This window comes from Emys orbicularis, chromosome 25 (genome assembly GCF_028017835.1).
Source record: "Emys orbicularis isolate rEmyOrb1 chromosome 25, rEmyOrb1.hap1, whole genome shotgun sequence".
In the NCBI taxonomy this organism is placed as follows: Eukaryota; Metazoa; Chordata; order Testudines; family Emydidae; genus Emys; species Emys orbicularis.
Window position 1 is genome coordinate 15,505,430 of NC_088707.1, and position 125,255 is coordinate 15,630,684.

At 46.4% G+C, this 125,255-nt stretch overlaps 1 protein-coding gene across 1 annotated transcript; it reads left to right on the forward strand.

Moving 5' to 3' along the window:
* Positions 1-30,627: 30,627 nt before the first annotated feature.
* GPATCH8 (G-patch domain containing 8) lies at positions 30,628-113,043 on the forward strand. The gene is made up of 8 exons (XM_065422596.1): positions 30,628-30,722; positions 52,714-52,788; positions 64,523-64,595; positions 80,585-80,652; positions 81,126-81,212; positions 97,602-97,745; positions 108,537-108,667; positions 109,167-113,043. The coding sequence occupies exons 1-8, from the start codon at positions 30,678-30,680 to the stop codon at positions 113,041-113,043; spliced, it is 4,500 nt and encodes a 1,499-aa protein (XP_065278668.1). The 5' UTR covers positions 30,628-30,677.
* The last annotated feature ends 12,212 nt before the right edge of the window (positions 113,044-125,255 follow it).

A 125,255-nucleotide genomic window follows, 5' to 3' on the forward strand; every position in this document is an offset into this window, starting at 1 on the left:
CAGTTTTGGGCTCCACATTACAAGAAGGATGTGGAAAAATTGGAAAGAGTCCAGCAGAGGGCAACAAAAATGATTAGGGGGCTGGAGCACATGACTTATGAGGAGAGGCTGAGGGAACTGGGATTGTTTAGTCTGCAGAAGAGAAGAATGAGGGGCGATTTGATAGCTGCTTTCAACTACCTGAAAGGGGGTTCTAAAGCGGATGGATCTAGACAGTTCTCAGTGGTAGCAGATGACAGAACAAGGAGTAATGGTCTCAAGTTGCAGTGGGGGAGGTTTAGGTTGGATATTAGAAAAAACTTTTTCACTAGGAGGGTGGTGAAGCACTGGAATGGGTTACCTAGGGAGGTGGTGGGATGATTTAGTTGGGGTTGGTCCTGCTTTGAGCAGGGGGTTGGACTAGATACCTCCCGAGGTCCCTTCCAACCCTGATATTCTATGATTCAGTGATTCTGTGCAGGGGGTGGTGCTAGGACTCGGGGGGGGGGGGGGCAGTGCTGACCTGGGGAGGCTGCGCCATGCTATGCCACCGGGGGTAAGCGCCATTGTCTGGACCAAATTCCCGCTTGGCCTCCCCCAGTCCCTGCTGGCCAGGGCCCGAGCCCCTCTCTGCACAGGGGGTGCTGGGCAGAGGCTGCAGGCAGAGCCCAGCGCTGGGCATGGGGTGGGAGCCCCTGTGGAGAGCAGAGCAAATCACCCCTCTGCAGCTGTTCATTCGCCTCGAGCAGGGTAATTCGCAAACCTGAACCTCCTGGGGGAGGGGAGGGAATCTCCTGGGCCTGGGGGGGCCAGTGAGTTGCAGGAGCTCTCTGCCATCGCGGGTAGCACCAGGCACCTGCCCTGGGGGAGACGAAGGGGTGTTACCAGCAAGGAGCCCTGGCTCCTGGGCAGGGCAGCTCCGCCCATGGGACGACCCTTTGCTGCTCAGGGCTGAGCCCCTCACCCCCTCTCCAGCTGGGGAGACTGAGGCCCTGGGAGGAGGAGGCACTTGCCCCGAGGCAGCCGCCCGGGTTCCCTTCTCAGCGCTGCAGTGAGTCGCTGTGTGACCCTGATCAAATCACGTCCCTTCAATGAGCCACCGAGTCTCGCGCCAGGGCAGCTGTCCAGGGCTTGGAGATCCCTGCAGGGAAGGCGCTGGACCGGCCTTGTGTACGTCACCAAAGGGATCAGAGTGTGCAGCGTCTGCACGTCTCCCCGGACGGCCTTGAACTGCTCAGCCAGAGTCTGCTTAGGAAACTGCATCCCCTGGCGAGAGAGACTCTCCTTTGCTCCCAGCCTCCTGCTCCGATGCGGCCGTTCCCCCTTAGTCACTGCTTGGCTGAGCGGGCCTGATTTCCCTCTTGGAGTCTTTGCTCTGTGTGAACCCAGCCAGCCCTTTGATCCAGGCTGCCCTGGCCTGGCTCAAACCTCATGTGTGCTGCTCTAAGTGCCCTGATGCCAAAGCTGCCCCAACCCACTCGGGGCGCCAGCCCCGGGGCAACCTGCTCATGAGCTGGGCCCAGAAAACCATCAAATCGGCTGGAAAATCTGCGAATGGATCATCCAAATAACACACCTGGGGGGGGGGGCGCATTTGTTTCCCTCCTGGCCTTTGAGCCTTGCCGATCCTGTTTCCAGCTCCTCGCAGAACCACACGGTTTGAAGTTAAATGAATCCTAGGAGTGGAAGGGACCCCGAGAGGTCTCTAGGCCAGGCCCCGGCACTCGTGGCAGGACTAAGCTTTATCTAGACCACCCCTGACAGGTGTTTGTCCAACCTGCTCTTAAACATCCCCAATGACGGAGAGTCCACCACCTCCCTGGGCAATTCGTGCCAGTGCTTAACCAGCCTGACAGGTAGGAAGCTTTTCCTAACATCCAACCTAAACCTCCCCTGCTGCAGTTTAAGCCCATTGCTCCTTGTCCTGTCCTCGGAGGTTAAGAAGAATGATTCTTCTCCCTCCTCCTTGTAACCAAAGGCGCCAACTTCCCCTCTTTCCCGTGGGTGCGCTGCCCCCAGCCCCGCCCCTGCCCTGCCTCTTCCCACCCCTGCCCCACCCCCATTCCAACCCCTTCCCCGAATCCCCACCCAGCCCCGCCTCTTCCCCACCTCCTCCCCTGAGCGCACCATGTTCCCACTCCTCCCCCTCCCTCCCAGAGTGTGCCAACGCTGCCAAACAGCAGTTTGGCGGAGGCCGGGTGGGAAGTGCTGGGAGGTAGGCGGAGGAGCAGGGACGCGGTGCACTCAAGGGAGGGAGGAGGTGAGGCGGGGGGGAGGGGAGCTTGGCTGCCAGTGGGTGCTGAGCACCCACTAATTTTTCCCTGTGGGTGCTCCAGCCCCAGAGCACCCACAGAGTCGGTGCCTATGCTTGTAACAACCTTTTATGTACTTGAAAACTGCTATCATGTCCCCTCTCAGTCTTCTCTTCTCCAGACTAAACAAACCCAATTTTTTCAATCTTCCCTCATAGCTCACGTTTTCTAGACCTTTAATCATTCTTGTTGCTCTTCTCTGGACTTTCTCCAATTTGTCCACATCCTTCCTGAAATGTGGCGCCCAGAACTGGACACAATGCTCCAGTTGAGGCCTAATCAGTGCGGAGTAGAGCAGAAGAATTACTTCTCAAGACTTGCTTACAACATTCCTGCTAATACAGCCCAGAATGATGTTTGCTTTTTCTGCAACAGCGTTACACTGTTGACTCATATTTAGCTTGTGGTCCACTATGACCCCCAGATCCCTTTCCACAGTACTCCTTCCTAGGCAGTCATTTCCCATTTTGTGTGTGTGCAACTGATTGTTCCTTCCTAAGTGGAATACTTTGCATTTGTCCTTATTGAATTTCATCCTATTGACTTCAGACCATTTCTCCAGTTTGTCCAGATCATTTTGAATTTTAATCCTATCCTCCAAAGCACTTGCAACCCCTCCCAGCTTGGTATCGTCCGCAAACTTTGTACTCTGTATGCCATTATCTAAATCATTGATGAAGATATTGAACAGAACCAGATCCAGAACTGATCCCTGCAGGACCCCACTCGTTATGCCCTTCCAGCATGACTGTGAACCACTGATAACTATTCTCTGGCAACCGTTTTCCAACCAGTTATGCACCCACCTTATAGTAGCTCCATCTAGGTTGCATTTCCCTAGTTTGTTTATGAGAAGGTCACATGAGACTGTATCAAAAGCCTTACTTAAGTCAACCTATACCACGTCTACCGCTTCCCCCCTATATACAAGGCTTGTTACCCTGTCAAGGAAAGCTTTCAGGTTGATTTGACACGATTTGTTCTTGACAGATCCAGGCTGAATGTTATTTATCACCTTATTATCTTCTAAGTGTTTGCAAATCGATTGCTTAATTATTTGCTCCATTATCTTTCCCACACAATCCCCTGACTCCAGGAGCTGGGCCTTTCACACCAGCTCAGGTGAGACTCGGGATAAAATTGGGAGCATTGGTGATGCTGTGGCATGTGCAATAGCAGCTGGGCGGAGCAGCGACCAGCTCCAGCCCCTGCCTGGCTCATGGCCAAGACAGGGGAGAGCTCCCCTGGCTGGATCACCAGGCCCAACATCTGGCTGGCTTAGATCCTTCATGGCCACTGTTCTTGTCTCATAAGCACAGCTGTAGTGATTCAGACCAATGGTCCATCTGCCGACAGTGGCTAGGCCCAGAGGTTTCAGGGAGAGTGAACAGAACAGGGCCATTATTGAGTGCTCCAGTCCCTGTCGTCCAGTCCCAGCTTCTGGCAGACAGAGGTTTAGGGTCCCCCACAGCATGGGGTGTGTCCAGAGCCACTTATCACATGGGGATCTGCTAAGCAGGGCTTGTGCAACCCTACCAACAACACCGCCCGTGCCTCCCAATCCCGACCCGCAGCCCCATTGCTGTCCCCATCCGGACCTCCCACTCTGCCAACGCTCCTCAGTCCCGACCCGCAGACCCATTGTTCTCCCCGTCCGGGCCTCCCGCTCTGCCAGCGCTCCTCAGTCCCGACCCGCAGCCCCATTGTTCTCCCCGTCCGGGCCTCCCGCTCTGCCAGCGCTCCTCAGTCCCGACCCGCAGCCCCATTGTTCTCCCCGTCCGGGCCTCCCGCTCTGCCAGCGCTCCTCAGTCCCGACCCGCAGCCCCATTGTTCTCCCCGTCCAGGCCGCCCGCTCTGCCAGCGCTCCTCAGTCCCGACCCGCAGCCCCATTGTTCTCCCCGTCCGGCCCTCCCGCTCTGCCAGCGCTCCTCAATCCCGACCCGCAGCCCCATTGTTCTCCCCGTCCGGGCCTCCCGCTCTGCCAGCGCTGCTCAATCCCGACCCGCAGCCCCATTGTTCTCCCCGTCCGGGCCGCCCGCTCTGCCAGCGCTCCTCAATCCCGACCCGCTGCCCCATTGTTCTCCCCATCCGGGCCTCCCGCTCTGCCAGCGCTGCTCAATCCCGACCCGCAGCCCCATTGTTCTCCCCATCCGGGCCTCCCGCTCTGCCAGCGCTCCTCAGTCCCGACCCGCAGCCCCATTGTTCTCCCCATCCGGGCCGCCCACTCTGCCAGCGCTCCTCAATCCCGAACCGCAGCCCCATTGTTCTCCCCATCCGGGCCTCCCGCTCTGCCAGCGCTCCTCAGTCCCGACCCGCAGCCCCATTGTTCTCCCCGTCCGGGCCTCCCGCTCTGCCAGCGCTCCTCAGTCCCGACCCGCAGCCCCATTGTTCTCCCCGTCCGGGCCTCCCGCTCTGCCAGCGCTCCTCAGTCCCGACCCGCAGCCCCATTGTTCTCCCCGTCCGGGCCTCCCGCTCTGCCAGCGCTCCTCAGTCCCGACCCGCAGCCCCATTGTTCTCCCCGTCCGGGCCTCCCGCTCTGCCAGCGCTCCTCAGTCCCGACCCGCAGCCCCATTGTTCTCCCCGTCCGGGCCTCCCGCTCTGCCAGCGCTCCTCAGTCCCGACCCGCAGCCCCATTGTTCTCCCCGTCCGGGCCTCCCGCTCTGCCAGCGCTCCTCAGTCCCGACCCGCAGCCCCATTGTTCTCCCCGTCCGGGCCGCCCGCTCTGCCAGCGCTCCTCAGTCCCGACCCGCAGCCCCATTGTTCTCCCCATCCGGGCCGCCCACTCTGCCAGCGCTCCTCAATCCCGAACCGCAGCCCCATTGTTCTCCCCATCCGGGCCTCCCGCTCTGCCAGCGCTCCTCAGTCCCGACCCGCAGCCCCATTGTTCTCCCCGTCCGGGCCTCCCGCTCTGCCAGCGCTCCTCAGTCCCGACCCGCAGCCCCATTGTTCTCCCCGTCCGGGCCTCCCGCTCTGCCAGCGCTCCTCAGTCCCGACCCGCAGCCCCATTGTTCTCCCCGTCCGGGCCTCCCGCTCTGCCAGCGCTCCTCAGTCCCGACCCGCAGCCCCATTGTTCTCCCCGTCCGGGCCTCCCGCTCTGCCAGCGCTCCTCAGTCCCGACCCGCAGCCCCATTGTTCTCCCCGTCCGGGCCTCCCGCTCTGCCAGCGCTCCTCAGTCCCGACCCGCAGCCCCATTGTTCTCCCCGTCCGGGCCTCCCGCTCTGCCAGCGCTCCTCAATCCCGACCCGCAGCCCCATTGTTCTCCCCTTCCGGGCCTCCCGCTCTGCCAGCGCACCTCAATCCCGACCCGCAGCCCCATTGTTCTCCCCGTCCGGGCCTCCCGCTCTGCCAGCGCACCTCAATCCCGACCCGCTGCCCCATTGTTCTCCCCGTCCGGGCCTCCCGCTCTGCCAGCGCTCCTCAGTCCCGAACCGCAGCCCCATTGTTCTCCCCATCCGGGCCTCCCGCTCTGCCAGCGCTCCTCAATCCCGACCCGCAGCCCCATTGTTCTCCCCGTCCGGGCCGCCCACTCTGCCAGCGCTCCTCAGTCCCGACCCGCAGCCCCATTGTTCTCCCCGTCCGGGCCTCCCGCTCTGCCAGCGCTCCTCAGTCCCGACCCGCAGCCCCATTGTTCTCCCCATCCGGGCCGCCCACTCTGCCAGCGCTCCTCAGTCCCGACCCGCAGACCCATTGCTGTCCCCGTCCAGGCCGCCCGCTCTGCCAGCGCTCCTCAGTCCCGACCCGCAGCCCCATTGTTCTCCCCGTCCGGGCCTCCCGCTCTGCCAGCGCACCTCAATCCCGACCCGCAGCCCCATTGTTCTCCCCGTCCGGGCCTCCCGCTCTGCCAGCGCTCCTCAATCCCGACCCGCAGCCCCATTGTTCTCCCCATCCGGGCCGCCCACTCTGCCAGCGCTCCTCAATCCCGACCCGCAGCCCCATTGTTCTCCCCATCCGGGCCGCCCACTCTGCCAGCGCTCCTCAATCCCGACCCGCAGCCCCATTGTTCTCCCCATCCGGGCCTCCCGCTCTGCCAGCGCACCTCAATCCCGACCCGCAGCCCCATTGTTCTCCCCATCCGGGCCGCCCGCTCTGCCAGCGCTCCTCAGTCCCGACCCGCAGCCCCATTGTTCTCCCCGTCCGGGCCTCCCGCTCTGCCAGCGCTCCTCAGTCCCGACCCGCAGCCCCATTGTTCTCCCCATCCGGGCCTCCCGCTCTGCCAGCGCTCCTCAGTCCCGACCCGCAGCCCCATTGTTCTCCCCGTCCGGGCCTCCCGCTCTGCCAGCGCTCCTCAGTCCCGACCCGCAGCCCCATTGTTCTCCCCGTCCGGGCCTCCCGCTCTGCCAGCGCTCCTCAGTCCCGACCCGCAGCCCCATTGTTCTCCCCGTCCGGGCCTCCCGCTCTGCCAGCGCTCCTCAGTCCCGACCCGCAGCCCCATTGTTCTCCCCGTCCGGGCCTCCCGCTCTGCCAGCGCTCCTCAGTCCCGACCCGCAGCCCCATTGTTCTCCCCGTCCGGGCCTCCCGCTCTGCCAGCGCACCTCAATCCCGACCCGCTGCCCCATTGTTCTCCCCGTCCGGGCCTCCCGCTCTGCCAGCGCTCCTCAGTCCCGAACCGCAGCCCCATTGTTCTCCCCATCCGGGCCTCCCGCTCTGCCAGCGCTCCTCAGTCCCGACCCGCAGCCCCATTGTTCTCCCCGTCCGGGCCGCCCCCTCTGCCAGCGCTCCTCAGTCCCGACCCGCAGCCCCATTGTTCTCCCCGTCCGGGCCTCCCGCTCTGCCAGCGCTCCTCAGTCCCGACCCGCAGCCCCATTGTTCTCCCCATCCGGGCCGCCCACTCTGCCAGCGCTCCTCAGTCCCGACCCGCAGACCCATTGCTGTCCCCGTCCAGGCCGCCCGCTCTGCCAGCGCTCCTCAGTCCCGACCCGCAGCCCCATTGTTCTCCCCGTCCGGGCCTCCCGCTCTGCCAGCGCACCTCAATCCCGACCCGCAGCCCCATTGTTCTCCCCGTCCGGGCCTCCCGCTCTGCCAGCGCTCCTCAATCCCGACCCGCAGCCCCATTGTTCTCCCCATCCGGGCCGCCCACTCTGCCAGCGCTCCTCAATCCCGACCCGCAGCCCCATTGTTCTCCCCATCCGGGCCGCCCACTCTGCCAGCGCTCCTCAATCCCGAACCGCAGCCCCATTGTTCTCCCCATCCGGGCCTCCCGCTCTGCCAGCGCTCCTCAGTCCCGACCCGCAGCCCCATTGTTCTCCCCGTCCGGGCCTCCTGCTCTGCCAGCGCTCCTCAGTCCCGACCCGCAGCCCCATTGCTGTCCCCGTCCGGGCCTCCCGCTCTGCCAGCGCTCCTCAGTCCCGACCCGCAGCCCCATTGTTCTCCCCATCCGGGCCTCCCGCTCTGCCAGCGCACCTCAATCCCGACCCGCAGCCCCATTGTTCTCCCCATCCGGGCCGCCCACTCTGCCAGCGCACCTCAATCCCGACCCGCAGCCCCATTGTTCTCCCCGTCCGGGCCTCCCGCTCTGCCAGCGCTCCTCAATCCCGACCCGCAGCCCCATTGCTGTCCCCATCCAGGCTGCTCGCTTTGCCAGCGCTCCTCAGTCCTGACCTGCAGCCCCCAGTTGGGGCCTCTTCCAAGGAGGGGTTTGGAAACTCGTCACCATGTTGGCCAGTCTGAAGCTGTGGGGCCAGATTAATTCTCAGCTCCCCCTTGGCTGCAGCGCGGACCCAGTGTATAACCACGAGCTGACCAGGGCCTCGACCACAAGGCCCTGTCTGCACGGAGCAGCCCGGCCGGGCAGCTGATCCCTGGCCAAAGCACCTTCTCGGTGGCAGAGTCCTGGAGCTCGGCGGGGGTGGGGGCAAAGCTGCATGCTGCTCCCTCCTGCTTCTGGGCGGCACCAGCTGGATCCCAGCAGCACCGCAGCCCCTCGTCACATGGGCACAAAGGGGCGTTGCCTGGGCAGTGCCCAGCCTGCCTGGCGCCCGTCCGGCGTGGCCCAGCACTGCGAGGGCGAGTGTCCTGGTCTGGGCCGATCCGCCGGTCTCTGAGGGTGGGGCTGCTCAGACAGCTGGCCCAGGCAAGCCCAGGATCACCCGCTGGCCACCCCCCCCCAGGTAGGCTGTGCAGTCGGCAGGTGGGAGGGCCATGATGCACCAAGAGCCCCCTCTGGTGGCGAAGACATCTCAGTGCTGGGAAAGCAGAGCTGCTTCGGGGGGCCGGCCCAGCTGGAGTTGGGTGCCAGTGTAACTCACAAAGCGCTGCCCGGCAGGATTCCTTGCGTTGCTGGTTCTGAGCATGCTCAGTAACATCTGCCCTCGCCCTGCCTAGGGGTTACAGTCGGCTCCCGCTGCTCCCGGGGCCGAGGGGCACGTGGGAGGGGAGGGATGGGCAGAGTCTGTGCAGGGAGGCGCCTGACTGCCCAGGCTGGAGGCAGGGGAAGGATAGGGGCTGAGGGGCAGGACGGGGAGTTCCGAATGGGAGGTTGCGCTGCCAGACGGTGGCAGACTGGAGACCGGACCAGGGAGGGGCAGAGGGGATAACGGTTACCACAGATCGGGGGAGCCACCAGCAGCAGCTGCAAAAAAACCGTGTGCGGGACAGGACAGGAGAGTGGAGCTGAGCACCCACTTCCCAGGGGCACGGCCCATCCCAGGGCCTGGGCCAGGCAGCGCCTCCCTGCCTGGTGGGATCTGAGCTGCTGAAGGAGACTCGAGGCAGTGAAATATTTGACATCCGCCCCCTCCAACAACTGTCCTGGCCAGTGGTTCGCAGAATCCCTCATCCGGTGAGATGTCTGGATAAACCTTACGGTGTCAGCTGACGGTCTGACGGCCTGAGCCGGGCGCCTGTTCTCTAAGGCTCTGGAAATGGAATTTCACTCCTTTCAATGGCTTACTTTTGAAAATGTGATTTGTATTACTCTGTGCCTGTCAGCCTTTCCCTGGGCTAGCAGTGTGCAGGGGGTTGGGCTAGGTGACCTCAGAGTCCCTGCCAATCCTGCAGATGGAGGCCATGTGCTAGCTAGCCCATTGCTTTCATAGCAAGAGTCCGTTACAATAGGAATCGTTGCTAGTAGCTTGAACCCTCCCCCTCAGTCTCCCAGGACAGCACTTCCTGGTTGTCCTGCGACGGTAGGTTTTCATTCTACATGTTTGTTCTTTTTTCATTTATTTTTATGCACAAGTTTATTCTTTGGGCTCATGTGACCCCAAAGACTGACTGATTTCCTGGATTGATGTCAAAAGGTCGTCAGCTTCCTTTAATCCACCAATGGGGATTGCCTTTGTCAACTATTATTTTGCCTTGTTCTTTTTCACATGTAACCATCTGTGAATAGAACTTGATTCCCAAATGATCACTACAGGACAGGTTTGTAAAGGCTGAAAGTATCTAGAGGCTAGTCGCCTAAATTCCTTTAAATGTCTGGCCCTAGGCTAAAGGCACTAGATTATCTTGTATGAAATCCCTCTCAAAGATACCTTTCTACTGTAATTGTTACTAAATATAGGTACACAACCCCAAGATAGATTGACGGCCACAAGTATTCAAAGCTCTTGAGTTATGCACCCGAGAGTCCTAGAATTGAAAGAAAGAAAGAAAGAAAGGAAGGAAGGAAGGAAGGTTGGGTTCTTTTAATTTGCCTGTTTGTTTCTGAGCCATTAGGGGGCGCTAGCATCATCCTTTTTCTGTTCCCTTGCCCAAGGAATCCGCATACCTAAACTAGTCGTAGGTTCCTATAACATTCCATACTGGTTTGGACTTCCAGTAACATGTGATTCCCTCCCCCCCCCCTTTGTAATTGAAAACGTATTAAAATCCTTATTTCTGTGAGCAACCCCCCATCCCGCAAGCACTGCTGCCCACACTTTACTCCTCTAGTACTTGATTTGTTGCGTATGTAAATGTTGATTTTTTTCTGTTTATACTTCTAATTGCACATTTTAATTTCATGGCCTTTTATGTAGCTCCATAGCTGGTTCTGAAACATTTCAGAGATATTCTTCATCCTGACAAGTTTACTGTTCTGTGCTGACAAAATCAAGGATGTTTTAAATGAATGCTCCTGTTCCTCCCCTACACTGGTTGGGCAGGGGGCAGAGGGCTGACCCCACAGTCTGCCCTTGCTGAAATGAACAGCGCCTCATCTCCCCTCTGGTTTTGCAGTGGGATAGCTAATACATGGGGGAGCCGCTCCGCTCAGGCTGGGCAGACCAAGCCAGGGAGCAGTCAGGTGCTGCAGCCAACTGCACAGAAGCCACTGGGGCTCCAAGTGGCTGGGACGGAGCCACACAGTCATGCTGCCCCAGGCCACTCAACCGCAGGGGCTGAGGACAGAGAGTGGCTGTCGATAAGGGAGTGAGCTGAGGAGATGCCAAGGGGGACCTCAAGATGGACCCATGGTGCAGATGGAGGAACAGAAGCTGGGGTAAGAAGTGGCCTAGGGAACAGGTGTAAGGGCGCCCACCCCAGGCTACGAACTGGAACCACTATTTTGAAGGGTCCTGGGTTGGAACCGAGTGGAGCAGGGTGGGCCCAGGTTCCCCTACCCCCAGTTGCTGGCTCTCGCCATTGGGTGACACTGCCACAGGCTCTAGACACTAGGAAAGGTGACCATGGACTCTCGCCATATGGCGACATAGTCCAGAGTATCACCACTAGGCAGTACTGCTGGCCTTGCAAAGGAATGCACATTGGAAAACATAATCCCAACTATACGTATACAATGGTGGGGTCTAAATTAGCTGTTACCACTCAAGAAAGACATCTTGGAGTCATTGTGGATAGTTCTCTGAAAACATCCGCTCAATGTGCAGTGGCAGTCAAAAAAGTGAACAGAATGTTGGGAATCATTAAGAAAGGGATAGATAATAAGACAGAAAATATCATTTTGCCTCTATATAAATCCATGGTATGCCCAAACCTTGAATACTGCGTGCAGATGTGCTCGCCCCATCTCAAAAAAGCTATACTGGAATTGGAAAAGGTTCAGAAAAGGGCAACAAAAATGATTAGGGGTATGGAACGGCTGCTGTATGAGGAGATATTAATAAGCCTGGGACTTTTCAGCTTAGAAAAGAGATGACAGAGGGGGGATATGATAGAGGTCTATAAAATCATGACTGTGTGGAGAAAGTAAATAAGGAAGTGTTATTTACTCCTCATAACACAAGAACTAGGGGTCACCAAATGAAATGACTAGGCAGCAGGTTTAAAACAAATAAAAGGAAGTATTTCTTCACACAATGCACAGTCAACCTGTGGAACTCCTTGCCAGAGGATGTTGTGAAGGCCAAAACTATAACAGGGGTCAAAAAAGAACTAGATAAATTCATGGAGGATAGGTCCATCAATGGCTATTAGCCAGGATGGGCAGGGATGGTGTCCCTAGCTTCTGTTTGCCAGAAGCTGGGAATGGGTGACGGGGGATGGATCACTTGCTGATTACCTGTTCTGTTCATTCCCTCTGGGGCACCTGGCATTGGCCACTGTCGGTAGACAGGACGCTGGGCTAGATGGACCTTTGGTCTGACCCAGTACTGTCGTTCTGATGTTCTTGGACACAAACCCTCCCCCTCACAGCACCTTCCCCTTTGAAGGGTTTTATTACATGGTGTGACCCTGACGTGTGAGTAAGTTACAGCACCTTGAATCCCCGTGTGGTGTGGATGCTTTCGTTCTAAGTAAGTGGCCTTTGTTTTGACAACAGCCCCCAGGGCAACCACAGTGCAGAGCCCTTCCCCCAAACACTGTGGCTGCGTCTGTAGGTTCCTGGGTGTCCCCTGCGGAGAGCAGCCTTTGTAGTATTTCACAGATGTCGATTTGGGCCTGACAAAATTTCAATACATGGGTTAAGGTTAAACTTGAAGGGGACCTTGCGTCTTCTCTCTGCCCTGTGCGGGTCAGGACACCCTTCCTGAGCAGGAGACTGGAGGCCTGAGAGTGGCATGGGAGATCCTGCGGAGCACGCAGCAGGTGATGGACGCGCTGCTCTCCTGCCCTGTACGAATTAACAATTGATCCATGTTTGGCCTTTAACGGTAAAGATTCCTCTTCGATTTCAGTCTCCGCCTGCTCGCTCACACAGGGGATAGAAGCCTTGTTTTTTCCTGTGGGCTCTCAGGCAAATGTAACGTACATTACCCCTTCCTTCCCTTAGGCTGGTAATACTGACAAGTCCATGATAGTAGAGCCGCAAAGGTGGGAGGACACAGTCTAGGGGGACCAGACAGCAAGTATGAAAAATCGGGACAGGGCGTGGGGGGTAATAGGAGCCTATATAAGAAAGAGACCCAAAAATCGGGACTGTCCCTATAAAATCGAGACATCTGGTCACCCTAACACAGTCAGAGGCTCAACCAAAATATTTGCAGCTCACTTAGCACATTGGGAAGTGGCGTCTCAGCAGAGTGCAGGCTGGTCAGCTGGCCAAGAAACAGTCAGAAAGAGAGAGGGGCAGGTACTAGACATGTTCGCTGCTTGTTTCTGAAGCTGTACAGGGTGTTTTCATTGTAGCTGAGCCAATCAGAGCTCGAGGGGGGAATGGGATAAATACATCTGCTGAAGACGGCCTGTGACTCAGTGGCTGATCAGTGCAGGAGCATGCGCATGTCTGCTGTGAGAGCTGGGTTTGCTGACAAGTGACAACACTGACAGGAGGGCGCTGACATTCTGACAGAGATCTGAAGAAGCCAGCCATGTACGCTACATAGTGTGGACACATTATAGACTCCCAGAAGTGTCGGGCTGGAAGGAACCTCAAGAGGTCACCAAGTCCAGCCCCCTGTGCTGAGCCAGGACCTCGACCCTCCCTGGCAAGTGTGCGTCCAACCTGTTCTTACCCACCATCAGTGACAGCGATGATCTAACTGCCAGTGTCCCTCTAACTTCTCCCACCCAGGTGCGGACTGAATTCCGTTCTGTGCACCAGTATGGAGGGGATGTGAGACACATCACAACATTCCTGTGGTGGGGGTGGGGCCGAGGGGTTCGGAGTGTGGGAGGGGGCTCAGGGCTGGGGCAGAGGATTGGAGTGCGGGGGTGAGGGCTCCAGCTGGGGGTGCAGGCTCTGGGGTGGGGTCGGGGAGGAGGGGTTTGGGGTGCAGGCTGAACACCCCCCAGCTCCCCTGGCCATCGCAGGCCGGGGGCCGGGCTAGGTTCAGGCCGAGGGAGGGCTGCGGCAGGTCGGCCAGGACTGGTTCCATGAGTGCCTGCGCACTGCGTGGCCGCACAGCTTACGGGGAACTTAGCTCAGGGGAGTTAATCTCTGGACTAGGCTCCCAAGGGCAGGTCCCTAAATTCCCCGTAAGCTTTATGGCCGCGCAGCAGCCTGTTTAGCACCACACAGGCGCTCAGGGGACCTGCCCGGGGACCTGCCATGGCTGGGGGTGGGGCGCCCCTCCCCAGCCCCCACCTAGCCCGGCCCCCAACCTGCTGCAGGCAGGGCACCCTTCCCCCATCCCCAGCTCTGCTACGGCCCGGACCTGCTGGGGCCGGGGGAGGGGTGCCTGTCCTGCAGCCCCAGCCCCAGAGCTGCCGCGGCCAGGGGACAGGCACCTCGCTGTAGCCCTGGAACACCCTCCTGCACCCCAAATCCTTCATCCCTGGCCCCACCCCAGAGCCTGCACCCCCAGCCGGAGCCCTCGCACCTCAACCCTCTGCCCCAGCCCTGATCCCCCTCCCACACTCCGAACCATTCGGCCCCATCCCCTCCACATGAATTTTGTTATTTGCACCAATATGGAGGTGATGTGTTGGTGCAATACACAGGGAAATTGAGGCACACACAGTATTCATGCAAAACAGTAAGACTCACATACAACATAACAAGGGAAAATCCCCACTACGTCACATCTCTCCCCCCTGGGAAACCCAGAGTTTGACAAGACCTTTATGGTATTCACCGATGCCCCACACACAGGGCTGGGCACGGTGCTGAGGCAGGGGGAGAAACACCCAATCATGTACCTGAGCAGGAAGCTGCTGCCCTGGGAGCAGGGCTATGTGGCCGGCCGTGGAGAAGGAGTGCCTGGCCATGGAGTGGGCTCTTAAAAGGCTGCAGCTGGATCTATTTGGGCGGTGCTTCACTGTGCACCCGGACCACTCGCCCTGCCGTGGCTGCACCAGATGAGAGGGGCCAATGCTGAGCCCCTGAGGTGGAGTCGTGAAAAAAGCTAATGCGATCTTGGGATGTATTAGGCGAGGTATTTCTAGTAGGGACAAGGAGGTGCTGCTTCCGTTATACAAGGCACTGGTGAGACCTCATTTGGAGTAGTGTGTGCAGTTCTGGTCTCCTATGTTTAAAAAGGATGAACTCAAACTGGAACGGGTACAGAGAAGGGCCACTAGGATGATCCGAGGAATGGAAAACCTTTCATATGAAAGGAGACTCGAGGAGCTCGGTTTGTTTAGCCTAACCAAAAGAAGGCTGAGGGGGGATATGATTGCTCTCTTTAAATATATCAGAGGGATAAATACCAGGGAGGGAGAGGAATTATTTCAGCTCAGTACTAATGTGGACACGAGAACAAATGGATATAAACTGGCCGTGGGGAAGTTTAGGCTTGAAATTAGACGAAGGTTTCTAACCATCAGAGGGGTGAAATTTTGGAACAGCCTTCCGAGGGAAACGGTGGGGGCAAAAGACCTCTCTGGCTTCAAGATTAGGCTAGATAAGTTTATGGAGGGAATGGTTTGATGGGATAACGTGATTTTAGTCAATTAGGCAATAACGTGCCATCGCTGGTAAAATGAGGGTCCGGCTGGAGAATCTTGCCTGTATGCTCGGGGTTCTACTGATCGCCATATTTGGGGTCGGGAAGGAATTTTCCTCCAGGGTAGATTGGCAGAGGCCCTGGAGGTTTTTCGCCTTCCTCCGCAGCATGGGGCAGGGGTCGCTTGCTGGAGGATTCTCTGCGACTTGAAGTCTTTAAATCACGATCTGGAGACTTCAACAGCTGAGTTAAGGGAAAGTGGGTGGGTCAGCTTTTGTGGCCTGCATCATGCGGGAGGTCAGACTAGATGATCATAATGGTCCCTTCTGACCTTAAAGTCTATGAGTCTATGAGTCTGTCCTCCCAGGATTATGAGATGGAGGTGGTCCATGTTAAGGGGAGTGCAAATGTTAGAGCTGATGCTTTGTCCCGGAGAGGGAGGCCTGAACTTTCCCGGGTCGCTGGCTAAAGTGACCCCGCTCAGTTTGGTCCGAAGGGGGGAGAGATGTGACGTAGTGGGGATTTTCTGTTGTGTGTGAGCCTATGTGAGTCTTACTGTTTTGCATAAATGCTGTGTGTGCCTCAGTTTTCCTGTGCATTGCACCAATGTCTAGGTGGTGGGAATAAGGGGGTGTGACTTTTGTGGGGGTTGCTCCAGCTACCGGCAGGGATGCTATGGCCGCCCTTCGTAACCTGAGACCCAGGAGGGGAATGCGACCAGGTGACTCTTGGCCAGGCAGAGCGAGGCAGCTCCCTGCAGCGGAGAGTTAGGCACCGAGGGGGCGGGGCTTCGCGCACACCCCTCCAGTCGGCACACTGGCTTTTGTGGATCTCACTCTGGGCCCCTCTCTCCTCGTTCACCCAGGCACCCCGCTCAGGATCTGGGAATCACTTGCTTGGTGCCTAGAAGAGGCGCAGCATGGTAACACTGAGCCTGGCCTGGCCTAAGGCCCTTGGGCCTTTTCCTCACTGCCAACAAAGGTGTCCCACAATGCCTGGTCTCGCCTCTCTGGTCATCGGTTTGAACTCTACTGCCCTGCCCTCAGGTGACCAACCGCGAGCCCCACCCCTTCAATTCCTTGGGAATTTTGAAAGTCCCCTTCCTGTTTGCTTGGTGATGCGTGCAGTGGTCTCAGCGCATCTTTCCAGGTGACCATGCCTGCTCCATGCACCAGGCGATCCCCTGCTTGGAGCAATGCCGAGCTGCTGGACCTCATCAGCATTTGGGGAGAGGAGGCTGTCCAGTCCCAGCTGTGCTCCAGCTGTAGGAATTATGATACCTACGGTCAGATTTCACGATGCATGACAGAAAGGGGCCATGACCGGGACACACTGCAGTGCAGGGTCAAAGTGAAGGCGCTGTGGAACACCTACCACAAGGCACAGGAGGCAAACCGCCACTCCGGTGCTGTGCTCACGAGCTGCCGGTTCTACAAAGAGCTGGACGCGATACTCAGTGACGACCCGATGTCCACTGCGAAGGGCCCTGTGGATATTTCGGTGGTTCGTGTGCCAGTTGAGAGTGGACCGAGCCAGGAGGTGGAAATCTTGGCCGAGGATGTGGAGGGGGACGAGGACCCAGAGGCAGAGGACGACTCAGAGATCAGAGGTGCATGCAGCCAGGAGCTGTTCTCTACCCTGGAGGAGACTAGCCAGTCACAGCTGTCGGAGCTTGGCGAAGCGCAAACAGGAGAGGAGGCCCCTGGTAAGTGGCTTTGATTTGGGGAATCGCTGAAGCGAGTGGTTGGGGGCAGGAGGGTTGCAGAAAGCAGGCTTGTGTCTGTATGATGCATGTACCACCATATGTCTAGACTGAGCGGAGGAACAGGGTGTTGATTGACTCCCTCACTTCATGGGAATCTGCCTCAGAGATCTCCACAAAACTCTCATGGAGATACTGGGCAATCCACTGCCACAGGTTATTTGGCAGAGCTGCTTTGTTTCTTGCCCCATTAAGAGTAATTTTCCCGCGCCACTCTGCTGTCACGGGGGGGGGGGGGGGGGACCATTGCTGCACACAGGCGAGCTGCATAGGGGCCAGGGCGGAAGCCGCAGTCTTGGAGACGACCCTCCCTTGATTCCCTCCTCACCCTCAGCAGCGAGATATCTTCCATAATGAACACAGCCTGTGGAAAATGTGGGGACAGGAATGATTATAACGCCCCCCCTACAGTGCTGGCTCTCCCCAGTAGGGTCCTGGAACACTGATTTCCCCTGCCCCTGCGGTTACTCACCATTTGGGGGTCCTGTGGCTCACGTGTGCTTGCCTGGGGTCAGCCAGTTAGTGACAGGTGTGTGAATAGTGGCTGTGTTTTAAATCACTGCATCAGTCTGTGTGTTGCAAACAATACAGCTTCCGTAAAATGCTGCATTTTGGCTTCACAGATATGACCTTGGGAGCCCAGCCTCCCTCTTTGTTATCACCGGCTGAACGGCTGCGCAGAATTAGAAAGCGGCCATGAAGAACTAAAGAGGACTTTCTGCGTGATGTCATGATGCACTCCACGGCTGAAAAACAGGAATTGAAGGAGTGGCAGGACAGCAAGAAGAGGGAGCAAAAGGAAAATGCAGCGCCAGAACGAAGCCACGGAGCAGCTCTTAAACGTTATGGGGCGCCAAGCGGACACGCTCCAGGCGCTACTAGCACTGCAAACTGAGCAGCTCCACACCCGCCCTCCCCTGCAGCCGCTGTCGCAAAACTTCCCATGCGCCCCCCCAGACACCGCCAACACACCCTTATCAACCTCCTGGCTCCAGTCTGTACCCGCTGCATTCCACTCCTGCCCTGTCTCAGTCCAGCCCTGTGCACTCCCAGTACCCCCTGCACTCAACACCCGTCCCTCTGCAGTTTAGCCCTGATGAAGTACAGTACCCACTGCACTGTACTCCAGGGGACAAGGTTGCATATGATACCTGGATGTACACAAACCTTTAACCGTCCCAGGACCCCACCTCCTCCTGGGACCCTTCCTTCCCCCATTCCACACGGTGTTGATGTGTTTTTTTGTTTGTCTCTCTCCTCCGGTTGTTGTTTTTTAATAAAAGAATTGTTTTGGCTTGAAAGCAATCTCTATTCCATTCATTGGAAGCAAACAGAGCCCTGCAAAGCAACAGGCAATTTTCTGCACCAATCACAGCCACCTCCTAGCATTACAAGCGCTGCACTCCCGAGCATAGCAACAAATATTAGTGGATTTCAGCTTCAAATTGCTGCCCGAAGGCATCCTTATGGCCCCGCGCTGGGCCCCTCTAATAGCCCTGGTCTCTAACTGTTCAAAATCAGCCTCCAGGTGCTGAGCCTCAGCGGTCCAGCCCTGAGTGAAGCTTTCACCCTTCCCTTCACAACTATTATGGCGCATACAGCACGCGGCTATAAGCATAGGAATATTGTCATCGGACAGGTCCAGCCTCCCATATAGGCAGTGGAAGCAGCAGCGGGCCTTTAAACGGCCAAAAGCACACTCAACAGTCATTCTGCACTTGCTCAGCCTGTTGTTGAACTGTTCCTGGCTGCTGTCATGGTGCCCCGTGTATGGCTTCATAAGCCACGGCATTAAGGGGTAGGAATGGTCTCCCAGGATCACAATTGGCATTTCAACTTCCCCTATGATGATCTTCTGGTCCGGGAAGAAAGTCCCGGCTTGCAGCTTCCTGAACAAGCCAGTGTTCTGAAAGATTCGTGCGTCATGCCTGCGTTAATGTCCGTGAAATGCCCACGGTGATCCACGAGCGCCTGGAGAACCTTAGAGAATGTGATGAACCTTGTGATGAATGTGGCTAGGTGGTCTGGTGCCAGAATTGGAAAATGCGCACCATCTATCACCCCTCCGCAGTTAGGGAAGCTCATTTGTGCAAAGCCATCCACAATCTCATGCACATTGCCCAGAGTCACGGTCTTTCGGCGCAGCAGGATACTATTAAAGGCTCTGAACACTTCCATCAACACGAGTCCAACGGGCGACTTTCCCACTCCGAACTCGTTAGCAACCGTTCGGTAGCAGTCTGGAGTAGCCAGCTTCCACAGTGCAATCGCCATGCGCTTCTCCAATGACAGGGCAGCTCTCATTCTCATGTCCTTGTGCCGCTGGGCTGGGGCAAGCTCATCACACAGTCCCATGAATGTGACTTTCCTCATCCGAAAGTTCTGCAGCCCCTGCTCGTCATCCCAGACGTGCATCACAATGTGATCCCATCACTCAGTGCTTGTTTCCTGAGCCCAAAAGCAGCGTTCCACTGTGGTCAGCACCTCCATGAATGCCACAAGCAATCTCGTGTCGTAAGTACCATGTGTGGCGAGATCAATGTCGCACTCCTCTTGCCTTTGTAGTTTAAGGAATAACTCCACTGCCCCTCATGACGTGTTGGTCAGAGTGAGCAGCATACTGGTCAGCAGTTCGGGATCCATTCCTGCAGCCCGAAGAGGCAGAGCGCGCAGTGCACAAACCGTTGAAAGATGGCGTCAAATGCAGACAGAAGCACAGGGATTGCTGGGATGTGAAGCAATGCATCATGGGGCATTGGGACAGGACCCAGGATGCCCCGCGACCCCCTCCGCCTTCCCACAACTCTTAGCGGCAGAAGAGGAAGAGATGCTCTGTGGGATAGCTGCCCAGAGTGCACCGCTCCGAATAGCGCTGCAAGTGCCGCAAGTGTGAACACGCTAATTGCACAGGCAGCTGACAGTGTGAACACACAACAGCAGTTTCCCTTCAGCGCTCTCTGAGCGGCGCTGTAGCTGCCGGCGCTGTAACTCTGCCAGTGTAGACATACTCTAAGAAAGGAGCTACCACCTTCGTGCAGTCCTGCGGTTTAATGCTTTTCCAAATGACAAACATCTCTGTCTGTCCTTGTGTCCACATTTAAAACGGAGATTTCCCAATGGTAGCAAATTGTGGCAGAGCCCCCCGAACCCTCAGCACTGGTGATCCTCTGGAACGTGGATCAGGAGATGGTGAATGGGGAAGGCTAGGGACAGGTAGGCCTGCATCTGTCACAGTTCGCTACCTCTGGCCGTGAGGATGAGAGGCTGCAAACTGTGGCAGAGCAGCAAACGAGAACACTTTGCTGTCAGGAACTGCTACCAGCATTGGGGGCAGGGGGACGCAGTGCAGGGGATGCACCCTTGTAGTACAAGAGGGAACCATTAACCCTTCCGTTGCTGCAGGAAACTTGCTAGTGTCCCATAGCACACCCTATGTAACTCATAAACCACCTGCTATGCAGAAGAAACCCATTTCCTGGGCCACCATGGCTGGATTTACAAGAGGGCTAGCTGCTCGCAGGGACTTCCAAAAGCTGGCTTCTTTGGAGAATCCCACCCTGGGCCAGGCCGCACTGTAGCTTTATCCACACCTGTGAATTACTGGCTCCCTCCATTGCTAAAATGCAGCTCCTGCTGGGGTGAAGCCTGGCAGCCATCTAACCGCGCACAGCGAAGCCACAACAGCTTAGGGTGGGAAGCTAAGCAAAAAACGATATTCCCCGCTGAAAATGCAGGAGGAATTCAAGGAAGCAGCGAGGGATGGAATCCATCAGCTCGTACGGGAAGCATCACTACAAGGGGGATACCTGCCACATGGGGCTGGGGGGTTGAGGCTAGTTCATATCCCAGGGAAAGGCTTTCATCTGCCACTGCCCTCATCAGCCGGCCACACTCAGCACTGGTGTCTGGCTGCAGGCGCTGTGCGTGACCCGCCTGCGCTCGCTGGAAGCGTGCAAGGCTAGGACCGAGCGAGAGGAAAGAGGCATCAGAACCAGCCTCCCAAGAGGACGTAGCAGAAGCTACCGGCTCAGCAATGGGCCCAGGCTCAAACCAGCCCACCCAGACCCAGCATGAAGCTTGCCCTGGGCACAGACAGGCCCGGATTAACCCATAGGCTAATAAGGCTATAGCCTTAGGCCCTACAGTAGGCCCTACATTCCATATTGAAGCAACAGCTGAGCAACAGTAGCGGGACCCCCAGAAATTTTGTCTCATTAGATATTGCTTTGTACAAATTAATCCATCCAGATTGTGAATTCAATGTCTGGGGGTTGTGATTGTGTCTTTGTGGGCTAAGTAAGTGTTTGTGGCCCAAGCAATACTGAACTTTGTACACAGTAGGCCTACACTGGACAATAGAACCCATGTTGAAGAAAGGAGGATGGCCGAAATTGAAGGAGGCCAAAGGAAGACGGCAAAGACAAGTTGCAGCGCTGGAAGGAACTTCTCTCCTAATGTTTTTTCCTCCTGCTAAGTCTGGTGGTGAGGAAGTCCAGGCAAATACCAGCCCAAGTGAACCTGCTGCGTCTGCACCTGATGAAAAGGAGCAGCCTCCTGTGACTTCTCTAGCTGCAGTCTTGCCCCACCCTTCTGAAGACTTTCCCAGTGATAGTAATACAAACATATCCTTCTCCAGCGACCCAGGCGAGTGGGACAGGACTTCTCAAGAGCTCATGGCATATTAGACTGAGAAGGGCCCACAGAAATGCCAGGATCTAGATGCTGACTTTTCATTGACAAAGCAAGAGTACACCAATCAGAATTGTTATCTGACCAAATCAATGTTTGAATATGTGAAGCCTAACAAACGGATTGGCAAGTGAGAATGGCTCATCTATTCGCCTTCTAAGAAGAAAGTGAACTGTTTTTATTGCCGCCTGTTTTCTGATACCAAAAAGCGGGGAATGTTCTGTGAAGGCTTCAATACTGCATACATTACCAATCATGCAGTGAGTGAGCGGCATACTGTGAGTGAGCAGGAAGGAGGGCTAGCTCAATGGTTTGAGCATTGGCCTGCTAAACCCAGGGTTGTGAGTTCAATCCTTGAGGGGGCCATTTAGGGATCTGGGGATTGGTCCTGCTTTGAGCAGGGGGTTGGACTAGATACCTCCTGAGGTCCCTTCCAACCCTGATATTCTATGATTGTCAGTTAGCAGCTACCATGCCCAAAAGAAAGTTAGTGGCAAAATTGATACCTAAAGAGAAAACCAGTTTTTGGAAGCTTGTGCTTATTGGAAGAACATTGTCAGACGGGTAGTTGAAACCATAGTTTTTCTTGCTGAATGCGGCCTGCCATTCCATGGCTCATATGAGACTGTTGGATCAAAACACAATGGCAATTACCTTGGCGTTCTAGAGTTAATCACTAAGTTTGATTGTTTCTTAGCTCAGCACATCAATGAACACACAAATCATGGAAAAGACCATACATCATATCTATCAAAGACTATTTGTGATGAATTCATTGCACTGCTGGCAAAGAAGACGCTATCAGCCATTGTAGATGAGATCAAAGATGTGGGATATTTTTGTCACTTGTGGCTCGGATGACTGTCACCTTGCATTATGTGCTATCCAGCGGACCAGTTGAGCATTTCATGACCTTCATAAACATCACCAGCCACACAGGGGAGAAACTTGCCTCGTAACTACTCGATTTCCTCACCGAAAGTGGGATTGACATCAGCCTTTGTCGTAGCCAAAGCTATGACAATGCAAGTAATATGAGTGGCAAATATTCAGGGATGCAGGCAAAGATAAAAGAGTGCAATGCTTTGGTTGATTACATACCATGAGCTGCACACACACTCAATGTTGTTGGTCAGTCTGCCATGGATTGTTGTGTTTCTTTTTTTGGATTTGTCCAAGAACTGTACATTTTTTATTCTGCATCAACCAGTTGTTGGATGATTCGTACAAATTCGCTACCAAAGGGATGCCCAGTGCCCAAATCACTCAGGACATGGTGGAGTGCCAATGCTGAAGCTCTGAATACAGTTGTTCTGGGATACCCCAACCATGACCCTGGGCAAGTCCCTTCCCCCTTCCGAGCCTTGGGGCTCCCACCTGTAAAAGGGGATAATGATATTTACTCCCCTTTGTCAAGTGCTTAGAGATCCCCCCAGGCGGAGGGACAGCTCCCCAAGCTGTGTGTCTACCCTCAGACGCAGGGCAACATGGGGATCCTGGGGGATGGGATCCTTTTCCCACGTGGCTGGGGAGGGAGATGAGAGCAGTGCCTAGTGAGACCCAAGGAGCTGGGGGTTGGTTTCTGAGCTGGGTCAGGGCTTGGCTCCTCTTCTCACTGTTAGCAGAGGCCTGTCCTTTCTCTAGCACCTTACAGTGTTGGATCTTGCAGCACTTTACACAGCCCAGCGTGGGCTGGGAGATCTCCCTCCCCAGACCGAGGGGCTGACAGGTCACAGGCTAGATTTTCACAAGTCGTCCAAGGTCTCATTCGGAGCCAGCAAGGGCTGGGCTTCCTGAGGCTCTGAGCACCCCGAGCGCCTGCCTGCGTCAAAGTGGGGCTCAGCACTTCTGAAAATCAAGCTGAGTGCCCCCAAATCAGGGCTACTTGTGGCCCAAGTGACTTGCACAGTGTGAGTCGGTGTCAGAGGTGGCATGAAACCCAGGAACCTTGACTCCCCGCTCCTGTTTTAACAATGCTCCCTCCCAGGGGACAGCAGCTGGCTTAGATTTCAGGTCAGGGAGTTTGATACACATTGGGGCACAATCCAGACTAGTGGGGACTGTGTCATCCTTGACCTGCACCTTGGGTGCCTTACCAGGCCCTGCTGAAGTAGCTCTCACCTGGGCCCCTCACAAACAGCCTCCAGCATGCAAGCCACAGCCTGAGTGTGTGTGTGTAACTGTAGCCTGCCAGCCACTCTCAGGTTACACTGTCACCAGCTTTGGTTATACTGCAGGGCAACCCCGACACACTCCCAGCCCCAGATCTTCCTCCAGAAAGATATGTCCTGTCCTGCGCAGCCCTCTCTTGGACAGTCCAAATATATGAAGTCTATTATTCCTTTATGCCAATAATATGCCAGCTTATTATTTTAGTTACGCAGACACTTCACTGAAACACAATGGCTTAGATAAACAGTAAAACAAGTTTATTAACTACAAAGAGAGAGATTTTAAGTGAGTACAAGTAATGAGGCATTAAAAGTCAGAAATGGTTACAAGAAAAATAAAGATAAAACACTTCCTAGTATCTACTTAAGAAACTATCTTAGTTGCAAAGCCCTCTTTCTCATTACATGCTCCCACAGATTACTGATCAAACATTCAGATCAGGACCCCTCCCCCAGAATCCAACGGCTGTTTCCTTTTATCCTCTCAAGTGCGGAGAATGTGATGGGCAGGAAAAGAGAGAGAGGTGTCTCAGGGTGTTTGCCCCTCCTTTTCATAGTTTTAGTCCCACTCTTGCAAAATATTTCCACCTGGGCACCAGGAGACAAAGAGTCTGTGTGGTAGGATGTTCCCTGCTGGTTTTTCTCATCTGTTTGAGCTTCCTTTGTTTTCCCTCCTGTTCGATAACTCTACTTAGTACTTAAATGCAAACTAAGGCACACACATATTCCTTTCTTTGTTTAGGACAGACCTGACTTCTGCCTGGGGAGGGCTGTGGGGTTTGGAACATGGGTTAATAACACCATACAGGGGAACCTTATAACTTCACATACAGTGTTGTCACACATTTTATCAGGACAATGCTGACCAGCAAATTATGAGTTTCAAATGATCCCTGACAAGGCACACCCTGTACGAAGATTGTTTGTCGGGTGCAAGGTGTGGACATGGGTGTATTCCGTCAGCGTTAAAGCTGCCTTCCAAGTGCTAGAGCTTCTCAGGTTTGCTGTCTACACTGATCAAAACCTGTCTGTCCACAGAGCACATAACCGCAGGCAGCCCCTTGCTGGGCAATCACAGCCGAAGTGGAGTCAGCAAATGCTATGCTGTGACTCGGTCACTTTCCCCGTGGTCTGCAGCCCCCACACTGGGCATGGCGAGGGCTCAGACACCTCGCTGGATGTTGCTTGGGGCTGGAGCGTCTCAGTTAACAAGAAGTTGGAGAATTATGAGTCACTTTGTGTTGGAGGGGGGAATGTGGCACCCCACATCACCTTCTCCTTGAGAGTGTGGCTGTTTCAATGCACCCCCAGCAGGGAGTGCACTGAAGCAGCAGCAGCAGGATCTGCCCCCCCCCCAATTCCCATCCTTCCCCCCTCCTCCTAGCCTGCTCCCCTCACTCCCAGGGCTCTCAGGCTGAATGGGACTCCACCTGAGGCGTCCCAAGAAATCGGGTGTGTGTGTGGGGGAGACGACGGACAGACGGACGCACATGACACCGTGTAATCTCATAAGGATGGGGCCACGTCTCTTCTCCCCAGCCCCACAATAAGGCACCTAGCTCTCTGAGCAGCTGGAGGTGCCTCAGGTGAGCCCCTTGCTCAGAGACCCAAAGCTTGGGCCTCTTGAATGGGAATCTCCCAAAAGTCAAAATAAAGTATCAGAGGAGTCTCAGAAGCAGAGGCCAATCTGAGCTCCTAGCTAGGGCTGCGAGAAGCAAACAGCTGGGCTCCACTTTGGCAGCAGGGGTAGGGCCATGCTGGCCAGAGATTCCCCCCTCACACACATCCACTAACATAGAATGAGTCTGTTACATGTGGGGCATCTGCTCCCTACCCGTCCCTCAGCTCCTTGGGCCACGCTGGTAGACTGTTGTTCTGCAGACCCACCAGGAAATACAGAGGCCTGTTAAGAGAAGGCTGGTAACCACAGGTCGGGATTTAGCTGGCTGCTGCTCATACAGCGGCTACCAGTGTAGTGGCTGCACCAGGCAGAGCTGTGGTCCTGAGTCTGATACAGTTCAGTCTTTCCTCCCAGCTGGCTGCTCTAGCAGCACCCAGAGACAGGGCTGAACTGTCCCCCTCTCCCCCACCACAGCCTGCCCAGTTTCAGTGGGGAGTCTGAAGAGCCCGTACTGGGGAGGGGAGGAGGAGAGGTGTACTTTCCCCACAGAGAATCACACTCACTGACTCAATGTCTGAGGGAGCTCCTTGTTAAAACTTCCGCAGCATGTCTGTCATCTAGGCTTTGGGGCACTGAAGAAACAAAGACTAGCTCAAAGAACATTCGTTAGGTTACCACCTGTGCACTGAAGGCAGAGGTCCTTTGGGAAACCACAGTGACCATATAGTGAAAGGCTGTTTTACAATGCAGGTGAGTTATGGGGGGGGGGGGGGGGGGGAAGAAGGTGCTGGACAACTGGGTTCTTTTCTTTCCCCCAACCGCCATAGGAAGATGACCTTTGACCTCCCTCAGGAACGCCGGCCAACTCAAGGGTTAAGAGGAGGCTGCGCAGGCGCACTCCCCACGCGCCGAAAGGCGGGGCCAACAGCCCACCCCAGGGTTGCTAATCCCAGCACCTATTGGGTTGGATTAGCAACCTGTGCTCCATCCTTAATCAGACTGAGATTAGGGTTCTGTATCAGCAAAGATCCTCTGAAATACAAAGGAATGCTAGAAATAGTATTGCACCTTTCACCCCCAGTAATCATTAATATATTCTCTAGGATTCACCCAGTTATTGGTACTGCAGCAAAATATTTAATTCAGTGCTGTCATATATATCATATATGCATGTGCTTTAAAACAGCAATGGAGCCCTATTGTCTAGAACATGACAGGGCCGGGTCCGTGCCGCAGCTTGAGTCGGTTCCTCAGGCCTGCGGGGCGACGCTGTGTTCCCGCTGCTGGACCCCCCAGCACGGCCGCCATACTAGGGGCGTTTCTTCTCTTCCTCCAGTTCTCACCCGGCCCCGTACCGCGCACGCGCACGAGACTGCCTCTTGGCCCGCACTGGGAAGGAGGTGTCGAATGCGCGATCTTCCTGTTGCGCGTGCGCAGTTGACATACGTTTGCTCTGCGGTGAGGCACCCGGTGCGCATGCGCAGGATCACGGACGTGCTGCACATGCGCGCGCTAGGCCATAACCCCTGCTGGGGGGTGAGGTCTGAATTCTTAGGGGGAAAGGAGCTTTGAACCCCAGAAAACAGCCCAAAGCGCCCCCCACAGGGAGCAGCTAGGTGGCCGGCTGGTTCAGCTGGTCTGTAGATGATGGGGCCGGAACTAGGTGTGCATCAGCTCCCCTGGCTTACAGTGGTTTCCATAATATACAGTTTGGGTCAGTGGCTCTCAGCACCCCCACTGGACACGTTGTTCCAGCACCACTGGCTTCAGCCTTCTTGGGGGTGCGGCCCAGGCTGTACAAGTGAGGCTCCCTAGGAGCACTGGCACCATTGTGGCCCCCGTGGATTGATGTTCCCTCCCACACGCTCTAGAACGTCTTTGTATTTGTCTTGGTAAATGACCAGAGGTTTATTTTGTTTTGGCGAGGAGGACAGGTAAACTAGTTTCCTTCTAGCACCTCTCCATAGCATAGTATGGTAAAAATTTTTAGTACAGTGGGTGAAATTCAGAGCTGGGTGCAGCACTTATGGGTTCAGTGGGGCTAAACTTTAATACAGGTCTAATTGTGGCTCTCTATGTATGAGACCCAGAGTTGCCCACTTTTGCTGAAAATCATGTATGCTTTACAAGTAAAGGCTAAGCTCATTGTTAGTTATTCCTAACAATTTTTGAAGGGTTATTTAACAATTATTCAGGGTTTAAACCAGTCTCTGTTAGAGATTAGGATGTGACCTAATGTGTGTGGGGCAGATTATCACACATCTACCTAGTGCAGGGTTCTTGGCCCTTCCTTTGAAGCATTTGGTGCTGGCAACTGTCAAGAGAGCGGACATTGGATTTAATGGATCACAAGTCTGATCCTGTCTGGCAATTCCTGTGCTCCATCCTTAATCAGACTGAGATTAGGGTTCTGTATCAGCAAAGATCCTCTGAAATACAAAGGAATGCTAGAAATAGTATTGCACCTTTCACCCCCAGTAATCATTAATATATTATCTAGGATTCACCCAGTTATTGGTACTGCAGCAAAATATTTAATTCAGTGCTGTCATATATATCATATATGCATGTGCTTTAGAAAATAAACCTAACAGCATAATCCCCAGGTCCAGTGTTTGTGTTAACTGGAATCACAGCAGTAAGATCATATGGTTACCTTGGCTGTGTGCGTATCTTATCCATTTAAGTGCTGAGTTATCACAGAGGAAGTGTCTTATGGAGAGACTTGAATGAAGACAGAGTAGTAGACTGATCACTTCTGGATAAACAGCAATTTAAGAACATAAGAATGGCTACACTGGGTAAGACCAGAGGTCCATCTAGCCCAGTGTCCTGTCTTCTGATAGCGGCCAATGCCAGGTGCCCCAGAGTGAATGAACAGAACAGGTAATCATCAAGTAATCCCCTGTTGCCCATTCCCAGCTTCTGGCAAACAGAGGCTAGGGACACCATCCCTGCCCATCCTGGCTAATAGCCATTGATGGACCTATCCTCCAGGAACTTATCTAGTTCTTTTTTGAATCCTGTTATAGTCTTGGCCTTCACAGCATCCTCTGGCAAGGAGTTCCACTGGTTGACTATGTGTTGTGTGAAAATATACTTCCTTTTGTTTTAAACCTGCTGCCTATTAATTTCATTTGGTGACCCCTAGTTCTTGTGTTATGAGAAGGAGTAAATAACACTTCCTTATTTACTTTCTCCTTATTTATTATCACAGTCCTTACAGCATATACTGTACCAAAAGGCAGGGCATTGTGCTGTACTGACAGAGTAGTATAACGAAATATTAATACTTGGCATGTGGCCCAAAGGTTCTGTGTTGTTCCTTCCTCAGCTGAACCTCAGGGATACTGGTATCTTTCCTCAGCTCCAGAGGACCTTGACAATCTTGGCAGATATAGCTTTATGCAAATGAGATAGGACTGTAATTCCTTCCTCTGCACAGCACTTGCGGGTGGCTCCAAAGCTCCTAGATCAGAAAGCTCTGCCTAGCAATAAGCCTCTTCCTTTCAGTCTATCACAGGGGTGGGCAAACATTTTGGCCCCAGGGCCACATCTGGGAATAGAAATTGTATGGTGGGCCATGAATGCTCACAACATTGGGGTTGGGCCAGAAATTAGTTCAGGGTGTGGGGGGGTGAGGGCTCTGTGGTGGGGCTGGGGATGAGGAGTTTCGGATGTAGGAGGGTGCTCTGGGCTGGGACTGAGGGGTTTGGAGGGCGGGAGGAGGATCAGGGCAGGCGGTTGGTGTGCGGGAAGGGGTGCAGGCTCCGGCTGGGTGTGTGGGCTCAGGGGTGGGGCTGGGGATGAGGGGTTTGGGGTGCAGGAGGGTGCTCCGGGCTGGGATTGAGGGGTTTGGAGGGTGGGAGAGGGATCAGGGCAGGGGGTTGGGGTGTGGGGAGAGGCTCAGGGGTGCAGGTTCCAGGCGGTGCTTACCTCAAGTGGCTCCCAGAAGCAGCGGCATGTCCCTCCTCTGGCTCCTACGCGGAGGTGTGGCCAGGCGGCTCTGCATGCTGCCCCGTCCACAGGCACTGCCCCGGCAGCTCCCACTGGAGCACCGGAGGGGGCCATTGGAGCGCGTAGGAGCCAGAGGGGGGCTGTGCTGCGGCTTCCAGGAGCCGCGTGGAGTGGCCCCTGACCCTGCTGGAGTGCCAGAGCGGGGCAAGCCCCAGACCCCGCTCCCCAGCGGGAGCTCAAGGACTGGCTTAAAACAGCTGGTGGGTCAGATCTGGCCCGTGGGCCGTAGTTTGCCCACCCCGGTCTATCAGCTGAAATGTGTGTTACTGTATTGAGGTGGCAGGTTCCATCCTCTTTTGTTAGAGCCCCTCCTCAGCCAGCTTTTGGATGGTTTGGAGCATGTTGCCCCCCTCCTTTTCTCTCTCCTCAAGACAGTTTCTATTCTTGAGTCAGCTTCACTGTCTGCTTTCACCATCAGCATTTTCTCTCCCATCTTACTTTTTTTACACAATTCCTGATTTTAAGGCACATAGATCCATTATGAGTTTATTTTTGCTCTGTAGTTTCCTTGCTCCTTAAACTTATTAACATGCAGGCTGTGTCTACATTCGGGATTTCCAAAAGTTTTCCCACTATTATGGGCTCACCTGTGCTAACGCCACTGTAGGCTGGCCACCATGACTGTCAGCATTAGACATGTTTCAGAGTAGCAGCCGTGTTAGTCTGTATCTGCAAAAATAACAGGAGTACTTGTGGCACCTTAGAGACTAACAAATTTATTAGAGCATAAGCTTTCGTGGGCTACAACCCACTTCTTCGGATGCATTAGACATGATAGTAAAAAATATCAGAGGGGCAGCTGAGACCAGCACTAGCTTGTCAGCTCTTTGGGGCAGTGACTGTCTTATTGTTCTGTTTGTACAGCACCTAGCGCAATGGAGTCTGGGTTTTCACAGCTTCACCTCCCCATTACTGGGGTGCTAAGCACTACAGCAATACAGATAATTTGTAGTAGCACCACTGACAACTACAATGGGAAGGTGAAGCTGTGAAAAGCCAGACAAGGCCAAACTGCCCCATCCACTTCCACCATCAATCTTCCTCTTGCGTCCACCTGTTATTTTCCTGCCCCAATCCCCTCCCTCCCCCTCTTCCCCACCCCTTCCCCCCCAGCCCCACATCGCCTGAGGCTCTGCTCACTCCCCGCTCCGTCCCTCACCCCCACCCCTCTCTGCCCCAGCCCTGCACTCATTACCCCGCCCCCTCCCACGGCAGGGGAGTAGAGGGCAAACCCCCAACCGCCAGCCCTGGGGCAGCCGCTCAGCTCAGCGCGCATGCGCGCGGAGGCCTAAGGGAGGAGCGGGGGCCGCGCAGGTGCGCTCCCGCGGTTGGTGAGGCGCGCTCCCGCAGGGGGGCGGGCGGCGCTGAGAGCGGGGCCGAGCCGGGCCGAGGCGGTGGCTGCGGAGGAGACGGCAGCAGAAAATGGCGGACCGGTTCTCCCGCTTCAACGAGGACAGGGACTTCCAGGTAACGCCCGGCCCAGACCCCTCCCCTGGTCCCCCTCCCGGCCGGGGGCGTGTTTGGGGCGGAAGATGGCGATCGGGGGGTTTGTTACAGCCTGTTCCTGGCATGGGGTCCCGGCCTCTGCGCCCCCCTCTCCGAGCCCAACGTGGGGGGGCGGCTTCTGCGCCCCCCTCTCCGAGCCCAACGTGGGGGGGCGGCCTCTGCGCCCTTCTGCGCCCCCCTCTCCGAGCCCAACGTGGGGGGGCGGCCTCTGCGCCCTTCTGCGCCCCCCTCTCCGAGCCCAACGTGGGGGGGCGGCTTCTGCGCCCCCCTCTCCGAGCCCAACGTGGGGGGGCGGCCTCTGCGCCCTTCTGCGCCCCCCTCTCCGAGCCCAACGTGGGGGGGCGGCCTCTGCGCCCTTCTGCGCCCCCCTCTCCGAGCCCAACGTGGGGGGGGCGGCCTCTGCGCCCTTCTGCGCCCCCCTCTCCGAGCCCAACGTGTGGGGGGGCGGCCTCTGCGCCCTTCTGCGCCCCCCTCTCCGAGCCCAACGTGTGGGGGGGCGGCCTCTGCGCCCTTCTGCGCCCCCCTCTCCGAGCCCAACGTGTGGGGGGGGGCGGCTTCTGCGCCCCCCTCTCCGAGCCCAACGTGGGGGGGCGGCTTCTGCGCCCCCCTCTCCGAGCCCAACGTGGGGGGGCGGCTTCTGCGCCCCCCTCTCCGAGCCCAACGTGGGGGGGCGGCTTCTGCGCCCTTCTGCGCCCCCCTCTCCGAGCCCAACGTGGGGGGGCGGCCTCTGCGCCCTTCTGCGCCCCCCTCTCCGAGCCCAACGTGTGGGGGGGGGGCGGCCTCTGCGCCCTTCTGCGCCCCCCTCTCCGAGCCCAACGTGTGGGGGGGGGGGCGGCTTCTGCGCCCCCCTCTCCGAGCCCAACGTGTGGGGGGGCGGCCTCTGCGCCCTTCTGCGCCCCCCTCTCCGAGCCCAACGTGGGGGGGGGGGGGCGGCTTCTGCGCCCCCCTCTCCGAGCCCAACGTGGGGGGGCGGCCTCTGCGCCCTTCTGCGCCCCCCTCTCCGAGCCCAACGTGTGGGGGGGGGGCGGCCTCTGCGCCCTTCTGCGCCCCCCTCTCCGAGCCCAACGTGTGGGGGGGGGCGGCCTCTGCGCCCTTCTGCGCCCCCCTCTCCGAGCCCAACGTGGGGGGGGGGCGGCCTCTGCGCCCTTCTGCGCCCCCCTCTCCGAGCCCAACGTGGGGGGGGGGCGGCCTCTGCGCCCTTCTGCGCCCCCCTCTCCGAGCCCAACGTGTGGGGGGGCGGCCTCTGCGCCCTTCTGCGCCCCCCTCTCCGAGCCCAACGTGGGGGGGGGCGGCCTCTGCGCCCTTCTGCGCCCCCCTCTCCGAGCCCAACGTGTGGGGGGGGGCGGCCTCTGCGCCCTTCTGCGCCCCCCTCTCCGAGCCCAACGTGGGGGGGGCGGCCTCTGCGCCCCCCTCTCCGAGCCCAACGTGGGGGGGGCGGCCTCTGCGCCCTTCTGCGCCCCCCTCTCCGAGCCCAACGTGGGGGGGCGGCCTCTGCGCCCTTCTGTTCCCCCTCCGTGCCCAACGTGTGTGGGGGGGGTGGCCTCTGCGTCTTGTCCCCTGAGCACCTCTGCGCTCTTCTGCCCCCCCGCCCCCACCTCTGGAGGCTCTTTGGTCACTGCAACTCCCCCTCCTCTGGAGCCCAGCGTGGGGGAGAATTCATCTCCCTTTTCTGCAGAGAATCTAATGGGGCAGGGGCATGCACTGTCCTCTTTCCCCTTCTCCTCCCCACAGAGAACCCAGTGTGAGGGATTTGCTGGCCTCTGCACTCTTCTTTCAAGCTGACCCCGGAGGGAGGTTGGGGGGTCCACACTTCTCCCTTGTGTCCTGAAACTCATCATGGAGTTCACTAGTCTGTACACTCTTTCCCCTGCTCATTCTGGACCCTTTAGTATGTATAGGTATCACCGGCCTCTGCTCGCCCGATCTCTTCCCTCTCAGGCCATGATATTGGAGGATTGGAATCATTGTCCACTGCAGTGGCTTGAGAGTTCCCGTGTCATCTTTCCAAATCCTGGTTTTCAGTCCTAAGAGACATTCCAGCTGTCCAGCCAGTGATTCCCCCAGGATAGGGGCACTAGCTGCTTGGAGAGGGTCAGTGTTGATGTGGGGTAGGGAGGGGGTTAGAAGTGGTGCTTCAGAAATGTTACCTAATCTGGTTTTTTAATTATTTACTTGATCCTTTGTCTGGCTTTTTAGTACTTGATTTTTTTATGTTGGTTTAAATGTTTGCTGCTTGAGTGCCATGGTAGTGAGATGCTTTATTAATAACATTCTCATGAATTCTATACATTACATCATCTGAGGACAGACATTTCCAGAGGGAAGCTATCACTGGGTATGCTTGTCTGTTGATTGAAGTTTCTGGAATGGGGGTAAATAATTTAGTTTTTTTTTCTTGGAAATGTTAAGCATTCATGTACAAAACACTGTATATTAGCTAGATATCTTTCTGAAATGAGCCTTAAAAATCTGTCAGCACTTGCTCTTTCAGAGATCTTACTGTTGAGCAATGTCACTGTGGAAAATATTGAATAATAAGACTAAATAGAGTTTGCCTGTTCCCTGCATAAAATGAAACCTCTGAATCTCAAAGAAACTACTGCATTACTGCTGCATATCCTGGCAACAGGAATTTGGGTCAGGGCATGAATACTGGCACTGCATTTTTTTCATCAGACTGCAGGTTCTTCTTTTAGAGGAGTATGAAAATAGCTGAGTTCAGGCAACCAGATTAAGAGGGATTTGGGATCTTTAGGTAACGGGCAGTAAATGGAAAATGCAGTTTAGCATAGATAACTGTTAAATAAGTCTGACAGTGCTAGAGCAAAAGAGAGTATACACAGGAACATTTATGCAGTATATTGAGCATGAAAACAATGGTTGAAAATCCTTGCAGTTATGAGCCTTCTGTAAAAATGATACTGGGATTTATTAACAGAGAATTCAGCTCAAAATAAAATTACTGTGCTTTGTGCCCTAATGTAAAATATGGTCTTTCACTTTTGAATTCTCTTTCATTGGGTGGGGTGGAGAGTTTTTGGTGAAGAACGTGTAACCTGGGATTATTATAATTTTTAACAGTATACTTAAAGGCTAAAGAGGGGTAAGCTGCTTCTCATCCTAGAGGATGGCAAGGTGACCTAACGAAAGAATTCAAATTATAAAGGGGTTTAATAAAGTGGAACAAGACTTCAGAAATTTAACTTTGCAGATGGAAGGAAGTTAAACTAGGAATGGGTACAATTTAAATATTAGGAAATTAAAATTATTGAGGAATTAAGATAGAATTCTTTAAACTAATATAGCAAACACATACTGAAACAGTTTAAGGGTTGGTAAACATCTTTGTGAAGAGAAGACCTAAACATTGACAGTGAAGTTATTCAGAAATTCACTCATCTTAGTTTCTCCTTCAAAAACAACAGATTAGAATGTGTTTAAACTGGCTTTCTTCTTTGATCATTTTGATTCTGTTATTCATGATGAATGCTACAACAGATCAGGATTTCTAAGGAGAGGCTGTTCAGTTTCCTGACTGGGTTACCTAACATTCTCATCTGCTTCTCAACTTGTTTCCTGCTTTCTTACAGAATGGTATTTACACTTCTATTTGGGGAAAGCAAAAAGAAACCTTCGCTGTTTCTCCAGCTGTCTTCAGCATGTGCTAAGGTCCCTAACCTATGGGGAAGAGCATTCTTTATTCTTGTATAAAATTAATTGATTCATTCATTCCGTAAAATTAACATTTGCTGCCATATGTCAAACTGAATTTTTAATACAGTTTGAAAGTAAATGAATATGTATTTTTAAAAAGAAATTGGCATTATTGTTTTGCAGGAAATGACAATTGGTATTCCCTAGCGGAAGCATAATGAAAGATTCTAGTTTATAATAAAACGTATAATAATTATTCAAGGTGAATGTCAATTAGAGAGCATATATTGATTAATTTTTATGTTTGAGGTCATCTTTATGTTGATTTAAGGTTCTTGAAATGGTGTTTTGCACTTATATAATACTGCCTTTCATCCAAGAAGCCTGAAGCCTCTATAAACAACAGATCAAAACCCACACAAATCTAGTTAATGCATTATTAAGATTACACATGTAAAAACAACCAGGAAATACAACAGTAATTCAGTCATGCTATGTATCCTGTGTATATAATTGTATGTTTTACTAGCTTAACATGTTTTATGTATGTGTTTAGAAACAAAAAGAATGGAAAATAAAATGTGCAAACCTAGTTGACTTGACTTTGCTGTTGGATCGTCAGCTCTTGCATTTTCTGACTTTTTGTAAATTTTAACCGTGTGCTTTAAATGCTTCATTAACATAGGTTTTTTTTCATAATTTTCTTGTTTTCTTAATTTAAAAATACTTAATACTTAAGCAATCCAATTAGACTTTCAAGTTCCTTTCTGGGGGTGATGGGTGGGGTGAATTTCAACCTTTGGTTGGAGGCAGATTTTTATTTATCTTTTGAAAGCCATGTAGATCATGGGAAAATATTGCAGAATTCAGCCGAAAAATTGTTCAGACCCTAAAATCATGGGTTCCACAATTTTTTCTGTGCTTTCAGTTTTCTTGCTTTCCTGTTAAGGAAGGATTTTTGACGTCAGTGAGACAGCTTCCTTCATGAAAATTGTCTCAGCAAGTTCTGTTACTGCTTCATTCCCCAGTTCTGGTCATGCTGGGAAAATGTGTAGTAATGTCAAAAAGGAGGCAGATCTCCATTAACCATCTGCTAAAATCAGCTGATCATGCTCAGAAATCATTATTCAGTCACAATTTTATTTTCCTATAAAACTAAGAAAAGACACTAGTCCTTAGTGAGGACTACATCCATGCCAAGTTTCTAGCTCCAGCCACATTTGCTGCAGCCCTGCTTAAAAAATAAAGGGAGGTTAGCGTTATTGTTAGTGTGGTAGAACTACTTTTCCTAGCCTCTCCCAAAAATTGCAAATTGATGGAGGAATTTTCTCTTATGCCTTTAAACTTACGCACCCATCCACCACCTCCAAGGGAATCAGTCGACTTTGGAAAGAGACCTAGCATGGAATAATTCGGCCTCTCAGTTGGAGGTTACAGAAAACTGAGATTATGAAAGTGGATGGCTATAAAAGAAAATTATATTCATGGGGGAAAATGAGGTGAAGTGTCTTGACCAAGGTCACACTGAATTGGTGGCAGAGTGGGGAATATTGCCCAGGAATCCTGATTCCTAGTAGTTTGTTCTAATCACATCCCTCCTTAAGAATGTGTTTCATATTAAGACATTTAGTCTTGTTTATCGTTTCTCAGTTGCACTCATCTTTAGCGTTCAAGATAAATGCATCTGATGAAAGCATGTTTCTACATTTTTTTTCTGAACTCTGATTAGGGTCATTCCAGGTATAAGATTGGGGTGGAGTAAACTCAGTTGAAGAGGAAGCAATTCAATATTTTCAACCTTTTAATTGCAAAATATACTGTGAAAAATTACCTTGTAGTTGAGTATATGTAAAAACACGCAGCGGTCTGCACTTTCTTAATTTTCGATAAGCAATTTTCAATAATGACCTTAGAATCAAAAAGAGAAGAACTTCCTTCCCTGATTGCTGTAGTGTGGTAGCTAACTTACTTTGTTCTAAACGCTCTCTTTAGAAGCCTATCTTCACTACTGGTTCCAATGGCCATTTAAAAAGTCTTTCACAGAGGTGTGCAGCAACAAGAACAGATTAGTTTCAGGATCTATGCATCTCTGTAGTGTACAAGTGGGTCTTAGTTAAAAATCTACAGTTTATTTTGTTGAGCACTGCATTGCCTGGCAATTTAGAAAGCAAATGCCTGGATTTTTGCTGGGTGCCTTTGTGCGTGGATTGTTCTCTAACCAATTTAATCTTAAACAAATATTTGAGATTTGGGGCCGAATTCTCTGCTAATGTTAGCAGGTGCAACACTATAGCCATCAATAGAGTTTATCAGCTAATACTAGCTGTCAGTTTGGCCACTTGTCGTTACTACTCCTGTGGTGCCATAGTTGAGCTTGATAAAGGCAAGACCTTGCGCCAAAGATCAAACAATCTAAAATAGGCATTGAACAGCATGGGATGATAAAAGTGAGAGGGGGTCATGGAGGAGGCCCTGAGACTTGGCTGTGAGCAGCTTATTTGGGATCTTGGTGATAGTCTTAAAGTGGAGCAGGCAGAAGCCACATTGCAAAAGATACTGAAAAGAGTTGAGAGAGGAAGTGGAGGCAGTGGAAGTATGTAAGAAGGGATAGGTCAAGGGAATACTTAATGGGTTGGAAGAGGACAAGAGGGATACTCTGGAGTTAGAGGAGGCCAAAGGAAGATGGGTGTGTGAAAAGGAGCAGTATAGGAAAATTCTCTGTAAATTGTATCTTTTTTTTTTTTTTTTTTTGGAAAGAAATTGGAGGGACTCTCCAGTTGGCATGGAAGTGGGGCATTAGATCGACAATAGAGCAGGGGTTCTCAAACTGGGGGTTGTGAGGTTATTACATGGGGGGTCGCAAGCTGTCAACCTCCACCCCAACCCCACTTTGCCTCCAGCATGTATAATGGTGTTAAATACATTAAAAAGTGTTTTTAATTTATAAGGGGGGGGGTTGCACTCGAAGGCTTGCTATGTGAAAGGGGTCACCAGTAAAAAAGTTTGAGAACCACTGCAATAGAGGGTTGGAGTCAGTGAAGGAAGGGTAGGTATAAGTCAAGAGAGCTGCTTAGCATTTTACAATTGACAAAGGAACAAATGTAGAGGAAATCTGCATGGTCTTTGGGCTTTCTTTGTAGATGCTCTGCAGAGGAAATGGATTAAAGAGGAGGGTTGGAATTGGGGATTGTTAGATGCACAGAGTGAAAGGAGCAAAATTGTTGACTGAGGGTGGAAAACATAGCTAAATGTTGGAGGGAGGTCAGTTCAAGAAGGACTGTGCTGAGAGCAGGAGAGTAATAGAAGATATTAATAGACTGGAAATTGTGGAAAGATAGCTTACTGGGGTGTGTGGAGGAGCAGGGTTGCTGAGAGAGATTGGTGCCAACTCAGAAATTGATAGATCAGAGGGACTATGATGGATGAAGATGCAGTTGAGTGACTGAAGTGATGGCTGCAGGAGTGGGCTGAGAGCTGACTAGCATGGAAGCAGAAGTTTCCTGGAGGGGAGGAAAAGAAGGGGGGCAGCTGGTGTCAGGAAGAAAGAGCCAAGCATCAGTTGGAGGAATGATTGTGGAATGAGAGAAGGGAGGGAGGCATTGAGAGCTGCAGGAAAATAGGGCCTGAAATGGCTCCTGCATCCTACAGGGCAGGGGAGTGAGAAGAGTAGCTGGGGAAGCTGTCAAGGGGACTGAAGGAATGGAAAATGTAGATTATAAATTTTAATGGCTTTATTGGAAATAGGGCAGAAATTCCAGAGAGAGCAGGAAATAGGTTGGGCTGGGGGACGGACAGCACAGGCATAGTCTGGGATTCGAACTAAGAATGGAGCCAGTGAGGTGAGTGTGTTTGCAGAGAGGAATCTGAGAGGTTTGTCTATGTAATGTAACATAAATAATTCCAAGATATGTATTGATTAAAAAAACGAGGAGTCCGGTGGCACCTTAAAGACTAACAGATTTATTTGGGCATGAGCTTTTGTGGGTAAAAACCCCCACTACTTCAGATGCATGGAGTGAAAATTACAGATACAGGCATAGATATACTGACACATGAAGAGAAGGGAGTTACCTTACAAGTGGAGAACCAGTGTTGACAAGGGGATTTCAGTCAGGATGGATGTGGTCCACTCCCAATAATTGATGAGGAGGTGTCAATACCAAGACAGGGAAAATTTCTTTTGTAGTGAGCCAGCCACTCCCAGTCCCTTTTCAAGCCCAAATTAATGGTGTTAAGTTTGCAAATGAATTGTAGCTCTGCAGTTTCTCTTTGAAGTCTGTTTTTGAAATTTTGTTGTTGAAGGATGGCTACTTTTAAATCTGTTGTTGAATGTCCAGGGAAATTGGATATTTTGGGCTGTATAAGTAGGAGCATTGCCAGCAGATCGAGGGACGTGATCATTCCCCCCTATTTGGCATTGGTGAGGCCTCATCTGGAGTACTGTGTCCAGTTTTGGGCCCCACACTACAAGAAGAATGTGGAAAAATTGGAAAGAGTCCAGCGGAGGGCAACAAAAATGATTAGGGGGCTGGAGCATGTGACTTATGAGGAGAGGCTGAGGGAACTGGGATTATTTAGTCTGCAGAAGAGAAGAATATGGGGGGGATTTGATAGCTGCTTTCAACTACCCGAAAGGGGGTTCCAAAGAGGATGGATCTAGACTGTTCTCAGTGGTAGCAGATGACAGAACAAGGAGCAATGGTCTCAAGTTGCAGTGGGGGAGATTTAGGTTGGATATTAGCAAAAACTTTTTCACTAGGAGGGTGAAGCACTGGAATGGGTTACCTAGGGAGGTGGTGGAATCTCCTTCCTTAGAGGTTTTTAAGGTCAGGCTTGACAAAGCCCTGGCTGGGATGATTTAGTTGGGGATTGGTCCTGCTTTGAGCAGGGGGTTGGACTAGATACCTCCTGAGGTCCCTTCCAACCCTGATATTCTATGAGTCTATGAAGTGTTCTCCTACTGGCTTTTGTATGTTCCCATTCCTGATGTCTGATTTGTGTCCATTTATTCTTTTACGTAGAGACTGTCCAGTTTGGCCAATGTACATGGCAGAGCGGCATTGCTGGCACCTGATGGCATATATCACATTAGTTGATGTGCAGGTGAATGAGCCCCTGATAGTGTGGCTGATTATTGGGTCCTCTGATGGTGTCGCTAGAGTAGATATGGGGACAGAGTAGGCAATGAGATTTGTTTCAGGGATTGGTTCCTGGGTTAGTGTTTCTGTGGTGTGGTGTGTAGTTGCTGGTGAGTATTTGCTTCAGGTTGGGGGACTGTAAGCGAGGACTGGCCTGCCTCCCAAGGTCTGTGAGAGTGAGGGATCGTTTTCCAGGATAGGTTGTATATGGTTGATGATGTGCTGGAGAGGATTTAGCTGGGGGCTGTACGTACTGGCCAGAGGTGTTCTGTTAGTTTCCTTGTTGGACCTGTCCTGTAATAGGTGACTTTGGGTACCTGTCTTGCTCTGTCAATACAGTGGAGTCGCATCATAGGCACATTTAACTTACGTGATTTTTAACTATACGCACTCAGCAAAACAAAACAAAACAAAAAAAGAGAGAAATAGCAATTTAAATACTGAACCTGTAGTGTGGGCGATTCTGCCCACTATTCCACTCAATGAGCGTTTGACTATATGCGATTTTCGCCTAACTCGCTGACTTCAGAACCTAACCCCCGCATAAGATGTGACTCCCCTCTGTTTCCTCACTTCCCCAGGTGGGTATTGTAGTTTTAAGAATGCTTGATAAAGATCTTGTAGGTGTTTGTCTCTGTCTGAAGAATTGGAGCAGATGCGGCTGTATCTTGGGGCTTGGCTGTAGACAATGGATGGTGTGAGGTGTCCTGGATGGAAGCTGAAGGCATGTAGGTAAGTATCGGGGGAGGGATAGCTCAGTGGTTTGAGCATTGGCCTGCTAAACCCAGGGTTGTGAGTTCAATCCTTGAGGGGGGGCCATTTAGGGATCTGGGGCAAAAATCTGTCTGGGAATTGGTCCTTCTTTGAGCAGGGGGTTGGACTAGATGACCTCCTGAGGTCCCTTCCAACCCTGATATTCTATGATTCTATGATAGTCGTCAGTAGGTTTCCGGTATATGTTTGTGACCATCACTTATTTTCACTGTAGTGTCCAGGAAGTGGATCCCTTGTGTGGACTGGTCCAGGCTGAGGTTGATGGTGGGGTGGAGATTGTTGAAATCCAGGTGGAATTCTTCAAGGGCCCCCTTCCTGTGGGTCCATATGATGATGTCGTCATCAATGTAGCGCAAGTAGAGGAGGGACACTAGGGTATGAGAGCTGAGGAAGCGTTGTTCTAAGTCAGCCATAACAATGTTGGCATATTGTGGGGCCATGCGGGTACTCATAGCAGTGCCGCTGACTTGAAGGTATAAGTTGTCCCCAAATCTGAAATGGTTGTGGGTGAGGACAAAGTCACAAAGCTCAGCCACCAGGTGTGCCATGGCCTTGTCAGGGATACTGTTCCTGACAGCTTGTAGTCCATCCTTGTGTGGAATATTGGTGTAAAGCGCTTCTACATCCATGGTGGCCAGGAGGGTGTTTTCAGGAAGATCACCAATGCATTGTAGTTTCCTCAGGAAGTCGGTGGTGTCTTGAAGATAGCTGGTAAGAGTGCTGGTCGCATAGGGTCTGAGGAGAGAGTCCAAATAGCCAGATAATTCTGCTGTAAGAGTGCCAATGCCTGAGATGATGGGGTGTCCAGGATTTCCAGGTTTATGGATCTTGGGTAGCAGATAGAATACCCCTGGTTCGGGCTCTAGGGGGTGTGTCTGTGTAGATTTGTTCCTGTGCTATATTGATTGATGCTTACATTTCTAAACAAAATATTTCATAGTACAGTATATCATTTCTGTGTTTTGTAGAGTAGCATGGAAATCTGTGCAAAAGGTGCAGATCCACTATGAGAAATACAACCATGCAATGTGCTGTGTGCCAATGCCCTGCTCACAAAAAACAGGAAATGAAACTGAGGGGATGGAGATTAAGGGTAATGGAGCCAAAATGTTCCTAATTTCAGAAACAGGGAGATGGAGCTCCAAGTTAAGTGACTTGGCCAAGGAGAGGCAGTCAATCTGTGGAAGAGCTGAGAATAAAATTTAGGAATCCCAGTTCCTTTACTTTTATCCCTTAGACCAAACTTCCTCCCGAAAGATGGCTACAAAGGGAATGGGATGGGAAGAGACTTTGGCTTCCAGCTCAGAGTGGAGATGGTGTGGGAGTGGAAAGAGAGGATACCCCCTAGATTTTCAGTGAATTCCATTTTCCTGTGTTATCCTCCTTTTCATTCCCCAATGAAGCACAGGAATTGCAGGTTGTGTAATCCTGTGTGCTCCTGTACAATAATTTCCTTTGCCTACAGGTATTGCCCTTACATCACTAGCCAGATAGACTGTACACAAGTTGTTCAACGTGTCTCCTTGCTCCTTCAAAGGAGGTAATCACATATGCCCTAGAACAAGGTTCTCAAACTTATTTGATCGCGCCCCTCCCCCCCAAGTACATATAACATCACCAAGCTCTGAAAGCAGAGCGGAAAGCAGCAGCTTCTAGCTGGGTGATAGATATTCATCAATATCTCTTTTCATGGCAGACTTAGCACCCCATTGCCACCCTTACTTATGCTCTGCTACTGCCACCCTGGGAGGGGAAGGAGGGGGGGGGGGGAGCCTGAGCCCAGGTGGCTTCCTGGTGAGGGAATTGGTGGGGGATATTGAACAGTCAGGAAACTTGGAACTGAAACTGTTTCTCATCCTGTTATGTGGGTGCAATGGAGGGGAAATTCCCATGTACAGGAATATGGCCTATAGTCCACTTTCTAAAAGGCCAAAGCAAGCAGCTTAAAAAACAGTTGGTGTAGTATATCTTTCAGTGGTACTCGAATTTCAATTTTGTAAGGTAGCACCAAATTAGAAATTCACTATGAAGATGGCTTGTAGAGCATTAAGTGTGAATCTGATCAAAAAGCTTGATTACTTTTTTAACCATTTTCTCTTCTCATTCTTCTTGGAAATTTTTTTTCCATGAAGTTGGACTAAAACAAATTTAAAATTAATAATAGTTCTTCTAGTGCTTTTCATCTTCAGAGGGCTTTACAAGCAACTAATCCTAACACTATCCATGTGAGAAATACTATCAGGGCTTGAAAATCTTATAAGACACCTGCTTGCCAGAAATCTAAGCCTGTTATTCAGAAACAGAGAGAGGGAGCCAGAGGAACATGAGAGGGTTTAGTGGGAGGTAGGGGAAGCAGTCTGCTGAGAAGCCCAGCATGCAGTGCCTCCACCTGTGCATGTTGGGAGGGTTGTGTTGCGGGCTTCCTAAAGATTGTTGCCCCAGGACCCTTTGGGTGGGGGAAGAAGCATCTTTTTGTATGTCTTGGCTAGTAAATAGCTAAATAACTCAGGATAACTCATCAACATCTTTTCTTCTTTCCTCTTCCCAGACTTTTCTTCCTTTTCCCCTTTAACCTCTCTCCTCCCCTTCACTTACCCTCACCTAGGCATTGTCTGTATGAGAAAATTGCAGTGGTTTAACTAAAGATGTAATTTTAAACCAGTGTATACACCTTTGCAGGCCGTCTGCGCCTTCTGTTTCAGTTTGAGTGATGGTTTTGTTTAAACTGATTCCTAATCAATTTAAGCTAAACTAAAATAAGTGTCCGGACAGTCTCTTGCATCAGTTTAAATAAATAGGTTTAAAATCGTATCCTTAGTTAAACCACTGCAACTTTTCTATGTAGATAAGCCCTAAGTCATGCAGACATCCCCCTTTCTCAGTCTCTTACTCAGCTATTCCTGTCCCTGTGAGCTGCCAGGCTTCGGAATCATCTACTGCACTGTCTCTACTCTTGTGAGTAGAGACTATGTATTAAAAAATCGATGAGGCAGTCTAGCATAGGAGTGTCTCCTCTATCCCCCTTTTTGACCAGACCAATGCTGCCCCTTCTCAGTAGCCGTTGCTGGCTGTGTTGAAGAGCTAAAGACCAGCTTGCACTTCAGGGTGGTTTGCTTTAATTCAACAAGCAGGAAACCTTGATTTAAATAATTGGTTTTAGTCTTAGAGAGACAAGGTGGGTGAAGTAATATCTTTTATTGGATCAACCTCTGTTGATGAGAGAGACAAGCTTTTGAGCCAAACAGAGCTGCTCTTCTGGTCTGGAAAAAGTACTCCCAGTGTCACAGCAAAATGCAAGGTGAAACAGTCTGTCTTTCTCACCAACAGAAGCTGGTCAAATGAAAGATATTACCTCACCCACCGTGTCTCTCTAATATCCTGGGACCAACATGGCTACAAAAACACTGCATACAATTTTAATCTTGTATCGCACTTATACCTTTTTAGTAATTTTCCTAAAGAAAAGTGAATTCTCATTGTTTGGAAACATTAAAACATGTTGATTTGCAAATACATGTAGACTTTACACTAAATTTGGTACATTTTGCAAACCGGGAAGATACACTAATTCTGTACGCACTTATATAAGCCATTATATAGCTTAATGTATGTACTTTTATTCAGATTATTAATTTATACAGTTTGTTAGAAAATGGTGAATGCATGTTTATTTAATTTTGTACATGTCGATTTTGGATGGAAATAATTCAATTAACATGCACAAACAGCATTTTAAAATTGTTTTTATTAGTTATATAAAACTACTGTATGTGCTGAATGCATACCAAAAAAAAGTTTTTATCAAAGCATGTTTTGCATTTAAAACTAACAGATTTATTAAACAAAGGAAGTACTATTAGTAGTGTAGTACGTTGAACTGATTGGTCAGAGTGGTGGGGATCCAGCTGCAGCTGGTTGGGGCTCAGTGGGGTGGCGATCTGGGTACGGGTGGCTTGTCGGGGTGGTGCAGGGGGAGTGGGGCTCATCGGGGGGGGTTCTGAGTGCAGGATTGTTGGTGAGGCTTGGCAAGAGGGTCTGGGTATGAGGGGGTCTGGATGCACCGGGGTTGGGTGGAATGGGGGAGCAGCTCCCTGTACAGGGATCCCTCCCCCTGTAGCTGAGGAGCAGTGGGCGCAGGAAGCGGCAGTAGGTGTGTGTGTGTGTGTGGAGGGGGGTTGTAGAGCTTCCTGCAGCCTGGGGAGAAATCTGGGGGTGGGTCTGACCTGGCTCCGGATGCCATGCAGGTGAAGAGGAAGTCCTGTCCTCCCCAGCCCTGTCCACACTAGCAGCTGAGCCTGGCGCAGGGTAGGAGCCACCAGCTGGGTCTACTCCAGTCCCGCTTCCTGCCCAACAGTGAATTACCTCTATGCCGGCTGCCCTGGGCACCCAAAACCTACTGTTGGGTTGGGTCGCATGGCCGCTCTTGTGGCTTCCCTTTGCTTCCCCATCAGAAAGTCATTTTTCTGCAGGGAATCAAAGAAATCTGCAAGGGACATAAATTCTGCACATGCGCAGTGGCACAGAATTCCCCCAGGAGTAAAATTCTCTCTTGCGATTGGTAAGTGAAGGGAGGATATTTGTCAAGACATGGCATTATCACCATTTTACACTAAGGTAGTTGAGGCATAGAGAGGCAAAGAAACCTGCTCAAGGTCCTGGCTTCTAGTCTTTTGCTTAGACCCCACTGTATTTCTCTTTTCATCTGGGCCATTTTGTACCCGAATATTTGTAGTAATACATTTTTCTAGCTTAAGGGTCTCAACTTGTTTCAAGATATGACTCTGTTTTGATGGTGTTGATTTCTCTTGGTGCTTAATGACTTAAATCTCAATTCTTCATTTCATGTCAGTTATTTTTTTACTTCAGGTTGTTTTGTAATTTCAACAGTGTCATCTTAAATAGGTAGTTACAAGGTGCTCGTAAAGAAAAATGGGCATTTTAAATTCATACTGAATCGTAAGTAATTAGATCGCTTTTGTTGTATTAAAATTCTCTCGCATTTTAAGCATTCTCAAAATGTAATTATGGTACATTCACTTATCTAAAACTCAAAGGCTTGCTGCAGCTTTCACAAAAAGACCTGACTGCATATATTTTTTAAATTATTTTTGTCTATAGGTATGCATTGTCAATACTTGTACTCTGCTTATTTACAACAGAAACAAAGAAATGGCTTTTAATAATAAATGCCCTGGGTGGCATAAGAAAACTAGCTGTTGCCTTCTGCATTTTTTTTTTTCTGTTACAAAAGCACAAGTTAAACCATCTGGTACATTCACATGATTTCAGGAGACTAATGGAAAGAGAGATGTCCAATATTGTTATGTGAGGCGTTAACAAAATATTTCCAGGTCCCAATGGAATCTTTGCAGAGCTGCCTTTGTATTATGTTTTTCTATATCACAATAGAAGTTATACCTCTACCCCGATATAACGCGACCCAATATAACACAGATTCAGATATAATGCGGTAAAGCAGTGCTCCGGGGGGGCGGGCTGCGCGCTCTGGCGGATCAAAGCAAGTTCGATATAACGCGGTTTCACGTATAATGCAGTAAGATTTTTTGGCTCCGAGGACAGCGTTATATCAGGGTAGAGGTGTACTTGACTTCTAAAAATACTGAGAGTAGTTCTAATGCAGCAATGGATGGGATACATTTGCCTTCATAGATTGAGTTTAATTTTTGCTTTTAAAGAGTAATATCTATTACTCTGACTAGATAATGAGTGTTCTAGAAAACCTACCATATATACTCGTTCATAAGCAGAATTTTTTTAGTAAAAAAGGGAAGCACCAGAGAAGGGAGTCGGCTTATGAACGGGTATAGAGAGGGAGAGGTGGAACACAGCCCCTCCCCCCAACAGAGGGAGCAAGGAGAGGCAGCAGAGCCAGAAGGGAAGAGGCGGGGCCAGAGTCTCTCCGCTTCTGGCCATGCTGCTCTCCCCCCAGCCTCCGAAGCAGCTGCAGCTCCGGGGCCGGCAGGCTGCAGGTGTGTCGCTCGGCCCCGCCCCCCAGAGCAGGCTGCGGCCGCGCCTCCTGGTCTGGCCCGCCAGAGTAGGCTGCGGCCATGCTGCCCAGCCTGCCGGAGCAGTTCCAGCCAGGCCAGAGACATCCTCCCCAGATAAGGTGGGAAGGGATGGGATGGGGAGAGTGTGGGGGTCCCAGGCTAGGGGTGGGGTCATGTGGGGGGTGGTCACAGGGGTTACTCCCCTGACCCCCGGCTTCTTCCCCCCCCCCCTCAAATTTCCCCACTAGTTGCTGTCCCGGCCCGTCAGGGTAAGCAGCTGGCACGCCGGGACACTTTGTTTACTTAGGTTTACCTCCGTGCCTGCGGACGCTTGAGGTAAACAAACCATCTCAGCCCACCAGCGGCTTATCCTCACGTCCCAGGAGCCAAAGTTTGCTGGCCCCTGAATTATAGGGTCGGCTTATGAACGGGTCATAAAAATTTTCCATTTTTACTTATCCATCTTGGGGGGGTCGGCTTATAAACGAATCGGCTTTGTTTTCCTTGTGAATTATTTCACACGTCTCTAGACGTGACATTTCTATAACACCGACACCACTTCTTACATCAGTTAGGTATTGGAGGTCTCCTGTCTGCCTATTGATTCATTATGATCATACTTGGCTTGTGGGAGCTGCATAAAGCTCTGTTAGTTTTGAATTTGCAGGCAGTCATTTTAAACAGCTAGCTTGCACTAAACAAGTAATATGGATGTTGTGATGAAATTGTAAAACCAGTAGTTTTTGGTTCTGGTGTGTCTGTGTCATAAAGAGCTGACTAATTATGATTCACTAGTTTTAGTCATCTTCCTTATGTATAAATCATTCCAAAAACTACTTTGAAGAGGGCTTCACATATAATAGAGCTCATATATTCACTGTGGGCATGTCTAACTTTTGTTTTCCATTATAAGCCCCTGTTTTCCATTGCTTATATCCTTACCAGTCTTTAAGCAGAAATTTTCCATACTTGCTCTCTGCCTTAGAGCTCTCTGACCTTTTTAAAAAAGGTTTCACCCCCTTGTAACTCTGCTCTTCTTGATGCAGATCCTATCTCTTCCCTAGGATCAGAAGAGTTACCTGTATATCATACATCAAAAGTTTATACAGAACTGAGGTCCAGAAGAAAGTGAGAGGTAGACCAGTTGAAAATTTCTGGGTAATGATAAAAGGGATAAAAGAGGGGGGTGACCCCATGGTCTGGGTCTTCTATAGACCACTAAATCAGGAAAAGGAGGGGGATGAGGCATTTCTAGAACAAATAGCAGAAATAACCAAAACAGAAGATGTGGTAGTAATGGGGGACTTTACCTACCTAGATATCAGTTAGAAAAGTCATAGGGCAAAAGACAAAATTTCCAGTAAGTCCTTGGTATGTATTGGGGATAACTTTTTGTTTCAGAAAGTGGAGGAGGTAACCAGGGGACCGCCATTTTATACTTGATTTGACCAAGAGGGAGGAATTGGTTGTGAATTCTGAAGGTGGAAGGTAACTTGGGTGAAAGAGATCATGCAATGATAATTTTATGATGTCTCAGGAAAGGAAGTAGTGAGAGCAGCAGAATAAAAACAATGGACTTCAAAGAAGTGGACTTCAGCAAAATCAGAGAACTGGTGGGTAAGGTCCCATGGGAAGAGTCAAAGGGGAAAAAGGAGTTCAGGGAGATGGCAGTTTCTCAAGTAAACAGTATTAAAGGCATAACTGCAAACTATCCTGATGCAAAGAAAATATAAGAATAGTGAGAGGCCATTATGGTTCCCTCAGGAGCTTTGTAATGACCCAAAATTAAAAAAGGAATCCTACAAAAAGTGGAAACATGGACACATAGCTGAGGAAGTCAAGAGTAGCACAAGCATATAGGGACAAATCAGAAAGGCTGAGGCATCAAATGAGTTACACCAGAAAGGGACATAAAAGACAGTAAGAAGAGGTTCTTTAAAAACATTAGGAACCCAAAGAAAGGACAAAAGAAAATGTAGGTCTTCTACTGTGCTGGGGGGAAGAGAGGGGAGCTAATTGATGACATCAAGAAGGCTGAGATGCTTAATGCCTATTTTGCTTCAGTCTTCACTGAAAAGGTTAAAGGTGACCACATACTCAACAATTAATATTAACAACATGGGGGAAAGAACAGGTTAAAGATTATTTAGGTAAATTATATGTATTCAAGACAGTGGGACCTGATGAAATTCATCCTAGGTTACTTAAGGAACTAGCTGAAGCAATCCTCGAACCGTAAGCAATTATTGTATATACTCGTTCATTAGCCCGTTCGTTTATAAGCCGACCCCCCCCCCCCCAGACGGATAAGTAAAAATAGCAAAAACTGTATGACCCTTTCATAAGCTGACCCTATATTTCAGGGGTTGGAAAACTTTGGCTCCCAGCCTGTCAGGGTAAGCTGCTGGCGGGTCGGGACGTTTTGTTTACCTGGAGCGTTTGCAGGCATGGAGCCCCTCAACTCCCTGTGGCTGCAGTTCGCTGTTCCCAGCCAGCACATCCCTCGGCCCACGCCGCTTCCCACAGCCTCCATTGGCCTGGAGCGGCGAACCGCAGGCAATGGGAGCCACGGTCGGCCAAACCCGCGGACGTGGCAGGTAAACAAACCGGCCCAGCCCGCCAGGGTGCTTACCCTGTGAGCCGCGTGCCAAAGGTTGCTGATCCCTGCCATAGAGTTTAAAATCGTCAAATTTTAGTAAAAAGCAACAGAGGGTCCTGTGGCACCTTTAAGACTAACAGAAGTATTGGAGCATAAGCTTTCATGGGTGAATGCCCACTTCATCAGATGAAGTGGGCATTCACCCACGAAAGCTTATGCTCCAATACTGTTAGTCTTAAAGGTGCCACAGGACCCTCTGTTGCTTTTTACAGATTCAGACTAACACGGCTACCCCTCTGATACTTGACAGATTTTAGTGTAGATCCATTTATAAGCTGACCCCCACTCTTTGATGTGTCACTTTTTTACCAAAAATATTCAGCTTATGAACGAGTATATACGGTAGTTGCAAATCAGCATGTTTTAATGGTTACCAACAATGAATTAGAATCAACATCTCTTTGAGAAAATAACTATAAACTACTAAAATAGATCGTTTAAAATCAAGGTTTCCTCCTTGCTGATTTAAATTGATTGAAATTGGTGATTTAAATCCATTTACCTTGGTGCCTAGTCCCACGAAAGTCAATAGGACTACTTGTGCTAAAACTGAGTATGTGCCTAAATGCCATGTTGAACCAGGACCTAAAGCAGTAATGGATGTGAAGGAGATTCCTACACCTGAGCCATTCTTTTTAGGTGACAGATCAGAGGAACAGTCCCAGATTGAGGTGTCAGTAGAGAAGGTTTTGGAACAAATTGATGAATTAAGCAATAATAAGTCACCAGGGCAGATGGTATTCACCCAAGAGTCCTGAAGGAATTCATATGAAATTGCAGAACTACTAACTGTGGTGTGTAACCTGTCGCTTAAATCAACCTTTATACCAGTTTAATGGAGGGTAGCTAACGTAATGCCTGTTTTTTTTAAAAGGCTACAGAGGCAATCCTGGCAATTGCAGGCCAGTAAGTCTAACATCAGTACCATGCAAATTGGTTGAAACGACAGTAAAGAACAGAAATATCAGACACTTGAATGATGTGAGGACACTTGAATGATGTGATAAACCCTTGAAGAGGAAGAGGACACGCTGAGGAAGAGTCAGCATGGCTTTCGTAAAGGGAAATCATGCCTCACCAATCTATTAGAATTCTTTGAGAGAGTCAAACGTGAATAAGAGGGATCCAGTGGATATTGGACCAGTGTACTTGGACTTTCAGAAAGCCTTTGACAAGATTGCACACCAAAGGCTCTTAAGCAAAGCATGCAGTCATGGGAGATCCTGTCATGCATCAGTAACTGCTTAAAATATAGGAGAAAAAGGGTAGGAATAAATGGTCAGTTTTCACAATGAAGAGAGGTCAATAGCATGGTCCCTCAAGGATCTGTACTGGGACCAATGCTGTTCAACATAGTTATAAACGATCTGAAAAAGGGGGTAAACATCGTGGTGGCAAAGTTTGCAGACAATGAAAAATTACTCAAGATAGTTAAGTCCAAAAATGTCAGATGAAATTCAGTGTTGATAAATGCAAAGTGATGTACATTGGAAAACACAATCCCAACTACACGAAACAAATATGGAGTCTAACTGATTGCCATATTTGGGGTTGGGAAAGAATTTTCCCCCCGGAAAGATTGGCAGAGACCCTGGGAGTTCTTCACTTTCTTCTGCAGCATGGGCACGGGTCACTCACAAGTTTAAACTAAAGTAAATGGTGGGTTCTCTGTAACTTGAAATCTTTAAATCATGACTTCAGTAACTCAGCCAGAGGTTAGGGGAATTATGCAGGAGATGGTGGGTGAGGTTCTATGCCCCCAATGTGCAGGAGGTCCCTTCTGGCTTTAAAGTCTGTGTCTATGAAAATGCCAGACAGGAGAAGGGATAAGAAAGAGTTGGATGGTAGGATATTTCATCAGATGGGTTCAGGAATATTTTACTTTAGGTGTGGAATCCTAGAGCCATTGTAGTTGAGAATTTAATGGGGCCACGATGTCACTCTAGATTGTCAGATTAATGATCTTTATAATAAGAGGAAGTTTGGGATTAGGACTTGGTTGCTATGAGTGGAATAACATTTTTATATCCAGCCTTTATTTTTGTGAAGCTTTAATCAGCGGTAATTAATTGGCACTATGAAATAGGAAGAGCATCCTTTGTGACACCGCTTGAGTCCACAAAAGATATGGGAAGAATTCAGATACAATGGGGTCAGTTGAATGTTTCCTTTTTACCAGGTTGCAATAAATGTCAATTATTCTGCACATGTGTGTAAATTATTGTTTTATGGTATAATTAAGTGTGTGTACTTCCATTAAAGATTTAAAGTTACAATATTTGATGTCTGTGACTGATTCTAGACACAATAAAAACAGAAGTATAAAATAGATCAGTTTAATGTGCCACATAGAAGAGTTTTGGACATAAAAAACAGATTGAAGTTGATTTCCCCTCCTCCCCCCTAAAGTCAATAGAAAGGGTATTCCACCAACTCCAAGGGCTGTGGAGGGAAAGAGATGAACAGTGTTGCTTCTACTCTTGCCAACTCCAAGCTCCAAAAGCACTGTAACATCTAAGGCAATGAGTATTTAGTTGTCTAGGAGTTCAAGAAGACCCTGTCCATTAAAAGCTTCAAATACTAATGGGTAACAGTCATCATAAAAAAAGTTATATCAAACTAAAGTGTAATTTTTAAAATTAGTAGGTAACAGCTGGGGTTATTGCAACTGGGATTAGACTAGTATTTTTCTTTATTTTTCATCTTATTTGATTAGTGCATTTGACAACACTCTCTGCATAGTTGGTGTTTCCCATGTTCTTATGAGCCTTTCACACAGCTGCAGGTGGAGGGACATTTTTAACTATAGGAAGATATAGTTGGAAGGCCTCAAAAATTGGCAGGGAAGTTCTTTTGAAATTGGCTAGATTTCAAGTTGACCATGTCCCTTTATAACCAAAATGTTAGACTTTATCCATGTCTTGGCAGGCAGTGCAGATGAGGAAATGGTAGGTAGGCAGAGAAGCCCTTCTGCCAACCCCTGGTAATTGCCTGGTTGTCTGCAGGCAACAAATCAGCCTCTTTGGTAGCCTTCAAGGTACATTGTAGCAATTCGACTCTGATGTCAAAAAGGACAGCTATGATGGTGGTTGGATACACAAGAGAAGAGAGGTGGCATTAATCTGGTGACTTGCTTTAGAGAACAAAATCTTGCAGCCTTTTGACTATGACCAATGTCAGGTTTCTGAAGTGACTCGCCATCAAATATTGGAGATGGCTTTCTGCTCACATTTTCTATTTGAAACAATGTGTGTAATTTTGTTTTTGCTGAGATTCAATTTCAAACAGTTTAGATTCATCCAGTCGCAGATTTCAGTGATGCATTCCATCTGTGGCCTATGTGGACTGTATTTGTTGTATGTAAGAGTAATTTTAATTTTACTGTGATTTTTATTCTACGTTATTTCCTCCAACCCAATGTTTATGATCAGCATTTTCACTTACTTTACTAAAAGTAGCATGTGGTGTCAGTTTAAATAATTCTCTGGCATTCTGAAACCTTCCTAGTTTATGAAGGTCATCAGTCCAGCATAGCTAGGATTACATCGGACTGACGTTTTTATGTCCTAATTATTGGAGTCTTAGTTAATTAGTTGATTTCTCTTGCTGTCTAGTATAATGAGTTTGGGGCTCAATTTATATTGAGAGTGGGAATTGCATAGTTTTGGGAAATGTCTTGATTACCATAGAGAAATAACAAAAATATTATTCTTTTGCAGGGTAATCATTTTGATCAATATGAAGAAGGACACTTGGAGATTGAACAGGCATCTCTAGACAAGCCAATAGAATCGGTAAGATACACATATCATCACCATTGGCCCACCAGCAAATTAGACAGTGATCGGATGGGACTTGATGTGAATGCAGTTAAATTTGACAGGACCAGGCACTAGTGTGTAAAGAGCAGTTCAGGGATATTCTTTTCTAATATGCTTGCATGTCCTGCATTAATGTTAAGTGGGCTTGGGCTTTAAGCTTTAAATAGTAATTTTTATAATCTAGGTTACTGTAAAAATAGTTCAGCTTGATATTTGAGAAACTGTTTGAAATACATTATTTATGGAAAGTTAGTTTGCTAAATATTAATACATTTTGTTGAGAAGTTAGTTTATTTTTGTGAACCTAATGAAACAGAGGAGTAAAATGTATTTTGATCCTTTTAGCTTACATTTCCTGAATAGTCAGATCAACTAGTGTGTATAACAACTTAATAAATGCTAGAACTACTATTAGCAGTGAAGAGAACTGAATTTTAATTGATATGCTTCGGTAATGATAAAACCTGCCCGTAAAATTATATTTCACATGAACTGCACAGGAATGTTTTAAAAGGTCATTTTATTTTGTTGAATTAGGTATGGCAATTAATAATATCAAACTGTAGAATGGGGAAAGGTAGATTTTTGGATAGGTTTTCTTTTAAGCTTCTGAATCTTTTAACTTTGCACAGTATCACTTGCTAGTCTCAGACATACAGTAACATTTCTTATTATGCTGCCTAAATTTCTCCTGGAGGTTCAGCATTTAACATTAGTGCTTAGATGCAAATATTCATTTATAGTCTTAGTGATGTGAAACCTGTGATGGAAAAATAAAGGGAAGCTTACTGGTGGTCTGATTTAGGCTAGATTTTTATTAAAGATTAGCACTTTTCAGATAGCTTTTTCCCTGAAGAAACTAAAATTGACTCTGAAGTTTCATCACGTTAGCGTGCACTTTTTAAACCGTAGTGTTAGCAAAGGATCAATATATATTTGCATCCTATGTAGGTTGGTGTTGTGTGTGTCTGTGTGCGTGTTTAGATGTTTACAGAAATTTACACAACTTGGGGTGTTCGACATTTTTCTTCCGCAGCAGTTGGCCCATATTAGCTAAGCAGCCATGATCTGGTTTGTATTGCACGGTCTGCCTTTTTAAATTTCTTTAGGGTTTCCTTTCCCTCTTCTTATTTCTGTTCTTCTGGTCCAGTGAACACTGCATATAGTACCTATTGTCTTAATGTGCTGGCATGATGCTAGATTTAGGCATGGCAGTAATAGATGACGCATGAGATAATGCTGCAGAGGGGGGAATTTGCATTCGATGTTCTGCTGAATAGTTCAATCTTGTGTTGTGACATGAGAATCTTAATTGACATGCCAAGCCTACTTCCCTATGTAAATGTCATGAGAAATAGCTAGAGTTGGCATCTATTCCATACCACATTGGGGATCATCATTAGACAGATTATTCAAATGTTATCTACAGGCTAGACCAAGATCTTATTTTTACAAGCGTTTGTTTTTTCCAGAATAGAGGAACAAAGCATGTGGGTGACAAATTAAAATTCTGCATGTATGTTCAAAATTTAAATCTCTTCTGGCCATTATTATGGAATAGTCAGATATATAAAATTATACAGAAAATGTAAGTACATCATATGCCCAATAGTACACAATGCCTAGGAAGATAGTCACTGAGTGACCAGTGTATATGATATTTGGCTGCAGTTTGAGGAGTTTCAACAGCAGCAGAAACTTTAGGTTATATTACAGCACAAGTATTTATTATTCTTACATACATTGTAGTGCAAATATAGAGACATTATCAAATCTAAATACTTTAACTTGGGCAGGTTTTTATTTTAATATATAAAATGTACACAATTCGAAGTCTCATGACCAATAGTAAAAAACACATTTAGTGGAGAAGACAAGAAGATGATCTGCCTTTTTGGGAGGGAAAACCAAAAAACTCCAAAATAATTCCTACCCTACCACCCAATTGGTTACATTTTTTCCCCCCCTTCTGTCTGTAGAAAGATAGGCTTTTAAATAAATAAAAAAGCATAAACATTGGGAATTCAGGAATTTGAATTATGTTGCATCAAAGAGAGAGTAATATATTCTTTAGAGGACAGACTACTAAAAAATTCTATTTTATGATCAGTTGGGTCAGGTGTGTGTTTATAATAAAATATTTATCTCCCCAAAAATATTTAGTGACCAGTTGTCTGCTGTATCTTCATAGGACAGAGGACTGGCTTGTAATTATTTTTGGGGAGATGGGCTTTTTAAAAAATACATTTTTCTATGAAGACAGGAATTTAAAAGAAAAAAGCGGGGGGGGAGGGGAGGGAGGGGAACCAACCTCATTTTAGATTGGGAACCAAATTTTACTTTTGAAAAAGATGGATCATCTTTCTGTTCTCTCCACTAAATATGTTGTTGGTGTTTAAGATAATCTACAGCTATTAAATTTAATATAATTTGTTACATAAACTGAAATTATTAAAAATTGCTTAAGCTCCCAAATTGTTTAACAGAGTATATTTGTAATCTTTACAATTGCAAAATTACAAATATTTTTTAAGTAAATGGGAGTGGGTTTTTTACCTGCTAAAACCAGAGATTAGGGTTCTGTGTTCCTCCTGCAAGAGTTGGATTTCATACCTAAAGCAGCATGGGGCATCAGATTTCTTTCTCTGCTTTGGGTGTGTGTTATATCATTGGCTCTTCCAGAAGAGAGAGTAACAACCATGAACTTAGATCATGAGAGGTAAGTAAAAGGAAATAATTTTAAATATTTAGTTTTAAAATGTGCTGTATTTGCAATTTTGAAGTTTACCAATTTGTTGTATTAATGATTTATGATCTTAAACAATTCTGTTAGTGTTTCAACTCACCTTTTGGAAAGAAATTTAGCTGGTAGCACTAACAACCCAATCCTGCACCATTGAAGTCAATGCAAGTTTTGCCATTTATTACAATGGAAGCCAGACCTGAACCCCTAAGTGTTTTCATTAATAAAGAAAACCTGTTTTATAGCAGTGAATTTGTTAAAGCATTTTTCAGTTAAATTTTAGGGTTAGTATAGAGAATTAACAGAATTAAAGTACATCCTATTAAAAATAAGTGGGATTCTTTAAAAGATTTTCAGATCTTCTAGGAATCTGAAAACTATTTGAAGCCTAGTAACTGTAGACCACTTTTGGAAATGCCTAGGGAAAATGGCTTTGCTTGGAGCATACATTTTGGAGTATCATTGCTGAATTTAGATCCATCTCTGCAGCATTATCTGTTGAGAGATGCTGACTGTACTGCTACAGCATGCAACTCTAAGGTGGCTGAAATCTCATAGGTTTGGGAGTCTACAGATCATTACACTGTTTAACTGTTTTGAATTACTATACTACATATTTTAAAAAAGCAGTCTGCAGTAGCTAGTGTCCATGGAAATCCTACATTGTACTGCAAAGATGTCTCTGGACTGAGGCATTATGAGAATATAACTCAGGTATATCTTCTTACGGAAAAGTAGGATTAGAACAAGCTAGTAGAAAGCAGAATTAGAGGAAGCTAGTGGCTTGGAAGTCAGAGATAGGACAATAAAGGTAAAGCCTTAAGAGGACTTAAATTTCCAAAATGTTACAAGTTAGTGAAATGATACCAAGATTTATTTTTCCTTCAAACCAAAACAAGAAAATATATTTATAATTAATTATTTGAAAGGTTTTTTATTAGAAGAAATTCTTTAAAGAAAAAACAGATTTTTGTTGGGCTAAATGAGAACCAATTAGTCTACATTTCAGAAAAGGGAGAAAATATTCAATATAGATTTATGCAAAAGTGCAAGTCATTGGTCATATTTACAAATCAGATGGCTATGGAATTGGAATCAGATTTTTTTTTTTTTAATTTTTAAAAAAAAAGCAACGGTGAACTTGTGTTTAAGGCAGTAGATCCTAGTTTTTACAAGTAAAGATTGTTGTCCTGTTTTAAAAGGTTCTGGGCACTCTCAGCTCCTCCTGCTGAAGTAAATGGGAATTGTTGGCACTCAGAACCATTTAAGTTTTGAAACAAGCAGTCTGATTTTCAGCTATGTAATGAGCTGCACATTGTAGGAAAGTGCACTATGTCTAGGTTGTGGAGTGGGCAGTTACCAAGTATGCTGATTTACTAGAATCCTTATTGTCCTTAATGTTTTACTAAGGAAATTTGTTTTAGACCGTTCCAGTTTTTTGTCATGGTAATACAACTTCAGGAGTTCAGTATTAGTCTTAGGTCTGGTTTACACTACATAGTTAGTTCGACATGAGCGGCTTATGTTGACCTAATTATGTCAGTGTACACACTACAGCCTTGTCCTGCTGATGTAAGTGCCCTACTACACCAACATAACTCCACCAGAGGTAGGGCTTGTGTTGATATAGTTAGGGTTTACTTACATCTGCTGTTGACGGTCTTGTCAATTTCAGGGCTCCATACTGGAGCTGTGAAATTGACAAGAAAGCCCAGTTGGGAGTGAGGGGAAGCTGGGCTCCCAGCAGGAACCTGCACAGAGCTGAGAGTGGCTGTAAGTCAACCTAACATAGTCAACTTAAGTCTGTAGTGTAGACATGCCCTTAGAGTGACTACATAAAATCCACTGTCCTCTCCCACTACACACAGTATGCAGAATGTTCGAGTTAAATCAAGTTGTCATTGTCACAGGTTGGAAGTGAGACTGCACATCATTCACTTACTCTTAAGCTTCTTGTTAGTTTGTCCTTGTCATAACTAACAAATATCCTTTTCCTATGTAGTTCTGCTCAGTTGCCTGAGTAGGCTCTTTAAAACCCTGCTGGTGGGGTTCAGATTCCAGGTGTTACTTGTTGAAGATCACAATTCAGTCCTCTCATCTAGAAGTCTACAATAGCTTCTCTGAAGTTGGCTTTTGTCACATAGCATATCTGTGTAGATCTGTGGACTCCACTAGTTCCAAAGTGTAACCTGATAAGGCTGCTGATTTGACATTTAGCAGTAGCCATAAGTGGTCAGCGCTATAAATAATGTGTGTCTTGAAGCTGAATGGTGTAGCATTACTGTTTGGCTTTTCTCTCTAGTTTTCATTGTGTCATCTGTAGTGAGCTATAGGTTTTGTAAAGATTCCCAACACAACCTCTTGTTTGCATGGGTTCACCCAGTGGCATCCAGTCCTTGCTTATAGGTAACTTGATACACAGTCAGCACAGTTTACAATCCACTCAAGAGATGTATGGTTTTTGTTTATGCTGAAATCCGATTAATAGTATGAAAGGAATGTCTCTGGGGTGGAGGGGACTTTGGGAAGAGAGGGGGTGTTAGACAAAATTAGCCTTTGGCATATTTGTAACAGTTCAACATCTATTTGTTGTAATCATTAGTTACGATATTCCTCACACAATGCCATCAAAACCTTGTATACGTATCAGTTTACATCTGCCAGGGCCATTGCTGGAGACTTACTGCAGGAACCATGATCAAGTATCATTGGTACATGTGAAAAGTAATTAAATAAGACAGTTTTGTCTAGTGGTTAGAGTACAAGACTGCATTGGGAAGCCTGGGTTCTGTTCTGTGGGCTCTCACGGACTAGTTGTGTCCTCTTGGACAAGTCACTGGAGATAAAATTTTCAAAAAGTGACTTAGCCAAGTGACAAGTCCCATTGACTTTCAGTGAGACTTAGGGCTGGTCCACACTAACCCCCCAGTTCGAACTAAGATACGCAACTTCAGCTACGTGAATAACGTAGCTGAAGTTGAAGCATCTTAGTTCGAACTACAAGGTACTTACCGCGGGTCCACACGTGGCAGGCAGGCTCCCCCGTCGACTCTGCGTACTCCTCTCGCAGAGCAGGAGTACCAGTGTCGACGGCGAGCACTTCCGGGATCAATTTATCGCGTCTAGACAAGATGCGATAAATCGATCCCAGAAGATGGATTGCTTACCGCCGAACCCGGAGGTAAGTATAGACGTACCCTTAGGCTTCTAAATCATTTAAGCCAATTTGAAAATATTACGCTTAATCTGTGTCCCAGAGTTCCCCATCTGAAAAATGTGAATGATCTCTCTTTTGTTAGCGCTTTCTGATATTGGGATGAAATGTACTGTATAAGTGTCAAAGTAATGTTAAAATACCTTAGTAAAACACATTAAAAGATACTGTTAACCATTCACTAATCTGTTACAGTAATGTGACACCACATCATTGGTTAAGAGGACAAATAGCATGGCTCTTGCATATGTATCTGGCTAGTCCTGATAAACTCTCTTGATTGCCTGTGGGTTTTACCGTATCATTTTAGTCAAAAGCATATTGAGTGATTTTGTTCACTTGGCTGACTTGACAGCTTTCAATGTGACTTTCACTTCAGAGCTCCTTGTAGCATAGCTAGTGAATTATAAAAGTAATATCTGCCTATACTCTGAGGAAGGAGTTGTTTCCTTAGACTGGCCAATGGCATGTTTGGGAACCGGCACACATGCTTAGAAAAGTACAGAAAGGAGAACTACTACAAAATGGGGTTGATTTATTCAAAGGGCGCATCAGTTCTTGACACAGAGAGGAAGACCTCTGTAAGTAAAAGGGATTTTCCTCTAGAGATGAACAAAATTAAAATATTATTCCAGAAAAAGATCACAGGCCAGCAGCCTAGCAGCAATGCTTTGTGCTGCTGAATGAGAGATTCTGATTTGATTAATATTGCGTCTCACGCTAGAGGCCAATAGGAGCTAATAGCACTGCAAAGCTACACTAGCTCAGTTCCCATTTGTCACCCAAGCAATTCAACCTCTAATTTTAAGGGCAGCATTTAAACTGTGAAGAGAGTTCGTGCCAGTCTTCCTTAGCCAGAGGTCTGTCACAATGATGTGGAATGAAGGGACAGATGGAAAATGGGAGGGGATCATCATTAATCTCTTCAGTGTGTAGGCCTCGCTGGAATTTAATACCTGACTCTTCGGAATGTTATCTTCACAATAGCAACAGAAAATATGCCATTTCAGCTGCCTGTTTTTAACTATCCAGCCTTTTCACTGCTTAGTCGATGCCAAAAATTGTGTGTAACTAATTTTACATCAGAAGCTATCTATACATTCAATGCTATTGGGAGAAAATGCCATCTTTTTCCTGGGAACTGAGATGCAGTAAGATGTAGGTTTGTTGCAAGTTGAAAAACGTGACCGTCCTCTTGAGTGGCTTTGTAAAAGTGGTGCTAATGTGTATAACTCTTCTGAATTTTTCTTTTTCCCCCCTTTAATATTTGTTTACCCCTTCACTGTGTCAGTCACAACACCACTCTTGAATCTCCCCGCTGGTCTTGACTCGTTAAATTTATTTTATGCTTTCATTCTTCTTTAATAAATACATTACTTGCAAGCAGTGAATTGAAAACACAGCAAAAGAAAAACTACCATTAGTGATTGGACAGTTTCTTACTTTGTGTTACATTTAACTGTTCTTTTGACAGCCCAGTTTTTAAAGCCAGGTTCGTATGGAAATGCTTTCACTCCACTTGCACTGCTTTTGGAAATAGCATACTGCTTCATCTGTCTGTTTATTTTAGTGCATTCATGACACAACACAGTCAGCACAATGTCTCATCTCCACTTAACAAAAGATTGTACGGTAGTTCTTGTCCTTTTTAAAAAATGCAGCCATTTTTGTCAGCATCAGCTTTTAAAATTTGATTCCCATAATCCTTTGTCAGATACAGTTAATATGTTAATGTAGAAGGAACAATTACAGTGTAATAGCCACAAAATAATTGGTGATCTGTGGCCCCATTTTACAAGAGGAACATGCAATTGTTGTCACTGTGGCATAAATGGTCTGCAGCGGTTACACTCACAGGTAAGTTCTTGTAAATCTTAAAGTCTAAGACACTCTTCCATGGTATTCATGGTTGGAAACTGTATTTGTTCATTTTCTTTCACTCATATTGATTTAAACATTTATATCTTGGCGTATCCTTGCTCCTCCTCATTGTTTTTCAATGTAGAACTAACTACTACTTCATAGAGAGATCCCATAATATGGGAAGCACATTGTTGTACACTTTTGTCTTGAAAAAGTTGGTGAGACTAAAATGTCTTGTTTTACCTGCAGAGCAGAAGAAAAAGGTTTCTAGTCACTAGAATGTTTTGGGTGGGGGGGGGAAATACATCCAGGCACACTGTAAATCTCAAACTCTTGTGCTCTTTAGGTCTGATGCACCAGTGGTGGTCACATTTTTCAGTCATTTACACCAATGAGGAATGAGTATGTAAAACACTGCTGTTCTGACTTGGGATTTTTTTTTTAATACTTCATTACTGAATTAAACTAAAATTGTAGCATTTTTATTAGCTGACTTTCGGATACAATGCATCATTCAGTGTCACAACCAGACAACTCATTACAATTCAGGATATTCTGTAATATTATGAGTTGTAATGGGTTGCATAATTAGAAGAATTTATGACCACGAACTGTATATTGAGTTTAAAGACACTTTTAAAAAAAGGCTCTTTAGGGAATCCTGGAAATTACAGGCCAGTAAGTGTAACTTCAGTACCAGGCAAATTGATCGAAATTATAGTGAACAGAATTATCAGATGAACATGGTACACTGAGGAAGAGTCAACATGGCTTTTGTAAAGGGAAATCGTGCCTCACCAATCTATTGGAATTCTTTGTGTGACAGCAATCATGTGGACAAGGGTGATCCAGTAGCTATAGTGTAGTTGGACGTTCAGAAAGCCTTTGACAGCGCTGCTCACTGAAGGCTCTTAAGCAAAGTAAGCAGTCATGGGATAAGAGGGAAGGTCCTCTCATGGATCAGTAACTGGTTAAAAGATAGGAAACAAAGGGTAGGAATGAGAGGTCACTAGGGTCCCCCAAAGATCTGTACTAGGACCAGTGCTGTTCAGTTTATTCATAGATAATCTGGAAAAAGGGGTAAACAGTTAGGTGGCAAAGTTTGTAGACAACACAAAATTACTTAAGAGGCAGTAAAAGCTGTGTTATCCAGCACTTCACCAACCAGAAAGCTCTATGAACCGGCATTTCTGATCTTCAGTAGGGTCCAGTTGGAACAGGGCCGGCAGGCTCCCTACCTAACTCCGCGTGGCTCTCTGGAAGCGGCGACATGTCCCTGCTGCTCCTAGGCAGAGGAACAGCCATGGGGGCTCAGTGCGCTGTCCCCACCCCAAGCGCTGGCTCAGCAGCTCCCATTGGCCAGGAACTTTGGCCAATGGAAACTTCAGGGGTGGCGTGGCGCCTGTGGGTGGGGGCAGTGTGCAGAGCCACCTGGATGCACCTCTGCCTAGGAGCAGCAGGGACATGTCGCTGCTTCCGGGGAGCCGCTCGAGGTGAGCACCACCCAGATCCAGCACCCCGAAACCTCTTCCACGCCCCTGCCCCGACCCCCCTCCCGCACCCAAACTTCCTCTCTTAGTTAACTGGAATTTTTGACTTACCAGCACCCCCCCCATTCCCCAACATGCCGGATAACAAAGCTTTTACTGTAGTTAAGTCCAAAGCTGACTGCAAAGAATTACAAAGAGATCTCACTAACTGGGTGACTGGGCAAGAAAATGGCAGGTGAAATTCAATGTTGATAAATCCAAAGTGATGCACATTGGAAAACATAATCCCAACTCTACATACAAAACGATGGGGTCTAAATTAGCTGTTACCACTCAAGAAAGAGATTTTGGAGTCATTGTGGATAGTGCTCTAAAAACATCTGCTCAATGTGCTGTGGCAATCAAAAAAGCTAACATGTTAGAAACCGCTAGGAAAGGAATAGATAGATGAAAAAAATATCATAATGCCACTATATAAAGCTTTGGTGCACCTACACCTTGAATACTGCGTGCAGTTCTGGTCGCCCCATCTCGAAAAAGTTATATTAAAATTGGAAAAAGTTCAGAGAGAGGCAATGGAATGATTAGGGGTATGGCACAGCTTCCATTTGAGGAGAGATTTAAAGACTGGGACTGCTCAGTTAGAAAAGAGATGACTAAGGGGGATACGCTAGAGCAGGGGTCAGCAACGTTCGGCACGCGGCTCGCCAGGGTAAGCACCCTTGCGGGCCGGGCCAGTTTTATTTACCTGCTGATGCGGCAGGTTTGGCCGATCGCGGCCCCCACTGGCCACGGTTCGCCGTCCCGGGCCAATGGGGGCGGCGAGAAGCGGCGCGGGCGAGCGATGTGCTGGCCGCGACTTATCGCCGCTCCCATTGGCCCGGGACGGCGAACCGCGGCCACTGGGGGCCGCGATCGGCCGAACCTGCCGCGTCAGCAGGTAAATAAAACTGGCCCGGCCCGGCAGGGTGCTTACCCTGGCGAGTCGCGTGCCGAACGTTGCCGACCCCTGAGCTAGAGGTTTATAACATCATGAATAGTGTGCAGAAAGTAATATTTACCCCTTCACATCACACATGAAGCAGGGGTCACCCAATGAAATAAATAGCAGATTTAAAACAAACATAAAGAAGTACTTCTTCACACAACCATAGTCAACCTGTGGAACTCTCTGCCAGGGGATGTTGTGAAGGCCAAAGGTATAACTGGGTTCAAAAAAGAATTAGATAAGTTAATGTAGGCTCTTAGCCAAGATAGTCACTGACTCAACCCTTTGCTCTTGGGTGTCTCTAAATCTCTGACTTCCAGAAGCTGCCCTTGATGATGGGGGATGGATCACTCAATAAATTGCCTGTTTTGTTCATTCCCTCTGAACTGTCTGGCACTGGCCATTGTCAGAGACAGATTGCTAGGCTAGACGGACCATTGGTTTGACCCAATATAGCTATTCTTATGTTCTTTCTTGTATTTTGTTTTCTGTGAAGGATTCTTTTGTAAAATGTAATGAACCCTTTTTCTTTAGTCCAAGTCAAAAGCTGACATTTATTGCTGCACCAATACCTTTCAACTTATTTGATCATGCAATAGCTCTTTTTCTTTAGGAAGATGAGACATTCTGCTTATTGTTTCCCTACATGCACTAATGGTTCCTTGCTGTTAACTTATTGCTAGGCCTGTTTCATTCTAACATCTTAGTATTTTTGTTAGTACATGTGAAATGCATCCCCAGTCTGTGCTTGAGCTCATTTTATTTAATTTAATTGATTTTTTTTGTTTTGTTTCACTAACCTCACTTTTTTTCAGTTTAATATTGGCTGCATGCTAGTTTATATATATACATATATATAAAAAAACCCAATCAAGTCTAGCCTGGATTTTGCTATGATTGTGTTTTGGTTTCTAGTGGTGGGGCAGTCTTGCACTTACAACTTACTCAGTATTATAAAAGCCTGACACATAAACAAAATGACTAAACACGATGTAGATTTTCTTTACAAAAACAATCTAAAAGTGGTGCTGTCTAGGTGATGGATATGATTGTATAAATAACTTGATGTTATGCTTTTTAAATGCTTTTTAGTGTCAATTTTTTTATTGGTACACTTTATTTTCTCCCATATTGCTTTTTTTATTTTAAATGTTATGCACAAAAGTTGCCCAGAACACCATCAGAAAGTGACCCACCCCAATACCCTGTCCCCCTTGAAAAATTCTAGCCAGCAATTTTTTGACATTTGTCTTCCCTTTTATTGGGCATATATTGCCTTTTCAGTAGCATTTTTTTTGCATGCACATATGTAGAAAATCTCTTGCTCGTTTCATGTTTAAATGTCAGTGGGAAGGGAAGAATATATTATTGGAATATTTTTGGTTTGTTTTCTCTGTTCTGTCTGTCAGGATAATATTGGACACCGCTTACTCCAGAAACATGGGTGGAAGCTGGGCCAGGGATTGGGAAAATCACTTCAGGGTAAGTTCAAAAGTTTGTATTTGAGAAACAGATTCAACGCCAGATTCATTTTTTTAATTGTTAATTATTTCTGCTGTTTTTCTAGTTTAGATTTCCCCAAATGCTAATGTATCCAAACAAATGCACTGTTTAATTTTCATGTTTAGCAAATTGCAAGTGGAAGCTGCTGCCTCCCTTAAATATACAGGGTGTGTGATATGTAGGTTTGTGAATCACCTTGTTTGTTGTTTTTGGAGGGAGAGGAATTAACTGCCTATCTAGTAACAGGTAGTTTGTGCAGCTTATAAAATTACGTTGATATTTGTCTGGCTGGAACATGCAGATGTTTGGTGTTAAGGGGAACTTGCAAATAAAAAATAGATGTAATGACTTCTGTGAACATTTGATGGTGTCAGAAGACATTAGAAGGCGAGTAAAAGGGCCCACTGAAGACTGAAGTGGTGGCAGAGGTTTTGTATGGATGGGACAGGCTTATTTCGTTCAAGAATTTTACTAATTTCCATAACACTAGCAATAAATAGTTACTATGGGTATAACATGTCTATTTCAGACATTTTTGGTGCTAGTTGGTACCAATAAGCATCTTACATTCTCTTGCTGTGCCTAGTCCAAATTCTTCCACCAATTATACTAGAGAAGCCTGACTCAAATCAGTGTGGTAGGTTGCACCAGTTTAATTGAGGGGGGAAATTAGCTCTGGCTCCTTTATCTGTTTTGCAGTGGTCCTTATTTATTTGGTAAAGATCTGGGAATTTGCAATTTGGGACCCGTATCCTTGCAATGACCCCACTAGAGATAAGTGTTATCTGCTGCAGAAGGCTATTGGAGAGGAATTAAGTCCTTTTGAACTGTGGAAATGTATACTAAAAGCCTGTAGAAATGAAAGGCGCTCTAACTTCTCCAGTGTGTGTACATAAACAAGGCTGCATCTAATGATCAAAACACTTTTTTCATTTCCTCTAACTGGTGTCAGTTTAAACTCAATTTTCTCTTGTTAATGCATGGTATTTATACAGTTCTCTTGTACTAGTGTTGTAGCCCCAGTTCAGGAACTTGTTGTAATTGACATACCTTGGGCTTCTGTATTGGAACGGAGTTTACCACACACAGGAAAGTTTTGATCAAATCTGTTCCTGTTATGCCCAAGACTTCATTGTGTGTCACAAATAAATATAGAGGTACCAGGGATCAGAGAGGAAGCTAGATACACCCCTCACTGCCATTGAGTTTAAAAGCAGATGCTGAGGAGTGAGGCACCACAGAGGCCGGGGGCCTCCATAGGTTCACACAAGCATCTTAACTTTTTAATTTTTATCCAAACTGAGATTTGCACATCGTAGTTTGTGAGCCTTTGAATCTTCTCCCTGCCTTCTGCTGATGGGTATTTGGATCTCAGGTGGTAATTGAAACTGACTTGGAGTTGCAGGGAAATTGTGGATCTCAGTCATGGGGATATTCTCACATCTCCCTCCTCTTTTGTAATTAAGGTGAAGGGGAAAAACCATCCAACCAAGTCTAAGTCAATTTTAATGCATTCTTTTCTGAGCATATCGAAATTTGTGGCTGAAAGGTGCTATTGAAGTGCAAAGAATTGTTCTCTATAGATAACATTAAACAGGAGCTCAGGGAGAGGAGAACTTTTTTGTCCCAGTATTGCTTGATCGATGTATGATGATGTATCAAGGTCCCTCCCTCATGGCGATAGCTAACAAGAGAACTTGTACAGAATATCCATGGCACTGACACTGTTCATTTTGAGTATATTTTTATCCCACTGGCAAGTTGTATTTTTTCTTTGTTTTTATTTAATTTTTGAATGATCTAAAATTCCAAGTAGCTACATCCAGGAAAAGTAGTAGCTGGGCCTTACCTTCACGCTTGCTTTGTAAGCTTGAGAAGTAAAACCACTTCGATAATGCACTGAAGATGGAAGAGAATCGCTAGGAAAACAGACAAAAATGAGCAAAGCAGATTTCCAAGCATGTTAGGAATAAGAAACACAGAGCATTGATTACCTTATCCATGCTGACTATTTGCTTAGTACAGAATTAAAACAGCTAAAACATTTAGTAAATGAAACTAAACATTATAAAGACATTCTATGGCCATCATCAGATTTAGCTAAAGTAGTCAAAGGAGATCCACTTTTTAACTGTCCCTTACCATCAGCAGTTATGGGTGGAGATTAACACCTGTCCTTGGCTGCAGAATGCTATTTTTACAAGGGTGCAACCCTTTAAAAGGTTTTTGAATATTTCTTTTGCTTATATTGCCAAGTCCTGCTCTCTAAAATGGTATGGTCATCTGCTCTGAAAGCCTGCCAACCTCCCTGCAAGAATCTGATTAGACTTTGACCCACTGAAAGCCAGATGAAAAATACTTACCGGAAGATCTAAAACACGATGGCTGGATTGTGTCAACAGACACCTGTGTCTCACAGGCATCCTACCCTGTAACACATTAGGTTTGGCTCAGGACAGCACATCGTGAAAGTGCGTAACACTTTTAGTGGTCTCTACATTGTCTAAGCAACACATGAGAACTAATCATGTGTTATCAGCTGGGATGACTTTGTGCATCTAGTCACATGATTAACTTCTGCAGGTTACAAAGTTGATACTTTTCAACATGCTTTTTCATTTTTATGTAGTTTTTAAGTCTGATTCTAGGCATCTGAGCAAGGGCTTCCCCTGACTTCCAGTTAACAGAGTAGGGAATAGGTGCACGTCACAATATCCTTGCCAATCATTAAATGGTATACCTCCTCAAATGGGGTCAGAACATTATTTTCACCCACCCCTTCCTCCTGAGTTCCTTTACGAACAGTTTTCTATGCCACCGCTGTCTTTCTGAGGTATATTGGCTTTGTCTGTGTTTGTAACATGGTTCAAAGGCAGCAAGTTGAGAGTGCATAATTCTGCATCTTCCCTGCCTGGATAGTAGCTGGGAGTTCCCAAATTCACACTTGGCAATGGCCGGTGGCAGAATTAACTATAGCTGTTGTAGTACTGATTCTTTCACATGGTAGCTCATTCTCCACAAAGTTCCTAAAACAGGACAACACTGCGCATAGTGGAGTTGTTATATGACTGTTACAAGATATCAGCGCCTTGGTAACTGTTTTTGTAACGCTGATAGGAAATCTGGAATTGCTTGCATAAGCAAACATCTGTCTGATGTCCCTATATAGTGATAATTCACATGCTTAGTGTTCGAAGACCACTGTCCTAAAAGGACTTTCATAGGGTTAAAATATAGCTTCTCTTAATGTATGGATTTAAAATTGAAGAACATACTTGGGTATATCAAATATCTGGTCTGATCAGGGCTGCCACCTGTGACTCTACTAACATTATGAAGCTAACTGTTTAACATTTGTTTGGTTCAAAGCATACGTACACAAATTCAGCCCTATATCTCTCTCATGTTGACACATTTTTGGTAAACAGGTTTCATTATTATACACAGTAACGGCATGTTAGCCAAACCAATAGCCAACAAACATGGGGGGAAAACAACAACACAGAATAGAGCTCATCAGTTGCCTAGCAACACCTTCAGCACTGACAGTAAAGAGTGGCTTGGGAAGGTATTTTGCTCCAGAGATTGTATAAGGGTGGTTTTGTCAGGAGCAACATTGTGGCAATTGCAAACCATTTCTCCTTTTTTCTGGGAGAGGAGAGTGGGGGGAGTGTGTGTGTGTGTGTGTGTGTGTGTGTGTGTAAGAGATGATTCAGGGGCTTGGGCTAGTTAGATCACCAATAGCATAGGCGCCAATTCCGTGGGTGCTCTGGGGCTCAAGCCCCACAGAAGAAAAAAAGGGAGTGCCCAGCACCCACCAGCCACAGCTGTTTGGCAGGGGCTGCTGATCAGCTGTTTAGCTGCTGGTGGGAGCCCTTGAGGGAGGGGGCAGAGTGGGGGTGGGAAGAGGCAGAATGAGGGTGGGGTCTCGAGGTGGAGTGGGGGTGGAGCACCCACCTGGAAAAATACAACTCAGCACCTGGGACCAATAGATACCTAGTCAGTAAACTCAGTATAGGAACAACTCTCTATAAAGATACAGAATAGGTATGTGAGAGGGGCTCCCACTAATTTTCATTTTGAGACACTGAAAACCTGCTAAGTGAGATTGAATAGGAGAGGACTAAGCACAGATTGAGGATTCTGAATGAACCAGAAAAGGAATGCAAGAGATCCAGAAGAGGACTGTGAGGAGGCTAAGCTGAATCTAGAGGGGAAGAACAGGTTTTCCCAGTGGTAATCAGTGCTGTGAAGCTGACTAACCATAAACAAAGACAAGGAGATTAGAACAGTGTGGTACCTCTCAGAAGTTGAGAATCTGTTCTGTTAGAGGCTATATAGGATCACAAAAGCAGCTGGAGAGAAAACACTCAATTCAGGTTTTGCAAAACATTTTTCTTTAGTAACATGGGATCGTGGAATGGAAGAGGTTGAGAACCAGTGGGTAAAATATTGGCTGAAATGTTGTGAGCAATGTGGAAAATGGAGGTAATAAGTCTGGATGGCTCAAGTGATCGGTTCTTGTCCTATAAATGATGATTCTACAGGAGTATTTACTGACTCTGCCTTGAGTACCTGCCTCAGGTTCACACTTGAATAACGTTGCCATTGTCCAGTTGCTTTTGTGAGCAAAGTGTCGTAATTATAACGATCCTTCAACATTTCTTTAGTAGATTCACTTATTTTAAGTATTATTAGCAGCATGTGCATTTTCTTAACTCCTTTCTATGCAGAACACAGAAATTAATGTCTTAAAGAAGTCATGTTAAACTTCCCTTTACTAGAAATTACTCAAACTGCAATAGTGTGTGTAAATGTAGGCAGTTAGCATACCTGAAGCTTGTAGTAGTATTGATTTAAACTGCTCCCACTGGATTGGAGATACCAGATCTAGTTGATGACTTTCATATATTTTGTCCAAGAGAATATTGATTTGGTGCCTCAGAGATGCGTGAATCAGAATTTAGTATCTTGCTACACTAACCAATAGCTAACTGATAACTTTGTCAGTGTAACGGTTGTTTTAGTGTAAGTTAATATTTCTCTGCTGAATCAAATCATTTTGGTTCTGCTTGTTTGGTCAAGAAGGGAGTTTTGTCGGTAAAAATCTGGGGCTCTGGAGTGTTTAATTATGTTGGCTTCTCAAATCGTCTGGTGAGGCTGAGGCAGCTCCTTTGTGCTCTTTTACTGTTGCCATAGAAATATTTAGCTACATATACTGTGCTCATCACCATAGTATCTGAGTGCCTTCCAGTAGTGCATAAAGTGACATAACATCTGTCATGTTTTGTGTTTTCTCTCCTCTCTTCTCCTGGAGGAGACATGTGTGCCGTAGAGTGTCTTGTTTTGGTAGGGTGTCTTTTCAAATGTTGCTGTGTATTTGTTAGAAAAAGCAACACTGAGGAAATGTCATGCACTGGCAGCAGAAGGAGGCGGTTTGTGATGGTCCTTAGTTCCTGTGAAGGGTGTTCATTTCACAGTCTTGGATCAGCCTCCAAGAAAGTGCCGTCTCCCCCCAAAGATGAGCTTTACCCGTCGTCTTGTAGAGAGTTCCATTGGGCCAGAGGAGCAAAATTATCAACAGAAGTCTTCATGTAGACTGGGGAGTGCCTTGAAAATAAGAACCAAGACCGTGAACTTGATTTGATATTCTGTGGGAAGTCACGGTAGAGAGCGGAAAATGGGTTTAATATGCAAGTGTTTTATTTAAAGGTGGTATAGCTACACCTAGTGATGTCTCTATTCTCATATCAGTTACAGAGGGGGCTGAAATATATGGTGGTTATAATAGATGGGGGATGCATTGAGGAAAGTGGCAGCCTTTGGGGTTCTTTGCTTAAGTCAGTTCATTATTCAATTACAGAAGGAACTAGTAGTATTTAGGTTTCCTAATACTTTGTTATAAAATGGAGACCTTGAGGGGAGGGGGGCAGGGAGTGCGAACACCTTTGCATGCAATAGGGAGAAGGTCCTTGGCCCAGAGAAATGCCTTTTCTGTTTCACGGCATTTAGTTGAGATGCTGTGGGAAGTCGTCATTCTTTTTGTTGCTTATGTTGTCAGCAACATTTTGACAACATGTCAAATCACTGAAAGGTCAGCCACACCTGCCTCCACAGCAGCAGCAACACACACTGCACTGGGGATCTAGGAGCAGACAGCCTCTCTGGGATTGCTGGGCTCTTTTGGATCGCCCACCCTTCCGAACCTAGCATATGTGCCTCGTGACCACATGGGCCATGAGCTCCTTCCCCAGGATAAACTGCCTTTACCTGCTGCACAACTCATATTCCTGTAACCCAAGCTGTGCTGAAGGTTCGTGGTTCAAACCTTACTGATGTTGCATGGGGTGGGGAGGTATTACAGCAACACTTAGTGTTTTTAGCTTTTTCCTTTTATAAAAACCTAGTGAATTACACACACACACAACTGTTTAAACTGTTAAAAGAATGTTATTTGGGTTGCAAAGTCAAACAGTTGAAAGTTAGAAAATGTCAGGATTTAGGTTGTGTATGCAACCTTACTTCTGGCTCTTGTGCATATGCATTACGATAGTTTTTATTTACATGATCTCTACTAAGTCAGTACAAAAACTGTGTATAGACAAGGCCTGTTTTTTGTACAGGACCCTTTTCTCATTCAAAGCACAAGGTATATGGTGCTAAAGCAGGGGTGGGCAAACTACGGCGTGCAGGCCACATTCGGCCCGCCAGCCAATTTAATCCGGCCCTTGAGCTTCCGCTGGGGAGCGGGGCCTGGGGCTTGCTGCGCTCCAGCTGGGGTTTGGGGTCAAGGGCCACTTCGCATGCATGTACCCCAGCTCCGCACGTCTCCCGGAAACAGCAGCATGTCCCCCCTCCAGCTCCTACGCGGAGGCGTGGCCAAGTGCCTCTGCATGCCGCCCCTGCAGCTCCCATTGGCTGCAGCTCCCGGCCAGTGGGAGCTGCGGGCGGCAGTGCCTGCAGATGGGGCAGTGCGCAGAGCCACCTGGCCTCGCCTCCGTATAGGAGCTGAAGGGGAGACATGCCGCTGCTTCCAGGAGCTGCTTGAGGTAAGCGCCGCCTGGAGGCTGCACCCCGGAGCCCCTCCCATGCCCTAGCCCCAGCTCTGATCCCCCTCCCACCCTCTGAACTCCTCAGTCCCAGCCTGGAGCACCCTCCGACATGCCAAATCCCTCAGCCCCAGCTCCACCCCAGAGCCCGCACCTCCAGCCGGAGACCTCACCCCGCACCCAAACCTGGAGCCCCCTCCTGCACCCTGAACTCCTCATTTCTGGCCCCACCCCAGAGCCTGTATCCCCAGCCCTCACCCTCTCCTGCACCCCAACCCCAATTTCGTGAGCATTCATGGCCCGCCATACAATTTCCATACCCAGATGTGGCCCTCGGGCCAAAAAGTTTTCCCACCCCTGTGCTAAAGGAAAGAATCGCAGTTGTGTATTGATTTAAGCTTTTTGAAAGATTCCTGCCTCATTAACATGAGAAGTTGACAAAGCCCTGGCTGGGATGATTTAGTTGGGAATTGGTCCTGCTTTGAGCAGGGGGTTGGACTAGATACCTCCTGAGGTCCCTTCCAACCCTGATAGTCTATGATTCTATGATAAGTTCAAAGGTGTGTAGGGAGCAAGGCAGGGGACTGCAAGAAGAAAGGATGGTCTTGTGGTTAAGATAGGTGAGTGCTTCACAGGAGAACCCAGTTCTCTCCCTCCTTCTAATGGCCATCTTCTGGTATTCTACTGAACAAGTCACTAGTACCAAATTTTGGCAGGTTTCCACTAATTGTGTATACCTCATTTTCTGGGTACCCACCGTTGAGATGCCTGGAGACGGATAGGCAGAAGTTCTGAGCACTCAAGCAGCTGAAGTCAATGGAAGCGGTGGATGCTCGGCACCTCTGGCAGTAAAGTAGCGTGGTCTGGGGGAAATGAGAGTCAGGAGGTCCTGAATTCTAGTCCTGGCTCTGTCACTGATTCACTGAATGCTGAGGAAAGTACTTGTCTCAGTTTGCCCAGCTATAAAATGGAGGTAAAAATGCTGTCATCTCACAATGGGGAAAAAAAGTTTGTGAGGCCCTCAAATACTACCGTGATGAGCTCCCTAGAAAAAGACCATGAGGCAATGAATTTAGCATTTGTTGCTGCTCTGATGTAGAATAAATAACGTATGCATTACGAATGAGGATAAAAATATTGAACTGCTGCCTTATTCCCAGAGCGCTCTCTCTCCTGGGCACTAAATGAGACAGACGTCCTATAGAAAAAAATAGTATTGTAATTAAGGACTGTATCAAAAAGCATATCACCAGCGACAGAATGAGGGTTGCATGGGCAGCCTAACTTCTGACATACTATGATTTCCAGGTGCGTGACATTGCAACCTAAATGCTTTTAATAGATTCCTGCTTAAAATTAGGAAGTAAAGAAACTGGAAAACACACCTTTAAACATTTCCATGACAATAGCTGTCTCCATTACTGTGTCAAAATACATGAGTTATGACAGGGCCCAAAGGGAGATTTGACTTTATGCATCAGGTCTGAGCCTCCTTCTGAGAGCAAAACTGTTGCCACTCTTGTTTATAATGTACAAGATCCTTCCCTTAATGATGGTTTTGTGGATCCTTTGAACACAATATAATAAATTGATCCATTATTCTTTCGGTGACATGAGTACATCATAATGGAGAGAAATGATCTTCTCTTGACCTAATATCAGACTTTGGTGTGTTTTGGGCCTGATATGCTGCCAGAACTATTCATAATACAATAAAATTGTGCAAATGGCCATTTCTGGTTTGGGCCACAGATGAACTGCCCCCCAGCCCCGCGAAGTAGTCTCAAACCCACACAACCACTGCTTGGCTCTGTCTACTTACCAAGCACCAACACCGTGCTCGCAGTTGTACAACATGCAAAGGAAGACCCTGCTCCTTCCCTGAAGAGCTTAAATTCTATATAAGCAAAGGAATGCTCAATACAATCCAAATAGACATGCATACCTACTATGATATGCTTCCCAGGTTATGCCCTTCATTGCAGGGCTTCATGATTTGGACAGGATATCCAGAGCTCCTGCTTGGGCTAGATCACATCTATACACCGTATTAAAAAAGGCTTGCCTTTCTTTTCATCTGCTTTGTGTTGCAAGAGTTAAAGTAGTAAATGGTGCTCTTCTGAGCTCAACAATACTGCTTGTGGTTGGGCAGTAGGAGGAGTTGTTGAACCTTTGAAGGGTTGCCCTCCAACAAGAATTGACTGTGCCACCCCCCTGTTAGTCCCTTACTGGTGTGCAAAATGAGAGAATTGGAATTTCCCACTTGGCAGCACATTTGTGGTCATATAGTTATTGTAGACACGAGTCCTAAGTGCTGGCAAAATTTTCATTTTAGAGTAAAAAAAAAATAAAAATAAAAATAAAGTCAGTCTTCAACTATGAAAATAAAATCCTTCTTTACACCTTCAAATCCTTTTTTAGAGGCAGTATGCTATAGTAATTAGAGGTCTAACCACCACAGGATAAGTACTACTAGTGTTCATGCGTGACTGAGACAGCCAGTTTGACTTTCAGAGCCCACGTTGAGTTTGTGGAATGAGTAGTTCAAAATAACTGTTTACTTGTGGGTTGTGCAAATTCAAATTAATTGACACAGTAAACATAGAACCTAATGATGCCATTATCAAGCATGCTTAACTTTTCAGAGCTACCTGTAGACAGTTTTGCGTCTTAGCTTTTACCATGTTTCCAAGTTTTAGTACTTTTTAAGCACATCCAATTTAGAACCCCCTGAAAAACTTATCTCCTGTTTCATTTGCATTAGTGTTATGAGGATAACAATAAAAGCAAAAAATCCTCTGAACTCAGTGTGGTCATCTTCTGTTTTATAGTATATCTACAAGTTGGCTATTTTTAAAGATTAGTTTATGTGAATTAGACCTAAGCACTAATGCACTTTGTGGCAAAAAATCCCAGACTTTTGGTATCAAGTGGTTAACAGACATCAAGTCTACTTAAGAGTGGCATATAGCGATCAGGAGCAGGCCAGTACCCTTTTGCTGGATGTGTGTTCATACCAGGCATTAAAGGGTTTATAGTAAGGAGAACATATTTGATTAAGTGGCATGAAAATCTGATCACAAATAGCTCTCATGATATTTTCATGTTTGTTAGCTGGAACATCCTGATTTTTATATTAAACCTATTTTTTTTTTTAATTGAAGGCATCAGATATTGCATATTACCAGAAAAAATATTTACAAACCTGGTGGGATCCAAGTTAGTTCCAATGGGAACTATCTCTTTTTCTGAACTTCTAGTAGGTTAATTCCAGTCAGAAAAGTATTGAGGGGGTATTGTTATCCATTAGCTGCAATGCCTCTCTTTTATGTTAGAAATAAATCTGCATTAATATTAGGAACATGGGAATTGCCAGGCTGGATCCATCTCGAAGTAAACTAGTTGAGTATCTTGTCTCCGATGGTGGCCAGCACCAGATGCTTCAGAGGAAGGTGCAAAACCCTCCAATATCAGATATGGGGGTAATCTCTCAACAATAGGTCTCATCTTGGTCTCTATTAGTTTAGAGAGAGGCTTAAACCCTGAAGCATGAGGTTTAATATCCCTTCCAAAATTTGTGTAGACCAAAAGTTGTGCTAGTAAATAGTATCAAATAGTTTTAGTGACTTTATCATACACTCCTTTAAGAAATGTTTGTGTGATAAAAATAACTGAATTCAGAGGAACTGACACCTATTGAGATTCCTCAAGGTGTCTTCCTTCAATCCATTTCCTCCGCTCCCCCCACGCTTGTTGGATTATCTTTCAGACATTTGCAGATCACTGAGCAGATGCAGTGCCTCAGCAAGGAATGTAACTTGCAGTACAGATTTAAAGGCTGAACAATTTTCAGAGATCCGGAGAAAAGTCCTGCTCTCTTTTTGGGGGGGGGGGGGGTGTAGATATTTGGTATACCTAACGAGTTCTGAAATGCTACTTGCATTCTTGAAACAAAGAAATAATTAAACATCTTGCATTTACTTTAATTTCAGGGCGTGGCTACACTTGCGAGTTAGAGCGCATTAAAGTAGCCCCGGGCGCCCTAGCTCACTACCCGTCCACTCTGGCAAGGCATGTAGAGCGCTCTGACTCCACGGCTAGAGCACTCCCGGTACTCCACCTCGGCGAGAAGATTAACACTTGGTGCGCATTGGCTGAAATGTCCAGGCGTCAGTGTGAACGAGGTGTTGCATTACTGCGTTCTGATCAGCCTCTGGAAAGGTCCCATAATCCCCTTAAGTAAAGTGGCCACTGCTGTCATTGTTTTGGAATCACTGAAGGCATGCCAATATGCCCTTTGAAAGCTCCATTTCTGACAGCCGGCATGCTTATCTGCTCCGAGACAAAGCAGCCATTACTGTGGAATGCTGTGGGGGGGGAGGAGAGGGGGGGTCTGTTGCTGTCTGAATTTACAAGACAGCATGCTGACATGCTCTCAGCCCCCCAAAAAACCCCTCCCCCCCCACATACACACAACACACTCCCTGTCACACTCCACCCCATCCCCCTCATTTGAAAAGCACATTGCAGCCACTTGCATGCTGGGATAGCTACCACAATGCACTACTCTCTGTGGCCATTGCAAGAGCTGCTAATGTGGCCATGCCAGTGCGCTGGCAGCTGGCAGTGTGGACAGATTGCAGCGCTTTCCCTACTGCGCTCTCCGAAGGCTGGTTTAACTCAAAGCGTTCTACATCTGCAAGTGTAGCCATGCCCTCAGAGATTGACTTTCCTAGAGTATAACTCTTAAACACGCTGTTTGCTTTTCCCTTCCCCCACTGGGGAGTCTGTAGTAAACCTATGCCAGGGCATTCCTACTAGGTCAAAACATTTCCCATCCCCCTTGTGACTTTGGTCACATCATCCTTGCTATGCATACTGTCTGAAAAGAAAAGGGATTGTGACTTTGCTCTAGAGATAGTACAACTTCTCTGATTTGTTTGGAGAAAAAAATAAGATTCACTTTCTGAAGTGGACTAGTTGTTGGTGCCAATCTTATATAGCCATATAACAATTTGAGTTCCTGCCCTTCCTTGAACTCAACAACAATCCATTTAGAGGGGTAGGAACTAAACACGGCTCTAAGGAGATTCACTTAAAATCTGAGAGAACCCAAATCTATGGCTACTTGTGAAATGCTAAAGATCACATTGGCGTGAGCTAACCTATGATGTGTTTGGTTTTTTTTGCACTGGTCGTCAGAGATCCCTCACCTTTTCCCTTTGACTGTCCTCTATCCTACCCCACTAGGCTTCACATTGCAGTCAGCGGGGTTAGATGTATTTTTGTTCCCAAGCTAGTCATTACATTTCTCTGCAGTCAGCCAAAGTGGCTTACTAGCATGAAACTGATTTGTTAGTCTCTAAGGTGCCACAAGGACTCCTTATTTTTTTTCAAATACATTTGTTAATCTCTAAGGTGCCACAAGGACGACTTGTTGTTTTTGATGATACAGACTAAGGGCATGGCTACACTTGCAGATGTAGAGCGCTTTGAGTTAAACCAGCCTTCGGAGAGCGCAGTAGGGAAAGCGCTGCAATCTGTCCACACTGCCAGCTGCCAGCGCACTGGCGTGGCCACATTAGCAGCTCTTGCAATGGCTAGAGAGAGCAGTGCATTGTGGTAGCTATCCCAGCATGCAAGTGGCTGCAACGTGCTTTTCAAATGGGGGGAGTGGGGTGGAGTGTGACGGAGTGTGTTGTGTGTATGTGGGGGGGGAGTGGGTTTTTGGGGGGCTGAGAGCATGTCAGCATGCTGTCTTGTAAGTTCAGAGAACAGCAGACCTCCTCCTCCCCCCGCGCCTCTCTCTCTCTCTCTCTCTCTCTCACAGCATTCCACAGTAATGGTTGCTTTGTCTCAGAGCAGATAATCAGCCGGCTGTCAGAAACGGAGCTTTCAAAGGGCATATCCAAAACAATGCCAAGTGTGGCCACTTGACTTAAGGGGATTATGGGACGTTTCCGGAGGCTGATCAGAGCGCAGTAATGCAACACCTCGTTCACACTGACGCTGGGGTGCTCCAGCGGGGGCGCATCAAACGTTCTTCTACTCGCCGAGGTGGAGTACCAGGAGCGCTCTAGCCCTGGAGTCAGAGCACTCTACGTGCCTTGCCAGTGTGGACGGGTAGTGAGCTAGGGCGTCCGGGGCTCCCTTAATGCGCTGTAGCCAAGTCCTAACATGGCTACTACTCTGAAACCTGTTAGCATGAAACTGGACTCTCCTAGTTCCTATGGGCTCAGAGCTGGGGACCCAAATTCTGGTCTTCTGTCTGGCAGCACGTTGCATGCACCCTACACCGTTGGGTGTGCCTTCATTATTTTGGTGATAGAAGCAGTCACCGCTGTATGTAGTTGCAATTTGTGCTTGAACTGCTAGAACCTGGTGCCTGCTTGGCCAGCTGCCAGGGTCAGCCAGCTCTCACTCCTAATGAAATAATAATGGTTATATTTAAAACAAAGGCGGCACTTTGAGTAGTTAAAAAGTAACATTTCCCTTTTCTTGTATGAACACGCCATACATTTATGGAATGCCTTGTTGACTTCATGCCCTTTAAAATATTTTTTATTATCTTAAGATCTTGATTTTTAAAATCTACATCTTTGAATTTGAAAAAATGCAGCATCTTTTAAAACTGATTCATCACCAGGAACTAAACATCTTCCAACACCTGCTAAATCATAAGTGAGAGCAGTTGTGATAACAAACAATAGCTGCTCAAAACTGACCACCTCCTATCTCCCCCACTCCACAGGACGAAGTGTGGCAGTGGGGTTGGAGGGGTGAGGAAGAAGCCTTTAACCCATCCTGTCTGCCTACTGCAAGCGGCCTATTTTCTGCCCCTAAAGGTTTCTGCCTAACAAATGGTGTTTCTTTTTTACAGCATTTTGATCCTGGACTTGTTGTGGTGATGGTAAACTTAGCAGTGGTAATTTTTTATTTTCAGACTGAATTACTCCTTTTGTCATCAGTGCACCAATATGTTAGGCTTACTTTCTCTGTTGTAGCCTTCATCCTTCTGCTTGGTCTTTCATTTCCTTTCCTTTCTTTATGCACACTTGTCTGATCCTTGTTCATTAAAGGGTATTGCTAAGAAGGGATGTTTCTGTTTGTTAGAACTGCCAAAAATCAGTTTAAACATAAAATTCTAATACTGTCCAAACTTGATTTTCCCCAACATGATGGGCACTAGCACTTGCTACTGCAATTTATGAATTTTAAAAACTTTGACTGCCTTAGAAGGCAAAAGTACTGACTCATTGTTTGTATACAGGGGTTTACCAAGGTAATGAGCTGGCATATAAAGATCATGATTCTTGCAGAAACAAAACAAAAACTGGTAAACAAAACAAAATAAATTCTTTTTGCACTTGGTCTCAATCATTCTATTGGGTCTACCTTTTACCAGTAAATCCCTGGCTGAGACGTTATGAAAGTGATATTGCACCTAGGAAGTCATTTTTATAACCTGTCTTTAATTTGGTCCTTTTGCTAAAGATTGCAGTCACTGCTTACTTATTATACCATTGGGCGTAAGAGAAACTTAATCTGGGTGAAAATTTTACTGTTAAATACCTACATGAAAGCTAAATAGCTAAAAGCTGTTTTGGGTTGGCTGAGATGGCTTAATAAATATTTTTATCTTTTATCTTTGTACTTGTAACATGCCCAACTAAACGGTCTCTGGGCATATGTACAAAAATATAAAAATGCAGTTATAAATATAAAACTAAATACATGTCTGAAGTGGAAATTACTCATACTTATTTCCTAGTTTAATTATTAAAAATACACCTGTCTTTAACAGTCCTTAGGATCTCCTTGATGTCCCTGTGGAGTTGGAGGTCCATGGATTAATAGTTTTTGAAGGAGCTAGAAAGAGTTTCCCTTGGAGAACAGAGAAACTTGATGTAAATCAGAGGCTTTTCTGACGTGGTTTTAAGAACTGAGCCTTTTTTGTGCATGTGGATTGAAATAGTGTTTTAATTTTGGCATGATTAAAACTAGATCTTTTAGCCCAAAGGTATAATATATGTGTATATGTGTGTATAACAAAACAATTGTTTACACCGACCCAAGAATCATAATAAGGGAAGTAAACATTCTGTTTTTTTACTCAAGGTATGCACCGGATAAGGTAAGTACTTTTCAGTGGGCTTACATCACAACAAACAGTGCAAGTTGTGATGTAAAAAAGCTGTGGTAGTAAAGTGCTTGTCTGCCCCATTTTGCTTTGTTTGGCTGGTTATGAGTGGATTAAAGATATGTAAAAATCTCCAGCATAGTTTGATTAGTTCAAAGTCAATTTTCTTCGCTACTAGTCCTTTTCACAGCTTACAGGTTACACAGTAAGTAATAGAGCATTTCTTAGTGGGAACATTAGGAAGCAAGTTGTGATTAAATACCTGTTCTGGAATTAGTGCTCTTTTTTTTTTTTTTGATGAGAGAATTCTGGCCTACCATGGCGTCAGTTAATTTTTTTATTTAATAAGATGCAAAACTTGGTGGGAAACTAATGAGTTGTACAATAAAACATGTTTGGTACTTGTTTTTCCACTGAGGGGTCAGAAGATCAGGGTTATGATCTAATAGTGTGAGGGCAATGAGGAAAGATCCTTTTAATCTCCTGGTGCCAGGACTTGGCAATGTTGAACATTAACCAGTTATGCAAAATGTACTTGTGGTTAATGTTCTGAGAATCTCAGTAATAAGCACCAAAGGGCTAATGAGTACATTTAATCTTAACAGGTTTGAGAGAAGCAGGTTTGGATGTAAGCTGTGAGAATGGCTTGTGTTTGGTTCACTGTAGCTTTCTGGTCTCTGCACTCAAAGGCAAGATCTCTAACCACCCAAACCTAATGTGTAAAGTGAGCTGTTGGAGCAGACTTGGCCTCTCACCTTGTTTGTGTGTTTCTGTTACAGGTAGAACAGATCCCATCCCTATCGTCGTCAAGTATGATGTCATGGGCATGGGCCGGATGGAAATGGAGGTAAGTTGATCCTGATCCATCTTCTTCTGAAACACATTGCTTAATTTACATTGGGTCCAAAAGTGCAATTGGAGAGTGATGTAAAAGTAAGAACTTGGAGCAACAAAGCTGGAGAAAAACTTTGCCTTAAATCTGAACTATAGGAAAAGCTTTTCTCCTCAAAACATATACTTTAGTCACCCGTGGTTAACTGATTTTTGAGGCCTGGAGTCTTTTCTTTAATTCCTTGGCTGTGTGAGTTGGATTTCCATAAAGCTAAGTCCATTACTGGCAATGGACTTGCCTGCTGGGAACCAGCAGCATGGAAGGATTAATGAACTATTTTGTAGACAATGGGATGACAAAGCAAGGAAAGTTAAGCACAATACTCACAAAGATTCCGTTTTCAAACAGTTGAATAAATGACATTTTCTTGGCTCTTTGGGTACCACCAAGAATTTACGGGAGTAATTGCATCTGTTCTTGTTGCTAAGCTTGATTATGCCGAAGATGCCACTGAACGGAGGCGTGTACTGGAGGTGGAGAAAGAAGACACTGAAGAGCTGAGGCAGAAGTACAAGGTACTTAAATGAACACATTGATGCCTGAGTTTCTATGGGCTGAATGGGAGAGACTTAGTTCTGATAGGACCGAGCAGTCTGGTCATTCAACTCCAGTACTGCTGGCACTAGTTAGTTACCCCTTGGTTGTATAAAATCTTGTGCTTTGCTGCTGTCCTTTTTCTAAATATGAATGCTGTGCTGCTGAATGCAGCGTTGCCAATTTAAGGTCCCCTGTTTAGTCACAGAACAGCTACTGCATGGGCAACAGCTATGCAAGCTTCCACAACACTGCCCCCTTCCACTGTGCCTCATCCCTGATCTGGATGGTAAAAAGGAAGTGTCAGTCTCTGTGGCCTATTTATAGCCCTTGGCTTTCTGCTGAACGTGCCCACGGAGGGCTAATTAGTGCAAAATCAACAGGTGGAGTTCATATTAACATTGCTCAACTGGAAAATGGAGTAGACCTCTTTGTATTGCCTCTGATTCCCTCAATAAATGGAATATCACTGTAATGTTGCATAAATGCTGGCTTTATTAGAAGGCAGCAACACTGCTCTGGTGTAGGAAAAAATTGATTGACTGCATCTACTTAGCAGAATTTTTATATGCTGCCAATATACAGTATTATAGTGTCAGTTCTGAAGCAAGAATTTTTCCTGTTATATAGTCTGCAAAAGCCTGTGTTTAGCAAGCCAAACTGGAACGGGTACAGAGAAGGGCCACTAGGATGATCAGAGGAATGGAAAACCTGTCGTATGAAAGGAGACTCGAGGAGCTCGGTTTGTTTACCCTAACCAAAAGGAGGCTGAGGGGGGATATGATTGCTCTCTTTAAATATATCAGAGGGATAAATACCAGGGAGGGAGAGGAATTATTTCAGCTTAGTACTAATGTGGACACGAGAACAAATGGATATAAACTGGCCGTCGGGAAGTTTAGGCTTGAAATTAGACGACGGTTTCTAACTGTCAGAGGGGTGAAGTTCTGGAATAGCCTTCCGAGGGAAACGGTGGGGGCGAAAGACCTCTCTGGCTTTAAGATTAAGCTTGATAAGTTTATGGAGGGGATGGTTTGATGGGGTAACGTGATTTTAGTCAATAAGTTAATAACGTGCCATCGCTGGTAATTAGTATCAATGGTCAATGTGGGTCTGGCTGGAGAATCTTGCCCGCATGCTCGGGGTTCTGCTGATCGCCATATTTGGGGTCGGGAAGGAATTTTCCTCCAGGGTAGATTGGCAGAGGCCCTGGAGGTTTTTCGCCTTCCTCCGCAGCATGGGGCAGGGGTCACTTGCTGGAGGATTCTCTGCGACTTGAAGTCTTTAAATCATGATTTGGGGACTTCAACAGCTGAGTCAAGGGAGAGAATTATTCCAGGAGTGGGTGGGTCAGATTTTGTGGCCTGCATCATGCGGGAGGTCAGACTAGATGATCATAATGGTCCCTTCTGACCTTAAAGTCTATGAGTCTATAATGCGCTACTGTGTTTTTTAATAATAATATTGGACCACCCTACTGGCACTGATCATGCTCCATTGCACTGTATCTGGGTTCAGGACCAACAACTGACTTTCCTGTTTTGAGGCCAATGGAGAGTGTGTTGTCTCCAGGGTATTGCACCGTTCCATACCCCTTCTTCTGCTTACCAGCCATTTCCTGTGAAGCACATTAAATCTTGGGAAAACTTGCTCATTCAGCTGTCCTGGGACATCAGAGGTGATCAGGATGAAGAAAAGTAGCAGATACTAGATTTAAGGCATCCGTTTCACCTAAAGTTTGATGCTTTTGGGCATTGGCTCTCAAACTTTTTTACTGGTGATCCCTTTCACATAGCAAGTCTGAGTATGACCCCCCCCCATAAATTAAAAACACTTTTTTATATATTTAACACCATTATAAATGCTGGAGGCAAAGCGGGGTTTGGGGTGGAGGCTGACAGCTCGCGACACCCCATGTAATAACCTCGCGATCCCCTGAGGGGTACTGACCCCCAGTTTGAGAACCCTGCTTTTGGGAGTGGTGGACAGAGGTCCAACTGCATTAAAGTAAAACAAAGCCATGTCAATCGTAAAATACTTATCACTTCATTGGTGAGGTAGGTGGCACTAAAAGCAGTTTATTCAACAGTAATAGCTGTATGCTCCCTCTTGCTTTGTTTTTCTTTATTAATTAAGACCTTAACTTGCCTGTTACATGAACGTCTGATATTTGATCCTTATAAAAATAAACAGCATGTTAATTATTTTTTTTAATTACCCCTTAGTTCTGAACTGAAGTGCAGTTAAACAGGTCTTTTGTCATATTTAAAAGAATAGTATGTTTTTAAATGGTCATTTGCAGATTATAGTAAACAGTACATTTCCTTATGTTCCTTTGACACATTTCTACTTTAATATAGTAAAAATGTCCCTGTCTTTCATTTTGGTGTGGCATACTGTCCGACAAACCATTCACACACTGCACAAGGAGTGGCGGTTTAGTTCTGACATTAGCTGTTCAAAAGCAATGTGTGACTAAAAGCTAGAATTTGTTTTCCTTGTTGGTGGTTTCCCTACAATATACCCCAAGCTGTGCTGCCAAGGATCTGCAGGCAACAACAGCTGAAGGCTGTACATGTATATCTTCTTTACATATTGGTGGGCAGGAAGCCCTTCTTCTCTTCTGTGAATTGTGTAATGTCTTGTCTTAGTCTGCATTGTTGTTTTTATAGCAGAGTTCTTAGTTTTTCCTATTACCTTTTCAAATGCAATTGAGTGTGTATTGCTTTTGTAACTGTTTTTTAAATCTATCTTTTTGCCAGCATTCAGAGCAGGTTCTTTAAGAAACTGTTATTGAGAGCACTGACAAGTTTCTCCCAACACAGATTTGTTTTATTATCATGCTTTATCACTAGGCTATTGCATTTCTGTATTAATCTATGGAAGTCTCCTCAAGCACAAGTTTCACTGCTTTAGAGCAAACAATTATGTAATTGCCAACTGTAGCCACATTATTATTAGCCATTCACGGGGTCTCAAAGGAATTTCAGATAGCTCTCCAACCAAAAGTGAAGCAAGAAACTGTTAATTTCCTTCCCTGGTGTAGATTCTGAACAAGACTATTTGAAGAGTTATATTGTTCGGCCACAGGATGTTTTTTTAACCTTTTTTAAACATTGATTCGGGGAGGAAGTGTGCTCATGGTTTCAGAAGCAGAACTTTAAATGCCATTGTTCTCCAAACCTCATGTTTTGCTTTCCTTTTCTAGCGTCTTCATATTGAACAGCTCTAGACTCAAACCCTTACTTTTTTCATATCAATGTCCTTAGATGATAGACACATTCTTCATATTGAAGCTATGGCTTAGAATAGATTTTTACCTAAATGTTCAAAATCCCTTGGGGGAAAAAAAATTGTAAAACCTTGTAACAATAAGATCTTAGTGAGGATTTTTTCCCTTGTGCGCTAAGAAATATTTTAACTTAATTTTGCACTATAGTAATATGTCAGCCTGTATAATGCTCACCTTTAGCAGTTTAAAAAACATAATTCACACATGAGTCAAAACATTAAAAAGCAACTAATTCCTCTTGGAGAAAATCCTAGCCAGTGTATTTAGAAGCATTTTTGCATGTATGCTGGTGTTTTTTCTATTTCCTGTATTTTCTGTTCTTTAAGGATATTAGCATGAGGATTCAGAGCTCATCTGCCCCAGGTATTTATTCCCTGTAAAGAGTCATAAGCTTGTTTTAGTGACATCACAACTGGTTTGTGGTAGAAAGAATTGAGGTTACAAATTTAAACTGTAACTTCAGAGGAGCAGCTGGTGCAGATGAACTCTGAGGAAACAAGGGTTCTCGTCTCACATAAATGCATAATTTCAGCACTGCATTAGACTTACTTTAGTTCAGACTGTAGGCTTTGTTTAGAAACCCCTTCTCAACCTTGAAGTTACAATTTTAACAAAAATAATCCTTTCAAGCTGAAAGCTGTGCTTTGAGCATATAAAGTGGTGTAAAAATGTTAACTACTCTGAAAAATCTGGCCTTATGTATCTCAAAATGGTCACCCAAAATTTTTATGTATAAGCTGGATAAGTAAAACAGAATGTGTGTGTGCATAAGCACATTGTGGATGATGTTTATAGTTCAGGATTGAAGGAATGGAGGAATCTATCCACCGACCTGTACTTGATATAAAGAATATCTGGCTTTCTGGTTCTTACAGCTAATGGAGAATGTGTGTCAGCTCAGTAAGTGAAGCTACTGTTTTGTGATGCAGCGTTCCTGGTTCAAGTTCATAAATAAATATCAAATGAGGATAAGCCTTCATTTGAATTTTACTGGGTTGCAGCCCTCAATCATGGGTCATTTTCTTGCCTGGATACACTTATGCATATAGTATTCTTACATATAATAATCTTAATATTTCTTACAGATTTTGTGAGAGGATAAAATAATGGAACAACTGGGAAAGGTTGGTGACCACTGCTCACCATGGACTGAACCCAGCATAAATTTTACATGATATTTTGAACTGTGTAAGCCCTAGAAGGCCACATGCATTGCAGGTGCATTGGCAGTAACTTCAGTGGAGCTGTGCCTGCTTATTCCAGTGGTGAATTTGGCCCACTGTTTCTTATTAAAACCGATACTTCTGATCCCTTAGCTGGTGGTTGCTATCTTGCTGAAAAGTGGATTGTTACCAGGAGTCCTTTGTGAAATCCAATGCCAGTTTGAGTACCAGTCTCTCTTGTGCCAGTGTTAGTTTAAGACATAAGACCTTCACTATATAATAATTAACAAAAGTGAATGTATACATTAGTTATCATTCAGAACATGATTAAAGTAAAACTAATTGACAGTCTAGAATACTGCTCCCCAACAGATTGTTATACTACTTTGAATGCAACACAGAGACATTATTTTTAAACAGTTAAAAATAGGATTTCGTTTTTGGAAATGCTAGCAAACCCTAATCTCTATGGTACTAAGGGTTGCTTCTGTAATACAGAAAATCAACCTGAATTTCATTTTATGCTGATCAGCTTTTTGCCATTCCCATTTATAAGGTGCTACAATGCACTTTCACTCTTCTGAGTGCTTATGGTTTATTTTACCCCAGAGTTTAATAGTCACCAGGAATATACCAGATATAATATTGTTGCCATTGCATGCTTTATCATGTAACACGAGGGAAATTTATTCTTCAGTACATGTAGTACAAAAGTTTCCAGTCAGTCTTGTTTAAGAACATAAGAGCGGCCATACTGGGTCAGACCAAAGGTCCATTAAGCCTAGTACCCTGTCCTCTGACAGTGGCCAATGGCAGGTGCCCCAAAGGGAATGAACAGACAAGTTATCAAGTGATCCATGCCCTGTCACCCAATCCCAGCTTCTGGCAAACAGAGGCTAGGGACACCATTCCTGCCCATCCTGGCTAATAGCCATTGATGGACCTATCTTCCATGAATCTATCTAGCTCCCTTTTGACCCCTGTTATAGTATTGGCCTTCACAACACCCTCTGGCAAGGAGTTCCACAGGTTGACTCTGCATTGTGTGAAGAAATACTTCCTTTTGTTTGTTTTAAACCTACTACCTATTAATTTCATTTGGTGGCCCCTTGTTCTTGTATTATGAGGAGGAGTAAATAACACTTCCTTATTTACTTTCTCTATCATATCCCCCCTTAGTTGCCTCTTTTCCAAGCTGAAAAGTCCCAATCTTATTAATCTCTCCTCATACGGAAGCTGTTCTATACCCCTAATCATTTTTGTTGCCCTTTTCTGAACCTTTTCCAATTCCAGTATATCTTTTTTGAGATGGGGTGAGCACATCTGCACGCAGTATTCAAGGTTTGGGCGTACCATGGATTTATATAGAGGCAATATGATATTTTCTGTCTTATTACACTGCTCTACAGCCAAAATGCTTCTGAAATAAATGTAGTCAAACTTTACTAATTCTGGGTCACTGAGAACGAAAATGATGCTTAAAATTGTTGATTGGCTCTAGTTTTCAAGATATGCTATTGGGTCAGTATATACGACCCTTGACTTGGGAATGGCGGAGGATAAGTGAGTTATAAAGGGAAGGGATCTCAATTTAAACCAGAAATGACTAAAATACATCTTTGACTGGATCTATGAATAAATCTATGACTTGCTTTTTAGGCAAAACAATGAATGATGCAATCTGAAGCTGGTATTGCGTCATACATGATATGAATTGCATCATGTTATTCCTAGAAGTCATGGATGATGCAATCATAACGAAGCTTACATCACTCTGCTGAACAAATTGCCCTATATCAGTTCTAGAAATCATAGTGTCGTGCTCTCTTATTTGTCAGTGTTCGATTTTGCAAAGGGACACATTTCTGTTTAGCCAAAGTGAGCAGAGATGCCTCGTACTTGTGTGAACAGTGCAGATAACTTCTGCTGTGTTTGTGGTGAAGTGACTTTTGCATCACAAAAGCGCAGTATAACCACTACGGTTAAGAAAGCCTATCACCTTTATTTTGGCTGCAAAATTGGAGATCAGGACAAGAGGTGGGCCCCACACATATGCTGCAACACTTGTGCAACAAATCTTCGCCAGTGGTTGAACAGGAAAAGGAAATCTATGCCTTTTGCAGTGCCAATGATTTGGAGAGAGCCAACAGATCATACCAGCAATTGTTACTTCTGCATGGTGCCTCCAGTTGGGAAAGGTGTGTCAAAGAAGAAAAAGTGGACTGCATTATCCAAACATTCCATCACCTATACGCCCAGTACCCCACGGAGAAGGACTGCCGGTTCCTGATGCACCAGAATCATTCTCACTTGAGTCAGAAGAGGAAGAGGATGAAACTTCTGGTCCTGAACCATCAGTGTCACAGGACCCACATTTTCTCCCATCCTCCTCCTCCTCTGAACCACACCTCATAACACAAGGTGAACTGAATGACCTTGTCAGGGATTTGGAACTACCCAAGAGTAAGGCAGAGCTGTTGGGCTCCAGACTACAGCAGTGGAATCTCCTGGCAGGTGATGTTAGGGTTTCCATGTTCCGTGACCGTCAAAAGGATCTTGTCCCGTTCTTCTTCATGGAAGGTGATCTTGTAGCCTGCAACAACATCGATGGTGTGATGGCAGCCCTCAACATCGTTCACGATCCAGATGAGTGGAGACTGTTCATTGATTCATCGAAGACGAGTCTTAAAGCTGTTTTACTGCATAATGGCAATGTTTTGCCATCAATTCCAGTTGGTCATGCAGTCCATATGAAGGAAACCTATGACAACATGAAACAACTTTTGAGGTGCATAAACTATGACCAACATCAGTGGCAGCTTTGTGGCGATTTGAAGGTTGTTGCTCTCTTGCTTGGTCTGCAGACTGGATACACAAAGTACTGCTGTTTTCTCTGCGAATGGGATAGTCGTGCAAGAGATTCCCACTACATCAAGAAAGATTGGCCACTCTGACAGTCATTGGAGCCTGGGAGGAAAAGTGTTCAGCATCCACCACTTGTTGAATCAAGGAAGATTTTGTTACCACCCTTACACATCAAGCTGGGTCTGATGAAGAACTTTGTCAAGGCCATTGACAAAACACAAGCAGCTTTCAAGTACCTCCGTGGAAAATTTCCAAGGTTAAGTGAAGCTAAGATAAAGGAAGGTGTCTTTGTTGGTCCTCAGATTCGTGAACTTCTTCGAGATGATGCATTTGACCATGCACTGCGTGGCAAGGAAAAGACGGCATGGAAAGCCTTCCAGTTAGTGGCAATAAATTTTCTCGGAAACAACAAGGCAGACAACTACAGGTTGTTGGTGGAAAACCTCCTCAAGGCATACAAAAGCCTTGGTTGCAACATGTCACTAAAGATACATTTTTTGCACTCTCATCTAGATTTTTTTTTCCACCGAACTGCGGAGCAGTAAGCGACGAGCACGGCGAGCGATTTCACCAGGACATTGCAACAATGGAGAAACACTATCAGGGCAAATGGAGCCTATCAATGCTTGCAGACTATTGCTGGACAGTGACAAGAGATGCTCCATTTAATGAATACAAGAGAAGCCAAGAAGTGCAGAGTAGACACTGAATAGGACTAAACTATGTACAGAATAGTTTTTTGCCTTTTGTTTCATAATACATTTTATTTATATAACCCTTTTGCTGATTTTTAAAGTGTTACATAAACAGAACAGGTGAAATATTATCATGTAAAGCAACCATAAACACATGAAAAGACCTAGGTTTACAATTTATGATTAAAACTCTATCTACACAATATACATAGACATAAAATGTAAAAACTTAAATATCTTAGAAACAGTAGCCAATCACTTGTTTTAATTGTCATATTTGAATTCAGCACATCAAAATACATAATAAATAGCACATTTTATCTCTGAAGCAGACGACTTCTCAAACATTGTAGACCAGTGTTATCTATCCCTTTCTTGATGATTCCCAACATTCTGTTTGCTTTTTTGACTGCCGCTGCACATTGAGTGGATGATTTCAGAGAACTATCCACAATGACTCCAAGATCTTTCTTGAGTGGTAACAGCTAATTTAGACCCCATCATTGTATATGTATAGTTAGGATTGTTTTCCAATGTGCATTACTTTGCATTTATCAACATTAAATTTCATCTGCCATTTTGTTGCCCAGTCACCCAGTTTTGTGAGATCCTTTTGTAGCTCTTCGCAGTCTGCCTGGGACTTAACTATCTTGAGTAGTTTTGTATCCTCTGCAAATTTTGCCACCTCACTGTTTACCCCTTTTTCCAGATCATTTATGAATATGTTAAATAGGACTGGGCCCAGTACAGATCCCTGGGGGACACCACTATTTACCTCTCTCCATTCTGAAAACTGACCATTTATTCCTACACTTTGTTTCCTATCTTTTAACCAGTTACCAATCCATGAGAGAACCTTCCCTCTTATCCCATGACTGCTTATTTTGTTAAAGAGCCTTTGGTGAGGGACCTTGTCAAAGGCTTTCTGAAAATCTAAATACACTATATCCACTGGATCTCCTTTGTCCACATGCTTGTTGACCCCCCTCAAAGAATTCTAGTAGATTGGTGAGGCATGATTTTCCTTTATAAAAGCCATGTTGACTATTTCCCAACAAATTATGTTCATCTATGTGTCTGACAATTTTGTTCTTTACGATAGTTTCAATCAATTTGCCCAGTACTGAAGTGAGGCTTACTGGCCTGTAGTTGCCAGGGTCACCTCTGGAGTCATTTTTAAAAATTGGCATCACATTAGCTATCCTCCAGTCATTTGGTACAGAAGCTGATTTAAATGATAGGTTACAGATGACAGTTAGTAGTCCTGCAATTTCACATTTGAGTTCCTTCAGAACTCTTCAGAACTCTTGGGTGAATACCATCAGGTCCTGGTGATTTATTACTGTTTAGTTTATCAATTTGTTCCAAAACCTCCTCTGACACCCCAATTTGGGATAGATCCTCAGATCTGTCACCCAAAAAGAATGGCTCAGGTTTGGGAATCTCCCTCACATCCTCAACAGTGAAGACCGATGCAAAGAATTCATTTAGTTTCTCCGCAATGGCCTTATCGTCTTTGAGTGCTCCTTTAGCATCTCGATCGTCCAGTGGCCCCACTGGTTGTTTAGCAGGCTTTCTGCTTCTGATGTATTTTAAATTTTTTTTGCTATTACTTTTGGAGTCTTTGGCTAGCTGTTCTTCAAATTCTTTTTGGGTCTTTCTAATTATATTTTTACACTACATTTGCCAGAGTTTATGCTCTTTTCTGTTTTTCTCATTAGGATTTATCTTCCACTTTTTAATGGATGCCTTTTTGCCTCTCACTGCTTCTTTTACTTTGTTGTTTAACCACAGTGGCTCTTTTTTGGTTCTCTTACTGTGTTTTTTAAATTGGGGTATACATTTAAGTTGGGCCTCTATTATGGTGCCTTTAAAAAGTTTCCATGCAGCTTGCAGGGATTTTACTTTTGATACTGTACCTTTTATTTTCTGTTTCACTAACCTCCTCATTTTTGTATAGTTCCCCTTTCTGAAATTAAATGCTACAGTGTTGGGCCACTGTGGAGTTTCCCCTGCCACAGGGATGTTAAATTTAATTATATTACAGTCACTATTACCAAGTGGTCCAGCTATATTCACCTCTTGGACCTGATCCCGTGCTCCACTTAGGGCTAAATCAAGAATTGCCTCTCCTCTTGTGGGTTGCAGGACCAGCTGCTCCAAGAAGCAGTCATTTAAGGTGTCAAGAAACTTTATCTCTGCATCCCGTCCTGAGGTGATATGTACCCAGTCAATATGGGGATAGTTGAAATCCCCCATTGTTATTATTGAGTTTTTTATTTTAATAGCCTCTCTAATCTCTCTGAGCATTTCAGAGTCACTAACACCATCCTGGTCAGGTGGTCTGTAATATAGTCCTACTGCTATATTCTTATTTTTCAAGCATGGAATTACTGTCCATAGAGATTCTCTAGTACAATTTAGTTCATTTAAGATTTTTACTTCATTGGATTCTATGCTTTCTTTCACATATAGTGCCACTCTCCCACCAGTACGACCTGTTGTGTCCTTCCAATATATTTTGTACCCTCGTATTACTGTCCCATTGATTTTTCTCATTCCACCAGGTTTCTGTGATGCCTATTATATCAATATCCTCATTTAATACTAGGCACTCTAGTTCACCCATCTTATTGTTTAGACTTCTAGCATTCGTATATAAGCATTTTAAAAACTTGTCATTTTTTTGGCTGTCCCCTATTTCCGGCAAGTTAAAGAAGTATAGGTTGGATGAATGGACTATAAGGTGGATAGAAAGTAGGCTAGATCGTCGGGCTCAACGGGTAGTGATCAATGGCTCCATGTCTAGTTGGCAGCCGATATCAAGTGGAGTGCCCCAAGGGTCAGTCCTGTGGCCAGTTTTGTTCAGTATCTTCATTAATGATCTGGAGGATGGTGTGGACTGCACCCTCAGCAAGTTTGCAGATGACACTAAACTGGGAGGAGTGGTAGATACGCTGGAGGGTAGGGATCGGATACAGAGGGACCTAGACAAATTAGAGGATTGAGCCAAAAGAAATCTGATGAGGTTCAACAAGGACAAGTGCAGAGTCCTGCACTTAGGATGGAAGAATCCCATGCACTGCTACAGACTAGGGACCGAGTGGCTAGGCAGCAGTTCTGCAGAAAAGGACCTAGGGGTTACAGTGGAAGAGAAGCTGGATTTGAGTCGACAGTATGCGCTTCTTGCCAAGAAGGCTAATGGCATTTTAGGCTGTATAAGATGGGGCATTGCCAGCAGATCGAGGGACGTGATCATTCCCCTCTATTCAACATTGATGAGGCCTCATCTGGAGTACTGTGTCCAGTTTTGGGCCCCACGCTACAAGAAGGATGTGGAAAAATTGGAAAGAGTCCAGCGGAGAGCAACAAAAATTATTAGGGGGCTGGAACACATGATTTATGAGGAGAGGCTGAGGGAACTGGGATTGTTTAGTCTGCAGAAGAGAAGACTGAGGGGGGATTTGATAGCTGCTTTCAGCTACCTGAAAGGGGGTTCCAAAGAGGATGGATCTAGACTGTTCTCAGTGGTACCAGATGACAGAACAAGGAGTAATGGTCTCAAGTTGCAGTGGGGGAGGTTTAGGTTGGATATTAAGAGAAACTTTTTCACTAGGAGGGTGGTGAAGCACTGGAATGGGTTACCTGGGGAGGTGGTGGAATCTCCTTCCTTAGAGGTTTTTAAGGTCAGGTTTCACAAAGCCCTGGCTGGGATGATTTAGTTGGGGATTGGTCCTGCTTTGAGCAGGGGATTGGACTAGATACCTCCTGAGGTCCCTTCCAACGCTGATATTCTGTGATTCTATGATGTAATTGAATGGGGACTTTTTTTCATTTGACTGTTTCTCATCAGATCCTCCCTGTATTTTATCATATTCCATCCTCTACTCCTTATTAGGGCATAAGGAATCTCCATTTATAGATCCTCCCCTAAGGGATGTCCGAACCACATGTTCCTGCGCGCCTGTCGGCTTTCCCCCAGCCATTAGTTTAAAAACTGTTCTACAACCTTTTTAATTTTAAGCGCCAGCTATCTGGTTCCGTTTTGGTTTAGGTGGAACCCTTCCTGTAAGGCTCCCCCTCTCCCAAAAGCTTCCCCAGTTCCTAATAAATCTAAACCCCTCCTACCTACACCATCGTCTCATCCACACATTGAGACCCTGCAGTTCTGCCTGTCTAACTGGCCCTGCACGTGGAACTGGAAGCATTTCAGAAAATGCTACCATGGAGTCCTGGACTTCAATCTCTTACCTAGCAGCTTAAATTTGGCCTCCAGTACCTCTCTCCTATCCTTCCCCATGTCATTGGTACCTACATGTACCACGGCCACCGACTCCTCCCCAGCACTACATATAAGTCTATCTAGATGTCTCGAGAGATCCGCAACCTTCACACCAGGCAGGCAAGTCACCATGCAGTTCTCCCGATCATCACAAACCCAGCTATCTATGTTTCTAATGATCGAATCGCCCATTACTATTACCTGTCTCTTCGTAATAACTGGAGTTCCCTCCCCCGGAGAAGTATCCTCAGTGCTAGAGGATACCACAACACCATCTGGGAGGAGGGTCCCAACTATGGGATCGTTTCCCTCTGCTTCAATTGGATGTTCTCCTTCCCTGAGGCTTTCATCCTCCTCATCAGCACAGAGGCTGTCAGACCAGGGGTGGGACCGTTCTACTGTGTCCCGGAAAGTCTCATCTCTGTACCTCTCTGTCTCCCTTAGCTCCTCCAGCTCAGCCACCCTGGTCTCCAAAGTCCGTACACCGTCTCTGAGGGCCAGAAGCTCCTTGCACCAAATACATACATACATGCTGCAATATTGGGTGCAATAAACTGGGTAGCCCCCACTTTGTTGCTGGACTTCTGCCTGCATTCTCTTTTTACTCCCAAAACTTGTTCCCTTGTTGGTGCTTTGTTTTTATCAAGCGGTGTTTTGACCTTTAAGTGCAAAGAATGTTAGGTGTAGCTAGCCCCTGCTCACACTCCCCCTGTAAACTCACTTGCCAAACTCCCCTGTTAGCCGCTCCTGTTCGAAATAAACTAGGTCTGTCAAGCAATTAAAAAAATTAATCGCACTGTTAAACAATAATGGAATACCGTTTATTTAAATAGTTTTGTATGTTTTCTGCATTTTTCAAGTATATTGATTTCAATTACAACACAGAATATAAAGTGTACAGTGCTCACTTTATATTTTTGGTTATAAGTATTTCCAGTGTGAAAAAACAGAAGAAATAGTATTTTTCAATTCACCTAATACAAGTACTGTAGTGCAATCTCTTTATCATGTAAGTTGAACTTACAAATGTAGAATTATTTACAAAAAACTGCATTCAAAAATAAAACAATCTAAAATTTTAGAGCCTGCAAGTCCACTCAGTCCTATTTCTTGTTCAGCCAATCGCTCAGACAAACAAGTTTGTTTAGATTTTCAGGAGATATGGTAAACAAAAAGTGGGCAGCATTGTCACCTGAAAGTGAGAACAGGCATGACACTGTTGTAGCTGGCGTCGCAAGATATTTACAGGCCAGATTTGCTAAAGATTCATATGTCCCTTCAAGTTTCAACCACCATTCCTGGGGACATGCATCCATGCTGATGATGAGTTCTTCTCAATAACCATCCAAAGCAGTGCGGACCGACGCGTGTTCATTTTCATCATCTGAGTCAGATGCCACCAGTAGAAGGTTGATTTTCTTTTTTGGTGGTTCAGGTTCTGTAGTTTCTGCATCGGAGTGTTGCTCTTTTAAGACTTTTGAAAGCATGCTCCACATCTCATCCCTCTCAGATTTTGGAAGGCACTTCAGATTCTTAAACCTTAGGTCGTGTGCTATAACTATCTTTAGGAATCTCACATTGGTACCTTCTTTGCATTTTGTCAAATCTGCGGTGAAAGTGTTCTTAAAATGAACAATGTGCTGGGTCAGTATCTGAGACTGCTATAACATGAAATATATGGCAGAATGTGGGTAAAACGGAGCAGGGGACATACAGTTCTCCCCCAAGGAGTTGAGTCACAAATTTAATTAATGCATTATTGTTTTAATGAGTGTCATCAGGATGTCCTCTGGAATGGTGCCCAAAGCCTGAAAGGGCATACGAATGTTTAGCATATCTGGCACGTAAATACCTTGCAATGCTGGCTACAGAAGTGCCATGCAAATGCCTGTTCTCACTTTCTGGTGACATTGTAAATAAGAAGGCGGCAGCATTATCTCCTGTAAATGTAAACAAACTTGTTTGTCTTAGCGATTGGCTGAACAAGAAGTAGGACTGAGTGGACTTGTAGGCTCTAAAGTTTTGCATTGTTTTGGTTTTGAGTGCAGTGATGTAACAAAAAAAAAAATCTACATTTGTAAATTGCACTTTCATGACAGAGATTGCACTCCAGTACTTGTATGAGGTGAATTGAAAAATACTGTTTCTTTATCATTTTTACAATGCAAATATTTGTAATCAAAAATAATTGAAATCAAAGTAAAAAGAACAGGAGTACTTGTGGCACCTTAGAGACTAACACATTTATTAGAGCATAAGCTTTCGTGGGCTACAGCCCACTCCTTCGGATGCATGCATGCATCCGAAGAAGTGGGCTGTAGCCCACGAAAGCTTATGCTCTAATAAATGTGTTAGTCTCTAAGGTGCCACAAGTACTCCTGTTCTTTTTGCGGATACAGACTAACACGGCTGCTACTCTGAAACATGAAATCAGTGTATATTACAACACAGAATACAATATATGAAAATGTAGAAAAACATCCAAAATATTTAATACATTTCAATTGATATTCTATTGTTTAACAGTGCGATTAAAACTGCAATTAATCGCAACTAATTTTTTTAACCATGATTAATTTTTGAATTAACTGTGATTAATTGACAGCCCTAAAATAAACACTTTCTTCTCAGCTCCTGAAGGGCAAAACTTCTTAAAATCATTCTTGGGTTTGGCATTGGTATTAATGTACCAATTGGAATAATTTGGTTTGTGAAGTAGGATGGGTAGGCCCAGGGTTTTAGGTAGTAACAGACGGGCCTTTCATTTCCAATAGCAGGTCCAGCTCAAAACTACATTTCAGAATAATTACAGCAGCCAGTTTGGCTAATCATCGAATAACTGGTGTCCAGATCACTGATGTATAGTAGGAAAGCCGCCTTAGGCTGAATCCAGCAAATCCTGGTTGGAGCACCATGGAGTTAAACAGTGGTCTTTGTGCTATGAGATTAATTGGCTGGATTAGGATTTGTACTGTGAGAGGAGAGAATGGAACAATGGGACCCAGAGCCTTTTGGCATCATCACAGTACAAAAAATAACCATCCTCTCTAAGGGGTAGTAACTAATCACTTACAAAGATATCAACCCAAAAAAATCACCACCATCATTGGGATTTTAAATTCATGTGCATTTGATTGTAGACTGGTTTTGCCAGAGATTGCTGTGTATACATCTTCATTTTAAAAATTGTTTCCCTATTATTTCTGGTAAACTGCAACTACCTGTGCACCTTCTCGTGCAGCCATCGTCCTACTGGGGCACAACTTCATTTGCTTTAACTCCATCTAGTTGGCATCCTCATTCTTGGTATAGTTTAATAGAATTTGGTAGAAATACACCAGGGATGAACTTGATCTGGAGGTGTTACTGCATTGCTTTCCTTAGTTTGTGCTTGTATTCATCCTTATGGAATTACATACCAGTTAAGATCAGATAGAAAAGCTCCAGGTATCCCTCGAAACAGAGGGAATGTCAGTACTTGTAGATGGAGTTTTCTGTTCCACAGCAGAGAGGTTGATCTTTGGGCAGGTTAAGGAGGTTCAGTCGGCATTTTGGTCGTAGCTTTATGTGAACAGCTGCCAGTTTTTAAATTATTTTATTAATTGGCTTGGAAATTTAAATTGTTTTTCTCATGTGAGCTCAGCTCATCCGATGCACTTCATTTGCAGCCATAAGGTGGGTTTATTAAGTGGTCGTACTAAACATTTTGTCAGTCTCCAGCTATAGAACCACAAATTCTAGATTGTAAATTCCTTGGGAAGGCGCTGTTCTCTACGGTGGTGAGCATGTGACCACTTAAATGCATTACTTTATAAGAATACTGTTTTCTGATGTAGAACATATAAAGGCCAGATTAAAAAAAGAATGTATCCTAGTTAGTTTTCACAACACTCACATATATTTTAGTTTGTAGGAGAACATGGGTGTATCAAGTTGCTCTAAAACAATGTTTCTATTTTAATCAGCGTCATGTTAAGGTTTCCATACGAAGGCTTTTTTCCTTAATGGAATTGTTCAGCTTCACTGATTATTTTACAGGAACTTAACAGTACTGACTTTCATTAATATTGCAGGATTATGTGGACAAAGAAAAGGCAATTGCCAAGGCCCTGGAAGACCTCCGAGCAAACTTTTACTGTGAACTCTGTGACAAGCAGTATCAAAAACATCAAGAGTTTGACAACCACATAAACTCTTATGACCATGCTCACAAACAGGTAAACAGCTGCTGTCACTGCAGATAAGTACCATGATATTCTCATTGCAGAGCCTTGCGTGTTAATATTTTGAATGTCCCTATATCCCCATGGAAGCTTCTTGCTGCTCTTGGTTGAGATGTGTTCCATTGCCAACAATGGAATACTCATTGAAAGAAATGTAACTGATGGCATCAAGGGGTTAAGCTTTGAACTAACCATGTTCAGGAGCAGGCGGCAGTCAGACTGAAAAGGAGATTAGGTGTGTATGGATGGCTCCCACTTAATTCATCAATGCTTTGGAATGAACAGTGGAGCTTCTGAGGTTCAAGTAATAGGCCCTATGGTGAATTCCAATAACTGGGATATCTGGCTTCACATACTAGACTTCAAATGGAATAGAGAATTGTGAATCTGGGTGACATAATAGGTTTTATAATAAGAATGGCCGTTGCAGCAAGGAAAAAGTCATTAGAAGTAATATCCAAGTCCTGTAACTCCACTGAGTTGGCCAATTCTAAAAAATTCTCTATGTTGAAACAGATTGAATTTCAAAACGTGGCCTATGTTGTGATATCTATAGGCATCTTGCTGTACGTTCATTACTAAAAGTTCAGGCCTCAGGCTTAGGGCTTGGCTATACTTGCGAGTTAGAGCGCATTAAAGCAGCCCCGGGCACCCTAGCTCACTACCCGTCCACACTGGCAAGGCACGTAGAGTGCTCTGACTCTTCAACTAGAACGCTTCTGGTACTCCACCTCGGCGAGTGGAATAACATTTGCTGTGCCTTGGCTACAACGCCTGGGCATCAGTGTGAACGAGGTGTTGTATTACTGCGCTCTGATCAGCCTCCGGAAACGTCCCATAATCCCCTTAAATCAAGGGGCCACTCTTGTCATTGTTTTTGAATCGCTGCAGGAATGCGGATATGCCCTTTCAAAGCTCCTTTTCTGACAGCCGGCATGCTTATCTGCTCTGAGACAAAGCAACCATTACTGTGGAATGCTATGTGTGAGAGAGAGGTGTGGGAGGGAGGAGGAGGTCTGCTGCTGTCTGAACTTACAAGACAGCATGCTGACATGCCCTCAGCCCCCCAAAAACCCACTCTCTCCCCCCCCACCACATACACACAACACACTCCCTGTCACACTCCACCCCACCCTCCCCATTTGAAAGCACGTTGCAGTCACTTGCATGCTGGGATAATGCACCGCTCCCAATGTGGCCACTCCAGTGCACTGGAAGCTGTCAGTGTGGACAGACTGCAGCGCTTTCCCTACTGCGCTCTCTGAAGGCTGGTTTAACTCAAAGCGCTCTACATCTGCAAGTGTAGCCATGCCCTTAGTCTGTTCACACACTTCATACCAGTGGTTTTCAAACTTTTTGTATTGGTGACCCCTTTCACACAGCAAGCCTCTGAGTGTGGACTCCTCCCTCCCTTATACATTAAAAATGGGAGGGGTAATTTAATTTAAGGGGGGCTGGGAGCTGTCAGCCCCAAGGAGCTAATAGCTTGCAACCCCCATGTAACCACCTTGCGAGCCGCTGAGGGGTCATGACCCCCAGTTTGAGAACCCCTGCTTTAGACCGATTGAGTTTTAGGCATTACATAACTTTCTGTTTTAAATGTGTCTATAGATAGACCAGGTGGGTGAGGTAATATCTTGAATTGGACCAACTTCTGTTGGTGAAAGAGACAAGCTGAAGAAGAGCTCAGTGTAGCTCGAAAGCCTCTCTCACCAACAGAAGTTGGTCCAATAAAAGCTATTACCTCCCCCACCTTCTCTCTCCAATATACTGGGACCAACACAGCTACAACAACTCTGTCTATAGATATCACTTCTCAGAGAGGAGGGATTTTGGTCTTCTGTAATATTACATCTAATAGAACATCATTAATTTGTGCTGATGACTGGAAGATGTATTGTGCGTTATTGACTTTTGTAAAACAGCAAGTGAGCAACAAATACAATTTTAAAACCAAGGAGAATGCATCACAAAATATACTTTGTTCATTTAAGTGTAGAATTTGATACTAAATAAATTCAGTATTTTTTTAAAAGTAACAAAGTTTTAATAATACGAGACCTCACTATAGCACTCCTCAATTCTCCGAAAACAATAGTGCAGTAAATTATGAGGTTTACAGAGTAGCAAAGTACAAATTAGTGAGTTTCTATTGTATTATGGAAAACCGCTATACATGGGCTATTTTGACTAAGTTGATGGGCACATTAGATTGCTAATAGATGGAGTTGTTGCACCCTTCTGATTTAATATACTTTGGACTTTTAATCAGTTTGGCTGAAATTTGAGTGCATGGCAACAGGGGGGCCTGTTTAATACCATATCTTTGTGTGATATATTAATGGCAGCTCTTGATAAGTGTATCTGAACAATTAACAGAGAGATCTACAGGAGAGTGACTGAACTGACATACTTCAGCCACTGCTTAGAGAGACTTATAGAGGAATAACTGACCTGCAGAGCACGGGCCAACCTCATGCTGGTGGAAGAACTGTCCACCACTAGTGTGCGAGAACAGGGTGGCAGAAGTAAAAGCTGCTTGGGGAAAACTTGATGCTGGCACAATCTTCTCATCCATACAAATGGATTTCTGCTTTTGGTGAAAAACTCTTTTTATGGGAAATCATCCAATAAACAGTTCAGGAAGTCGTCTATAGAAAGTTAAAGGCAGAAGAAATCAAGCTGCAGTTAGGAGATTGGCCTGTGCAGTGTTAAGGTGCAGGTGGCCTTGTTAAGAAGGTCTGAGTTTAGCAGCAAATTTGAAACTGCCTGGGAATAATTGAAATAGAATCTTGCAGTAGATAACTGTATCTTAGCATGTCCCATTGCCTTTACGAATTACGATTGAAGGTAGGGTCACTTCTGAGGGACAGATTTATCCTTTTTGAGGATAGCTTTTAAAATACTAGTCTGTAGTTTTGTTGTCAGACAATAGAAGGTACCGTATATTGACAGGTCAGCTTTCCTAGAATCATCTTTGATCAGTGAAGGAAGCAAAGTGATGTGAAGAAGACAAAAGCATTTATTCTTCTTGAGCATTGACGTATGCAAGTAGTTATTAAGGTTAGTTAATGAGCCCAAAAGGACGACTAGTGTGCTAAAGTAAACCAAGTGTAAGTTGTTCTGCGTAACCTTTAGTTGAAGCTGAAAATTATTTTTTTTAAAAGCTCTCCCATTTTCTAGAATATTTTTCCTTAGTTGTGCAGTCTCTTCAAGGAAAAGGCAGCAGTGATAGTTACCTTCCAAAGAAATAATGACGGTGGAGTAGAGAGGACATTTTAGAACTGAGATTGACTTTTTATTATCTAATTCTATAAAGCAGAGAGATTCCAATAGGAAAAAAGAAGATGCAGTTAAGGTGAATCACCTTCTGCCTGTTGCCAGAATGTATAGGGGACTGAGATTAAATAAAGCACTTGCAGACTTGATTTCCTAATTCATACTTTCTTTGGATCATTTTTCTTCTCAACTAAAACTTGAATATGACAGAGGCTGGGAACTTGTATTTCCCATTTGGCTTTATTGCTGGGGAAAACAAGACCCCACAACATCCTTAGTGATAAATATACCAAACCTCTGTAGTCAATGGAGTTTGGTGTGCTTGGCAATATCTGGCAGCAGTGATCCGATACAGATGTGTGAGGGGGAGAAATTCTTAAGACAATAACTTTAGTTTACATTTTCCATAGCATATTACCTGTCGAGTAAATTTCCTTTGGGAATAGTCATTGCTTTTAAATAATTTAAAATGGCAGTTTGCTTATTTCTAAAACTGCTCAGCGGACATTACTTTATCCCTATTAAATAGATCTTCCATCCCTACATCCCCTTCTATTCCCAAGATATAAAGACACTGTCTTGTATTCCAGGAAGGAACTCAGGATTATTGCGAATCAGGGACAATAGGTAAGTGTATTGATCCCTACCCAATAAATTTTGGACCTGCCACCAAGTTGTCGACACTAAAAGTATAAAGGGAAAGTCCTGGTTATGTTTGTTTGTTAATGGAGGGACATATTTGAGTTCTCCAGCTGCACAACCAAATTCAAAATACCAGGAATTCTCTATCTGGAATTTTTCAGTTTTTCAGATTTTGAATTGTGCATTAAATTGTGAAATACATATTCCTGTGACTGCCAAGACCCATTGGCTGGTTTAATTCTCTACGTTTTTAACCAGAATATCTGGGAAATAACACTCTTTTGTCCTTAAAAATAAGGTTAACATTTGGAAAATAAGAAGATTTAATGGATGTTTTAAAGAGTATAACCCCATCCTCAGAGTAGTAAATTCCTCTGAGGAAAAACTTGAGAAGACTTGTTATGGCAACTGATATTCATACAGAAGGGGAAAAATGACTCTCATAAATTAAGCCTTTTTGAGTACATTCAAAGAGCAGTTTAAAAGTGTTAATTTTGCTTTGTACCATGGAAAGTTACTGTAATTTTTAATGGAGATTTCTAAATGAGGGGGAAGCTGTTGGGTGCAGCAACCAAAAGTTAACAGTTACGTGTGAACTGTCCCACCTCTGAAGCTGTGGAAATCCTGAAGACAGCCTTTTATTAAAGGTTCAAATTCAAAAAGAAAGGGTTAGATGGAAAACTTTGGAAGCTAGCAGCTGATTTAATGATATAGAAAAGAACCCCACGCAGTTAATCCCTCAACTCAAATGTATGCCACTAGGCATCTAGGGAGGGCACCAAAGCCCTTGTGTTTTATGGGGGTGGCAGATTTCTCCCTTTCTTTGTGATGCTACATCAGTCACCTTTGAATTAAACCAGCTCTGTGTGGCTTGGAATGATGCATGTAGCTTTCTAGACTCGGCACTCAAATATTCTATATTTATATTAATGTTCTCCTTTCTTAGGGCCCTATACAATATTGATGATTATCAGTCAGACAGGGATCCTGTATCTTCTGAATTGTGTATGATCATACGCTACAGCTTTTCAAAACTCCAGAACCTGTAACAGTCTCTTAAATCTTACAGCTTCTGGCTTTTTTTTTTTTTTTTTTTTTTTTTAAATCATCCTCTCATTTGACTCCAGGAACTTTTAAGTTCTGTAACATTGCATTGATCAAATGTTTTCTGAACTTTCATATCTATATCCACTAGTCAGTTTTCCATCGCTACTGTGCCAAGTAAGAGGAGAAGCACCATTGCACCGCCCAGCAGAAAGGAAAGTGCTCCCCGTGTAGTGCCCTAAAAGCACAGGAGAGTTGAGTATTCTGTGGCAAGTCTTGTCTTTAAATGCGAGGGCCCCAGAATGTTCACACGTGTGAGGATTGCAGATGTACTTTAAATAGAATGCAACTCATGCAACAGTATGATCCGACTAGAGAACCTATCCCTTCCAGGCTACTGTCCTCATCTCTCTGCCAACTGCTATTAAATAAAATTAGTGTACTTTTTAGTATATAACAGCAGATACTGGTTTTCTGAACCTTTTACATGAGTTTGTTCTGTATTGTATACGCTTCTGGGAGAGAACTATATGGTCTGTCATTTATTGTGCATACGTTTAGAGATTCTGTATTTCATTTCATAAAAATGATTATAACATTGCACTTGTTTTTTACGCTCATCTAGCAAGACAAGTGTTTTTGCATCAACTTGTGTGTTAGACGGACACAGGCATGGATTCTCATTTCATCTTTTGTCTCCCTTCACATTTCTTTTTCAATTTATTAAAATGACCCCTAAAGCTAAGGGGATACCTGTAACCCTGTGATACTGAAAACTGTTGCCCTTCGCTAAGGGTATAGTTCTGTAGTATGCCCATAGTAGTGGGGATCCAATTCTGCTAAATAACTTCCCGTGTTATATATGGAATAAATGCAGAGACACAAGGGGAAGAGCATCACTGCACTGAGAGAACTAACAAAAGAGCCTTCCAAAATGTGCCTTTCTTCATAAAAACACCGACATTCTCATATTTCAGTTGGTTCTAAGATATTTGTTTCATTTTGAGGGCAGACTATTACTGCTTTAGTCTTGCCAGAGTCTCTACTTTATAACACTGAGTAACTTCAGGATATTCTCTTCACTTTGTGAAGTCCTCTGTACTTGAGTTCTATCTGAAGGCAGATACATGCTAAAGAACATGAGTAAACTTTTCTCCTCTCTCCCCACAACTGAGATCTATGCATGATTTTATTTCAGATTAGCCTTCTCCTTCTGTCCAAAGAGTTCTGAGCTGAAAATAAATACTCAGCAGACTCAACTGTCTTTGTACCTAATAAAATAAGTACCAGATTAAATGGTGTAAAGTGAACTTCAGCCTGGAATGCTTTGGTTACTTAATGGGTCAGAATTCTGGCTTTATTGTTCATTCTTACAGTCTACTGAGCAGCTGTTTGTCTTGACTGTGTCTTCCTTACGTGCCTATGATGAGCATATCTCCAGAGCCTTGTATGTAGCATAAATTTAAAATCATCCAGGAATGTAGCCTATTTGAGCTAGTTCGAGAAGTCTGTGGGCATATTTTGTAAATTAGTTGCTTTAAATGCCAGCATCTCATGGCATCATAAGACACACTCCTTTACCAATCTTCTCTCTGTGCACCAGATTACTATGGTAACTATAGAGCTCTAGAAAACCAGTTCTGAAAGCACCTGATCATGCCCCTTTGAAATCAATGGGAGTTTTGCCATTGATTTCCGTGGGCACAGGATCAAGACCTAAGTCACAGATGAAAATATTCACACTCTCCATCCAAGCTGAGGTTGGTGGCTGTGGATGAAAACACCACCAATCCCATGGGATGAAGCATTTCAGAGTGTTTTATGATGATCTCCTCAGTGCAATCTGAGTGTCTTATCTAGCTGAAGTGTCTAAATTCTGGTAAAATTCATTTCAAGGCCTGGAGACTTGTGTGTTTCTTGATTGGCCAGTTTAAGCGATTTTTGTGAAAGTGATCTCTCAGTATAACCGTTACTGCATTTTGATTAATAAAGTGGTGAATAATACTCTTGGTTTTCTGGTAACTTTCGTTCTGAAGTAGGTCAGTACATGTTTTGCTACTTGGAAACCATTGCTGCTTCCTAGGAAAGCCAATTCCTCAAGCCATGCCTTTTTTTTTTTTTTTTCCCCCTTTCTTTTCAGGAAAAAATATTTCCTGATCTCTAAATCCTCTTGTAGCATGAAATTGTAATTTGGTTTAGTAAAGTTCATAACAGAAAAGTCTCTTATTAATCAGTATTTAAGAAAGGAGTGATGAGTTTAGGGACCTTACAATTAGATGAGCATTTGTTTAGAGATTTTAGATGGAAAAATTAAGGCAGATTGTTTATTGAATAGCTTTCTGTGAAAGTTAAGGCCTTGTGTGTTGAAAAATTTAAATTGGCATCCCATAATCACGGATTCCTCTAGATTTAGGCCTTGACAGTTTTGGTTGTCTCTATCCCAATTATGTGTTTGGGTAGGTGGGTGGTTTTATTAGTATTGTAATTCCGTTGACTGGTCCATCGGTGTGTTCCATTGACACCACTGACATCCATTGGTGTGTTCATATATGCTACTTAGTTCAATTCTGGACTTGGAAAGGAGGGGCTAATTGTTCATTCCATGGCAGGACTTTGTATAAGATCACTCCTCCACAAGTTGTTTTGCACTTACCAAACTGCCTATGAACAAGGACTTTTGGATCTTGTGTCCATAGTAATTTGTTTTTATAGGTTTGCAAACTGGTCTTTTGTTTTTTCATGATTACTTGTATGTGAAACTTGTTAGCAATTTAGCCAGATTTCTTGGCATTTTGGCTATTTCCAAACTTTTTTGCTTGAAAAAGCATCTTTCATAGAGCCAGAGACTAACTACCGGTACATAATATTCCTCATTTTACATCTTATTTGGTACAACCCTGAAGAATGATGGTGCAGTGCTGTGAGAGAGTTTAAAATGCTAAAGCTAGCAGTCAGATTATCCTTACATCCAGTGAATAAAGTAAATGTACACTGTTGCTGAATTAAGTTGAAGTTTAACTTGACCATTGTCTGTTGGTATTAAAGGAATTATGCCACATGTCCTGTAGTCCAGTATTCACAGGTCATAGTTATCAAGAACATACTGTAAATGAATTTCCCATTGCACTAATATTTACTTAGACTTTCTTACTGATTGAGAATAGTTGACAATACACGGACGTTTTTATGTTGATAGCTAGAGCGTCTGGAATACACTGGATTGGGACATGTTATGTAGAGTTTATGTAAAATCAGATAATTGTTTTTCTGGAGGTGGGGGATAGCACAGTCTTTAGGACACTGTCGGTTTGGCTCTTGAAAACGGTGTAATTACTGTTGTCTACCCAAATCACAGGTAAAGATCCAACTCTGCTATCTGTCATTCCCTTCCTTTACGTAGTCTGCAGTATATTAGTATAGTATAGTGATACTGCACTTCCTAGTGCTTTGCATTGCATTTATCACTTCAAAATCAAAAGGGGTGGTGTCTGTGGGGGGGAAGGGGGGAAGAGCAGCGTTGAAGGAAGCATTAATTGTCTGGTTAAACTGTGTGTGTAATGAAAACAAGATTACACTGTGGGCAACACCACCAAATTTGAGCCTGCGACTCTAGTGAGCCTGCTTTAAGTTTCCAAGGTGGGTGTTTAAAGCCACATCTGAAGGATGGCAGTGGGTTTCTGGGAGTTCGGTGTTTGCACCCTCCATTTACTCATACAAAGTGAAAAGTTGTAATTTTTTTATTGTAAATAGCTGGGTCATTTTTTCCCCAAATGGATGAAAAATCCAGAAACTTGGCATCGAACCCCAGTTAAATTGTTTTGCCAGCTGTTGGTGACTTTTAACTTCCTGGAGCATTTAGATAAGCAGTTTTAATCAGCATGAAAAAGCTGATACCATTGCTTAGCCTGTTCTTCCTCTAGAAAGAAATTTACTATTCATTATTTAACATATTACCTTCCCCCAAACCCTAAGCCTTTTTCATCCTGGTCAAAGTAGCGGTTATTCCAGGTGGGATCATTGCGCTGTGTGTGTATGTACGTGCATTCCCTTCCTCTTACCCCTGAAACTGAACCTTTTAGCTTTGATGGATCAGCTCCTTAGTCAATATAATAGTTTGCAGATATACTGAGAGCTTGTGTAGTAATGCTTGCTTTTATTTTTTCTCTTTTCCACTCTTGTTATATTTTTACTTTCTTTTTTCTTTGTGATGTGACATTTTCAGCTGATGTGTTGAAAGCAAATCGTTCTAATTTTGGAGTCCAGATCACAAGAGTGAGTTTCCTTCTACTAGTGTCTGTAGCTGTATTTCTTTTTCTTTTTTTTTTTTTTTTTTAAATTTTGTGTGTGTGTGCGCGTGTCCTCCCTTCTGATTTTGATAAAGCTCAATCACATTTAGTAAATATTATTAGGTAAGAGAATCCCCCATCTTGTCAAATCTTCATCTTTTTCACAAAGCAATGTTCACTTTACATTGGGTCAAATCAGTTCCTCAAACTTGATCCGTTTGATGGATTTTCAGATCCTAGCATGTGACGAATATCTCTATGCAGTTCTGTTCTAATCAAGAATCAGCCTTTGGTAAAGGTTATATTTTGAAGTAAACAATTGTTAAATTATAGGCCAAAGTTTTTCAAAAGTGACTACTGATTTTTGAATGCCCCAATTTTTAGGAGCTCAGTGTGACACACCTTACAGGGATCTGTTTTTCAGAGGAAGTGCTCAGTGCTTTCTGAACAGCAGGCCCTTTTAAAGTGTCTCAGGTTTAGCACTAAAAAACAGGCAGCCAAAATCACTAGTCCCTTTTGAAAATCTTAGCCAGAGCTGCTTGTTGGTTTTCTCTGTGGATCAGGACAGCACTCTTAAACTAATTGTGTATTTTTGCAAGCTAATCAGTGGAAAAAGCATTTTTTCCCTAAGGTTTAAGACTGAGATTTTTCAAAGCTGCCCAATGGATTTGAACACCCACCCTATTAAAGTTAATGGGCTTTGGGGATCAAGCTCTCCTAGGGGCTTTGAAAATTGCATCCTAGGTCAAGAAAATGTTAAACTACTTGGACCTAGCTGTGTGTTCCCATTCCACCCCAAGTTTCCAGTCCATGCCTCTCTGGTATCCAGTGCCACTTCTGATTCTTTTTTCAGTGGACTTACTAAGAAACTGGCAAAGCCATGCTGCATTCTTGCTAATATTGGAAATTTTTCCTCACTGTCCAAACACTACATACAGGAAAATGAGTTACTGCTCATGGTAAAAGGTATATTCCATTTTGTTGATTAAACAATCACTTTCATAATGAGATCAGTTCTAGTTACACCCCGCCTCCCCAACTGTAATTTGTACATTGCTTTTCGAGATATGTACCTGGATAATTTTTCTGCACTAGCTAATCCCTTTTCATTCTTTGGCGCATACTATCAAGACTTCTGTCATGCACTGTCAAGTATATTTGCACCCTGCAAGAACAGCAGAGTAAAGTCATTTTTTTTCCTTCCAGAATTTGCTTGTTGCTTTGAAATCAGCTTTATTGTACATGCTAAAGAAAATGTATAAACACTGATTGGAACTGCAGATATTAGATATGAAGTAGTAGCCAAAAGTGATCAACAGTTGTCTTTCCATTTAACTATTGGGAGGATGGCAATGTGTTCTATTTGGCTTGTTGGACTAAGATGCTGTCACTCCATCTTAGCTCAGTAAATTTGTACTGCTTGGTGGTGGGGTGGGATGACAACACACTTTCCAGTGTTACAGCAGAGAAACTCTTTAATGCACTGATTCACTTGCCATTTTCATCTGATCTCTCTCACTGTCTCTTGCCACAGAGGTTGAAAGATCTCAAGCAAAGGGAGTTTGCTCGCAATGTCTCTTCAAGATCACGTAAAGATGAGAAGAAGCAAGAGAGAGCCCTCCGGCGTCTACACGAACTGGCTGAGCAGAGAAAGCAACTTGAATGGTGAGTGGTAGAGATCTGAGGCCATGGCTAGACAGCACAGAAATGGGTTTCGCCTGAAATAAAAAGGTTACAAAAACTACTGCTTGTAACCTGTACATCATTCTTGCTGCTGTGCATCTGAGCCATTGCGAAGTGATGTGTTTGCAAATAGCAAGGCTTGGGCCTCCGCCTTCTTTCCATTGACATTCAGATGAGTAAATTAATCACTATGCAAAACAGTTGTATTTGTCTTTCATACCAGATGTAGCCCACAGCTCTTCATAATATTAAAGAATGCAAGACATTGGGCAATATTAGGTAAAAGTTACCCTGAAAAGGGTGTAAAGCCATTGTTTTAATATATTTACCATATACTTAATTATGCTAAGAACAGGCCTGGGGGCATTAAAAATTAAGCATGGGCAGGAGAAAAATTATTTAAATTGAGGTATGATGCCACCTATAATCTTATGTGAATCTCTCTAATCAGCCTTCCCCTCTATTTTAAAACATTCCATAGCGCTCCTGGAAGCGGGCCCATGTTCAAAACGACCACTGTGGCTGTAGATGAAGAAGGTGGTGATGATGATAATGATTCAGCAGCTAACAGCAGTTCTTCCATCCAAACAACTTCTAGCCAGGCTACAGAAATAACCATGGACAGGGGAGTCATTCTGAACACTGGACAAGTCAGCAGCACTGTTCTGTCAGGCAGCCAGATGCCAATCCAGGCAACACAGGCAATCAGTTTTGGCATTAAGAATAATTTGGGAACTCCACTGCAGAAGATAGGAGTGTCATTCTCCTTTGCCAAGAAGGCTCCAGTAAAGCTTGAGTCTATAGCGTCTGTTTTCAAGGACCATGTGGAGGAATCAAGTCCTGCAGATGGAACAAAAACTGAGGAGAGAGCCTCCTCCGATCAAGGGACTTTGCAGAAGACCGGTGAGGCCGAGACCACAAATAGTCCTGACAACAGAGTTGAAGATGATGACCAGCACGAAAAAGACAATGGATCTCTTGCCACTACATTATCTAAGTTAAAAAAGATGAGAAGAGAAGATGGACCAGTGCCACTAGAGCCAGAATATTATCATTATATTCCCCCAGCCCATTGTAAAGTAAAACCAAACTTTCAGTTCCTGCTTTTCATGAAGTCCACAGAGCAAATGGAAGCAGAAAATGCAAGCAAAAAACCGGTGCATGAAAGTAAAAAGAGTAATTCTCCAAAACCCAAAGCTGGCAAGCACATAGAAAAGGCAGCCGAGTGCACTGTGCAGCAGAAGGAGCCAAGTACAACTGAACTTACAGATCACAGAAGCAAAACAGAAGCAAAAGAAATTCCAGAAAATGCAAGTGTACAAGAAAGCAAGCTGTCTACAGAAAGCAATTCCCCAGATCAAGACACTACTAAAGAAGCCACTCAGCCTGTCCCTGGTTGTAAAGAAGTCATCGAGGGACCGAAGCATCCAATGGGACCCTTTTTCCCAGTTTTGAGTAAAGATGAAAGCACTACTTTGCAGTGGCCATCAGAACTTCTGATATTCACCAGGGCAGAGCCATCTGTTTCATACAGTTGTAATCCCTTGTATTTTGATTTTAAGCTGTCACGTAACAAAGATGCTAAAGCGAAAGGAGCAGAAAAACCTAAAGACACATTAGGTCTTTCTAAGGAAAATATACAGTCCACAGAATTTAGTGACACAAGCAAAAGCAAGGAAAGAGGAAGCACAGCTAACAGTTCTGCTGCAAAACCAGAAAATAAACTTGTCTCTGTCTGTGGTACCCAGAGCAAGCAGGAGTCCAGCTTGGCAAGCGTTAGCAAAGTGGAAGAAACAGATGACAGTAGTAAAACTCTAACCAGTAAAAAAGACAAGGCTGGGAAATCCCACAAACATAAAAAGAAAAAGAAGCACAAAAAGTCCAGCAAGCACAAACGTAAACACAAGGAAGAAGCTGAAGAGAGAAGCCGAAAAACTGACACGAGGGAGGAGAAACCCAAGAAACGGAAAAAACACAAACACAAAAAAAGCAAATCGTCTCTTCCTACTGAATCTGAGCGGGTGCTGAAACCTGACGTGCCCGAGGAGGGGAGCCATCTGCAGAAAAAAAAACACTGCTTTCAGGACCCTCAGCGGAAGGCACTCTCTGCGGAAGAGGGGACTAGTGGCAAAAAAGAGGACAGTGGTAACTCTTCCCAAGAGCACAGCAGCAAAAAACACAAGACTGACCTGCAGCTATCATCTTCTGCCTCAAAGAAGCGGTGTTCTGCTCCTTCTTTTGGCAGGTCCAGCCATAGGAGCCGGCAGAGTAGTGGGGACTATGAAAGTGATGAAGGCTCTCACCGAAAAGACTTCCGACAGAAATCCGTGTCTCAGTACAGTGATGACTATGACTCTGGTAGCGACCACTCCAGAAGCCGTTCCAGATCAGGGCGAAGACATTCTTCTCGCAGGTCCTCTCGAAGGTCATACTCAACGAGTTCTGATGCCTCTTCAGACCACAGTAGGTATAGTCGCAGGAGAAGTTATTCAGATGATAGCTATACTGACTACAGTGACAGATCAAGGTGTCATTCAAAGAGGTCTCATGACTCAGAGGATTCTGAATACAACAGCTCAAAACACAGATCAAAAAGGCACAAGTACTCCTCCTCAGAAGATGACTACAGTCTAAGTAGAAGCAGGTCTAGAAGTCGAAGCAGGAGCCGAACCCACACTAGGGGAAGGTCAAGAACAAGAAGTCGGGGTAGAACACGGAGCAGCAGTTGCAGCCGTAGTCGAAGCAAGAGGAGAAGTCGAAGCGTAACTGGCCGCAGTTGGAAACGGAGTCGGAGCTACAGCAGAGATCGCAGCCGGAGCACAAGAAGCCATTCACAGAGATCTCTTTCAAGAAAGGGCTCTCGGGATCATGAGAGCCCTGAAGACAGGAGATCTGGGCGAAGAGACTTCATCAGATCCAAAATATATCGCTCGCAGTCTCCGCACTATTTCAGAGCAGGCCGAAGTGAAGGGGCTTTGAAAAAAGAGAGCAGAGGAGATGAAACAAAGGTAACTGGCTCTCTCCCCCAAAATAGCTGTAGTTCTGGCTTGGGGAAAGCTCCTGAAAGTGATTGTGGTCCAGAAGAAAAGAACTCGGTCACAGCAAAACTGCTGCTAGAAAAGGTTCAGTCCAGGAAGGTTGAAAAGAAGCCCAGTGCTAATGATGAAATGCTAGCAGGGACAAACAAGGTTGGGATAAAACTTAAAGATCCTCCACAGGGGTACTTTGGCCCTAAGCTTCCCCCCTCATTAGGCAACAAACCAGTTCTCCCTTTAATTGGGAAGCTCCCTACGATCCGAAAACCAAATGCCAAGAGGTATGAAGAGTCGGGAGTAGAGAGGGGTGAGGAACAGGAGCTGTCAGAGGCTGAGGAAGTTCCCCAGGGTAGCGTGGAGAGTCAGTTGGCAGTCCAGCCTCTGCTGGAGGAGGAGGTGGTGATGCTGCTGCAGGACAAACCGCTGGAAGAACAGAAACCTGCTGAACCTGCTGTGGAAACGCCACCAGTTCCTCTTGAACCGCAGGCACTTCCCGAATGCTACAGTTCTGGAGAACTAATTATGCCACACAGCTATCTCTCTGATCCCAATGATGGTGATGCATTAGAACCCGTGGAGAGTGGTAACCCGCCTGTCCCTGTAGAAACCAGCATGATGCCTTTAGTTCCAGATGTTGAACACTTTCCTGGTTACGTGACTCAGAGTGGGGAGCCAAGCATTGACGGAGAGCCAGAAGGAGCAGAAGATTCCTCCCTGGCACCACTTGAGAGCCAACCAATCACTTTCACACCTGAAGAAATGGAGAAGTACAGTAAGCTTCAGCAAGCAGCTCAGCAGCACATTCAGCAACAGCTTCTAGCAAAGCAGGTCAAAACCTTTCCTGCTTCAGCAGCGCTGGCCCCAGCAGCACCTGCTCTGCAACCTATCCACATTCAGCAGCCAGCAGCTGCATCTGCAACATCCATCACCACTGTGCAGCATGCCATTCTGCAGCACCATGCCGCTGCGGCTGCTGCAGCTATCGGAATTCACCCACACCCTCACCCCCAGCCTCTTGCTCAGGTTCATCATATACCCCAGCCACATTTGACACCCATTTCATTGTCCCATTTAACCCATTCTATTATTCCAGGGCACCCTGCTACATTTCTAGCCAGCCATCCCATACATATCATTCCTGCGTCTGCTCTCCATCCAGGTCCCTTTACCTTTCATCCTGTTCACCATGCTGCTCTTTATCCAACACTTCTTGCCCCTCGACCTGCTGCTGCTGCAGCTGCTACAGCTTTACATCTTCACCCTTTGCTGCACCCCATTTTCTCAGGTCAGGACTTACAGCACCCTCCCAGTCATGGCACATGAAGAGAAAGTAACTCAACCTCCGAGAATGGAGACTTGCACATTTCGAAAAGTGGGGTGAAGGTGATCCAGCTGACAGGTGAGATCTGAGAATTTCCTTTCACTCTTAACAGCCGAGGAAGTGGGTTCTGGCTTGAAGGCCATACCTGTGGTGCAGCAGTTCAGTTTTGTGCATGTTGTGTGCATTTGTTTACTATTAGGGATTTTCTCACATTTCCACATCTGAGAGAACATATTTATGTAGCATCATCATGGCCCAGATGATTCATCTCAAATTCAGAGAGACAAGATGCTTTGTGAAAGGCTTTTTTCCCTGTATTCTTACATCTTTATTCATCTTCCTTCTGCTCTCTTGTAAATTACATACAGGGTTTCATACTCTGGCTAATGGTTGTCTCACTCAAATCCTTGTAATGAGGTCATCTAATTAAAATGGTCTACATGATTTAATCCTGGTTGTAATCAGTGATGCTGCATGCATAAAACATTTAATAACTGACAGCTGTGTCCTGCCAAGAGGATTTTGCTGGAAGGTCATGGCCACTCTTGGTTTTGGTGGGGCAGTGACCAGTTAGCAGACATTGCAGAAGAGTTCTTGGTACCTGATGTCACATCCCCCACTGTCTGACGTACACAGTGAAGGTGGAAATAGGATTTAATTTTAAAGCTTTACTGAACAAAAGAGCTAACTGTTCAAAGCTGGGCACTTCTCCATCCTGCGTTAACATTCTGCTCTCAGGTGAGGACTGTGCGCTGAAGCCTTTTGTGTGAAACAGAGAGGTGTTCTCAGATTGCTGGCTTGTGACTTTGGTCTAGGCTTTGACGACTGTACTCTTGAGAGAGATCTTTCATACTCCGATCTCCCGAAGTGTTTTAAAAAAGAGGCATTTGATTGAGAATGAAAGAAAAATCCCTTCCTGAGTTGAAGCAATACGGAGGACTGGAACCCAATAACAATCTGGAGAAATTAACCAGAATATGTAAAGTGTATTCTTTTCTCTGTAATATTGATGTTTGTTTATTAATTTATAGGATTTTTTTAAATGTAAAGACTTGCACTGAACTCTGTAAACGTAAAAATGCTGCTTTTTGTAGCTCATATAAAAAAGGTTACATATTTGTAGTATACTGCAATAATATTTTTTACAGCCAGTTCTTTTAGTGGTACTTGTTCTGGTGGCTTTTGTGTAAATATGTTTGCTGTAGTTGAAATAAGACACTTGTAAAGGTTAACCTTACCGTTTCAGCTAGATACAAAATTACTAAGCATGTATATTTTATCAAGCTCATGTATTTTTGGAGTTTTTATGGACTATAAAATGTAAAAAAAAAAATCTTCATTTAGCATTTTGCAGAAGAAAAATGTGAGATTTGGAATAAATGCGGTGCATTGAAGACACTGATGACTCTAACAGCTAATGAATTGTATCACGTTGGAAGGTGACGACTGCTGGATTTGTAAAATGCTGTACAGATGGAAGCAACATAGGTATATATTGCATGCTTGTGATCTGGAGCTAAGCTGCCAGCTTCATAGGAACCTGATCCTGATGGCAGATTCAGGAGTGTCAGGAAATTGGGCTAAGTCCCATATAGAACAAAATGCCCATGTTTATTCCTGGGTTTGAACCACTGACTTGCAGATGTCACCCTACCTACTCATCAGGCACAAGTCCAATATTCCAATGATAAAAGAACCGTTAGCTTTAAACTGTGGCTTTTTATTTTGAGTGAAGTTTTTGGGTTGATCACTAATTCATTCAGACTCCTCCCACCTGTGACCTTTTTCTGAAGGGATTTGTTCACATATCAGCCCCATTACTTTAGAGAATACGAACTCTGGAAGTTCAGTCCCTCTGCTAAATAGCTGTTCCCATTGCATCAGCCCTAAAACAGGAGCTCCTCTCCTGCTTGGTTTGGAGGAGTTAAAGTCCAGTCTCTGGTTTAATGCATTTTTCAAATGTGCGGGGCTCCATACTCTCTCACAGTTCACAGTAACTCCCTTGTGATTAGATTGGAAACATGGCCAGATTCCATGCTCTGTGCTGTCAGACCCAGGCCAAGACAGGCCTGCTCTGAGATGAAGCAACAAGCATGCTGTGGCTACAAGCATAACTAGCATTCCTGTTCTTCCCTTTCCTCCCCATACCCCCCCGAGCACTGTAGAACTGAGAAATCTGGGGTGTAAATTCAAAGGATTTGAAGCCCTGAGATTGCTCGCTATTTAAAAAGAGAGGAATTTGCATTTTGAACAAATAGCACTGAAAAAAATCACCTGTTAAAATAAAGGGACTCAATTTTTTAATTGATGTAAATATTTAACAGATACAGTATTAATGTTAATGTTTCAATGCTGAGCGTCATTAGCTTTTAGATTCAGTATGCGTGTTCTGGCACCCGACACACTGCAGTGGGGGGAGGGGGTTGACTTTCAGAATAGTGCTAAAAATTAACCTAACAAGCATAAACAGACTGTATTTAACTTTGTCACATACAATATATATATATATATAAAATATATATATATATATGCTGTAAAATGAGGGAAAAGAAACTTTCTAATAAACCAATGATTTGTGGGAAAAATGGTGTAGTTCTTCCCAAAAACACAAGACAAGCTCTTGCAGCTGGTGGTTAATCTAGATAAACGGAGAAGTTGGGGGTGGAATTTGGGTCGTCTTTTAGCATTCTCAGTAGTCTGAATTTCAGCTGTTTTAAATGTTCATTGCAACAGAGGAGAACAGAGCCTATTGCTAGTAAGAACTGCTGGATCATGTAAAGACCTCTGTCTTCCAGTGCTCGCTGTTCAGTGAGCGCAAGCATTTCCTACCATGTGGTAGGACACAGTTTGTAAATGTGGTCTCTGGCCTCCTTGGCATGTGGGGGGAGGGGGTTCTTAAGAGTCCAGATTTATGTAGAAATTACATCTGCAGAAAAACCTCTGCTGCTGGTCTGAGCCTTGCCTCCCAGAGCTTTAGCTGCTACTTTCCACCCGTTCCCTGCCTTGCCAGCAGTGTGTGTGTGTCTGGTGTGTAGAGATGGGGAGGTGGAGGACAAAAAGCCCAAACTGATCATTCCTTAATCAAAGAAGTTGCTTTCTTTAGGCCTTCAGCAGCACCTGTTTCTTAGTACCTTGGGCTTCAAGGAGAGAACTGGATCTTCCTTTTAAAAATGCCCCTCACGGTTGCATCCTCCACCAGGCCGGGCTGGCTTTAAATTACAGCCATTAGGTGCTGGAAGCTTATGGAAGGCTTCAAATGAAAGTCCTAGGTTCCCTCCTCTGGGGAGGGAGAATCAGTCAGGTCACTGCTTCGTGCTGTCTTCAAGCTCTCATGGTTAGTTCAGTGCCCAGACTTGGACTCAGCTGAGAGCATGGAGATCAGATACCCAATTTTTAATGTGGCCAAATGCAGTTTAGAAAGATGGAAATTCCTCTAAAGGGTTGCTTGTTTGGAGAAATGTACTTGGTTTTTGATTCCTGCTACACTGGGCCATCGCCAACTTCCCACTGGTCCTAGTGTATCCGAAATATCTAATCCGGATCAGGCTTCAAAATGAACATGTTCAGTCCTTCCCCCACTCTGGAACATGGGCAGCTGTGGCTGATGTATTCAGCAGCTGGGCAAGGAATGAGGCCCGCTGGCTTGGCCTTACTCCGTAACACACTTTCTGTGTGAAGGGAGTCCTGCAGTTCCAGACCTTTATCACAGCCCCAATTTCAGTAGAAATTTACCATGATCCTACACAACCCGGGGCCTTTCACATCATCTTTGTGCCTAGTGGGCAGAGGATCATTTCTTAGCCACAGATGTTGCTTTCAGTGGGCAACCTTTCAAACCATTTGGGAAGGGCCCTTCCCCACAGCATCTGACTGCATTCAGTTGATGCCAAGGGATTTCCATTTCGATGAGCAGGTGACCATGCAAGCAGTCTGTCTGAAGGGGCGAGAGCTCTTCCAACACGTTCCCACTTGCATTCAGTACCTGCCACAGCCTCAGAGTGTAACTAGCCTCCAGTGGGCACCCGATCCAGAGGGGGTGGGGTGGAAGAAGGTGCAGACAAGTGTGATTTCCTTTATCTAGTTCACAAGGGTGGTTTGGGAGTGGCACGGTTGCATGGCACCTGCAAGGCCATGATTTCCAGATCACCTTGGCTGTGAGCAATCGTTCCTCTCATCTTCCTCAAATCCGGGGCCACGGTTTCCAAGGTCCATTGCTTATCTCACACCCTCAGGCTTTATCTGCCCATTCTTTCAGGGAATTTCTAGAGGCTCTAGACCAGTGGTTTTTAATCTGGGGGCCACAGACTGTCTAAGATTTCCAAAGGGGGCTGCAGTTCGTCAAATTTTTAGGCGTCCACAAATGAGAGAGGTTGAAAACCTGTGCTCTAGACAATGCTTGCCGGCTGTCCTACACTCCGAGTTTATGGCCCTGGGGGGTGAATAGTTGCCCATTGCCGTGAAAGGAGCAATGTGCAGGAAGTCCAGGAGAAATGGTTGGAAATGAACACTGAAGGGAGACTGCAGCTTCCTTCCAGGTAGCAGCACTGGGGAGGAGTGTTGCTCTCACCCACAACCAGGTACTACTTAATGCAGCTTTTTTCCTGCCCCAGGACTGTCCATTCCTCCACCCCTCTCTCCTCATGGCTGCTGTTTCTCTCTGGGAGCAGAGCCATCCCCTTCCACTTTTCTCCGCCATGCTTTGTGGCTGAGAAGTGCTGTGTCAGGCCCTGCAGTGCTAGGGTGGCCCGCAGCCTCTCACAGTTGCTGCTAGTCCCATGCTAAGCGTGTTCCCCAGGAGCAGCCAGGTTTCCAGCAGGGTGTCCTGGTGGCAGAGATTTGGGAAGGGGAATGAATTGCTGCCGTTTGCACGAAACGCTCCTGAAGGGGGACTGTTCCACTTCTAGCTCCCTGCAGCCTTGGAGAAGAGCCGCTCAGACTAGCCTCCTCCCCCTCCCTGTTCGTTGGATGATGAGATCTCCACCATAAGTCTCTTCGCTGTCACGGTCTCGGGCCCGTGCTTCTTCCTGTGTGGGACGGATGCACTCCCACAGCGGGAGGCTGACCCAAGAATAGGCTTGGGTGAAGAATGTGCTGCTTGTGGCTTGGGCACTCAGCCCAGACTAATGGTGCATGAGAAGGCCGCCTTGGAGGGTTCCAGGGGGGCCACGCAGCATCTCGGCCAGGGGAGCTGCAGGCTGTGTGTAAAGTGTGCCTATGTGAGCTTTTGGCTGTGGGTGCTGCCCCAATGGCACCATCTTAACTTGCGTGTGGAGCACCCGGGCTGCGAACCCTGGTGAAATGAATTAGTAATGACTGGGGGGGGGGGGGGGGAGGTTTCATAGCTTCTCATTTAAAAGCCATTCTCCAGGGGGTATTGGTGAGGGACTCCAGCTGGGATTCAGCAAACTGCCCTGATTTCAGCCACATCAACAAGACCGTCCCAGAGAGTTCATTTCCCACAGCTTTCTCACCTGTCTCCTCTTCGCTGCCTGCAGCCTTCCCGTGGTGCCAGTACACCACAAGCCAATGCTACCTGGCCTGTACCTTCCCATGCACACGTTCTTCGTGTGCATCCCTGTCTCCTCCCTGCTGCTCTTGACCACTGTACGCAGGACCCTGGGCATGTGCAGGTGGGTGGCACTTTACACACTGGCTGCTTCTGCGGCAGACAGCCGAAGCCGACTCCATGGGCAGGGGCTTACATCTCCCTGGTGCAACTCAAGCTGCCCTGGCAAGCTGCTGAAGCAGAATGACCTAGTTCTCACCTGCTTTTATTAACAGCGAGTTCTGCCAGTGCCCTGCTATGAGTGGCAAAGCCTGGGGGGAATTTGCAGCCAAAGGTTCTCCCCCCTCCCTCCCCCCCCACCACCACCACCCCGGGAAATAAAACCAAGACCCTTGTTTGTTTTCTATGATGTGCTTGTAGGTTGCATGACGGAGGCTGGCACTGGCCTTCCCCACTGCCTTAGTCTGTGCCTGGACTGTGATGCTCAAATTCCCTTTTCAATGCCCAGCTTGTGTCCTGTTGTTTTCTCTGTGTCATGTGCTAATGCAAAACACATGCTAGTGTCTGGCTGAGCATAGAGCAAGGCCAGCTGTGTGGGCCAGGCCCCTCTTTAGGCAGCGGGGAAGAGAGGGAAAAAATGGAGTCCTTGTGGCACCTTAGAGACTAACAAATTTATTTGGGCATAAGCTTTCGTGGGCTAGAAATTGTCAGTACTGACTCCAGCCCTGGGGGCAGCTGCCTGGTGCTCATGGGCTCCCTCTGTGCCACCCCATCAAGCCCAAGTGACAGCCTCATTCTCAAGGCTTTTCCGGTCCTTGCCCTGCCATCGGCTCCTGCCTGGCCATTGGCCCCTGCTCCTGCCCCGCTAGTGGCAAATGCCCATTTGTCACATTTCCCAACAAGTACCATCCTGCCCCCTCTGTGTGCGGGAGTTCCCCATCAAACCCAGTGTCCTCCTGTGACGGAGTGGGACTGTTCTTAATGTTTCCTCTGAATACTGTGTGGGTGCCTCAGTTTCCCCTATGCATTTCTTAAGTCTCCAGTGTGCATAAATGGCCGACACTCTGTCTCCTGGCAACAAAGGCTGGGGCCCTTCCCCCTGCAAGGGAATAGCTAAAGGTGAACAAAGAGATCAGGTGACCTCCTGGCCTGGGAAAGAGACAAGGGGCTGGAGGGGGTTTTCAGTTGGGAGCTGGCTGGGGACGGGAAGTGAGTGCAGACGGGGTTGTCTGGCTCGCTGGGCCCTAGAATGGACCCAGCTGAGGGGTCCTGTTCTCTGTACCTACAAGCTCTGTTTTAGACCCTGTTCCTGTCATCTAATAAACCTCTGTTTTACTGGCTGGCTGAGAGTCACGTCTGACTGCGAAGTGGGGGTGCAGGACTCTCTGGCTTCCCCAGGACCCTGCCTGGGCGGACTCGCTGTGGGAAGCGCACGGAGGGGCATATGCTGAATGCTCCAAGGTCAGACCCAGGAAGGTGAAGCCGTGTGAGCTTCTTGCCCTGAAGACGGTCTGCTCTGAGGGAGAGGAGGCTCCCCAAAGTCCTGACTGGCTTTGTGGGGAGCAGTTCCAGAGCATCGCCCAGGGACTCTGTGACATCTCCTACAGCCGCCTTAGCACCCCCTGAGGCCGGGACGCCTGAGGCTCGCCCAGGGACAGGCAGACGGTGTGCCGGGGCTGCTGGCTATCCTGCTGACCGGGGTGTCCTGGGGCGTTGTGCCCACCTGCTGTCTCCTCTGTCTCATGTACCCTGGCTTAGGCTGCGTATGTACTAGACTGGATCTACTGCCCGTTTTTCTACCCTTCCTTGCCCTTCCCTCCTTGGAAGGGAAGCCAGCATTTCCCAGCGCTGGCCCCCCACGCCACCCCTGGCGAACATGGGAGGGGTCCCTTAATGCAACAAATCCAAAAGTGGAAGCTAGGCTGGACCTGGGTGTTGTTCCCACCCTTGCACCCAGCACGGGCAGCTGCTGTGCTGGGGCCAGTGCAGGTGAGCTTGGGGGGTGGCAGCAGGACAGCTCTGCAGCTCATTGCATGGCATGAGTGGGGCACCCTCAGCAGCCACAGCTTGTTCCCGCGCTCATCACCCCTGGCCCAGCCTGTCGGTTGGTGGATTACAGCAGTTCCTAGGGCCCCCTGGTGCCCCAGACCTCGCCCTAGGGACGGAGAGGGGCAACGACTTGCCAAGTCACCCAGCTGGGAGTAGAGCCCAGGTCTCTTGACCCCCTAGCTCCATCCTGAGCCACCCTGAGCGCTGGGGCTAGACTGGTCCTAATCGTTGTCCATTTCGGGTCCGAGTGCTCGCTGCCAGCGGGGCCCTGCATTCGGCTGGCCCCGAGGAAGGAGTGCTGCAGCGTGGCCACCAGTTAGAGCAGGTGCCTAGCAATCAGCACTCCTAGGGTCTGTTCCTGGCTCTGCCATGGGCCCGCTGCATGATCTAGGGCAAGTCATGGCCCTGCTCTGTGCCTCAGTTTCCCTCAGGCACAAGCACCGTATTACTACACTAGTGCCTAGCAGGAGAAGTCCCCAGTGTGATGAGGGCCACACTGCACTGGATCTGCCCCCCCCCCCCCCCCCGCCCCAGCTTAAAATCTCTCTAGATAAGACAGAAGGTGAGAGGGGAAAGAGGGGCTCAGAGAGGTGAAGTGACTTGCCCAAGGTCAGCCAGCAGGTCAGTGGCAGACTTGGGAATAGAGTGCAGGTGTCCTGCCCACAGGGCCTGGCTGCTCGACGCATTGCAGCTGGCCAATGGCTAAGTGCACAGTATGGGGAGGGGGGAGAGACCTGTTTAAAAATAGAAGCAATTCCTGCAGCCGCTGCGCTGAGGTTTCCTCTTTGCCCGGGTAGAAGCCGGCTGGAGTGGTGCGATAGGCAAACTGTGCTGCTCTCTCTCTCACAGCCGGGGGGGGGGGGGGGGGTAGGAAGCCAGGCCAGGATTATATTTAACCCAGTCTGGCTCAGGGGACCGGGCCCTGGGTCTTACAGGTCCGAGAGCAATTGCCTCCCCCTGCCTTGGATGGAGGATTCTCCATGCAGCTTCCGTGGCAGTGGGAGCCTGCTCCATGGCTAACCTTCCCCGTCATCCCCACTCTGGGCTCACCCCGGGCGGCCTGAAATCCCCAACTCAGCCAGTAGCCCCATCCCTCCATCCATATGCTGGGCATGTCAGCCCCAGCTATGGAGAGTTTCAGCCACACCCTGAAATGCAGCCATCTCTGGGGTGCAGTGTGAGAGCAGCCCCACACCACAGACACCGCCCCCCCGGGGGGCAGAGCACAGGAGCTGAGACAGCCCTACCCCCAAACAAACCGCTGCCCAGAGACACAGCCAACCCTGTATGAGAGCACCCCCCGACACAGACCCCCACCCCACCCACCAGACACAACCCCCCCTGTATGAGAGCACGCCCCCGACACAGACCCCCACCCCGGACAGCCCCACCCCACCCACCAGACACAGCCACCCCTGTGTGAGAGCACCCCCCGACACCTAGCCCCACCCCAGACAGCCCCACACCAGACACAACCCCCCCGTATGAGAGCACCCCCCCCGACACAGACCCCCACCCCAGACAGCCCCACCCCACCCACCAGACACAGCCACCCCTGTGTGAGAGCACCCCCCGACACCTAGCCCCACCCCAGACAGCCCCACACCAGACACAGCCACCCCTGTGTGAGAGCACCCCCCGACACAGACCCCCACCCCACCCACCAGACACAACCCCCCCTGTATGAGAGCACGCCCCCGACACAGACCCCCACCCCGGACAGCCCCACCCCACCCACCAGACACAGCCACCCCTGTGTGAGAGCAACCCCCGACACCTAGCCCCACCCCAGACAGCCCCACACCAGACACAGCCACCCCTGTGTGAGAGCACCCCCCGACACAGACCCCCACCCCACCCACCAGACACAACCCCCCCTGTATGAGAGCACGCCCCCGACACAGACCCTCACCCCAGACAGCCCCACCCCACCCACCAGACACAACCCCCCCTGTATGAGAGCACCCCCCGACACAGACCCCCACCCCAGACAGCCCCACCCCACCCACCAGACACAACCCCCCCTGTATGAGAGCACCCCCCGACACAGACCCCCACCCCAGACAGCCCCACCCCACCCACCAGACACAACCCCCTCTGGGTGCAGCGTTTGGGCTAGGAGGGGCAGGAGAACCTGGCAGCCTGAGCTCAGCACAGCCCCAGCTGCACCATTCACCCCGCACGAGGTGCTGCAGGATCTTCCGTGCTGGCAGCAAAGCAGCTTCCTGGGGGTGTGGTGAGGGGACAGGGAGAGCCCCCGACTCCAGCTCTGGCTTTGCCTTGCAGCTGCCCGACGACGTGGCTCTGGGGCCCACTGGGACTCTAGCAGCAGGCACAACGGCTCCCCCCACCCCAGGGCCTTGTGACTTCTGCCATGCGAGCTCCCACTCGGAGCAGGAATCCCAGGGCACCGCTGCGCCCTGACCCTCCCCGGCGGTCTTGCCTGGTCCTGGAGCCGGGCCCCTGCTGCTCTGAGGAAGGGTCCCCAGGCCACCCCTTGCTGGCCTCCTGGTGCTACTTTCCGTGCCAGTGTAGCCCCGTGCCTGGCTGAGTTCTGGGGGCATGGCCAGGGCTAGGGCAGCTGGCCCAGCTTGGGTGAAGGGGGGCGATTCCCAGCTCAGCCAGGTGTGACCTGGAGCAAGTCACACCCTCTGCCTCAGCTCCCCATTTGCCCACTGGGGACACCCACCCTGTGAGCCTGCTGGGCGAGTCCCAGGGGGACAAGGAGACAGGCCTGCTGACCAGCCCCCTTGGCCAGCGCGGGCCCCTGGGGGTGCCTCAAGCTGGGAACCCCAAATCACTCCTGGCTTTTGGCCACTTTGGCCCTTTTCTCCACCTGCCTGTGCGGTGGCAACACCCTGGTGAGGGTGAGGCTGCGCCTGGGCTGAGGAAGGGCAGCAGGCAGCCCAGTGGGACAGTTCTGGCCAGGAAGGGGTGAGAAAGCCCCGGGGACGCCACCTCCATGTTGTGGGTCCATCTGGCCCCGTGCTCTGGCTCTGACACGGGCAGCACCAGCTGCTGCAGAGGAAGGGGCAGGAACACTGCAGTGTCAGCTGTGTGATGATCACCTCCAGCCTCAGCCTGGGCTCTGACGGGCAGAGATTGGCTTAACCCTGCAGCAGGTTTCACCTCCACAGTCCAGTGACTGTTAGCACTAATGAGGCCAGCTCTGAATCTGCCTGTTTCCTATAGAAATGGCCAGTCCCTTTCTGAATCGTGCTAGGTTCTTGGCCACAACCACATCCACAGGCTAATGACATGTTGTGTATTTCCCCGCTTGTAATTTCACTTGCATCATAGAATATCAGGGTTGGAAAGGACCTCAGGAGGTATCTAGTCCAACCCCCTGCTCAAAGCAGGACCAATCCCCAACTAAATCATCCCAGCCAGGGCTTTGTCAAGCCTGATCTTAAAAACCTCCAAGGAAGGAGATTCCACCACCTCCCTTGGTAACCCAGTCCAGTGCTTCACCACCCTCCCAGTGAAATAGTGTTTCCTAATATCCAACCTAGACCTCCCCCACTGCAACTTGAGACCATTACTCCTTGTTCTGTCATCTGGTACCACTGAGAACAGTCTAGATCCATCCTCTTTGGAACCCCCTTCAGGTAGTTGAAAGTAGCTATCAAAGCCCCCCTCATTCTTCTCTTCCGCAGACTAAACAATCCCAGTTCCCTCAGCCTCTCCTCATAAGTCATGTGTTCCAGCCCTCTAATCATTTTTGTTGCCCTCCGCTGGACTCTTTCCAATTTTTCCACATCCTCCCTGTAGTGTGGGGCCCAAGACCAGACACAGTACTCCAGATGAGGCCTCACCAATGTGGAATAGAGGGGAATGATCACGTCCCTCGATCTGCTGGCAATGCCCCGACTAATACAGCCCAAAATGCCGTTAGCCTTTTTGGCAACAAGGGCACACTGTTGACTCATATCCAGCTTCTCGTCCACTGTAATCCCTGGGTCCTTTTCTGCAGAACTGCTGCCTAGCCACTCGGTCCCTAGTCTGTAACAGTGAATGGGATTCTTCAGTCCTAAGTGCAGGACTCTGCACTTGTCCTTGTTGAACCTCATCAGGTTTCTTTTGGCTCAATCCTCTATTTTATCTAGGTCCCTCTGTATCCTATCCCTACCCTCCAGTGTATCTACCACTCCTCCCAGTTTAGTGTCATCTGCAAACTTGCTGAGAGTGCAGTCCACGCCATCCTCCTGATCATTAATGAAGATATTGAACAAAACCGGACCCAGAGCCGACCCCTGGGGCACTCTGCTTGAAACCAGCTGCCAACTAGACATGGAGCCATTGATCACTACCCGTTGAGCCTGACGATCTAGCCAGCTTTCTATCCACCTTACAGTCCATTCATCCAGCCCATACTTTAACTTGCCGGCAAGAATACTGTGGGAGACCATGTCAAAAGCTTTGCTAAAGTCAAGGAATAACACATCCACTGCTTTCCCCTCATCCACAGAGCCAGTTATCTCCTCATAGAAGGCAATTAGGTTAGTCAGGCATGACTTGCCCTTGGTGAATCCATGCTGACTGTTCCTGATCACTTTCCTCTCCTCTAAGTGCTCCAGAATTGATTCCTTGAGGACCTGCTCCATGATTTTTCCAGGGACTGAGGTGAGGCTGACTGGCCTGTAGTTCCCCGGATCCTCC

What these genes read in the sequence shown, in the direction of transcription:
- GPATCH8 (XM_065422596.1), top strand. Translation starts at nt 30,678, where the DNA reads ATGGCGGACCGGTTCTCCCGCTTCAACGAGGACAGGGACTTCCAG. An exon ending in ATTGGGAAAATCACTTCAGG is followed by an intron (nt 64,596 to 80,584) that starts GTAAGTTCAAAA and finishes TTTCTGTTACAG; the next exon opens with GTAGAACAGATCCCATCCCT. An exon ending in TGGGCCGGATGGAAATGGAG is followed by an intron (nt 80,653 to 81,125) that starts GTAAGTTGATCC and finishes CTTGTTGCTAAG; the next exon opens with CTTGATTATGCCGAAGATGC.